Source organism: Rana temporaria, chromosome 3, assembly GCF_905171775.1.
Source record: "Rana temporaria chromosome 3, aRanTem1.1, whole genome shotgun sequence".
Lineage (NCBI taxonomy): Eukaryota > Metazoa > Chordata > Amphibia > Anura > Ranidae > Rana > Rana temporaria.
In genome coordinates, this window is record NC_053491.1 from 312666646 (window position 1) to 312803771 (window position 137126).

At 43.4% G+C, this 137126-nt stretch overlaps 3 protein-coding genes across 6 annotated transcripts; 2 read left to right on the forward strand and 1 right to left on the reverse strand.

Moving 5' to 3' along the window:
• Nucleotides 1-775: 775 nt before the first annotated feature.
• TMCO6 (transmembrane and coiled-coil domains 6) lies at nt 776-56378 on the forward strand. 3 transcript variants are annotated; one of them, XM_040344819.1, is made up of 14 exons: nt 776-879; nt 5435-5567; nt 8931-9049; nt 11308-11417; nt 20534-20717; nt 36841-36945; nt 37047-37132; nt 37814-37930; nt 46953-47064; nt 47564-47747; nt 50028-50122; nt 53375-53542; nt 54377-54487; nt 56246-56378. In XM_040344819.1, the coding sequence occupies exons 2-14, from the start codon at nt 5486-5488 to the stop codon at nt 56285-56287; spliced, it is 1515 nt and encodes a 504-aa protein (XP_040200753.1). In that variant the 5' UTR covers nt 776-879; nt 5435-5485; the 3' UTR covers nt 56288-56378. The 3 variants fall into 3 exon arrangements, with proteins under 3 accessions (XP_040200753.1, XP_040200755.1, XP_040200754.1); XM_040344821.1 differs by lacking the exon at nt 776-879 and adding an exon at nt 891-931; XM_040344820.1 differs by lacking the exon at nt 776-879 and adding an exon at nt 1502-1599.
• On the reverse strand, nt 56306-75494 carry NDUFA2 (NADH:ubiquinone oxidoreductase subunit A2). Its single transcript, XM_040344828.1, has 3 exons — nt 75347-75494; nt 59558-59664; nt 56306-56590 (listed from the first exon to the last, which is right to left on the reverse strand). The coding sequence occupies exons 1-3, from the start codon at nt 75448-75450 to the stop codon at nt 56499-56501; spliced, it is 303 nt and encodes a 100-aa protein (XP_040200762.1). The 5' UTR covers nt 75451-75494; the 3' UTR covers nt 56306-56498.
• Nucleotides 75495-75605: 111 nt separating this feature from the next.
• IK (IK cytokine) lies at nt 75606-117447 on the forward strand. Of its 2 annotated transcripts, none has more exons than XM_040344814.1 (21): nt 75606-75711; nt 78701-78764; nt 80689-80781; nt 80915-80974; nt 81723-81890; nt 83090-83204; nt 83968-84038; nt 87773-87819; nt 87933-88096; nt 90290-90398; nt 93712-93751; nt 94095-94233; nt 94276-94587; nt 94774-94792; nt 103813-103888; nt 109378-109458; nt 110332-110389; nt 113485-113573; nt 114898-115006; nt 115695-115729; nt 116617-117447. In XM_040344814.1, exons 1-21 carry the CDS (start codon nt 75696-75698, stop codon nt 116642-116644), a joined length of 1893 nt encoding a protein of 630 aa, XP_040200748.1. In that variant the 5' UTR covers nt 75606-75695; the 3' UTR covers nt 116645-117447. The 2 variants fall into 2 exon arrangements, with proteins under 2 accessions (XP_040200748.1, XP_040200749.1); XM_040344815.1 differs by having other exon boundaries at nt 94294-94587.
• The last annotated feature ends 19679 nt before the right edge of the window (nt 117448-137126 follow it).

Below are 137126 nucleotides of genomic sequence, written 5' to 3' on the forward strand. Positions count from 1 at the left end.
CATGCACAGCTGTCTCTCTCTCTCTCTCTCTCTCTCTCTCTCACTCTTGTGAGAGTTTGCCAGGAAGAGAGGGGAGGAGTCATAAGAGGGCCAATGAGAGCTGCAGAGCTGGAGGTGTGTGTCTGTGTAAATCCAGGAAGTGAAGAGGCAGCAGCTTCAGCTGCCCACAGTTAAAATAGGTGCAGCCAGACCCAATGGAGGGAGATTTCTGCAGCATATTTGGCAAGTACAGAATCACAGTATATAGAAAATAATATGCAAAGTGGTTGAAGAGAAGCTTCAGAATGGCAAAGATGTTTTTATTACAAATTATGTGAGCAGACTGTAGTTCCTCTTTAAGCAATTTTATTTTTTATTTCAATGGCCAGAATAAAATAATATTCTGGCCAATTAAATGAAAAAACACCCAAGCGCTTGACGCACCTAAACTCGTTTGAAAAAATGTGGCTTAGGAGCGTTTTTTTCAGCTGCTTTTTACAAAGTGTTTAAAAGATCCCCAAATGTGCATGAAACCTTAATAGGGGCTAAAGGATTGTAGATAAAATGTTTATGTCAGTATACACGATTTGTCTGTTTTTCAGTGCAGATCTTACAACAGTTTTTATATAAAAACATGCAAAGCTCAAAGACATCTTTCACTTCTAATGACATGCAGGAATGGGCAGGCATTTCACATAATGAACACTAGAGCTCCCACGTAGTTAGCAATTTGTCTGCTGTTGAGATGCCATGTTATAGTAGCCAGTCTCGTAGGCTACAATGACTTGCAGTCTACAAAAAAATGGCCGCCACAATTAACTTTTTCTGGACAGTGTTAGGATCTTGTTACAGCTCTTGTCGCGCTAAGGCATAAACCTGGGAGGAAGCATATGTGTGAAGGTATGTCTGAGTATCCTGGCTCCATGAATAAAGAACAGATCTAGCAGTGGTGGTGAGGGGGAACTAAGAGAAAACGATTATTTAGCAGATAGTAGCTAAGGTGTTACATAGCAATTGGCAAATGCTTTTCTGTTGTTATATACAGATTGGTTGTAATAAAACTGCATAGTGCTTTGGAGAGGCACTTTATACACTAATGACCTAATTACATATATCCAGTGTGTTAATTCACATTGCATTGGGGCATTCCATTAAAATCAAAGGGCTTCTGATACACCAAAAAATCGCACGTCACCAAATGTTTGGTGGTGCGTCCATAAGGGAGCAAGATGACGCCCCCTCTCTTCAGTCACCCCCTCTATGACCAATGGATAGATTCATGGCTGCCGCTGCCACCCCCTATTCAGTTGCCCGGCCCCATTGCCGGGGGTGTTTTTGAAGCACCCGATTAGAGCCATAGGCGTCAAAAAAGGTGACCTACAAGCGCCATGCTTGGCGCTCGCAGTTCACCCAAGTTTGTTAGAACAGCAAATTATTATTCGCTTTTTTAACGCTGAGCTGCTTCTCTGCCAATCAGGTGCTCGGGTCTGTTACCTGTCACATGACTGGCTGAAACGACAGGCGTAATCAGGCGTCCAATCGCGTATGGGAGAAGACATGGAGGAGCATGTCCATGGAGGACGCCGTTCGCCGCCGTCACACGCTGCCCCACGAGACAGGGTAAGTGCCGCACAGACAGCAGGCAGGGGGGGGTCACAGTGGCAGCATTTGATGGGCACAGTGGCTGCAATCGATTTTTTTTTTGTTTTCCAGAAATGTTTCGTTTTTTTCGCGCCCCCCCCCAAAAAAATTTGAGCACCAGCCGCCACTGTTTGCCACAATGCACTATGATAAGTTGCCATGCAGTGCATTGTGCATGTTGCCTTAGTACAGGGGTGTCCAAACTTTTTTCAAAGAGGGCCAGATCCCATGAAGTGAATATGGGTGAGGGCCGACCATTTTGCCTGACGTTCTTTGAACCATTAAAATTTGGTCTAAGTGTGTTCATCCGAGCAACTAATACACTGCCCAACAAGAATTCTCTAGTCTTTGTTGCTGTGTGTGGTGAAGAGATGAGCTCAGGCATGTTATTTGGCTATATATATATATATATATATATATCTTTTGTGGCCCGACGAATGAGCTCAGGCGCGTTATTTGAATATTTATCCGCGTATAATAAGCACAGATGTATAACACGCACCTTCACTTTAAGAGGGAAGTTTCAGAAAAAAACTACAATTTTAAATCAAGAACTGTGAAGCAAAATAAGGGTCAGTGCCCATCAATGCAGCCTCACCATTGCCATGAATGCAGCCTCACCATTGCCACGAATGCAGCCTCACCATTGCCACGAATGCAGCCTCACCATTGCCACGAATGCAGCCTCACCATTGCCACGAATGCAGCCTCACCATTGCAATCAATGCAGCCTTACCGTTGTCATGAATGCAGCCTCACATGTGTCATGAATGTAGCCTCACCATTGCCTTCAGTGCAGCCTGATTGATGCCCATCTGCAGCCTCAGAGGGGACAGGGAGGGGGGGCGGGACGAGCGCCAACAGATTATACAGGAGAATCTCCGGTTTACACGGCAGCCTCTTTAATACAAAGTCCTGCTCCCTATGATAGACAGAACAGTTGTCCAATGGCAGCCCAGGAGACGGGACTTCCTATTGCAGATGCTGCCGAGTAAACATGATATTCTCCTGTATGTAACCTGATGGCGCTGGTCCCGCCCCCTCCCTGTTTCCCCAGAGGCAGCGCTGATAAATACAGAATATGTTTTTTGTGGCCCTGGGGGCCACAAAAGGTAGATATATCCAAATTACCAGGGGGGCCACATTAAACCGGAACGCGGGCCGGACTTTGGACATGCCTGCCTTTGTACATTGGGGTGCCATTCAGGATGAGTGGTGCCACAATGCATAGATTTCAACTGATCAGCCATAACTTTATGACCACAGACAGGTTAAAGTGGAGGTCCACTCGAAAAGGGAAGTTCTGCTTTAAGTCCGCCCCCTCCTCTGCCACATATGACAGGTCATTTTTTTTTGGGGGAGGGAAGAATTTAGGCAGTGGAAGGAGCCCTCCTGCTTTGCTGTGTGAAGCTGAGTTTGTTGGTGTGCGTCACTTACCTAGGGAGTAAGGCAAGTTAGCGGAGGCAGTGTGATGCTTTTGGTAATGTTATTGTGCAGGAGGAGTCAGTGTAAATCTTTGGGCAATGTTCTTTTAGGAAACCTTGGGTCTTGCCATATCTGTGGATGTTACATTGACACATACCACCTAATTAAACATTGTTGCTGACCAAGTACACCCCTTCATTGAAACCATTTTCCTTGATGGCAATGACCATTTTGAGCAGGATAATGTGCCCTGTCACCCATCAAAAATGGTTCAAGAATAGTTTGAGAAACACAACTTGGCTTCCGAATTCTTAAAGGGACACTAAAGGCAAGATTTTTTTGATTAAAAATAACAAACATGTTATACTTACCTCCGCTGTGCAGTTTGTTTTGCACAGAGTGACCCCGATCCATGTCTTCTGGGGTCCCTCGGCGGCTGTCTCTGGTCCTCCTCGCAAAAGCTTTCCACGTTCATGGGAGCTCCCTCGCATGGTGGAAAGCTTTTGCAAAAGCGCTCTCGTGATACAGCGGCAGCCATAGCCACCGACTGTATCACTCGGCCCCCCCCCGCGCTGCTATCAATCCGCCCAGCCTAGCCAATCAACGGCCAGGCTGGGAACCGAATAGGATGACGAGAATGCGCACGGGACTTTCGAGTGGAGAGGTAAGTAAAACGGGGGCTCGGGGGGCTATCAGATGTTTTTTTACCTTAATGCATAGGATGCATTAAGGTAAAAAAATGTTTACCTTTACAACTCCTTTAAGATCGCAATCCAGTCGAGCATCTGTGATAGAGATGGACCGATATGGGTTTTTCTCTGACCAATGCCGATATTTAGAAAGTGGGGCGGCCGATAGCCGATATATGATACCGACATTTTAGGCCGATTTAAAAAAATAAATAATAAAAAAAAACAACAACCTCACCCACTCCTTACTGCTGTCACTTTAGCACACACTTGATGTCCTCAGTACATCGGCACTGGTTTGGAACTGACAGCTGGCACTGGTTTGGAACTGGCAGCTGGCACTGATTGGCACTGGCAGCTGGCACTGATTGGCACTGGCAGCTGGCACTGATTGGCACTGGCAGGTGGCACTGGTTTGGAACTGACAGATGGCACTGGTTTGGAACTGACAGATGGCACTATTGGCACTGGTAGGTGGCACTAGCAGGTGGCACTGATTGGCACTAGCGGGTGGCACTGGTTTGGAACTGACAGATGGCACTAGTTTGGGGCAGATGGCACTGATTGACAGTGGCAATTGGAACTGGTTGGCACTGGCAGGTGGCACTGGCTGACAGTGGTTGGCACTGGCTGGTGGCACTAACAGATGGCACTGATTGGCACTGGCTGGTGGCACTGGCAGGTTTCACTCTAAGCCGAGTGTAACTGTGTGAAACTAACAGAGAGGAGCTGTCAGCTCGATGTCGGGGGTGGGCGGGACACAGCAGCTAAATTACACCAGCCAATGATTGGGCTGCTTTAGAAAGGGGGCAGGGCCACATACACGTAGCGGCCCGCCCAGATACCATCCCATTGGCTGGTGTAATATAGCTGCTGGGTCCCGCCCACCCCAGCCTGGTCCCACCCACCTCCGACCATTGAGCTGACAGCTCCTCTCTCTCTAGAGCCACTGAGTGTGGAGAAGGGAGGAGGAACGGTGGTCAGTGTAAAATATCGGCCTAATTTTGATAATAATCGGCCAATGACGATTTATCAAAAATGCCCAAATATCGTCCGATATATGGGTCTACCTCTAATCTGTGGGGTGTGCTGGAAAAAGTCTGATCCATGAAAGCTTCACCTTGCAATTTACAGGGCTTAAAGGATCTGCTACTGATGGCTTGGTGCCAGATACCACAGCATACCATGGGTCGGTACTGTTTTGGCAGCAAAAGGGGACCTACTCAATATTAGATAGGTGCTCATAAAGTTATGGCTGATTGATGTACATTGGCCCAAAGACGTGGAATAATTGTACTGGGAAATGTTCACCATGTCTATGAGCATCTTCTGTACACTCTGCACCCTGGTCTGTCATTGACAAATAAATTGTTATTTGGCTTCATATATCAGAGCACTGAATTTGCATCTCTTATTTCAACCCTTTCACTGCTGGACCTGCTTTTTTCGTGGAAAATCAAATCATCTATGGGCTACTTAAAAGATCTTGAGGAGGGGAGTGTGTTGGCAGAGTTAAATATTTTCCTCCTGATTGCTATTGTATAGATTAAACTGGTACCAGGGTGCATAAAGCATCATACATCATTACGAGGTAAGATTATTTAGCTGTTTGATAATGCATGTACGTATCCAATCACTTTATATTGTACATGACCAGCTTTACACTGATATTTTGGTTGCTGTTTTTATTTTCTATACAGGAAAGAATGTTTGCAGGATTATTTATATGAGTGATACTCTTATGATAAAAGATGTGGCGCAGAAGAAAGCTTGGAAAGAAATTACACCTGGGATTGGAAGAGTTAAGGGTACAGCGAAGAGAACGAGAAACAGGTAATGGGCATCGGGCGCGTTCTGTGATCGATGTGTCCTCTGGACCCCGGTAAAGGGCCAATCAGAGCAGTCCTTTACCATGTAATCAGCTATGTCCAATCGCAGTGTAAACAGACTTTCCAGTTATCGGCAGTATTCTTCTGACGTGCTGTGACAGTGTGAGGAGAAGAGTGCCGGTAATCGTCGAATCAGTGCAGCCCCATAAGTGCCGCTTATCAGTGCAGCATCATCAATGCACATTGAAGGAGAAAAATTGTTTATATGCAAAATTTTATAACCAAAAAAAAAAGAAAAAAAAAAAACTCAGTGGTGATTTAACCACTTAACCTCCGGACCATATTGCTGGTCAAAGACCAGAGCCCTTTTTCTGATTCGGCACTGTGTCGCTTTAACTGACAATTGCGCGGTCGTGCGACGTGGTTCCCAAACAAAATTAGCGTCCTTTTTTCCCCACAAATAGAGCTTTCTTTTGGTGGTATTTGATCACCTCCTGCGGTTTTTAGTTTTTGCGCTATAAACAAAAATAAAGCGACAATTTTGAAAAAAATGAATATTTTTTACTTTTTGCTTTAATAAATATCCCCCAAAAATATATAAAAAAAACATTTTCCTTAGTTTAGGCTGATACGTATTCTTCTACATATTTTTCGTAAAAAAAAATCGCAATAAGCGTTTGTTGATTGGTTTGCGCAAAAGTTATAGCGTTTACAAAATAGGGGGTATTTTTATGGCATTTTTATTAATATATTTTTTTTACTAGTAATGGCAGCGATCAGCGTTTTTTTTTTTTTTTCTTTCCGGTACTGCAACATTATGGCGGACACTTTTGACACATTTTTGGGACCATTGGCATTTTTATAGCGATCATTGCAATAAAAAAGCATTGTATTACTATAAAAATGCCACTGGCACTGAAGGGGTTAACACTAGGGGGCAGGGAAGGGGTTAAGTATGTTCCCTGGGTGTGTTCTAACTGTAGGGGGGGTGGCCTCACTAGGGGAAATTACTGATCTTCTGTTCATACATTGTATTAACAGAAGATCAGCATTTCTCCCCCTGACAGGCCTGGGAGCTGTGTGTTTACACACACAGCTCCCGGTCACCGCTCTGTAACGAGCAATCGCGGGTACCAGGCATGCCCCTAGTGGCCTGCGCGAGAGCCGAGGATATATTACATGCTCTCGCGCAGGGGAGCCGACCTGCTGCCGTAAAACGACGGCGGCTGGTCGGGAAGTGGTTAAAGCAAAAAAAAAAACAACCTGCAAGGAAATGGCATAATGTACTAGTATGTGTCGTACATTATGAAATGCTCACCATGGAACAAAGCCCTCCAGCGCTGAGACGGCTGATATGTTCCCCCGGACTTTCTTCTGGGTTCGGACACTCCGGCTATGTGATTGGCTAGAGCCGCGATTATGTCACTTGGTTCCAGCACGAAGCTTTGAAGTTCCGGCAAGGTATGCCGGATCTTCAGAGCGCATGCACCAGTGATGTCACTGGCTGAATGCAACGGTGCATGTTTAGAAGATATTCATTTTACCTACGGGTAAGTCTCAGGCCCCGTACACACGACAGAGGAACTCGACGTGCTTGGCACGTCGAGTTCCTCGTCGAGTTTTGGGATGAAGCTCCTCGGCGGGTCGGCTTCTCCCATAGAAGAACGAGGACAACGAGAAACATGTTCTCTATTTTCTCGTCGAGTTCCTCGGCGGCTCCATCGAGCCAAAAGTGTACACACGACAGAGATTCTCGGCAGAATCCGGGTTTTGACCGAGTTTCTCGGCGAATTCTGCCGAGAAACTCTGTCGTGTGTACGAGGCCTTATAGGCTTACCTGTAGGTAAAAATGACCAAGCAGGCTTTTAAATAGCACCAAAAGAAAGCTCTATCGGTCTAAAAAAAAAAAAAGATAACATTTAGGTTCAGTGTTACATGAATACGCATATGTCATTCAAAGTGCGACAGCAGTAAAAGCTGAAAATTGGCCTGGGCAGGAAGTGGGTGAAAGTGCACAGTAGGCAAGTGGTTAAAGTGTTCAGTTGGTGACCAATTTCTTGATTTGTTTGTTAGAAAATTTTCAATAAAAAGGATCTGATTAAAAAAAAAAAAGTGTTCAGTTGGGACAAGCTGACTTGAACAAACTATTTCCTTTACATGACTATGAGCCAGCTGTGTACACTGTAATATACTGTTGTAGGATTAACTATGTACAGTATGCGCCTCTGTGTTTCGGCAGTAGTACGAGTGGCTTCCCGTATGCTCCTAGTACTAAATAGAGTTGAGGCTTCCTCTGGTCGACTGAGGTGGAGAAGTGGGAGGATGACGTCACAATTTCCACCATGGAATCATTGTATACACTGAAAAAATAAATGGCGGAGACACATTCAGGCTGATGCCATTTAGTTGCGGCAGCATACAGAAATTTGCCCATACTATGTCGTTTACTGTATGTAGATAATGCTACACCCGTATATTGGGGCGCACACCGAGGCTGCATGTGTAGGACATGTTTGGGCTACTTTTAATCAAGTGAAACTCGCCCACCTGGGTGGAGAAAAAGGGCTGCTAGCCTAAAATATGACTCATTTGAAAACCTGCTCCCAAGGGCCTATAGGCAGCTAGAAAATATTGGACTGAATAGAATATATCAAAAAAAGTTCTTTATTGCTTACAGATATATGAAGAAAACACATGAATTAAAAGCTACATGATCTCTGGTTTGCATGGTATCTAGACATGAGATGTCAATGTTATAAATGTAAATGGCAGAAAAGACTTTATTAACACTAAATGCTATTGCTCAGAGAAGAGCACCCTCAGGAAAGGCTAAAACTTGGATTTGCCCCCCACCTGTTCTTTTTTTTCTGCTGCAGTTATAAAACACTTTTTGGACTTGTCCTGGTAATAAGTAATTTACTCCTAAAAATGTGTAATTAAAGACGGCCATAGACGGTTCGATCCAAACAATGTATGGGTAGGCTGAATGTACCCAAGTTGAACTTGAGTACAGCCAGCCTCTCGGATTGTATATGCTATTATTGCTAGCAGCTGTTATAGTCACTAGCAATAATCACTATCTTTTCCTGGCGGGGGGCTGCTTCCCTTGCCCCCCCTCAGCTGGGAGAACACAATGGCCCAGCGGAAAGATTCCCCCATTAACATTGACTGTGTTGATGAGGGAATCAAGCGATTTTTTTTTTTTTTGTTTTGTTTGTTTGTTTTTTTGTTTTGTGTTTGTTTTGTTTTTTGCTGGAATGAAAATTGTTCCGTCTATGGCTGTCTTAGGCAAATTGGACTATTGTTCTAGTCTGTATTTATGACTTTTCTGTGCTTAGTAACAATAATAATATTTCTGTCCAACTAGCCCTAAGGAAAGCACGAAGAGAACAGCAGCTGATAAGCAAAAGGTTACTGCGCGATCACCCTGATGACGAAGAATTTCTGGAAGAAAATCTGCAGCACCAACTCCTCTCTGAGCAGCAGGTTTGTTAGCCATTGATGTCCTAAAAAGAGGTCTCCAAACTATCTATACAAAGGGCAGTTTACTTTCCTTCAGATTTTAGGGGGGGCAGACTGTGGCATGTGGGAGTAGAAAAAGTAATGATTCCAGTAAGATTAAATAATACATCATCTTTGGTGTCCGTGGGAGGAACGGTATCCCCTTCATTGGTGTCAGTGGCAGGAATTATGACCCATTATTGGTGTTAGTGAATGGAATAAAGTTCCAAGGGCCCAGGAAAGGCAAGGGGTCTCATTCAATCACCAAAAACAATAAATATATATATATATATATATATATATATATACACAGAGCTTTTTTTCTCAGAAAATGGGTGCAGGAACTCAACCACGACCCGTTCAAATTTCACAAACAGTAGAAGGGTCTTAAAAAGGCATTAAATATCAGAATTGGATTACATACAGAGTGCAGAGTTCAGGGGGTTACAAAGCTGTCACTTGTAAATACAGAAACCGGACTTCTGTGTTTACAAGTGATTGTGGTGAGCAGGCACCAAAGGGTCTGAGCCATAGGTGGTGGAACTGAGTTCCCCCAAGTTCCCCCTGAAAAAAAGCCCTGTGTGTGTATGTATGTATGTATATATGTATGTATATATATATATATATATAGCTAGCACAGTAAGGCTGCTCATTCTAGTAATGGACACATAGAAAGATGAGGGATCAGGGAAGTTTAGCACCAAAAAGTGTCAAATCTTGCATCTTACAAAGGTTTGACACCCCTGGAGGGGTCATGTAAAGGTACCAACAGTAGCTATCTGTTCAGTACCTTCATGGTGCTGTCAGGTTTTTAAGAGTCTTGAATAAGTAAGGCAGTTTGATTCTTTTAACTGAAATGCCACATTCCAGTTCATAGCAGTTATCAGTGTTTGATTTACTACTAAAGGGGTACTTTTTAAAACCTCTACATTTACACACACTCCAAGCAGACAGCATTGGTTATAAGTGGCTCTATTTCATACTGGCATTCATCTTGTGCGGCAGCTCGCCTCATTTGCTTTGCTTTGAGTTGTTTTGGAGTTGTATTAGCAAGAAATGTGCCACCTTATGTAGTTCTTCAATAGAAGGGATAGAAATATGAGATCTGCCATTGTGGGCTTGCGTTTATAGTTGCAGGCCCGGATTCACAAAGCACTTACGCCGACGTATCTCGAGATACGCGGCGTAAGTGCAACTATGCAGCGTCGTATCTATGCACCGTGCTCACAAACTGAGATAAGCCTCAAAATAGGCTTCATCCGACCGACGTAACTTGCCGGCGTATCGTGGGCGCATATTTACGCTGGACGCGAGTGGCGCTCCCATTGATTTCCTATTCAAATATGGAAATGAGGGAGATCCGTAGATTCACGAACGTACTTACGCCCGGCGCATAATATACGCGGTTTGCGTAAGTCGTACGTCCGGCGTAAAGTTATTCCCCATATAGGAGGCGCAACCCATGCAAAGGTATGGACCAGGGAACACAAGCCGTCGTATCTTATGTCGTTTACGTTGTTAGTGAATATGACTAGGCGTAGGTTACGTTCACGTCGTAGGTAGTGATCCGTCGTATCTTAGGGAGTAGTTCCGACGTGATTCTGAGCATGCGCAGTGGGATGCGTCCACGGGTTCGTTATTCATGTCTTTATGGCGCTCGGCCCATCATTTGCATGGGGTCACACCTCATTTGCATGGCTCACTCCCACTTCCACTTATGACGACTTACGCATAGGAAACCCAGCGCAGATTTGGCAGCACTGGCTTTGTGAATCCAGTGCTTGCCTCTCTGCGCTACGTTGGCGTAGCGTATATGAGATACGCTACGGCGGCATAAATATGCGCCGATGTATGTGAATCCGGGCCGCAGACTGTCTAATCTTCACTATTCTGAGCATTACTGGCCTGGAACAAGCAAGCAGCCAGTGAAATCTGAAAGTTTAACAATCCTATCCCTTATGGCTGCTTTAGGCAATAACCTAAATATAGCCAGGATTAGGAAGACCCAAAATTTAATTATGACTCTTTTTTTAAAGAGTCCAAAACATTGAGAGAAACCTGCTGGATTTGGCTGCCATGGATTACCTTATTATAGGTTTTTATGGTGGTTATATTTGAAATTTCCTGAAGATTGTTGAACGATTTCTTTTTTTTTACCCTACACATTGTATAAGCCTGCATATTGTTGTTGCTGATGCCAGTTGTTTGAAGGTTATCCTGTGATTCATTTTGTGCTTTCCAAGGTTTTACATCTGATTAGAGATATCCAGCATGGGTCCGCAGACAAGTTAAAGTCTCTAACTGATCTTCGTCATGGACTCGGAAAGAAAGACACACAGCTCTCGTTTATCAGGTACCTCAATCTTTTTCCAGTTACCTTTTACTGTATGTGTACATAAAAGAACTTATTTTACATTTACATAGTAGGTGAGGTGGAAAAAAGACACAAGTCCATCAAGTCCGACCTATGTGTGTGATTATATGTCAGTATTACCTGGTATATCCCTATATATTGTGGTCATTCAGGTGCTTATCTAATTCTAAGTTTCTTGAAACCATTGATACCCCCTGCTGAGACCACCGCCTGTGGAAGGGAATTCCATATCCTTGCTGCTTTTACAGTAAAGAACCCTCTACGTAGTTTAAGGTTAAACCTCTTTTCTTCTAGATTTAATGAGTGGCCACGTGTCTTGTTATGGTATTTGTAAATTGAAATCATATCCTTCTCTCAAGCATCTCTTCTGCAGAAAGAATAAGTTCAGTGGTCGCAACCTTTCCTCATAACTAATATCCTCCAGACCCTTTATTAATTTTGTTGCCCTTCTTTGTACTCACTCCATTTCCAGTACATCCTTCCTGAGGACTGGTGCCCAGAACTGGACCGCATACTCTAGGTGCGTCTTCTAGAGCGGGAGAATTATTGTTTTATCTCTGGAGTTAATCCCCTTTTTAATGCATGCCAATATTCTGTTTGCTCTGTTAGCAGCAGCTTGCTATTGCTGAGCCTATCATCTACTAGGACCCCCAGGTCCTTTTCCATTCTTAGGCCCCATTCACACCTAGGCGTTTTTACGCCTGAAGCGCACTGCTCACAAACGCCAGAGGGAAGAATTAACATTATTCCCTATGGTGACTGTTCACACCTGAACGCCCAAACGCCTGTCGCGCGAAGCTCAAACAAGTCCCGGACCTTTTTTTGTCGCGCGAATCGCGCGACAGAGGCGTTTGAGCGTTTTTTTTTCCCCATAGAAAGTAATGGGAAACGCGCGTATTGAGCGTATCGCGCGACAACGGGCGTTTGCTATGGGCGTTTCGTCGCTTTAATCAATAGAACTTGTCGCCCATGCAGAAGATTAAAAAAAATCTACCAACATAGCAACAAGTGATGAAAAGATGATAATTTTTCCTATTGGCTAAAATAAGAAACGCCGAAGTACAAAAACGTCGCACGACGCTGTATGCAAACGCGCAAATAAGCATGAATACGCGCGAAAAAAAAACGCCCGAAAAAACGACCGAACGCCCTACGCTCAGGTGTGAATGCAGCCTTATGAGTAGATTGCATTCATATTTTTGCCACCCAAGTGCATTATTTTACATTACTCTACATTAAACCTCATTTGCCATGTAGTTGCCCACCCCATTAATTTGTCTGTCTGATTTCTTGGCTGAATCGCCAAACAGCGGCTCGACCTAGGAGCTGCCATCTTGCTAATCAAAGCCAGTGCCAGTTGTTCCACTTTATGCTCATATTCTCCTCCGTTCAACATTATTCAAGCCCCAATAAAGAAGGATTTCTCACCAGTTGGTTAGTTCTATTTTCTATGAAAATATTTATTGTGGTTGTCTTGGAAATTTTGTAGATAGGCAACTCCTATCCTAGTATTTATCAGTGGTTTCAAATAAATACTACTTCAGGAGCGGACAGACACCAAATCATACACGCTGCATCTTTCCAAATAACTGTTCTGTTTATTCAGCACATTTTGAATTTTTTTTTTTTTTCTTTTATAACCATGCCAAAATAGGTATCACATTTATATTACAATTGTAGGCAGTGCATGGACAGGATATCGGTCAAAAGAATGTGAATACGTATTTAAAGCACTTAGTGCTTTATGCAGAATACGAGTGCAGTATATAGGCAAAGCGTACAAATGTAGTACAGTTTTATACAGAATTTTACATTTTGTTTCACATGATGGATAAAGAACTTTATTTGGACTGTCTTTCTTTCATTCTGTCTAAAACTATCATTCTGAAAGCCAAGTTGGAGCCCCTCAGGGTTCAGAGAGCTGCCTAGTCCTGAGTCCAGCACTCCACCATCTAACTTTATTGACCAAGTGACTGACATTGACATTCTATTTGGTAATCATGGGCTGAGTCATTGATATTAGTGCAGACAGACAGAAGACAGACACAGAATTGCTGATGGGTTTACAGTAACAGTGACCAACGCTGGTAAAACCGTAATGCCAGATAATCCTTAAAGGACAAATTTTTCATTTATTTTGAACCAGGCAGTAAGGACCAATGCAATAAAGTGAAAAGACAGACACCTATAACCCAGCTAAGGCTGACATATACAAATGGATAAACAACGTGGACTGACATGGACAAAGAGACACTGAACCACTGATTTGCAGCAGTGTATGTTCTAGTGCAGGGGTGCCCAACCTTTTAAAGTGCGAGGGCCACTTATGTGACTTGGTAACCGGTCGCCGGTCAAAATGAGTGGAGTAGGTGGATGGCAGCCCATTCTACTTTTTTTTTTTTTTTTGCCGATCGGATTGGAGGTAGGCGTTTGTAAACGGACACAAGTCCATTTTCATCTGCTACTCCTAAGGGCCCTTTCACATGGAGCGGATCAGTAATGATCCGCTCCGTGTGTCCGCTTTGCTCCTCCGTAAAATCTCCGCTGAGCTGGCAGCTGACAGGGCGGTCCCCGCACACTGTGCAGGGACCGCCCTGTGTTTCCTCCGCTCTCCCATATGGGGGATCGGACGAACACGGACCGTATGTCCGTGTTCATCCGATCTGGCAGACGGAAGAAAAATATGATTTCTTCCGTCTGCAAATGCCAATCTTTGCGGAGGCGGACAAATTACGGGTGTCAGCGGATGTTCATCCGCTGACACCCGTAATCACATAGGGACCCATGTATGTCCTGTTTTCATCCGCAAACGGACGGATGAAAATGCGGACATACGGTCCGCTAGTGTGAAAGGGGCCTTAGAGGTGAATGGAGGGTCCAATTGGGTCGGACTGACCGTGTGAAAAGGGGCCTATGGCTCAGTGCAGGTAACCCGCAGGTGTACTGCTCTGCACCTGCGGATCAGTTTGAAAGCTGCCCAGTAACCACTGCAGAACAGATATGCCCATATATACACACACTGTGATTTTAGTAATAAACGGTCCTTTAATAACAGTATTCTATTCCATACCAGAGCAGGAGGTCGCGGGCCACATCAGAGGGCTCCGTGGGCCACAGGTTGGGCACCCCTGTTCTAGTGTGTTGATGGATGGGGCCTGTGTATTCACAGAAACACATAGACAGACAAAAATATTCCACAACAGATGGTGAGGAGACAAAAACTATGTTCCTATATCTAATTTTCCATGCTTTATTAATAGGCTAGAGGGGGGCACAGCAGATTTCTTTGAAATCATGTGATATGTTTTAATATAGCATTTGTCTAGAACATCTTTAACTCTTTCTCAGAGGCATAATTGACATTTACATTAATTACCCTGTTAAATGCAGACTGAAAAGATGTGTTCTCTCACAATTGAGGTGACGAGTCCTGAATGCATCTGCTGTATTGTAAATATTTGTAATAATATGAGGTAGATCCCAAATTTATTGCTGACCATAATATTAAGCCCTGGCCTGTGATGTCATCATGCACACCAGTTGGATAGCGGTAGGCCTATATGTTCTCAGTCTCTTATCAACACATTGTGAATACCTGTCTTTTAATGAATTGTATGGGTTTTTAAGCGGTATCACATGATGTGGTCTGTCTTCGTTCTTTACTGTACTCTCTGAGGTTACATGTGATTTGTGATGAACATTGTAGAAGATATATATCACCCAATGTTGTTCTCAATCCGTGCTGGCAGTCAATACTGTCAGAGCACATTGATACCAGATGCCTCCTCTGTGGTTCTGGTTACTGTAAACTCTGAGGGAGGCGCCCGGATTAGTGCAGAGAGCGGAAGGTAAAAAATGAGGGGACTTCCAATGGCATCGCTGATTACGGACTGTGGGAGGGAGCATGGAGCTTGAGCACATGGCTGTATAAGGAGGTGAGATCCAATTAAGATGTAAGGCAGCAGTGTGATGCAGAGTGTGTGTTGTTTGGGGGGGGGGGTCCATGAGGTCCGACAGGTTGGTGACCACTTGTCTAAGCCAATGTTAAAACCTAGTAGCCATCTCCTTACCTGTTTCTATGGATTGATGTGCACTTTGGATAAAGGTGAGAGCATATTTTACTCTCTATCTCTTATGCAATATTGGATGCAAGCGTTCCTGGTAAAAGACCTTAAAAGGAACTAAATACAGCCAAACTTACCTTAGTTCCAATGGTCGAAAACCCAGCGAGGTCCCTTGCCGGTACCGACTTCGGCCGTTTTGATAGGCTTGCGCAGGATGACACGCATGGGAGTGCAGTCATCCCAGCACACTGGTAGTGTGCTGAATCGAGCTGCCCATGTGCAGCTCTTCCGCAGAGGATTGCAAACCGGTAGGTATGTGAACTTTATTGCAGAAGAAACTTTGCTTTTCTCTTCCGCAATAAAAAGCCTGCCTGTTGGCAATTTTTTTTAGTTTTCACATCTAGTTCTGCTTTAACCTCTTAGCGCCGGCGCCTCCAGGCCCTTCAAGAGGTTTGGAAGGCAGGGGTTAAGAGCCTGAGACTGCCATGATTGGCTGTCACAGCGGTCATGTGACCTGAAAACGCCCAATCGCAAAAACAGTGATACCTGGTTTCCTCCCACAATCCAAAGACATGCTGGTAGGTGAATTGGCTAATTTGGTCCTAGTATGTGTGAGTTAGGCACCTTTAGATTGTCAGCGTCTTATGTGAATTTAAATTCTATGTGTAAAGCGCTGTGTGAATTGATGGTGTTATACAAGTACCTGTAATAAATTAAATAAATAAATGTGCATACACACCCCTATTGCAGTTTACAAAAGACAGTGCGATGGACTAAATCGGACCACATGGGTGTTCAGATTCCAGTGTCTGCACATTTCCTGCCAAAATGAATGGCTCAAATCGCACTGCAAAGAATCGCATGTGATTTTAACAGGAATGCGGTGCGATTCCTGTCTGAATCACGTGCAGTTTCCCGCACCGCAATAGTGTGAACCAGGACTGAAAGGTAATTATACTTTTGATAGACAGTGTAGTTTAAGCAACCCCTCTCTGTCCTCAAATTAATAAATATGTTTTTAAAGACTTAAAGTGAGATTAGTCTCACTTTAAGTCTCTGTTTTTGTTATTTTTAACAAAAAAAAAAAAAAAACATGTTATACTTACCGGCTCTGTACAGTGGTTTTGCAAAGATCCTCCTCTTCTCGGCTCCCTCTTGGCGCCTCCCTCCTGTTGGGTGCCCCCACAGCAAGCAGCTTGCTATGGGGGCACCCGAGCCGAGCTGCAGCTCCGTGTATCCATTCAGACACGGAGCTGCAACCTGGCCCCGCCCTCTTTCTCTTCTCATTGGCTCACTGACTTTGACAGCAGCCAATGGGGAGGGATGTCCCAGACAGCGGAGTCTCTCCTGCAACATCGCTTGATCTAGATCAGGGGTGTCAAACTGGCGGCCCTCCAGCTGTTGCAAAGCTACAAGTCCCATGAGGCATTGCAAGGCTAACAGTTACAAGCATGATGGGACTTGTAGTTTCGGAACAGCTGGAGGGCCGCCAGTTTGACACCCCTGATCTAGATGGACCTCGGGTAAGTATTAGGGGGGCTGCTGCACACAGAAGTTTTTTTTATCTTAATGCATTAAGATAAAAAAATAAAAATGTCTGCCTTTTTGTATTATTATTATACACTTTAAGATGCAAAGGGAACATCGCAATACTACAGCCTCTTTATCTTAGGCCTTCATGGAGTTGGTGGCAATACCCATATGCCAACATCCAGCTACATAGTATAACAAGAGTTTCTCTGTGCAACAGACGGGGCACAGGATTCTGCAGTGGGTTCCTTCTTTATAACAATGGCAGGGGTGCATATTTCAATAGTACACTTGCCTTTAAATGTATAGGTGCAGTGTGACCTAATCCCATACAATGATCACCTTAATGATGGGGGGCAGCCTTGGAAACTTGGTTACAGAGAGAGCTCCATCCCAGTGTGCCGGAAATGTGATACTGTCAGCCAACAACAATATTTAAGTACACGGCACCTACCCAAAACGAAAACATCACTTTTTTTGTTTGAAATGACCATTGACCTATTCATGCAGTATTACAGTAATGGTTCTCCCAGACAAATTAAATTTTAGGTTTAATAGTAGAAAGGATTTAAATTACTTTGATATAAACCTTTCCAAGATGGGGGTCACATAGGACAGCTGGTAACTTTTTTTTTTTTGTTTTTGTGTATATATATATATATATATATATATATATATATATATATATATATATATATATATATATATATATATATATATATATATATATATATATATAATCTTAAATCATCTGATAAGTATGACGGCACTATAAAAATTGTAGAGGTTTAAGAAAAGGGATATTAAAAACAAAATATCAAGACGCAGATTACTAATAAAGAAGTGAGCTCACCATTTGACACCAATCCAATCCATTTAAGCTAAGCTGGCAGATAAATGATTATTCAATAACTTGAAATGTATGTCTGGACAAAATAAAACATTAAACGTAATACATTTCTACAATACATGCACATTCTCCTAAGTTTTGATGTTTTGTTTTATTATAAACATGACGAGTACATAAAAAAACCTGTTGATCCTGTGGAGATGGGGGGGGGGGGGGGGGGGTTGTTGTCATGCAGTCCAACGGGGAGAACTCGGGAATACACTGCTTTGAATTTCAGTGCATCAGAGGCGGTGTTGTCAGCTTACTACAGGAATTTAAAAGCTTGCTGGATTTCTGGCAGGATCATCCTCTTTTTCAGTTCTTGCAGCATTTTTAAAAACAAAAACGAAACATGTGTTACAGAGATGCACTGCATATTGGTGAGAGGGCAGCACTGTAAACCAGTCAGGCATTGTTACATTGCAGAGTGCTGTTCATTTAAAGTGATACTAAAGTCTCGTTTTTTTTTTTGTTTTTTTTTTAGTTAAATATAACAAACATATTATACTTTCCTACTCTGTGCAGTGGATTTGCACAGCGCAGCCTGGATCCTCCTTTTCTTAGGTCTCTCTTTGGCTCTCCTGGCTTCTCCCTCCTGTTTGAGTGTCCCTACAGCAAGCAGCTTGCTATGGGGGCACCCGAGCCGAATCACAGCTCCCTGTTTCCATTCCGACATGGAGCTGTGGCCTGGTCCCTCCCCCCTTTCTCTCCTCATTGGCTGCCTGACTTTGACAGCAACGGAAGCCAATGGCTCCACGCTGCTGTCTTAGCCAATGAGGAGGGGAGTTTCGGCAGCTGAGACATTCTTGCAATATCGCTGGATCTAGGGGGACCTCAGGTACGTATTAGGGGGGATGCATAGAATGCATGAAGATAAAAAAAACTTTTGGCTTTACAATCAAACCTTCAGTTTAAATAAACTAAATACAATCCAGGTGTATAAAAAAAAAGAAAAAAAAAAGATGTTTAACGTTGTTTAAAAGCAGTCACAGCCTGATCAGAAAAGTATGTCCTCTGCTAGCAGCTGCAAAGTGGGACCCTTGCTCTCTGTATGGAAGCAGTGGTCTCTCTGTAGTGGTCCCACATGCTGCTACTGAGTAAAGCCTAGTACACATGGGTCAAATATCGGGTGGCATCTGCCAGTTCAATAGAAACTGGCCAAGATTTGGCCCGTGTGTACTGCAGCCGGTCCGACAGGAGCCAGACGTTTGCCCGGCTTCTGTCGATGGGGCATGAGCAAAAAAAAGGCTGAGAGCGCTGACCAGAGTGTTCAGGCAGGGGAGCAGTCTCCCTGTCAGAACACAATAGCACAGCAGGGGAGATCGCTGTACTAACATTGCATAGTTAGTACATTGGCTCCTCCTGAGCTGTCAGTTTATTTTTTCCTACAGCCCTGCTGGGTTAAACGAAAAAAAAAAACTACCTGTTTGCACTAGGCTTTAGGCCCCTTTCTCACTGGCTGAATTCCTTTCTTATTGGCAGGGGATCAGCTCAGAGATGACATATCAGTTTCTGCAGGGTGGTTACAGACAGAGCTTACACCTGGCTACGTCCAATCCGCTCCACCTTTTTAGCCGACCCTATCAGACCTGGAGGTGGGGGGGGGGGAGGAGGACACAAGTTCTGTTTACACCTGCTTGTCCAGAGGAATGGATGGTCTTCCGACCAGATCTGCCTTAAAAACGGACCCTGTGACTCTGACTCTGCAGGGGGTGTGCCGGCCTGCCCCATCGCTGCTTCCACAAAGAGAACAAGGGTCCTTTAGCCCTTGTTCACATTGAATGCGGCTTTGAAATTGTGCAACTTCATATGAAATCGCACAATTTCAAAGCTGCGTGTCAGTTTTTCAAGTTGATGGGGCAGCACCACAAAGTTGAGCACACCGATTTAAACAGTGCCATTGCTGATGATGGTGTGCAAAAGGGGGCTTATAAGCAGGCTGTGGTTGCTTTTTAAAGAAAACAAAATGTTAGACTTTGTCCACCTAGTTTTGATGCACCTGGAATATATTTGGCTAATTTAACCACTTGCCGACCAGTTGAATGGTGGCTACAGCACGACTGGCTAGTTCTGGGAAGCTGTCATACAGGGTAGCAAGCTCTGTGATCGCAGTGTCCTCCAGACACTACTGATTACAGATTGAGGTAAAAAGCCAATCGGGGGGTCTTACCACTTGTTTCCAATCACAGGAGAAGAGAGCCGATCATCGCATATGCATTTTTATCGCATTTTTGCAACAGAGGAGTGTGAAAGTAGCCTAAAGCTGGAGAGTGCAAAATCAGGCGCAACTCTGCATAGAAACTAATGCGCTTCCAGGTTTTTTTTTTTTTTTTTTTTTTTGTCAATGCTTTATTTAGCTGAAGTTAGAATCTGGCTACCATGCACAGCAGCACCAGATTTTGCACTCTCATGTTTTAGTAAATCAACCCCAAAGTGTTAGGTAGTCACTACCTACTGAGTTAAATGTGTACAGTATAAGAGAGAGTGACAATCTTGCTGGCTTTAGAAAATGTGGGTAGATAAGTTCTGATTTCCAATCTTTATTTAATAAATTGGCAATTTATGGGTTTATTTAGCCTTGTTAATTTGACTACTTGTCTTTCTTTCCTCAGGGTAGAAGGCAGCATGCGAGTTTTGATTGGATTGTTCACATGTCAGTCTGACAAAATTCAGATGGAGGCAGCCAGGTGTCTACATGAACTGTCTCACTCAGATGACCCAGCTGTGTCTAAAGCGTGCCTGCCAGTTACCTCCTACCTTCTGACGTACTTATCCGGAAGCAATGCAGAGCTCACGGTATTTATTTTCATTTTACATGAACCGTTATCATATGAAAATGTTAAGCGTGTTCTATTTCAGATATCCATCTTTACTGCATAAAACCTTGAATAAGCGACTGCACTATTATATCTGGATCAGGCCCGGACTGGCCATAGGGCATACCAGGCATACGCCTGGTGGGCAGCCGGGCCGCATGTCGCATCTCCTCCCAGTGCACTCTCAGCTGCGAGTCGGAGCCGCACTCGAGGTGACACCCGTCGGCACATCAGGGGGCCGGGACCCGCAACAAACCCCTTCTCTCTGGCACGGTGGCCGCGGCTCTGATGATCTGATCAGTCTCGCCTCGGCTGTCTCACACAGCCAAGCAGAGGGAAGCCACCTCCCCCCTCCTCCTTTATGTCTACACAGGGGGAGGGTGCTGTGTAATGTAATGTTTTTTTTGAGCAGGCATGCTTAGTATTGCAGAAGAGACGTAAAGTAAAGCATAGCATGCTTACCTGCTTGCTTGCAAACTTCTTTTGAATCTACTAAGCTGTGCACGTGCGGGAAGAAAACCAGGGAAAGATGCCAGTGCTAGTGAGGGAGCTTAAATAATGTTGAAATAATGGAGGTGAGGTAGGTATTGCTAGATTTAGTTTAGTATAGAGAAGAACCAGAGCCTAGAATAGCTGATACTCCATGTGGTCACATGATTGGCCCCCGTAGAAATACAGACCAGACATTAACTGTCTGTATTTATGTAGTATGTAATGGTGAATAAATTCAATTCAATTATTGTTTCCTCAATGGTCCTCCATGCACCTTTCCTTTTTTTTTTTTTTAGTTGCCTTTCTTTTCACCAATTGCAGTTCTAGGTTCTTTAGTGAACTGGTACCCAAAATTAAGCTGCATATTCAAGATGGAGTTATGCTATTGTTTTATGCAGGGAAAAAGTCTCTCTCCAGTCTATGGGGTGTGTGTATATATATGTGTGTGTGTGTGTATATATATATATGTATGTGTGTGTGTGTGTGTGTATATATATATATATATATATATATATATATATATATATATATATATATATATATATATATATATATATATATATATATATATATATATATATATATATATATATAAAAAATGTGTGTGTATAGTATAAGGAAATGTTTTGATGCAATTTGCACACCACATCTGGGAACTTATATGGCAGGCATGCATTTTTTAAGTATTCAACAGCTAACTGGTGTACTCCTAAAACAAAAAAAATTGTATTTGGAAATATTAAACAAAAGTGCTATATTTTCAGGAAAAAGTGATGTGTAGGTAAGTGATGAACATATATGTGGTGACAAAGCCATTGAACATGCTTTATTGGTTACCAAAAAGCTGTAATAGAATTGTATTTATTTAGTTAAAAAGGTGCTAGACACGGGTGTCTATCTACTGCCTACCATCGCCAGGTTACATTTTGTAAACGTTCCCTGTTTCAAAGCCAGCAGCTGACCCTGTGCTCAGCTAGGGGCTCTCAATCTTGGGCCAGATTCTGGTAGATTCTGCGGCGGCATAGCGTAAGCCATTTACACTACGCCGCCGCAACTTACTGGAGCAAGTGCCGTATTCCTCAAGCACTTGCTCCGTAATTTGCGGCGGCGTAGTGTAAATGCCCCGGCGTATCCCTGCATAATTCAAAGGGGGCAGCTTGTATTTAAATTAAGCGCGCCACCGCGTCGATTGAACTGCGCATGCGCCGGGCTGAAAAATAGCCTAGTGCGCATGCTCCAGCTCACGACGGAAAACGTCAATGACGCCGACTTGTGCGTCATTGACGTAAAGTCGTATTCAAGAACGACTTGGGAAAACGACGTACCCGACGGGAAAAGACGACGCGGACCCGAAGCCATACTTAACATGGCATACGGCGGACTGGCATAAGGTTACCCCTCATATAGCAGGGGTAACCTTACGCCGACGTAAGCGACGACTATGCGACGCAAATTTGTTCGGGAATCTGCGTATCAGGCTCATTTGCATAGTCAAATGAGACCTGAACGTAAACGCCACCTAGCGGCCAGCGGCAAATTACATTTAAGATCCGACAGTGTAAGTCACTTACACCTGTCGGATCTTGGCCGTATCTATGCGAAAATGATTCTAGGAATCACTCGCATAGATACCCGGGTCAAAAAACAGAGATACGACGGAGTTTCCTGAGATACACCGTCGTAACTCTGCTGAGAATCTGGCCCCCTGTCTTTAACCAAAGTTTTGTTTTAATTTTTTTTTGTGTCTTTGTCAGCCTATAATAAAAGTAATAAGGGCAAGAGTGTACAGAAAAAAAGACACATGGGTCCTTTTAAATATAAACGTTATTTTGGTATGCATCCAGGTATTAATGGCCTCTGGTTATGGAAAGGCTAATAAAAGAGAGTATATTACTAACTTTAGAATGTACAGACTGGCATTGCCTGTTCATACTGAGTTCACAATCTGCAAAACACCCAGATCTTTTCTATTTATTGATTCCCCAATCTTTTCCATCACATGGAAATTATGTTGCTTGCATTTTATGCAACACCCCCCCCCCCCCCAAATAAAATAAAGCTGTTTTTTTTTATTAAGTAAAACAAAATATGCCTGACACGCTTCAATAGACTGTTCTTTGCGGAAATAAATTGTTAATGTACTGGATGAAACACGTTGTGATTAAGCCATTACTTAGTATTTAGGGCTAATTAGGATCTTGTGCAAATCTGCTGATTAGGACACTTTGGTAGCAGATTAATTCTTCCCTGCTGGAGTTCCAGAAAGAAAGCCAAAGGCATATTAATGGAGTGAACAATGCAGGCTCTCTTACACATGATAAGATTGCAGAGGGTGATCAATGATTAGCCGCATAGCAGGGTTGTATAACATAGGGCGTTCCTATACTGGCCTGACAAAGCACATTAAAGCAGGCAATCTCTCTTTAAAGGGGTTGTAAAGGTACAATTATTTTTTCTAACTTCCTTTACCTTAGTGCAGTCCTCCTTCACTTACCTCATCCTTCGATTTTGCTTTTAAATGTCCTTAAATCTTTTGAGAAATCCTCACTTCCTGTTCTTCTGTCTGTAACACCACACAGTAATGCAAGGCTTTCTCCCTGGAGTGACGTGTCGTGCTCGCCCCCTCCCTTGGACTACAGGAGAGTCAGGACGCCCACTAACACACAGCTCCTTTCTCTATCTGCAACGTAAAGAGTGTGCTGACTCTCCTGTAGTGCAAGGGAGGGGGCGAGCACGACACTCCACACCAGGGAGAAAGCCTCACATTACTGTGTGGAGTTACAGACAGAAGAACAGGAAGTGAGCATTTCGCAGAAGAAATAAGGACATTTAAAGGCAAAATCGAAGGATAAGGTAAGTGAAGGAGGACTGTACTAAGGTAAAGGAAGCTATTTAGGAAAAATAAATTGCCTTTACAACCCCTTTAAACATTGTGTTGGATTTAGTAACTTGCAAGGCTTTTGGCCTCCTTATGACATGATAGACTCTAATCTATATTTTATAAGCATGTCAATATCTTTACTACTTTTACCGATTTTGTAGTTGACCCATACTAGGCATAACAACGTTTGTGAGGCACAGAAGGTCAAATCAAGACACCACATCCCATAAAAATATGGACAAGAAAATGGGAGGGGTAACAAGCCCTGGGACTTTAAAGGTGTCAAAATAAATCAAAATAGATATGTTAAAAGACAAGAATTTATTGTTTTGACATATACAAAATTTGTTTAAAAAATACATGAGCATAATTCGGTCCAAAGGGACGCACAAAACTCAAACGAGAGCTACCATGAAACCTGTATGATGGATGCCCAACATGTTTAGTTCGATTAGAGCTTCATCAGGAGCACATACAGGACATACTAGAAAGATAGAAAACAATATCATAAGGAATAAAGCATTTAAGCACTGATTATTCATTACATATTCATTGAGATAAATACATTATTTCATGAAAAATATGATCAAATAATCATTTTAAGGGGGAGGAAAGGGAAAATTGTTGATAACAGTATTGGATACAAATACAAGCATAGATGTACATACATCAAATGATTGATATTGGGCCAAACAACTCACCAGCCTGGGCCACATTTAATGCATACACATTGAATGAGAAACAGTGATTGATAGAAAATCCATGAACTGCCAACCGCTCGCCCCAAGCATGCCATATGAACCAAGTCCATCCACAACATAAATCCAAGCTATAGTAAATGAAAACAAAATAAATAAATAGGGAGTATCGAGAAACAATGGCTGTGGCGTAAAGCAAGCGGGCCAATGTGTCAAAGCAATGAGGCACAATAGTCATATGCATAAGTATATAGTATTAAAGTATTGAAAATACCTTAGTCCTTATATCATAGACATAAATGGTCAATGAAGCAGGGCTGGGGTAGTGTTAGAATATTCCAATATGTTGAAATTGGGAATACCAGCCACCATCGAGGTGTCAACAACAAAAGTGCAGTCACCTTCATTCAAAAGCTGTTAAAAACAGACAATACAAAGGATAAATACCAAATAAATAACCTGGATGTCATTAATAAAGTAAAATAGTGAACATGCAGACCCCTGAAAGGGTATCAAAGAGATCCATACCTGGAGGTATAGTCAAGAACCGCAATGGAGGAGTCTGGATGATAATCTGCTCAGTGTCAGTAATCCTTCACTGACTAAAAGTCAGGGATGGTGGCCATCACCACGTTTAAATATACCGCCTTGAGCGGCGTCTGACGTCACCGCCGAGGGTGGGCTCATAGCAGAGCCTCCACAAACATCTCTGGTTGCCAGAGAAGCCCATAAGCCGCGCATGCAAAAGGCGCGCCGGTCTGCCCCTGGGAGTGGCCTCATTCAATGTGTATGGATTAAATGCGGCCCAGGCTGGTGAGTTGTTTGGCCCAATATCAATCATTTGATGTATGTACATCTATGCTTGTATTTGTATCCAATACTGTTATTAACAATTTTCCTTCTCCTCCCCCTTAAAATGATTATTTGATCATATTTTTCATGAAATTAATGTATTTATCTCAATGATTATGTAATGAATAATCAGTGCTTAAATGCTTTATTCCTTACAATATTGTTTTTCCATCTTTCTAGTATGTCCTGTATGTGCTCCTGATGAAGCTCTAACCGAGCGAAACATGTTGGGCATCCATCATACAGGTTTCATGGTAGCTCTCGTTTGAGTTTTGTGCGTCCCTTTGGACCAAATTATGCTCATGTATTTTTTAAACAATTTTGTATATGTCAAAACAATAAATTCTTGTCTTTTAACATATCTATTTTGGTTTATTTTGACACCTTTTTAAAGTCCCGGGGCTTGTTACCCCTCCAATTTTATTGTCCATACTAGGCATAGTTTTTCTAGCGAGCTTAACCACACAATAAAACTCCCTGCAGTTCCTTAGGTAGCACTAAAGGCTTAATGCTGAACAGGTATTGTTTTATTACAGAGTTTCATTGGTCCAGCTTAGACAAATTTTAGATATACATATTCCATGCATGTGGGACCGCTGTGGAAGCAGAGAATCACTGTAGTAATCATGCCCACTGTGGTGATCAACATGGTCTTTCGGGTCCTGTGCTGAACAGCTGCCCTGCTGCATAATGAACAAAGTTGTTCACGTGGCATGGCCGCCATTCATAGAATACCTTGTATTTTTATTTATTTTTTCAGTAAATGCAAGGCATTTTCTGATTGGATGAGGAGGAGAGGAAGAGTGGTGACATCAACTATCCCCACCTTTTCCAATCAGGTTATGCCTTGTATTCATCATGTATACAAAACATTGAAATGATTGCCTTGCCGGGCGAGTGACTCCCTCTGTGTTCACTATGCAAAAGAGCAGCCACTTGGCAAAGCACACGGAAGACTGTGGCAGTGACTACTACGATGATTCTCTAGTCCACAGTGGTCCGACAGGTATAGGATATGTATATTTACTTTGGTTCTAGGCAGACCAATGTAACTGCAATTAAAACTATACCTGGAGTTCAGCTTTATTTCAAAGCATTAAATAATATGTCAACCCAACATTTCATATTCCTGATAGGTGCCTGCTGTCCATGTAATTGTATGAGGAAGTGTCCTGTTCTCTTTGTATTGCTTCCTTTGTGTGAAATCCCTGGTGTTCCTGCCAGTCCCTCTGCTTTTCTACTAAAATCTGTCCACACTAGGCAGGAGGGAAATGAGTGGTCAGTTCACTAGCTGTGCTGAGAACTCGGCCTGCTCAATTCCAATGATCAGACTTGTGCTGACGCAACTCCCTCCCCCGCACAGCCATTCACTGGGGGATATCAGAGTGCTGCTGCTTTTCCTCCAGCTCTCTAAGCTCCTTATGCAGCTGAGAACAGAGGGTATTTGAAAAGGGGGGAGTTTTTTTTTTAGAGATAGATAGATTATGTATGTATATGTGTATATATAATTATGTGTATATGTGTATATATAATTATATATACATATTTTTTTTTTATATGCATACACAAATGTTTTGCCTTTAATTTCTATTTTAAACGGAATGGGTTGTTTTATAAAGGTGAGGGTTTACCAATACTTTAAGGCAGGGTTTGACAAATTTGCTTGGAATCTAGGAGCCAGCTAAAAAAGTTAGGAGCCAGAAAACGCACCCTGTCCCGACGAGCTTGCGCGCAGAAGCGAACACATACGTGAGCAGCGCCCGCATATGTAAACGGTGTTCAAACCACACATGTGAGGTATCGCCGCGATTGGTAGAGCGAGAGCAATAATTCTAGCCCTAGACCTCCTCTAACTCAAAACATGCAACCTGTAGATTTTTTTTAAACGTCGCCTATGAAGATTTTAAAGGGTAAAAGTTTGTCGGCATTCCACGAGCGGACACAATTTTGGAGCGTGACATGTTGGGTATGAATTTACTCGGAGTAACATTATCTTTCATAATATTAAAAAAAAATGGGGATAACTTTACTGTTGTCTTAATTTTTAATTAAAAAAAGTGTAATTATTTCCCAAAAAAGTTTTTTTTTTTTTTCTTTGGGGGGGGGGAGGGGTTGGTATTTTTTTTGGGGGGGTTTCTCTCCCCCTTTTTTTTTTTCTCTCTCATTCTTCGTTTCCACTTTCTCTCCCTTCCCCTCAACGTCGGAGATGGAGGGATTAAAAATAACCTCCCTGAACGCAAAGGGACTTAATGTCCCAGAAAAACGCAGGATGTTGCTGAACGATTTGCGACATTCAGAGACAGATATTGCCTACATACAGGAGACTCACTTTAGGACGGGGGGGCTCCCACTATTGCAAAATAGGTTCTTCCCTTCGGCCTACCACGCAGGGAACCAGGAAGCAAAATCCAAGGGGGTCTCTATTTTGATTTCTAATAGGATCCCATGGACATTAGAAAATTGCTATCGAGACCCAAAAGGGAGATACCTTTTTTTAAAAGGGAAGATAGGAGAAACAAAAGTGACTTTAGCTACAGTGTATGTGCCTAATGTACATCAAGATACCTTTATGAGGAAGACTCTCAAAGAATTGATGGAGTTTTCAGAAGGCAAATTGATTTTGGGGGGGGATTTTAATATCCCCCTGAATCCAAAGATAGATACCTCAAGGGGAACTTCGTCTATCACAGAGGGGGTCAGACGGGAGGTCCTACGTAGACTGTACGAAATCCAGCTGGTGGATGCATGGAGGATGTTACATGGGGAAGAGAGGGACTACACCTTTTTCTCCAATCCCCACCAGGTGTACTCCAGGATAGATCTCTTCATGATACCTCACTATCTGATCTCCTCTGTGAAGGAGGTGTCCATTGGTAGTATTACATGGTCGGATCATGCCCCAGTTAGCCTGCGTATCTCACTATCTGGCACAGGGCTTGCACAGGAGAGAAGGTGGCGTCTAAATGAAAGCCTCTTGCAGAATAGGGAAGTGAGAGAAGATGTTGCTCGGGAAATCACAGAATATTTCCAAATGAATGCTACCCCCGGGAGTAATCTAGGGATGGTGTGGGAAGCGCACAAAGCGGTGATCAGGGGGGTCCTTATCAGACATGGATCGATTCTAAAAAGGAAGCGAGAACAGCAGGTTAAAAATTTACTAACAGAGATCCAGGAATTAGAACTACAACATAAAAAGACACATACCCCTCAAACAGGCAGAGAATTGAGCCACCTGAGAAGGCAGTTGACAGAGATCCTACGCTATAAGGCCAAAGCAATAATACAAAGGGGAAGGAAAATAAATTACGAATTTGGAGACAAGTGTAGTAAACTACTAGCTGGGAAATTGAAAGAGAAAAGTCAACAAACGTATGTCCCGCAAATCAAGGGGAAGGAGGGACAATTAAAACGTACGCCAAAGGAGATAGTGGAGGAGTTTGGGAGATATTATTCCTCTCTATATAATTTGGCACAGCTACCAGTAGCCCCACCCAAAATAGAAGAATATCTTTCAGCAATGGACTTAGCTAGGTTACCATCAATAGCTCAGGCCAGTTTAGACACCCCCATCTCGATAGAAGAAATAGAGGCAACGTTAAAAACTATGAAGGAAGGGAAAGCCCCGGGACCGGATGGCTATACGATAAGATACTATAAAGAATTTGTAACACTACTGAGAGGGCAGTTAGCAGAGTTTCTCAATGCAGTAGGCCAGACGGCTGGGTTCCCGCCGGACGCATTACTAGCTCAAATTATAGTCATTCCCAAAGATGGGAAAGATCCGGCGGAGTGCGGCAGCTATAGGCCGATTTCATTGTTAAACTCCGATTTAAAACTCTTTACGAAGTTACTAGCAAGACGGATCCAAGTATGGTTACCCGAGCTAGTCGATATGGATCAAGTCGGATTCGTACCTACACGGGAGGCAAGAGATGGTACAATAAGGGTTCTTAATCTGGTGCAGGAGGCCACTGACGGGGACATCCATTGCGTGTTCTTAAATACTGATGCCGAGAAGGCTTTTGATAGAGTGAGCTGGAATTTCCTGTTCTCAGTACTGAGACACGTGGGCCTGGGGGAGAATATGTTAAGGTGGATAGGAAGTGTTTATACAGACCCACGTGCCTCAGTGAGAGTTAACGGGATGTTCTCTAAAACTTTCCAAATCACAAACGGAACGCGCCAGGGATGTCCCCCTGTCACCGCTACTATTTGTGCTATCTTTGGAGCCCTTATTAAATAAAATACGCCAAAATCCGGATATACAGGGTATACAGATAGGGGGGAGAAGGCATAAAATAACCGCATTTGCAGATGACTTGCTGTTTACTATATCAAACCCTCACGTATCTCTTCCCAATCTCGTCAAAGAAATCGCTAAATTCGGAGAGCTCTCCAACCTAAAAATAAACCAAGCTAAATCTGAAGCAATGAGTGTGTCAATGACACCCCAGAAACAGTCAATTATACAACAAAACTTTGGTTTTAAGTGGAAGACTGCGCTAAAATACTTGGGTACCCTGATTCCAGCAAACATAAAAGAAGTTTTTAAAATAAACTTTCCACCTCTTCTTACTTCAATAAGAATGCTACTAGAGAAATGGCAACATGGACTACATTCATGGTTCGGCAGAAATAATATAGTCAAGATGAGCATCTTGCCAAAGATTACGTATTTGTTTCAAACACTGCCGATATTGATACCATCGGCCTTCCTACGGCAAATTAGTGCCCTCCTGATGAAATTCATCTGGGCAGGGAAAAAGGCAAGAATTAAGAAAGAGGTGATGAGGTTACCCAAGTGTTTTGGGGGGATGGCAGTCCCGGATATTGCCAAATATTATCAAGCGGCACATTTGACGAGATTGATAGACTGGTGTAGAAACGGACACTATAAAAGGTGGGTTGAGGTAGAACAGCAGACCTGTCCAATAGCACTAAGTAGAGCCCCTTGGTGTTATAAGTTATTGCCAAGTAAGATGAAGAAACATCCCATAATTGGCCCAACGTTGTCAATCGCAGCTAAAATATGTAAAAATCCAAAATTCTCATCGAAGTGTTCCCCCCTGTTCCCTATATTAGGGAACCCAGGCTTCATACCAGGTACAGCAGGAGCAGTTTTTAATAAATTAAAACAAAGGGGTAAAGTACAGGTATCACATTTTCTGCAAACTGGTAAGTGGCCATCATTGGAGGCCCTAACAAAGAGAGGAGGGAATTATGAGTTATCCTTTTGGCAAGCATTTCAAATAAGCAACTTTTTAAGATCCCTGGGACAACCATCTAATTTTCGGCGACAACTAACAAAATTTGAACAATACTGCGACGAGGAGGAACCAATACAAAGAGTGAGCTCAAAGTTGTATAGACTATTGAATTCCCCTCAGGAGGATTTTGAGTTGCCGGGACTGGGGAAATGGGAAAGAGATCTGGGGAGAAATTTCTCACAGACTCAACGTAAACACATAATTCACTTAGCACTAAACTCCTCAATATCTACGCGAATACAGGAATCCAATTATAAATTATTGTTCCAATGGTATTATACACCAGTAAGGTTACATAAATTTTCTAAAGGCTACTCAGAGTATTGTTGGAGATGTGGTGTGGAGCAGGGAACTTTGCTGCATATATTTTGGTCCTGTGCAAAAGTAAGAGATTACTGGAAGGAAGTCCAGAGAATTGTTCAAAAATTTACGGAATACCAGATTCCGGAGGATCCAGCTTTTTTTCTGCTCCATTGCTCACAAATCCCAGTGCGAGAGTACAAAAAGATGGTGATATGTCACATGATAAATACTGCCAGAAATGGAATAACATTACAATGGAGAGACAGTAGATCACCCTCTATTGCGAGATGGCTCAATAGAGTGAGAGAGACTGGAGCCATAGAAGATCTGATCCTCTCAGCCCGGAACAAAAGGGAACAGTATGTAGAAACTTGGACAGGTTGGAATCAGTTTATGAGTACGGAAGAGGGGAAGAGATTACTGGTGGAATAGATAGGGGAGAGAAGATTCCTTTTTGGGTAGAAGTGAAAAGGGAGAGGCCGAAGGGTTGAAGTAAGGGAGGATCCGTCCGTCTCCGGCGAGGTAGGGGAGGGAGAGGAGGGGAGGGGGTTGGCGGGGTTTTCTCTTTTTTTTTTTTTGGTTGTTGTTTTGTTGAGGATTATGTTGATTCTAGGTTTAAGGGGGGGTTAGGTGGGGTATAGGAATGGACAAGGGAACAGAGGGGAGGAAGAAGTGTGAGGTCAATACAGTGGTACTAGGAAACGGGAAAAGAAGTTACTGATAAAAGGCAGGCGGGCTTGGGAATAGAGCAAGAGGACCGGGGAGGTACTGCTTTTGGTTTATTCTTCTTAAGTTTCTGAATCCCCACCTGTTTATTTGCTAGCCCATCATAAGTGTGTAGTGATAAGAACTATATGATTATGTATCCATTGTATAAGATATGTTAACCTTCTGTGAACCTTACCATAAAAGAAAAAGAAAATAAAAGATTTAAATATGAAAAAAAAAAAAAGTTAGGAGCCAGAAAACGCACCCTGTCCCGACGAGCTTGCGCGCAGAAGCGAACACATACGTGAGCAGCGCCCGCATATGTAAACGGTGTTCAAACCACACATGTAAGGTATCGCCGCGATTGGTAGAGCGAGAGCAATAATTCTAGCCCTAGACCTCCTCTAACTCAAAACATGCAACCTGTAGATTTTTTTTAAACGTCGCCTATGAAGATTTTAAAGGGTAAAAGTTTGTCGGCATTCCACGAGCGGACACAATTTTGAAGCGTGACATGTTGGGTATGAATTTACTCGGAGTAACATTATCTTTCATAATATTAAAAAAAAATGGGGATAACTTTACTGTTGTCTTAATTTTTAATTAAAAAAAGTGTAATTATTTCCCAAAAAAGTGTGCTTGTAAGACCGCTGCGCAAATATGGCGTGGCAGAAAGTATTGCAGTGATCGCCATTTTATTCTCTAGGGTGTTAGGATAAAAAATATATATAATGTTTGGGGGTTCTAATTAGAGGGAAGAAGATGGCAGTGAAAATAGTGAAAAATTACATTAGAATTGCTGTTTAACTTGTAATGCTTAACTTGTAATACCAACGGCCACCACCAGATGGCGGCAGCTCACACATCTGGTGGTAATAACTTGTAATACCAACGGCTCACCACCAGATGGCGCCAGCTCATCAAAAAAAAATTTTTTGCCCACCTTCCAAGCCAAGTCGCCAGGATGCTATTTCTAGTCGCCATGTGACCTGGCGACCGGGATTTGTCGAGCCCTGCTTTAAGGTAAATGCCCCAGTACTACCCCCCCACCCCCACTCACTTACCTACTGTCCTTGTCACCTCTTTTGGCTCTAGGAACAATCAGCTTGGTCCCCAAATCTCTTTGTTAGACACTGTGGGAGGATCCTACTGCCATCAGTCAAACTGCTAGGAGGAGGAAGCCGGGGCGTTGCTTGCCGGGGGCTATGTGTGTCTATTGGTGGAAATATCTTAGCACAGGTCCTGGATGGGAACGAGCATGCATTGATGTCTCCATAGTACCTGGCTAGCTAATGGAAACGCCCCAAAAAAGGAGGTAGGGAGCAGCCCCCAAGGACAAGAGAAACGGGTATTTTAAAGGATAGTGACTACACAAATTAGATGAGTTTGGTCCTCATCAACATTTTTGTTTTAAAAAGAAGAGTTTAATATTACTCCTTGTACCTTGCAAGGGAAAAAATGCAAAGATACATCCGTGTTCAACAACTTGTAAGACAAAAATATATGTGTTATTTTAAGTTGGTTCTGTGGTTTGGCACACGGCTCTAAAACATCACTTGAACTGTATCTAGTTAGACCAAAAATTTTAAATCGCTTTGTTATCGCATAACAAGAAGTCTTTGGGCTAGATTCAGATAGAATCGTCTATCTTTATGCCCGGCGTAACGTATCTCAGATACGTTACGCCGCCGTAATTTAGGGCGCAAGTTCTGTATTCAAAAAGAACTTGCGCCCTTAGTTACGGTGGCGTAACGTATCTGTGTCGGCGTAAGCCCGCATAATTCAAATGTGGATGATGTGGGCGTGGGCATGCGCCGTTCGTAAAAAAAATCCCAGTGCGCATGCTCGAAAATCCGCCGCAAAACATCATTGCTTTTGACGTGAACGTAAATTACGTACATCCTTATTCGCGAACGACTTACGCAAACGACGTAAAATTTTCAAAACTCGATGCGGGAACGGCGGCCATACTTAACATAGGATACGCCTCATATAGCAGGGGTAACTATACGCCGAAAAAAGCCTAACGTAAACTACGTAAAAAAATGCACCGGCCGGACTTACGTTCCTGAATCGGCGTATCTAGCTCATTTGCATATTCCTCGCTTAACTATACGGAAGCGCCACCTAGCGGCCAGCGTAAATATGCAGCCTAAGATACGACGGTGTAAAACACTTACGCCGGTCGTATCTTAGGGAAATCTATGCGTAACTGATTCTATGAATCAGTCGCATAGATACGACCGGCCGGACTCAGAGATACGACGGCGTATCTGGAGATACGCCGGCGTATCTTCTCTCTGAATCTAGCCCCAAGTTTCTAGAAATATGGAAGTCCGAAGGTCCAGTGGTCAGCCTAGACAGCATGTAAAAAAGAAAATGACCATTGTTTTATCTTATTATCGTATACTATTAAAAGATCTATTTGTTTACAACTTTTATGGTGGACTCTTTGAGGCTGCAGCAGGCCTTGGATCTTGGGATTGATATCTTTGCATATAAATTCCTATTTATTTAGGGCAACTGTAATTAGAGTAGATGTTAATCACTATTGGCATTTAAAATGTTATTATTTTTATCATTCAGTTGCTGGGGCGAGGCTGAAACAGAAACTCTGCCAGGGAGATGTCGTCACTGGACTTTCCAGATGATTAAAAATTAAAGCTGGTAATCTAGTCTACAGCCATCCACCCAAATTAAAAATTTGGTTTAAATGATCCTTTTAAACAATAGTAATATTGTCTTGTCTAATCCCACCCTATACATATTGAATATTGAATAGCACCTGAGTGGGTGCTGGCGGTATTTGCTGACTATTTGAAGACTTATTAGCAAGATCTCCTCCCCTGCTATGGCAATTCAGGTGCCAGATCCAACACTTATTTTCATTTACAGCAAATTCAACGGGGAAAGCGAGGAGCCCTTGTCTAGCCTCATTATGTCCATGGTTCTTGGAATAACTGACCAATACAGGAACCCGTGGAGGATTCAGGCATTTATCATCTACTGAAATCAAGGCAATGATACAGAGATCATCAGTTTGTAATTAACAGATGAAGGTGCATGTGGAAGGGCATCTCGCTTTGAGTTTGCCCAACAAGTTTGTCAGCGCTTAGCCCTGTTAGCCAGGCCATTTGTTTAGTTACATCCCTTGGATGGCTGGCACAGCTGAAACCTTTGCTCAGGGCACTTGCAGCAAGTTTCCCTCTGTTATGCCCTGTACACACGATCTGATGCGTACAATAATCGGATCGTTAGTACAGAGCTTTCGAGAGCCGATCAGGACAGTTCATTCGATATTATTCTATCGGACATGCACAGAATTTTTTTCGTACAATGCTAGATCGTAAGATTTTCATTTTAAACAGTACAGATGTCGTTCGAAAATGCAATAAAAATGCATTACAACACATGACATCGCTTCCGATTTTTTTTTTTTTTTTTTTTTCTGTCTTACAGGAATTTTCATGACTTTAGTAAACTCATCAGATTCAACATGAGATTGGCATACAAAAAAAACGCTTGATCATTCGTCCGATAATCGGGTTGTGTGTACCGGGCATTAGTAAAAAACTGATCTGTTAAACTTTCTTCTTTATAGCTGATGTGCCTACACACCATCAGTTAAAAAAACGATTGTGTCAGAATGCGGTGACTTAAAACATAACAACGTGCAGAAAAAAACGAAGTTCAATGCTTCCAAGCATGCGTCGACTTGATTCTGAGCATGCGCTGGTTTTTAACCAATGCTTTTGCATACTAACCATCGGTTTTGACCTATCGGTTATCAGTCCATCGGTTACATTTTAAAGCAAGTTCTCTTTTTTTTGACCGAAGGATAACTGACCGATGGGGCCCACACACGATCGGTTTGGACCGATGAAACGGTCCTTCAGTCTGTTTTCATCGGTTTTGACCGACCGTGTGTACGCGGCCTAAGAGTCCTTCAGCTGTTGTGGAGAATTCAGGGCTCTCACATCCCCTTATACTTCTAAAGCAGTCGGGTACTATCTCTAGAAAGGCTTGCAGGCCAGTTTGGTCATTGGTCTACTAGTCTCTAAATGTTGCTACACCCAGAGTGACACTTCAGATGCATCCTAAACTCTATTGCTGTCATCATTTTAGAAGAAGATATTTGTGTTGGTGTGTGTGTTTTTTTTTTTGTTTTTTTTTTTACAAATGTAGATTAGTAGCCGTCACCCTCCCAGTATCATATTGCATCTCTAGCTCCCTAAGATAATAATCAAATACGTTCTGAATAGTCTGTATTTGTATGCAGCTAGGCACACACCCCACTTTTCATGTTACATTTCACATGCTTTAGGGTGCATTGGCAGTGAGCGCTGTATTGTAACAATTAGGTGAGAGGCTGAGAGGGAGTTTTTTCTCTCTACCTGGACATTTGTGTTGTCTAACTGCAGTGCAGAAAGGAAATGTGATCAGAAACACTAAAGCAGCCCATAGATGATTTCATACATTTTCTTTGCTCCCGCCATGGGTGGAAGGAAAGAAAATAGCTTGATTTCCCCATCAACACAGGCACTGTTAATGGTGGAATGCCTCCCTCAGCACTATTGTGTTCTGCTGGTGGAGGGGCTCGGGGAGCCTTCCTGGACGGCAGAGCACAATGAATACTGTTGTTGGTAGTAATCGGATGTAAAAAATTCATAAGGCTGGTTGTACCGAAGTCGATCAATGGATGGACAATCAGCCTGCCCATACATGGATACAATCTCGGCTTGTCCCTGCTGAATTTGGACCATGTATGGTTGGCTTTAGGTTAATGGAGGCTGACGGCTACCTATCGGCTCTATCACTTTGATATGTTAAACAGTGTGGCAGGTTTGCTTGAAATATCAGTTTTGGATGGAAAGCAACATTCTCTTTACTTAATTTTTCTAGGAGCTATGTTTATATACCTTGGGTAACCTTATTGTGGAAAGTGAGGCAGCAAGACACCAGTTACTGTTACAAGGAATTATTCCTGCCTTTGCGGTGTGCATACAGGTGAGGTGTACTGTATCTATTATTATATCACTTATTTTCGTGATGTGTATTACATGAGATTAAGTAATGCAACAGACTGTATAATCAATTTCCTATTCCAGTCTCCTCATATGACAGTATTGGAAGCCACTGGATATGCACTTTCTCAGTTATTGCAAGCAAAGGAAGCTCATCAGAATATAGTTCCGTAAGTTGCCATGTTTGACACAATACTCCTATCTACAGTAACATACAGACCTGGGGTACTCTCAAATGTTCAAAGGCCAAGTATTAGCCAGAAGACAGAAATGTGGGAATAAAGGAAATGCAAAACACAGAGTGCTTTGCTGTTAGGGCCACTTAACACTTTGGCTTGCGTGTGATACATCGAAACGTCCAAAAATCAGACGCACATATTTTACAATGAAGATTAGCACAACGCATGGCAGTGCTTTACCATGCCTTGTGTTGCACTGCAGCGCATGTGTGTTCCTTCAGTTTTCTGGGTTGCCAATAAAAAATTAACAGCCTTGAAACTCACTGACACATTAGATTAGTTATTAGATGTTACTATTATTGTATTAAGTATAACAACATTTTACATAGTCTTACAACAGCAGTAAATACCTGCGTATACATATTTAAACATGCATGCATGCATATGCACCAGTATACATACATTACATATAAATGTAAGCAATAGCCCATGCAAAGAATAGAAATGCATTCAAAGTAATGTAAATATTCTAAAAGTAAGAGAAAATAAATATTAATTACGGTAGTATTAGCTTTTTTTGTTCTGTCCTGCTAGTTGTTGTTTGCCTTTATTTCAGCTTTATATATTATCAGGATTGTTGGTGAAAAAATGTAATTTTTTACCTTTGTGCAGATTTGTTCTAGAGGCTGGTCTAACCCGGGACATACTAAGACTGTTTGTTTCTGATTCCGAAGACGGTTTTGGAATGATGATTGAATTTGCCTGGTGTCTTCATTACGTTGTCAGCAGGTATGTGCATTTATTGTGATTTTTCTCACAACTACCTACAGTGGGGTAAACACTATAAGAAAATCTGAAGAAAAATTCTGTACGAGGCACGATTGTTCAATTTTCGGATAGTGTGTACACAATTTTCGACATCCGATTCAGATTTTTCAAATGAAAATTTCTGAACACACAAAGTCCCCAAAAAAAATTGTGCGTGAACCAAACGAATGATTTTCGCTTAATGTGTACTGTTTTCGTATATAGGAAAAATCTGATCCGAAAGACCATGAATGAACAAAGAGAACAAACAACAAAAAATGACAGCAGTACCATCCTCTGTTTCGACCTGCTGTGAAACATTGAGGGAAAACAGACGTTCGTTTTCTGATTTTCTTATAGTGTATACTGGTCTTAAGCAAAGTTTCTAAAGCTGGCTTAGTCTAGAAACAGCACCTGAAAATGTATAAATATAGCTATTTTTAAATTAGCTATTACATTATATACCTGCTTGTGTGTGTGTGTGTGTGTGTGTGTGTGTGTGTGTGTGTGTGTGTGTGTGTGTGTGTAGCTCCTAGACTGGAAAAAATTCCGGTGGTAGATACACTTTTTAGTCTTTTATTGGGATTTTATGTGATAGACCAACACAAAATGGCACATAATTGTGAAGTTGAAGGAAAATGATAAATGGCTTTCCACATTTTTTTTTTTTTAAATACATTTCTGAAAAGTGTGGCGTTCATTACTCTGATACCTAAAACTAAAATTGAGTGGAACCAATTGCTTTCAGAAGTCACCTCATTTTTTTTTTTTTACAGTAAAAGTTTTTTTATTTTGAAGACAAAAACATACACGCAAACCAATGACAGTACAAAAGACAAGAATCAATACAGCAATGATGGGATATCAACCGGGCGATACATAGAGTGGAAACAAAACCATAATGAAACAGTCGCCATTTAGGGGGGAGCACTCCAGAGAGGTACCATACGAGTGTCCTCCCCGCATCGTCACCCCCCCCCCCCCCACTTGGGGGGGTAGAGCAGGAGGGGGGACAGAAGGATGTAGGGAGGGGGGGAAAAGGGACCAGGGCCACCCCACAGAGGCAACCACAATTCACAGCTCACATTATCAAAGGATATACAGGGGTTCAGCCAGATGAGTCAATCCAGCTCGACCAGATTTTATCAAATTTCACCAGACAGTTCCTGCTCTCGTATGTTATCCTATATAGTGGCAGCACTCTGTTAATCGTCCCCAGCCAAGAGGACTTAGTGGGGAGGTCAGGGCCCCGCCATCGGAGCAGGATCTCCCTTCTGGCATAGAATAATGGGAAGGTGATGCATAGTTTTGGTATACCTATCTCCCTCGACGTCACCCAAGTAACTGAGAAGGAACAGTCTCGAATCCAGCGGGAGCTCCACCCCGCAGCGATCCGAGAGTGTCTCCGCCACCTCCCGCCAGTAGGGACCCAGCTTGGGACAGGACCACACCATATGAAAAAACAATCCCAGAGCATCTAGTGCACAACGGGCTCCTGGAGGGATATATCTTAGCCAGCCTCTGCGGGGTATAGTAAGCTCTGTGCAAGAATTTAAACTGTATAAAGCGATCCCTAGAGGCGATTATGGACGGAAGATGGGAAGAGACACAGTCCTCCCAAACCTCCTCGTCCAAGTCAGGAATATCAGTGCTCCATTTAGATAGGACCCCCGCAGTGTCGGTGTCATATGCCAACGTGAGTCGTAGATATTGGGATGAGAGGGGCTTCACCATAACACCTAAAATCAGGAGACGCTCGATCGAATCCGACTCAAGCGTCACCGGTTCCGGGAAACTGGGCCATAAGGGCATGTCGCATCTGCATGTATCTGAAACGGAGGGAGGACGGGACGTGAGTGGGTCCGGCTCAACTCCTGGAAGGACATTACCACACCACCCGGCATTACATGCCAGAGGGTAAGGATGCCCCACCAAACCCACACCACCGGTTCAGGGATTGTATTCAGGTGGGGGAGAGGAGGGTTCCCCCAGAGTGGGGTATGCGGGTAGACGGTGTTAGGCTTGACCAGTCTCGCCCTACATGCCGTCCACACCCGAATAACAGTTGTCATGGGCTTCGTAACGGAAGGATGTGCCCTGCACCCCCGAAATTCCAGGTTAGACAGGGCAGCGTAGGAGCCTAAGATGGCAGCCTCCAGTGTGACCGCCGGGTTCTGCCGCGGTTGAGAAAACCACCACCGAACCATCACAAGGACTGCCGCCCAGTAGTAAGCAAGGAAGTTCGGGAGGGCCAACCCACCCCCCGACAAGGGGAGGTAGAGGATACGCCTAGACACCCGGGGCGGGCTTCCCGCCCATATTCAAAGGCAGTCACTATGCTATCAAGCGTCCGAAAAAAGGACCTTGGAATAAAGACAGGGGTCTGACAAAAAAAAAACAGCAATTTTGGGGAGGAATACCATCTTGATAAGATTCCCACGTCCCACAGGTGAGAGGGGTAGGTCTCGCAGCGCTTGGTCAGATGGTCCAGCACCGGAAGGACATTCTTTCCCATGTAGTTCCCCAACTCAAGACCCACCCTCACCCCCAGGTAGGTGAATTCCTCCACCCAACACAGGGGGGTATGAGAGTCCATTCGGATCAGCGACAGGTGGAGTGGGAACAGCACCGACTTATCCCAATTGATACGTATACCCGAAAACCGGCCGAACGTCTCAAAGTGCGTTGCGAAGGGAGGCAGAAGCCTCCGTTAAGTACAGCAGGGTGTCGTCCGTGTATAGTGACAGCTTCTCCTCCAAGGGACCCACCCCTATCGCGTCAACGTTGAGGAGGGATATGGGGCGGTATGATGAGCAAAGGGTGGGGTCCTTACCGGAGTTGGGGATGACCACGATCACCGCCTCGCATATCGAGTCCGGGAGAGCCCCGGACTCCGATGTTTGAGAGAAGAGCGACTGTAACCTAGGGCCCAGGTCCTCCACATAAACTTTATAAAACTCGACCGGGAAGCCGTCCGGCCCTGGAGTCTTGCCCCCCCTGCATCATTTTTAAGGCAGCCTGTATCTTCTCCAGTCTAATAGGGGCATCCAACTTACACACAGAGGAGGGAGTGAGGACAGGGACATCCACCACCTCAAGATATGTCACCAAGTCTGCCAACTCGTAGGCCACCCTGGAGCTATATAGATGCTGATGGTAAGTAGCAAAACATTGGTTGATCTCCAGTGGAGTCGAGTGAAGGGCCCGGTCCCTGATCTGTGCAATGGCGGTCGTTCCCGACTCCTCCCTGGACAACCAGGCCAAGAGTCTCCCCGTCTGCTCCCCCTGCTCAAAAATGCGCTGGGATTGATGAAGCAGCCTCTTCTGCGTCAAGGCCGTCCGCAAAAGGACAGCCTGCTGTGTCAAGGATTGGAGGCGGGAGTAGTGTTGAGGGTCACGGGTACCAACATACAGAGCTTCCTGCCTGACCGCCTCCCCCTCCACATCAGTGAGCTCAGCCCTGCGCTCCTTCTTCACCCCCGCTATTATTGACTGGTAGTGCCCCCGGGAGGAGGCCTTGAAGGCATCCCACACCGTGGCCTCCGCAGCCATACCCGGGTTGTCCATTCAGTAAGACCGTAATGTGTTGTGGAACCTGGGCTCCACCTCCGGGTCCGAGACCCAGAACCTGGAGAGTCTCCGTAGGGTGCTGTTCGGGTCAGTCGTCAAAGTCAGGGACAGGAGCAAGGGGGCATGGTCCGAAGTCCTGCGGAGGAGAATGACAATGTCCCGAACAGGACAGGCGCCCCCACGTAGGCCAGATCAATTCGGGAGAGAGACCTATGAGTGGCAGGTGAAGGCCCGAGACGTCGGGTGTCTCCACCGCCAGACGTCCGTGAGGCCCTACGTGTCTGCCCACTCCGCCAGTCCCTGGCGGGTAGTGCCCGACGAGGTGCACCTGTCCATACCAGTGTCCGGGACCAGGTTGAAGTCACCCATCAGGGCCACATTGTCACAGGGGAACTGCGCCAACTTGGCCAAGAGCGCACCCAGAACCCCCTGGGAGGCAGGAGGCGGCAGATACAAACCCACAAGCACCCACGGGAGATTATAAATCAAAGCATGAACCAGCACAAACCTACCATCAGGGTCAAGAACTAGATCAAGGAGTTTGAAAAGGAGTGACTTAAGTACAAGAACACTGACCCCCCTAGCGTAGCTAGAATATGTGGAGTGGTAATGGTGATCCACCCACGGCCCTTAAGGCTGTGGATCTTGCTTCCCACCAGATGCGTCTCCTGCAACACACAAACGTGAGGGCTGTACTTTTTGATAAACCGAAACACTAAAGATCTCTTGATAGGTGAGTTTAAGCCTTGTGTGTTCCAGGAGAGGACATCAAGAGTAGCCATGTAAACCTGTGAGGGAAATACCATAAGGAGCAATAAAGTGCTGGAGCCACGAACTGTTCCCCAGAGCCGAAACACGGCCAGAGGAAGAGCCACAGCCCACCATCAATGCAATCAAAAAAATGATAGGCAGTACTGTCATATAGGAGGAGGGCTTGCATCCCAAAACAAACCCCAGCCCGGACATGAGGGCAATGAACAAGCGGCTACCAGCCCCTGTATAACAAAACAGTCAGCGAAACCTGAGCATCCATAGCAGAATAAGTCGCGTGGATCACCCGGAGCTCCGGGTGCACAGTTCTTAAAGAACAGTGTCAGAATCTCTTAACGGAGAGCCAAAATCAAATAGGGGTAAATCAGCTCCTAGGGAGGGGGGGGGGCCACGAGCAAAGCAAGCAGGGGGGGAAGCAAGAGGGCAAGGGGAAAGAATCCAGCTGCATCACAGGACCCTGGGAGAGGGGAGCATGGGGGGACGGGACAGTAGGCAGTCAGCAGTGGAAAACAGGGATGTAGACCCCTAAGCCCCCAAAAGTCAGCAGGGTTGCAGACGTGCAGGAGGCCAGTGTCCATGATCTGGGAGAGAGCAGTCAATGGACCCCACAGCAGCAGTGGGGGACAGGATGGCCATGAAAACGGGAACCAAACAAACTCCCCCGGCCAGGCAGGTGCCCCCCCACCCCTGGAGAACCCCCCCCAGGAGCCTACTCAGTCATGTTGTGAAGAAATTAAGGGAAGGAGATCCCGGCAGCTTCAGAGCGGTAGTGACTCAGTCCAAGTCGCAGCATCTCTCGGGGAGGTGAAAAACTGCACCCTCTCTCCATACTGGACCCGCAGCTTTGCAGGGAAGAGCATGCTGTATTTGATCTCCCGGTCTCTCAGCATAGCGCGGACATGGTCAAAGGATTTGCGTTGGCGCTGTGTCTCCACCGAGTAGTCCGGGAAGATCAGTAGCCTGGCATTTTGGAACTTTAGCTCCCCCTGTAGGCGGGCTGCACGGAGGACCGTATCTCTGCCTCGGTAGTGGAGAAGTTTAAAAATGAAAGTGTGCGGCGGCGCCCCTATTGGGCCCCTGGTCGTCGGGATACGGTGGGCCCTCTCGATGGAAAAATGGGGGGAGAACCGGGCCCCAGGTAGCAGGATGGGAATCGTCTGCTCCATAAAGGTGACCGGGTCTGTACCCTCCGCCCCCTCCGGGAGTCCCAGCACCCGCAGGTTGTTGCGGCGGTTCTCGGCGTCCTGTGCTCGAGAATCTTAACCCTGACCTTCAGGGACTGGAGGTCTGTGTGGTGATCCCTCTGGGTGTCCTCCAAATCTGAGACCCGTCTCTCCGCTTCCGACACGCGGTCTCTGAACGTGTCCCGGGGGATGAGAGCCGTTTCTGCCTACACGTGATCGATCTTTACCGTGAGGGTGGATTGGCAGGTGGTGATCGCCGCCATTAGGGCCTTCAATGCCGCGGACCCTGCCTGGATCGTGCCATCCTGCTGGGAGTCCGTCTGAGCCGCCATGTGGCAGGTCGAGGCAGGAGGTTTAGACCCGGACTTCGGCGGAGTGGCCCCAGCGACGGCGTCTCTGATAGCCGTTGTTGTACCGGTGCATTCCCCGGGAGACAGAGCAAGAAGGGGAAGGGAATCAGCACAAGGATCAAGGTAGGAAGGGAGTTCAGAGCGGGAGCTCGGCCACTACATGTCCGCTCCCAGCGCCATCTTGGACACGCCCCTCAGAAGTCACCTAATCAGTACATAAAATCCACCTGTGTGTAATTTAATCTCAGTATAAATACAGCTGTTCTGTGAAGCCCTCAGAGGTCTGTTGGAGAACATTAGTGAACAAACAGCACCATAAGACCCCTTTCACACTGAGGGCGTATTGCAGGCGCTATAGCGTTAAAAATAGTGCCTGCAAATCCTCCCTCAAACAGCTGTACCATGGTCTCCAGTGTGAAAGCCAGAGGGCTTTCACACTGGAGCGTTGCGCTAGCAGGACAGTGAGCGGTGTGTTTACCACTCCTTCACCACTTCTGCCCATTGAAATGTGCCGCGGATCCGCCCATAGCGTCGGCGGTAAAAAAAGCGGAGTTTTACCGCTGACACTATGAGCAGCTCAGTGTGAATGAGGTCTAAAGGCCAAGCAACAAACCAGACAGGTCAGGAAAAAAGTTGTGGAGAAGTTTAAAGCAGGGTTAGGTTTTAACAAAATATCCCAAGCTTTGAACATCTTACTGAGCACTGTTCAATCCATCATTTGAAAATGGAGTATGGCACAACTGCAAACCTACTAAGACATGGCCATCCACCTAAACTGGCAGGCTGGGCAGGGAGAGCATTAATCAGAGAAGCAGCTAAGAGGCCCATGGTAACTCTGGAGGAGCTGCAGAGATCCACAGCTCAGGTGGCAGAATCTGTCCACAAGACAACTATTAGTCGTGTACTCCACCAATCTGGCCTTAATGGAAGAGTGGCAGGAAGAAAGCCATTGTTGAAAGAAATCAATGTGGGGGACACAGAAAACATGTGGAAGAAGGTGCTCTGGTCAGATGAGACCAAAATTTTACTTTTTGTCCTAAAAGCAAAACACTATTGGCCAGTTTCACGTAGAGGCGCATATCTTTATGCCGGCGTAGCGCACCCCATTTGCACTACGCCGACATAACATAGTGAGGCAAGTACTGTATTCACAAAGCACTTGGCGTAGCGCAAATGGCCCGGCGTAACCCGCCCTAATTCAAAATAGGCAGGTAGGGGGCGTGTTGTATGGTAATGAATCGTGACCCCATGTAAATGAAGCGCCGATCGTACGGCGCATGCTCAGAATCACGTCGCAAATACTCATTGCTTTCGACGTGAACGTAACCTACGCCCAGCCCCATTCACGTACGCTTACGCAAACGACGTAAAATACGACGGCTGTTCCAACGTCCATACCTTGCATGGGCTGCGCCATCTTTTTGGTGGTTTATCTTTACGCCGGAAAAACGCTTTACGTAAACAGCGTATCGGGCGCAAGTACATTCGTGGAATAAGGCGTATCTTGCTCATTTACATATTCTAGGCGTAAATCAACGTACACGCCCCTAGCGGGCAGCGTAAATATGCAGCTAAGATACGCCGTCGTAAGTCTTACTGAATCCGGCTATATGTGTGGCAGAAAACTAACACTGCACATCACCCTGAACACACCATCCCCATCGTGAAACACGGTGGTGGCAGCATCATGTTATGGGGATGCTTTTCTTCGGCAGGGACAGAAAAGCTGGTCAGAATTAATGGGCAGATGGATGGAGCCAAATACAGGGCAATCTTAGAAGAAAGCCTGTTAGTCTGCAAAAGACTTGGAGGTTCACCTTCCAGCAGGACAACAACCCTAATCACACAGCCAGAGCTACAATGGAATGGTTTAGATCAAGACATAATCATGTGTTAGAATGGCCCAGTCAAAGTCCAGACCTAAATCCAATTGAGAATCTGTGGCAAGACTTAAAAATTTCTGTTCACAGACACTCTCTATCCAATCTGACAGAGCTTGAGCCATTTTGCGAAGAATAGGCATAAATTTCACTCTCTAGATGTGCAAAGCTGGTAGAGACATCCCCAAAAAGACTTGCAGCTGTAATTGCAGGGAAAGGTGGTTCCACAAAGTATTGGGGGCTGACTACAAATGCACGCCACACGTTTCACATATTTATTTGTAAACATTTTTTATAACCATTTATCAATTTCCTTCCACTTCACAATTATGTGCCACTTTGTGTTGGTCTGTCACATAAAATCCCAATAAAAAACATTTACGTTTTTTGGTTGTAACATGATAATGTGGTAAAAAAGGGTATGAATATTTTTTAAGGTACGGTATTTAATATATATGTAAAGCCAAAACTTTTTCAAGTTCTTCCTTACTCTAGCCAAAATTAAATTGAAAAGTTTGGACTATACTCTTTTGTAAATTCACAACCTTGTAAGACCAATAATTTTATTAACAATTTTCATACATTTCTAAGTATAGTTGCTTGGTAAACTGAGCTAACTGTATACCATGCAGAATTCAAATGCCCTGGTGTAAAAGCATTTGTGCATAGATTGATTTGACTCAAAAGTACCATGTCGCCATTCGGAGTCTCTTCTTTCCTTGATGTCACGGGCACACTCATAGGTTATGTTTACCTTGCATCACACTCCTCAGACCTCCTCTATGCAGCCTGGCTGGTACCACACATCCTCTGGCATAAATATTAAATGGAAGGCCCAACTGTCAGCCTGTCAGATTGCATGCTGGTTTTCCATTGAAGTAAATGGAAGCCATGGCGCGCATACTTGAATATTTCTAAAAGCTTTGGGGCAGAGGCCATGCTGCCTCGGCAGATCATTCTGTGAAGATCCTGGATGCAGGGTTTTAGTTAAAAAAATAACACATTTCGTAAGAGATGAAGCAGAGACTTGAAAAATCTTGTATTTGTATTTGTTTTTTACTGTTTAATTAGTTTTAAGTGAATTACCATCACTTTGTATTATTCAGATTTTTTATTGTCTGTGAGATGGGAAGCTTTTAATAATCAATGGGTGTGTTTTTTTTACTAAACTAAATATACAGTGCATGTGTGTGGTACAGTAATGACCTTATTAAATTATTATTTTTAAAATGTTTTTGTGATTTCTCAGCCAGGTAAACAATGCACTGCTGATTTCACAAGATGTCGTGTCCAAACTGGTACACTTGCTGACAAAACTAGCTGGATTTCTTACAAACACCAATTTTCCTGGTTCGGAGCTGGTTAGTTGATCTAAAAATTATAATTTGTAAAATGAACAGTTCAGAACTTTAGTTTTATGTATGTTAGCTGGTTGTTAATCACAACTGTCGTACACAAATGCTGATGTTCCCGTAGTGAGAACTTATAGATGAGAGCTGATATACAAGTTATTGCATTAGTCTACAAATGCTTCACAGCAGCATTTTTACTGTACTGCTCAATGTGCAATTCTGCACTTTTTATTTATTTATTTTTTACTGAGCTGTCTTTTAAATGCATTTGTGGTGTGTTGTGTGTGTTGTTTTTTTTAAATGCACATGAAATCACTGCACTGATGTATGCTTATTACATGATACATTCATTTTGCTTGCATACGTGCTCGCACTGCATGTGTTGTAAATGAGCCGATAGTTCAGGTTTGCGTTTTATTTTTATTTTATTGTACGTGTAATATGCAGTGTTCTATTATGTAAAAAAAAAAACATTCTGAATGTCAGCTTTTCTTCTTGCACAATACAGTTGGTTTGCCCCTTAGTACGTTGCTTGGGAAACCTGCTAGCTGAAGTTGATGCTGCAGGCAACAAAGTTTTGAATCAAGAAGATGGCCGCCTGCTTGTGGCTTTGTTTGTCTTCATTCAGCAGTTTCAGAAAGAGCATCTCTTTGTGGTTCGGGAATGCCTCTGGACACTGAATAACATGACAGGTAAACTTGAGGGATAATGCTTGTGAGGCCTTGCAATCTTAAAGGGAGGGGTAAGTAATACAAAAGGTAATAACTCTGTGGGTATGAGTTGATGGAGAAAGTAGAAGTTTGGTTTTTAGGATGAGGAGGCATAGGCTTCCCTGAAGATATGAGTTTTCAGGGATCTCATCAAGGTGGACACAGTAGAAGAAAGGTGAATAGATTGCGGTTGGCTGTTCCAGAAGATGGGAGAGGCCAGTATTTGATAGGGTGATGAAGAAGCTACAGAGCAGAAGGTCTTAGGAGGAGCAAAGTGGATGGTTTGGGTGATATTTCGAGATGAGGTTGGTGATGTAGCAAAGTTATGGATCGCCTTGTATGGCGTTAGTATTTAAAATGTTATAATAATCAGGAAGTGAAATAGACATGACCCCAGCTGAATGTTATGGTATTTAAGGCGGTGTGATAGGGCAACCCTCACATTTTCCACTTGCATTTTGTGAGTGAAAAATGAGGGCTGGCGAGCGTGAGCTGCCGGGGGAGGCAGGAGAGTTGAATGGGAGGCCCGGGAATAGAGAGGAGAGCAGGCGGCCAGATCATAAGTGAGCCGAGGAACATTGCTGTAACAGTTTTCATTAGAATTGCAAAGTGTTCCTCGCACTTGTTGTCACACACAGCCCCGCCTCCTGGCCCGGGTACTTTGATAGACCGATCACCCGTCTAATGCCGGGATGTGTAATTTGTATCAAAGTACCCAGGCCAATAGGCGGGGCTGTATGTGACCGCAATTGGCAGGAACACTCTGCAGTTCAAATGAAAGCTTTTACAGTGATGTTCCTCGGCGCTCTGATGGTCCAGCCAGCAATGCTCTTTCTATCCTCTTTTCCCCTGCACAGGTCAGCTGCATTGATGGGCACAGGTCGGCTGCATTGTTGGGCACAGGTCGGCTGCATTGTTGGGCACAGGTCGGCTGCATTGTTGGGCACAGGTCGGCTGCATTGTTGGGCACAGGTCGGCTGCATTGTTGGGCACAGGTCGGCTGCATTGTTGGGCACAGGTCGGCTGCATTGTTGGGCACAGGTCGGCTGCATTGTTGGGCACAGGTGAGGCTGCCCTGATGGGCACTGATAAAGTTGTTGTTAATATTTATTTTGTAACTTAATTATGCATAAAACATTTAAGTGTCATTTCATGAGATAATTTATAAGGGCGTGATTAGGGGTAGGGTAGGGTAGGGATTGGGTGGGGCAACTAGTGGCGAGTAACCCTTAAGGCCTGGCTAGTAGCTCAGGACTTGACATTTTCAGTCAGTTTAGGTGGACGGCCATGTCTTGGTAGGTCTTCGGTTGTTCCATACTATTTCCATTTTTCAGATGATGGATTGAACAGTGCTTCGTGAGCTGTTCAAAGCTTGGGATATTTTTTTATAATCTAACACTGCTTAAAGTGGTTGTAAACCCTTACAGACCACTTTTACCTACAGGTAAGCCTAGATTAAGGCTTACCTGTAGGTACAAGAAATTACTCCTAAACCTACATGGTTTAGGAGATATTTGCAGAAAAGACTGCACCGATGTCTATGGCGCATGCGTGCCGTAGGCAACGGCGCAGGCGCACTGAGCATGCCGTTGGTAAAGGCGATCGTGACATCATCGTGGCTCCAGCCAATCGCAGCACCGGAGCTGCGATACCTGGTAGTCACTCCGGGAGTAATGGCGGCGACGGAGGAGGGGAATGAGGGCTGCTGTGGGGGCTTCGATCTCAGGTAAGTACCTCATAATGAGCTAGTTTGCTACTAGATCATTATGCCTTTGTTTTGCTGGTTTTCTTTTTTTAATAATTTTTTTTAGGGGCTTTACTTCCTCTTTAAAACTTCTCCACAACTTTATTCCTGACCTGTCTGGTGTGTTCCTTGGCCTTTGTAATGCTGTTGGCTCACTAAGGTTCTCTAACAAACCTATGAGGGCTTCACAGAACAGCTGTATTTATACTGAGATTAAATTACACACAAGTGGGAGTCTATTTACTAATTAGGTGACTTCTGAAGGCAATTGGTTCCACTAGATTTTAGTTTGGGGTATCCAGAGTAAAGGGGGCCACACTTTTCACTTCACAATTATGTGCCATTTTGTGTTGGTCTATCACATAAAATTCTAATAAAATACATTTACGTTTTTGGTTGTAACATGACAAAATGTGGAAAATTTCCAGGGGTATGAATACTTTTTCAAGGCACTGTACACAACATTTGTTAAATGTTTTACTTACCTACTTAAAAACATATATTTTATTTTTTCACAGTAAAAGATCCTACCATATGCTCTGCAGTGCTAAACTTTAACTTGGTACCAGTTATGCTGCAGTTATTGGGCCACTCAAAGGACATCAATCTTCTGGTAAATATTACTATTAAAATTACAATGTTACTTATATGTATGCAGGCAGATATGTGTACATCTATTTAAAAGATGTCACTTTCATCATTAACTATACTTTCTATGACTTCCTGTTATACACACGACCCGTTTTCACGACGAGAGGGGGGAAAAACATGCATGCTCAGAATCAAGTATGCAGCCCAAAGGGTGGTGCCATTTGATATCAACTTCGGGCCAGATCCACGTACATCGGCGCATCTCTCCGCCGGGCGCAGCGTATCTAAGATACACTACGCCGCCGTAACTTTTTTTTTTTCGAATCCTCAAAGAATTTGCGCCATAAGTTACGGCGGCGTAGTGTATCTTTGGTGGCGTAATGACGCGGCATTCAAATCTCTGTGATGGGGGGCATGTTTTATGTAAATACGTCGTGACCCGACGTAAACAACGTTTTTTTTTTTAACTGCGCATGCGCCGTCCGTGGGGGTATCCCAGTGCGCATGCTCGAAATGAACCCGGAACAAGCCAATGCTCACGACGGTGACATCATTCTACGCAAATCCCTATTTGCGAATGACTTACGCAAACGACGTAAAACATTCAAAATGCGAGGTGGGAATGGCGGCCATACTTAACATTGAGTACGCCACCATATAGCAGCTTTAACTATACGCCGGAAAAAGCCTAACGCAAACGACGTAAAAAAATGCGCCGGCCGGACGTACGTTCGTGAATCGCCGTAACTAGCTAATTGGCATACTCGACGTGGAATTCGACAGAAACGCCACCTAGCGGCCGCCGAAAAATTGCATCTAAGATCCGACGGCGTACTAAGACGTACGCCTGTCGGATCGATCTGAGATGCCGTCGTATCTTGTTTTGTAGATACAAAACAAAGATACAACGCGCAAAATTTGAAATTACGCGGTGTATCAAGAGATACGCCGGCGTAATTCTTTTGTGGATCTGCCCCTTCCCCTTTATAGTCCTGTCGTACGTCACCGCGCTTTGGTCGAACGTTTTTTTGCATGAACGTGTGTATGTCAGGCTGGAGAGGGAACACGTTGGGAAAAACTTTTTTTATTTTTTTTTTTCATGGTTGTGTGTACACGAGGCATTAGTCTTCCTGTCTATGTGTATATGATTTTTAGAGTTGTTATGGCAGTTCTAAGCCACTATAGGATTGTTTTGATTACATTCAGCCTATCTGCATTGTAGCTGCTGGCAAGGAAACCAACAAGGGCATTTGTTCCCCATACCTTTTTTCTCATATACCAAGAGCTATGAATGATAATTTATTTCTGTACGGCAACCATGTGATCACTGACGATAACAAACTGCCAGAAGCAGACAGACCATGATTAAAGCTGGCCATAGATGGATCGAAAGTTTAAGCAGGGGCCAGCGGAATTTCCATGCATCTGTTGCCATTACAACTTGAGAGAAGTCAATCTAATCATTGACTTCTCTTGAATGGGAATGTTGGGAAATGTTTAGTTAATCAATGGCTGCAGGCACTAAGGCTCCATTCACACTAATGCGTTTTTTGATGCATTTTGCAGAAATGCAGGGAAATTTTTTAACATGTTTCCTATGCATTTTTGTACCTCTGCGTTTTTGGAAAGGGTCAGGGATTTTTTTTTTTTTTTTTCCGCAAAAAGCAGCGTTTTGCATGTAATAGAATTCAATGGAACTGCAGAGTGTTCCTTTTTTTAACCTGTTTATGGCTGGTTGTTAAAGAAAATGTAAACATTTTTTTTTTTTTTTTCAAAAATGCAAATCACAGTAAAAACTTCTGAAAAATGCAGCAAGCACAGCAAAAACACTCAAAAGCAACATGCATTGAGGCCCAATCCACCAGAGTTTTCGCAATGAATAGTGGAGGTCAATCATGTATTGCCCTATAAGAAACTGGTCTACTCCCATAGGGGGTGCCCCTCAAAGTAGAACAAGATATGAGACAGGTGGCTCAGGGAATCCGCAACCTGCGCTTGATCAGGAATGGTCATAATATGGCCTTCGGGTCTTCTTGGTTCTCCTACGGTTTATCTACACCAGGGAGGGGATTGTGTGTTGCAGTGCAACATGTACACTATATGGATGCGACCAATTGTTCACGGTACCAACAACTTGGTCTCGAATTAATACATACAATAATGGAGGACGTTGTTTTATGCCTTTATTGAGAGATTCTGATTGATATGCACAATGTTTGTCAAGAAAGCCTGTTGTATGTATTTTTTCTTTTTGTTCAATAAAAGCATTTGTTTAAGGGGGAAAAAAAAGCAACATGCATAGGTGTGAATCGAGTCTTAGTGTATTCTGACAACAGAGGAGAACTCCCTGTTGGAATACAATAGCACAATGGGGAGGATTCCTGCATCCACCTTGCATATTTGGATGGGGCAATCCGTTTGTTTGTTTTTTGTATCTGTCTATGGCAAAGTTTTACTGCAGGCTATAGAGTACATGTCTGCAGGCCAAAATAAGAACAAGGGTGTCGCTACAAATTCTTTCTGGATGTGTTTTTGCATCCCATAGTTTACTATGAAATAAGATATGGATGAACAGGTAGCTTTTTAAACTGGTGCATGGATTCCCTGCTTCTATCAGTTTGTAGCCTCCATTGATTACTTGAGTGCAGTGAGGCATAGAAATCATCTGTGGCACTAAAAGCAAGGAATCAAACAGGCAGATGCCCTTATCTCCAGTTACAGTGCAGCCAAACAAATTTCAAACAAGTAAATCTTTAGGCCCCATTCACATCTGCGGGATGCACATGTGCCTGTATATCAAGCAATAATATAGGGCAAACCATTCACTTAAAAGAACTGCGCTACAGGTGACAAAGGTAGCATCTGCAACTTTTTTGCCAGTGCGTATTGCGTGTTTTTCATGCAACAAAATGAGCATCTGCTAGCCACATTTGGGGTGTCATTAAAAAATAAGGGCACCACAAGTGCTATGCATGTATTTGGGAATACACACATTCCCAGAACACAAAGGTGTGAATGGGGCCCACGAAAAGAAAACGGAATTATTGTTTAGTATCCCTCCATTTAAAGGAGCAAAAGTGTTTTAAAATGTAAAGTTTTTTTTTTATATATATATATATATATATATATATATATATATATATATATATATATATCTCTTTGTCTTAGGAGTGCTGCTATATGTGCTAAGTGTTATCTTATGTTTTTGCATTTGCTTGTAAGGTGTCTTTTTTTGTTTTTCTTCCTAACAAGTGTTAAAACTGTACCTGTGCAGGTTCTCACAGTATTATGTAACATTGCTGACCTTGGGCCTGTCTACTGCCAATGTCTTCATGAGAATGCGATTCTCTCCAGGGTGATCCCATTACTTGAGACATCTGATGTTCAGGTGACACTTTGCTGCTTGGATCTAATAATCATCCTCCTGCATTACTGTCCACAGGTAACCCAATACTCAGTGGTCGGCTCATGTTTCTTTTTTTTTTTTTTTTGTTGTGTAAAATGTAGTATTTGTGCTTTGTCCTTCAGTAAGGCTACTTTCACACTGGGGCGCTTTGAATTATAAGTTTATCTTTTTAGGAAAAAAAAATAAACCCCATACACCCTCCTGTATTTGCCTTCGTGGGTGAAGAATTGTCAGTGCCCACACAGCCGGTGTATTGGTCTGGGAATTTGAAATCCCCACTCTTCTTCCCCTTTTTTTTCCTGTATGGTTTCCAGGACAGATCAGAGAAATTCTGATTGGTCAGCACCGCTTTGCCCAATCAGAATTTTTGTTATCCATCCCAAAAGCCCTACAAAATGAAGAAGGACATTAAATCCCTGAACTGCTACACCAGCTGTGTGGGCACAGACAGCTCATCATCCATTGAGGCAAGTACGCTGTTGTAGGGTATTGGTTCATCTTTAAAAAAATAAAATAAATATGAACTTACCCTTTTAAGATGCATTCCTGCAGCAAATTACATATGCTAATGTACACTAGATATGGCCAAATGCTTCAACAATTATGAATTTTAGACAGGATTGAGATTGTTTTACCCTCTTCCAAATGCTGCTGCAGTCCATGATAAGTCTAGGATCGTACTAGTATTGCCTTCTGCATGGAAGAACATAAACACACAGCCAGGCATGAATGGTTTTATAAAGGTGCTGGATGCATGAAGAGGTCCTCCTTCATTCTTTGTATATGATTGCTTGCTTGACCATTGAGATAATGAAAGTTACTTAATTTGAATATGTTAGAAATCTTGTCTAAAATGTTTTTATCGTTTAGATGGCAAAAGACCCCCAAATGCTTTCTGGATTACAAATTCTAGAACCCTATAAAGATCATCCAGAAGCTAAACAACATATACAAGCAGTCTGGAACTACTGCAGTTCAGTGGTGAGTGTATAGTTTCTAGTAACTTAAAGTGATTGCAAAAGCTCAGGTTTTTTTTGGCTTAAAAGATTTTTACCTTAATGCGGTGAATGCATTTTCTCCAAATACTTACCCAAGCCCGATCTCAATCAAACGCCGTGCCCGAGAGCGGTGGTGCTCCTCTCACTGGACTTTGTTAGAGTAGCAGGAGTTGATGGACCCACGGCTGTCAATCCAATGATAAGGGAGCGGTGGCAGGGCTGAGCCGCACTGTTTGCGTCAATAGAAAGCCTGCACATGTACCACTATAGGAGGCAGCTTTATATGGTGGCAGACAAAGAAGAGGAGTTGGCGAAAGTGCTCTCGATGCGGGAGACCCAAAAACAGAACACCTCCCTATTTGTTTTTAAAGGAAGAGTTGCTAGTTTTTTTTCTTGCAAAAATGCAAAATTTCTTTGGCTGGCCTGTTGAACCAGTGGCTGCAGGTTTAGTTGACTCAAAGCAAGTGTGCAGGTTAGGAGTTCTGACTTGAATGCTTGTTTCAAGTCAGTCTTAAAGTGGTTTGGTTCTTAAACCTAAACATTTATCACCTTAATTCATTACTTGCATTAGGGTAAAAAAATAGTTTGTAGAATTGTATCCGACTAGGGTAAACACCTGGTATTTAAAAATAAATTGGATAGTTTATAATGAACAAGATTAAAAACCAAACAAGACAGTTTGTTAAATTATATGATAATATAATTCAGCAAACTGTCTTGTTTGCTTTTTAATCTTGTTCATATTAAACTATACAATTTTTTTTTATATATATATATATATATATTTCAATTATTATTTGCAAGCACCGTGATGATCCCCACCCAATCTCTCCCCCTTTTGAACATTAGGATTAAAAAAAAAAAAAAAAAAAAAAAAGTTTTGGCCTTGGCATTCTTCCCCTTTCACTTACCTGAGCCTTCATCAGATCCAGTGCTGTGCACGTCTGCAGCTCTTCTCTCCCCTCACTTCCGGGTCTTGCTGGGGCACCGGGAGCCATTGGCTCCCAGTGCTGTCAAAGCCATTGACGAGGGAGGTGGGGGCGGGGCTGAGTCCCTCTGTCTGACGCATCAGTGGTTCTCAGGAGCAAGCACATACGAGTGCCCCCGTGGGAAGCAGTTTCCCATGCGGGCACTGCAAAGGGAGGAGGGGCCAGGAGCACTGGTGGGGGACCCGAGAAGGAGTTTTGGGAGTGCTCTGTGCCATTTTATGGCACAGAGCAAGTATGTTTATTTATTTTTACCTTTTACAATCGCTTTAAAGTCTGTCACTGCTTGGAGCAAGTTTGCAGGTCAGCTGGTTGTAAACCTGTTTACAATCTCTTCAGGCATTATCACCCAAGGGATTTATTTTTCGCTACTTGGTTCTATAATAATTTGGAGATATTATTTCCAGATTCTACCTGTAGTGCAACCTGCTGGTGAATCTGGTTTGCAGCACATAGCAATTCTTTAAGAACCTTCCCGCTTTTTAATTTCCCAAACTTCAGTCCACCAATCACAGAAAAAAACGCGATTGTGGTAGGCGAGAATCCTTTGTTTTACTACATTTGAGGTGTCTAAGGCAAATGGGAGAGGTTTTTTTGTATAGTAATCCATAATCCACAACAAACTTACCAGTCTAGTGAAAAATGTATGAGCTTCTACATTCTCCACATACTGGGAAGGGAAACATAAAATCAAAAGAAATTGTAACACATTAATTAGAAATTGAGGCTGTAATGTGAAATGTTCTTCCCTGCAGATCAAAGAACACAGTACAGAAGGAAATAAAGCTGTGGAATAAACCGGAACACAAGGAGGGGACTTTAGAATTTTTTATTGTCATTTGTTCAAGAAGTGTTTATATTTTTCTAATAAAGTTAAATATGGTTTAATGCAGTTTGATTTCTGTGATGCGATTGATACAATACAGTCCAAAATGCAAAGTTCTTTACCATCTTGTACAAAGTCCATCAAGGCAAAATGTATCTATTGGTATGGTGACATGGGATTTATTATGGCTTGCTGTTTGCAACAGACTCCAAGGCTTTGGCTACTTGTTCAGCCTTTAGATTATTAAGGGAGACACTCGCCTCCTTTCCAAATTCTGCAAATAGAAAATGTATGCGTTATATCAAAAAGCATTCTCTAATTATACAGGCATGTGTGAAGTTTTTCTGGAGCCTCAACTAGGACCCCAGAAAAAAATAAAATCATACTGACATTACATTTAGATGAAGACTTTACATACCAGGATGCATAGACCGCACCCAATGCCATTCAGAAGGCTAAATGCTCTCTGTCTGATGGCTCAAAGTACCCACTATACTGACAAGCACAGTGCCCATGTGGTTTATTGAAACTGGCAGCACAAGCTCCTGCATTGAACACAATGGAGTACTGTTGAGACAGTACATTGTAAAAGACTATGGGATTGATTTACTGAAGGCAAATAGTCTGTGCACTGCAAGTACAGACAAGAAAAAAAAATGCAATTTTGCTTGCTCAGATCTAGCAAACTCTGCACATGCAGTGCACAGACCATTTGCCTTTAGTAGATCAACTCTCATGCATGCAGAACCAAAATAGCCATAAAAATATCTGGGATTTAAATGACCATTCAGTAGCATTTGTAGTATTATGAATCAGGCTGATAAACAGAGTCATTTTAGCAACTAAGCATGTTTAAAATATAGTGATGCATTGTGCATTTTAGACTACATGAATGCATATCCAGCATGCAGTTAGACTTAAACTAACCATACAAAATACACTGCTGCATATAATTTCACAAAGGCTGTGATATTTATAAAACGGCTTTAATCCTTCAGAAATTAATATGAATCCAAACTCGAACTATGCTACTTAGTAAAGCCCTTTAATAGCTACTGAGCTTATTTTTCTCCAGACCCGAGAACTATACAGTAGTTAAATTTTTTTTAAATTATTATAGCAGCACCACCTGCAGGTTAAATATGGAATTGTAACACTTCTATTTAGCTTAACTGGATTAAAGGAACACTAAAAGTTCGTTATTGGATCAATTGATTGCTGTAAGCTAGAGCATTTAAATATCACTTACCCCGTTTTTCCTTTTGACCTCAAATACAGTAATCCAGGTTTGAAAATGCCATTTCCTGTTTCTCCTCTTCTTGCTTTCCACCAACATCTGAGCCGTTTTGAATGGTGGAAAGCAGAATGTGCTCACCCCCTCCCTTATGGCTACAGCCCTGCGTGAAGATGCTCTCTTATCCCTCACAGGCATGGAGACTAAGCCTAATGGGAACTGTAGTTCCCATTAGGCCGTGATGTAGCAAGAATGAATGCGCACCGCAAACCAGGAAGTCAGTGAGAATAATGATTCAGGAGTGCTGGCGGTGAATAAAACAGCTCGATTTCAACAGGTATCAAACTAGTTATAATGCAAAACATTACTTTTTACTTTATCAGCTACTGTCAGACTTATTAAAGAGGAAAATATTTTTGTCTTTACAACCCCTTTAATGCTAGCCAAAAACATTAGGTTACTGGTGGGCATGATAAAGATAAAAAAAAAAAAGTTTGATTTTCACATAAACTGCCAGCATGCCTAAGGGTTTGTTGGTGCTATGGGGTAATGAAGGAGATGTATTGATGATTCTTTGGCCGGCAAACCCCTGCAGGAGTTTTGGAATTGACAGAACCCTGCATACAGTGTTCTTGAACCCCCTACAAATAGCAGTCCCACTTGGTAGGATGGCAAATTGCACAGTGCAAAGCCTAGAACTGTGGCATGCAATGTGCTGTGCTGGGAACTAACAAGTGTGACCCAATGCAGGTATGGCTTAGGTGGCATCTTAAACAGCCACATACACTTGAAATACAAAAGCCTTTTCTGACTAATTTAGAAGGTCACATGAAGTCTGACCTTACGCAATAGGGCCGATTTACTAAAGACAATGCTCACTTGGCAAAGTAAAAGATCATCTCATCTTCAACGTGCGTGTGTAAAACAAAATGATAAAATGTTTTCTTTAACAGTACAGATCTGATTAAAAATAAATGTACTAGTCCATAGAGTTCCCCCTGCAAGTGAAGATATTTGTGTTGCCATCATGAAACTTCTGTTCACACATGCGCCGACGCAATACAGATGTCCGCCAGATATTTTGGGCCTGGCAGAGACCTGCAGCACATATGTTGACCTTACAAGGTCCTAAATACGTGGCAGAGACCTGCTGCGTGTCTTCCCATGCGCAATCGCTTAAACGATACTTCCATCCTAAGTGAAACACTGGGTTCGGGAAGGGGTGGGGCAAACATTATGCCACAATTGCCTAGGTGAGCAATCGGGAGGTAGTGGGATGCAACAAAATAAAGATATGAAAGAAAAAACATATTGCGAGTGAAGGTTCTCTTTAAATTGTGTTCACTTCAATCTGAAATGCAAATTCGTGCTTATTTGCATGTGATTGGGTATTCAATGGAACACAGCTACAACATATCCCAGTCTTCCATTTTTTTTCTGCAGTCCATGAGGTCAGCCCACTGACTGGCAGCAACCATTTCCGAAACTGCAGCTAAATAAGCAGCAAATTGAATCCTTCATAAGGAAGCCTGTATAGTTTACAGATAAAGTGTCATTCATATAATAAAGTATTATTTATATTCCTCTTGTTCTCACTAGAAGGAATGATCGCCACCTGGACATGCCTCTATACCATTCCTCTAGTCCCATCATGCCTCCGCCTCGGTGTCGTGCTTGTGGCTGTCAGTCTTGCTATGCCTCATGGGACTTTTAGTTCTGCAACAGCTGGAGGTCCGCTAATTACATATCCCTGCTCTATACTATAAACTCTTACATGTCCCAAAATCATCACGATAGAATACGTAGATATTGGGCCATGTATGGGCACTTTTATCCAATATTGCTCATTCATTGAAAGACTTTATACCCAACTTATTTTGACATTATGTAAATGTGTAATTAGATGGTAAAAGACTTTAGTCCTTCGAATAAAGAAAAACATAAGGGATTTCTATGGAAAGCAGAACCTTTAGTATTACTCAGTGTTTAAAGTCATCAAATACTCACCATATCTTGCCCATAGTTTAGGCTGAACCTCTGAGCATTCTCTGATTAATATAGGAAAGTCTGGATTGGCCTTTTTCAGCTCCACATAGTTCTGTTCAATAAAGTCTCTGGAAAAAAAAAAAAAAAAAAAGCACTTAGTAACATGCTAAAATGTGTTACTACTACATCACATCAATGTAAAAAGCATGTGCAGGAAATCCAGCGGGTTCTGATTTGCTATTCTGCTGCTGCACACCAGATCCAACACCTCCTGATGAGGCCTCCTGGGACCTGTGAACATCCCCGGAAGCTGCAATCTCACCTAGGCTAGATTCCTGAAAGTGCAAAGAAGGATAACCAAAAATAAGGTATTTAAAATAAAAATGTGTGAAATGAGGTAGGTAGGGGTAAAAACAGGGTTTGAAAAATTTGCTTGGAATCTAGGAGCCAGCTAAAAAAGTAAGGAGCCAGAAACGCGCCCCGTCCCTCCGAGCTCGCGCACAGAATCGAATGCATAAGCGAGTAGCGCCGGCATATGAAAGCGCTGTTCAAACCACACATGTGAGGTATCGCCACGATCGTAAGAGTGAGAGCAATAATTCTAGCCCTAAACATCCTCTGTAACTTAAAACATCGGTGTAACATTATCTTTAACAATATAAAAAAATAAATTGGACCAACTTTACTGTTGTCTTATTTTTTTAATTAAAAAACGTGCATTTTTCCGCTGCGCAAATACAGTGTGACATATTGCAACGACCGCCATTTTATTCTCTAGGTTGTTGGAATAAAAAAATGTATATAATGTTTGGATGTTCCAATTAGAGGGAAGGAGATGGCAGAGAAATCACAGGGTAAGCACCATTAGTCTTGTCATGCCAACAGCCACCACAGGATGGTGCCAGAGTACAGAAGGAAGCAGAAGGCTGCAAAGCCGCAGCCTCAATTACCAGCCGGCGCGCACAGAGACAGGATGGGGTATCCTGTGTCTCTGTGCGCCCCCACCTCCCCTGCCACGCGATCGCGTTGGGCCGCACCGGCCCGTATTTGAGGCCGCGGCCTTCTGCAGGCCTATGCTTTCTTCCCCAGGTCTCTAATTCTAGTCACAATTGCAACCTGGCACCCGGATTTTGTCGAGCCCTGGGGTAAAAAAGAAAGTGGGTGAGGAGGGTAATGTTCTGGGCTTTAAAGAAGAAGTACATCCAAAGCTTGTTTATCTGTACTTCTAAGAATCACAGGTCCTTCAGGTTTCTCTGTTTGTTCAATTTATTTCACTTTACAAAGAAAAGGAGGATTGCTCAGAGCTGGATTAACTCTGTGTGGCAAGACTGGCCACAGATGATAGTAAATCTTATACTATACATTTTGACAAAAAAAAAAAGGGGTTTACATCCACTTTAAGACAGTGGTGTTGTAAGCCGTGTTCCAATGATATCTGTGCATTCACCTCAGTGGGGGGCTGTGAATACTCCGCAGATAGGTTTGACTCCTTTACCATATAGCAAAAGGAATCTGCTGTGCTTGTAGGTCTTGAGGGGGGATATTACTCTCGGTGACATCCAGTCAGGTTACATATGGCCATTTAATTTTAATAAATTTTTAACATGTATGATGCCGACATTCAAGAAATCTTTTGAGGATTTTATACTATGAGTTTCTCTCTCCATATATCTCAAATTCTGATCCTGGAGCTTTGGAGTCATAACTGGAGGTAACCAACACCATCAGGAGTAACTGGAGGATACCGCAGTGGGATAGGTCCCCCTAAAGACCTACAAGCACAGCAGACTCCTTTTGCTATATGGTAAAGGAGTCCAACATATCTGGTGAGTATTCACAGCCCCCCACAAAGTGGATGCACAGATATCACTGGAACAGAGCACAATAGCACTTTCTTGAAAAAAACACATTGTTTTTCACAAGTTATCACTTTTATGCACTAAAAAATTTTCATTTTAAAATTTCTATAGATTGCTGGATAAATTCACCACTTATATTGGATTTTGGCTCATTTTAGTTATTAATGTATGCACTTTAGATGTCAATCTAATAATTAATTGAATTGACCGAGCTATCAAGCGCAAATGTGTTTGTTACTGAAATGATATAGAGACAGAGGATTACAATATTGATATTTGGCACTACACAAGGTAGAGCAAGCGCTGTCTAGACTTTTTTTTTTCCACCTTTTGTTCCACTAGTGAGGACATTACTTACAGCAGGGGCTTAATTATATCACTGAGGTGTGGGTGCCCTATATTCTACAACAGCAAGGGACTGTTGAAACAGAGGGAAATATTGCAGCATTCAGTTCCTCCAACACGAGAAGAGGTGCTTGCAACAGTCTGATTTGTGCGATTTTTTTATTTATTTTTTGTAAACATTTATCTGCTATTATTGTTATGCTTTAACTGTTTAACAAGTGTTGGCTAGAGATTTCCACCCGAAGAACACGGGCGTTTTTCAGGTGCTTTTGGGCTAAAAAAATAGCACCCCTAAAGTGCCTGAAAAACAGCCCCCCTGCAGTCTCGGTGTGAAAGCCCGAGTGCTTTCACACTGAGGCGATGTGCTGGCAGGACAAAAAAAAAAAAAACACTCCTGCAAGCAGCATCTTTAGAGCGGTAAGTACATTGAAATGAATGGGCAGCGCGGCTGTTCCGCCGGCAAAGCGCCAATGCAGCGGCACTTTGAGGGTGCTTTTAACCCTTTTTGCCCTCTAGCAGGGGTTAAAAGTGCCCAGCTAGAGGCCGAAAACCTCAGCAAAAATTACGGTAAAGCGCCGCTAAAAATAGCAGCAGTTAACCCGCCGATGCCACTCCCTGTGTGAAAACCCCTGTTAGACTTACCGCTAACGGTATTTCCAGGAACCTTTCAGGACAGCTACTTGAGAGATGATTGGCTCCGCCCTCTACTGGAAACACAAATCGGATACAATTTAAAAGGCCCCTCCCTTTCCTCTGACCTTCAGTTGTTTAGAAGATCAAGTAAACCTCCACCAAAGTGCACTTGGCAGAGGAAAAACATAAAAAAACACACCATCAGGTGAAAGAAAAATAGGGTGGGAATATAGATGCTGTCATGGAGGGTTCCTGGACATACCGTTACCGGTAAGTCTAACGGGGGTTTTCCCCCCTCACCTTCCAGGACAGCTACTTGAGGGGATAAGCAAGACACTATACCTTAGGGAGGGACAACAGCCTGAAGCACTTTCCTACCAAAGGAGAGGTCCTGGCTGGAAAGCATCTGATCTCTAGGTTTGACAAATGCATAAGAAGAGGACCAGACAGCAGCTTTAGAAATTTCCTCTCATGATGCTCCCGCTCTTCCTGCCCATGACGTAGCCATGGATCTTATGGAATGAGCCCTAATTCTAGAAGGAGGACTACGACCTGACGCTTCGTACGCTTCACAAATCGCTTCCCTAATCGGCCTAGCAATAGAGCTTTTGGATCCCTTGTTGGGGCCACTGAACAATACTAACAGCTAGGAGGAACTCCTAAACCCACTGGATTTCACTAGGTAAAGCAGAAGACATCTCTTTACATCTAAAAAAACTAAATCTTTTCTCTTCCGCATTTTTGGGAGAGGAACAGAAACTAGGAAGGATTATTTCATGGGACCTATGAAAGTTCTAAGAAACTTTGGGCAAATGGGAAGGATCAGGCCTGATCACTACCCTGTCCTCTAAAATCCTCAGGAAGGGGTCTTTACAGAAAAGGAACTTCAGATCAGAAATCCTTCTCCCTGATGCAATAGCCAAAAGGAAGGAGATCTTCAAGGAAATACATTTTAGGGAAGCTTCATGCAAAGGATCAAACGGAGCCCTTGTAAGAGCATTAAGCACTAATGATCCCAAGGAGGCACATGCTTGATTACCCTGGGAGCACGTCTAGATCTGGCTGAAAGAAACCTCCTGACTAAAAGATCTTCCGCTAGCCTCTTGTTGACAGATTTTTTACACAAAGGAGTGGAGAAAGGTCTAAAACACAGGGAGTAGAAAAATAATCTAAACTGGATTTCCTTTGCCAGGAACAAAAAGTTTTCCAAACTTTCCCATAGATTCTTCTAGTTACCAACTTGCGGCTGTCCAGGATAGTTTGAATAACTTTCTTTGAACATCCTTTCAACTGTAAGATGCGCCGCTCAGCCTCCAGGCCGTCAAATGAAAGGTCTGTGGGTTTGGATGCAACACTGGTCCCTGATGGAGTAGATCCTTCCGCTCTGGCAGGGGCCAGGGAAGATCCACAGAGAGGGTCTTCAGAGAGGAAAACCAACTCCTCCTGGGCCACCAGAACCACTTCTGCCCGATCCTGAATAATTTTCCGAACTACCAGAGGTATGAGGGGAAAAGGAGGAAAGGCGTAGGCCAGAGCGAAATCCCACGGGAAGGAGAGAGCATTCGTTCCTAAGGACTCTCTCTCTCTCTGCAGTTTTCTGTTGAGACTGGAGGCAAAAAGATCCACTGCAGGAAGACCCCATCTTAGCACAATCTTCTGGAACTTACGCTCACCCTGCTCAGATAGTCCGCCAGCGTATTCTCCGAACCCCTGATGTGGACTGATCTAGGTGACATCGATTTCCTCCCAGGAAAGAATCTGCTATGATAGCGTTAGGAGTGACTTTGAACAAGTGCCCCCTTGCTGGCGTCTGTGGTAACCTTCACTGGAGCATGTTGCGCCCAGTTCTTCCCTCCCTGCATGTGTTCCCGCTGCTCCCACCAGGAGAGATTGAGAGAATCCTCTCTTGGAAGTTGAACTAGTTGATCCAGAGAATCCTTCCTGTGATCCCAATGGTGTAAGAGAAACGCCTGAATGGGGTCTGGAGTGCAATTGGGCCCAGGGAACTCCTGGGATGGCTGCGGTCATTAAACCCAATAACTGCATGACCCGCCAAAGCAAGGTCTTTGGGAGCAATCTGAAGGCCTGCACGGAGAGAAGAAGTTTTAAAACTCTCTCTTCAGAAAATGTTTCTTCCTGGGCAACAGAGTCTATTAAATAACCCAGAAAATGTATGTTCCGGGAGGGTACCAGACAAGACTTCCGTTGGTTGACTTTCCACCCTAGATCCTGAAAGGTCCACAGAACCCGGATAAGGGATTCTTTGTCTCAGGCAAAGATCAGACAATCGTCCAGATATGGGACGATCAATACACTTTGTATCCGAAAAAAGGCCATGACTTCGGCCATGATCTTTGTAAAAATTCTGGGCGCTGCCGAGAGACCGAAAGGGGGGGCATAGAACTGCCAATGACTAGGCCCGTTGTCCATGAGAATCGCAAATCTGAGGAACTTTCGGTGGTTCTGGCAGATTGGAACATGAAGATAAGAGTCCTGAAGATCCAGGGTAACCATGAATACCTCTGGCCATAACAGATTCCTCACAGAGTAAATGTTTTTCATTTGGAAACGTTTGTAGAGAATATACTTGTTCAGGACGCTCAAATTGATGACCATCCGGAAGCCGCCGAAGGCTTTCTGAACCAGAAAGACATGGGAATAAAATCCCCTGAATTTTAGATTTTCCGGGACAGGGGAAATGACCCCTTCTGTTTCCCACATGGAAACGTGGCTTGCCGTCTCTCTTGGTTTGTCGGCTGATGAGTAAGAAAATCTTTGGGGTGGAAAATTTTTGAATTCCAACCTGTAACCCCTTTCCAATGTTTGAAGGATAAAGGAATTGTTGGAAATCTTTTCCCATTCCTTGACGAAGTGGGACAACCTTCCCCCTATCCTGGCGTCACTGGGGATTTTTGGAAGGGGCTGAAGCAGTAAAGAGAATCCCATTCTTCTGCTTATCTTTGTTAAAAGACCACTTTTTCTTCACCTGTTGTCTGTTGGTTCCAAAATTTGCTTGGTTTTGGAAACCACGAAAAGTTTTTATTCTGTGGCTTATTCTTTTGAGAAGAAGGGAACCGTTTACTCTTCTCAGAGGAACGAGCTAGGACCTCCACCAAGGAGGAACCGAATAAGAGCTTGCCTTCAAAGGGAATGCAGCAGAGCTTGTTCTTGGAGACCAGGTCCCCCTCCCAAGACTTAAGCCAGATTGCTTGTCTGGCTTAATTAATGAGAGCAGAAGACCTAGCTGCAGCTTTCACAGAGGATGCAGCTGCATCAGCTAAGAAGGCTACTGCATTAGCAATGAGTGGGAGGGACTCCCTAATCTCCACTTTGGGGGTGTCAGACGAAAGGAGCTCATCCAGACGCTGAACCCATACATCTAGATTCCTAGCCACACAGGTCGATGCTACAACTGGACCCAAGGATAAAGCTGAAGCATCCCAGGCCTTATGTAGCAAAGAATCAGCCTTCCTATCCATTTGCTCCGTCAGGACCCCTGAATCGTCAAAGGACAGGTCTGACTTCTTAGAAACCTGTGACATAGGGGCATCTAGCTTAGGACATTTAAAGAAAGTTTCTTTGATTTCAGATTGAAAAGGAAATCATTTGTGCCCTTTAGATTGGAACGTCCTCCTTTCTATTCTGACAGAATCATATCCTTAAGTGACTGGTGAACCGGGAAAGTCCTTGACTTCTTCCCCTGAAGCCCCCTATACATTCTATCCTGCGTAGATTGGATTTGCTGTTGTATCTCAATCTGTTCAGAGGTATAAATTGATTTCAAAAGCTCATCAATTTTCTCTACTGGAAAAAGAAACTTAAGGTTACCTGCCTCCCCCACTGATGTAGAATCCCCATCAGATGAGGAGCTTTAGTTCTCCCCCTTCTTCCGGATCTGAGGTATAGTGTGAATCACTGATCTCGGACCGAGGAGGGGGGTCTAACTGAGGGTTCTTGAGTCCTGGGACTAGAGGAAGAAGGTCCCAGACCTGCTGCCCTGTCACTGAAAGACCGGAAGGAGGCTACCACCTCCTTCATAGAAGACAATAGCTCTTTAAAAGAGGAAGTCTCTGAACTAGCCCTAGATGGAAAACAATCTTCACAAAAAACTTTTTTTATATCCATCAGACAGCTTGACTCTACAGTTTCCGCATTCCTTTTTCATCTGTCTATCCTAGAAAAATAACAGAAACAAGAGCCATAAGGAAAAAAGGTCCCCTGCTGCATAATCACAGACAAGGGCTTACCTTGGGGGTAGTATGGGAACCGGAGGCTGACGCTGGTTCCATCTAAGCGGGTGCTCCCTCCTCAGGCCTATCTTCAAGCTCCATTGGTAAACGGCCGAAGAGAATAGGCTGCCGTACCAGGCAGCATGTCCTCAGTGTACTGCGCCATGGTCCTTATGAACACTGCGCCAGAAAATGTGTCACGTGACTTCCGGTCCCGGTGCCATCTTGCCGCGTCACCGAAAGTCCTCCGATGCCATTTTGGTACACCTCGGTGAAGCTGAGGAAGACAAGGTTTCCACCAGCAGAGCTGGGGAGAACCTGAAGGAAGTTGCCATTTACCCTTGCAGGTGAGCAAGACCCTTCAACAACAGGGAACCCTTCTGGCCAAAAACAGGGACTGAACACATCCAGTACTCAGCCACAACCAGTACTGGATGTTTCCAGAGCAGGGGGGTCCGCCAACCACAGTTACCAGACCTAGGAAAACAAAAACGTGTCAGTGCTCCTGGAGGTTCTGGAAACACAAAAAAACTGAAGGTCAGATGAAAGGGAGGGGCCTTTTAAATTCTATCTGATTTGTGTTTCCTGTAGAGGGCGGAGCCAATCATCTCTCAAGTAGCTGTCCTGGAAGGTGAGGGGGGAAAGGGGTCTTATAATAGAACTCTAGGCTAGAACTAAGCATAAAACTGCTCCCACCCCCCTTCTAACTACCCTGAAGAAAGATGCATATACTTACCTATTCTCAGGGAGCTCTGTTCCGGTCACGTGATCAGCTCCCAGCATCTGGGGAGAGGAGGGACAGACGACAACGGATGCCTCATAGTAATCCTATGGGTGACATCACCACCCAGGCATTCCATCTCTTCCCTAAAGAATGCCACTGGTTGAATCCGGCCTGCCAGGTATTGTCATGGCCCTCACACCCAGTTTTTCCAGCTGGAATTTGGCGGAACTCCATTGGGGTTGCACACTGTGCATAGCACACCCCTGAACCCTGCACTTAGTGTATAGGGCCCTGCTGAAACTACTCTCTGTACATCAGTGGTCATCAACCCTGTCCTCAGGGCCCACTAACAGGCCAGGTTTGCAAGATAACTAAAATACATCACAGGTGATATAATTTGCTGCTCAGTGATTGCAGTATTCTAGTCTGCATCTCCCCAAAGTAATACATAAAACCTGGCCTGTTAGTGGGCACTGAGGACAGGGTTGATGACCACTGCTGTACCCCTGAACCCTGTACTGTTTATATGGCACCCCTGAAACTACACTCTGTACAGAACAAACTCATGAACTCCGCACTCTGTACGAAACACACCCCAGATATGAAACCGGCCCTTTGAGGGCAACTATACTGCTGACGCGGCCGCTATGAAATGGAGTTTGACACCCCTTTTCTACAGGGTAGAAAGTATAGCTGTTAGAAGCAGGTAGGAGCAGCTTGGAGCTTAGTTAGTTCTAGCCTGGAATTCCACTTTAAATGTCAACTTCATCTAAATCTGCTAGAACATCTAAAGCCTCATACACACGATCGGACTTCCATTAGACAAATCTGTGGATTTTGGTCCGAAGGGGCATTTTCCGTGAACTTGGTATGGCATCGGATCATCACACGGTAGAACATTTTCAGCCAACAAACACGAACGTAGCGACGCAAAAGACGTACTACGTGGTTTTTCTTTGCTCTTTAGCGCCACCCTTTGGGCAACTTCTGGTAATGTTGTCTTATGGTTAGCATTGGTTCGGAGCATGCGCGTTTGTACTTTGGATTTTAGTCAGACGGACTTGTGTACACATGATCGGATGATCCGACGTAACACATTTGTTGACGGACAATTTGAGAGCATGCACAGCCAACATTTGTTGTCGGAAATTCCGACAAAACACGTCCGTCGGACAATTGTTGTCGGACTATCCGATTGTGTCTACGGGCTTTTACTTACTTGGAAGTGCAGTCACTGTATATCTGAGGGGGACATGCAAGGAAAAACACCAGTTACACTTACGGTAGCTGTTTTTCTGTAAGTCTTACAGGACGGCACCTTGAGAGTAGACTGGCTCCACCTGACAGGAAACACAATCAGAAAGAGGTTTAAAAGCCCCGCCCCTCCCCGTGCACCTCAGTTAGTGATACAGTAACCACCATTAGAGCACGGGAACCAGTATATAAAAATACAAACCATATAAATTCCTCAGGGTGGGAAATAGGCCTGCCGTCCTGTAAGACTTACAGAAAAACAGCTACCGTAAGTGTAACTGGTATTTTCTCAAGTCGTCTTCCAGGACGGCACCTTAAAATAATAAGCAAGTAACCCTCAGGCCTACCTTAGGGCGGGACAACTGCCTGCAGGATTCTTCTGCCAAACGTCAAGTCTTGGGGTGACAGAAGTTCCACTCAGTGTTTGAGAAAGGTGTTCTGGCTTGACCACGTTGCTGATCTACAGATTTGTTCCACTGAAACTCCTGCTCTCTCTGCCCAGGAGGTTGCTATAGATCTCGTGGAATGTGCCTTGACTTTAGGTACTGTTTTGCCAGCCTTAATGTATGCTAATGAAATTGCCTGTCTTATGCACCTAGATATAGAGGCTCTAGATGCTTGGCACCCCTTTTTCTGTCCTGAAAAATTAATTAGCAAGTGAGATGAGCGTCTGAACTCGCTCACCCTTTCTAAATAACTTAACAAACAGCGTCTTACATCCAAACAATGAAAGGTCTTTTCCCTTTCATTCTGTGGGTTTGCGCAAAATGAAGGAAGAATAATTTTTTGTGACCTATGAAATTTCGTTGCCACTTTAGGTAGGTACAGGGGATCCTGACTTAGGACTACCCTGTCTTCAAAAAGACGAAAATAAGGCTCTTTGATTGAGAGCGCTTGCATGTCTCCTATCCTTTTGGCCGTAGTAATAGCCAGAAGAAAGGAGAATTTAAATGTCAACAGCCTAACCGGAATGCTGTCTATCGGTTCAAACGGAGGTTTGGATAAATGGTCTAGTACCAAGGTGAGGTCCCAGGGGGGAACCCTGGAGATTTGAATAGGGGATAACCTATCCCTAGCCGACAGGAACCTCTTGATCAGCGGATCCAGGGCCAGCCTCTTGTCTAAAAAGTAGGACAAGGCGGCTACTTGTACTCTTAAGGTTCTTGTGGCTAGTCCTAGATCAACTCCTTCCTGAAGAAATTCCAGGATGACAGATATTTCAGGTAGTGGGGCTTGCCTTGCTGCGCACCAGCGTGAAAAAACTCCCCAGGTCTTAGCATAGATTTTTCTAGTGACCTCCTTATGACTAGCCAAAAGGGTATTTATTACCTTCTCCGAACACCCTCTCCGCTGCAGGTTCCACCTCTCAAGTACCAGGCCGTCAGACTGAAAAAGTCGGGCTCTGGGTGAAAGATCGGTCCCTGCCGCAGAAGGTCCACTCGGACCGGGAGAGGAAGGGGGGGGGGGGGGGGGGGAGAACTGACCAGCGTTCTAACATTGGGAACCAAGCTCTTTTGGGCCACCAGGGAGCGATCAGGATCAGCTTCCCTCGTGAGCGACTCAGCTTCTGTAGGACCCTTGGGATCAGACTCAGGGGAGGGAAGGCATAGGCTAGATGAAATGTCCAGGCCTGGGCCAACGAGTCCACACCCTCCGATCCCTGATCCCGGGAGAGGGAGAAGAATCTTTCCACCTTCCTGTTCTTCCTGTTCGCGAAGAGGTCTATTTCTGGGTTGCCGAAACTATGTCGAACCCAGTCGAAGACTTCTCGATTTAGTTCCCACTCCCCCTGGAGGATGGGTTGGCGGCTTAGAAAGTCCGCTTCTAGGTTTAGGACTCCCCTGATGTGGATTGCTGAAAGGGAGAGGACTCTCTGTTCTGCCCAACCCAGAATTTCTAAGGACAGCCTTAGGAGGGAACAGGACCTGGTGCCTCCCTGGTGATTTATGAACGCCACCGTGGTTGCGTTGTCGGAGAGAATCTGTATTTCTTGGTTCATGACTCTCTCCTCGAACGCCTCCAAGGCCTTCCCGACCGCTAATAATTCGCGGAAGTTGGAAGAGGACCTGCTTTGCTGTCGATCCCAGGACCCCTGGGCCTGGAGACCCGACATGTGGGCTCCCCACCCCCAGGAGCTGGCATCCGTGGTTATCCTGAGAGGATTTGTCTGGTTCCATGGAAGGCCTTCCTCCAAATTCTGAGGAATGAGCCACCACCCCAGTGTGCATTTTACAGACTCTGGGATGCTGACCCTGGAGTCTAGGGATGAGTCCTTCCCGTCCCAGGAGGAGAGCAGGAAGGCCTGCAGGGTTCTGTAATGAAGCTGGGCCCACGGGACCGCTGGGATGCATGAGGTCATCAGTCCCAGTAACCTCATGATCTGCCTGAGGGAAATTTCTATTGAACCCATGACGGACCTGACCACTGACCTGAGTCTCTGGATCTTGTCCTCGGGAAGAATCAGCTTTTTCTCTAAGGAATCTATTAGGAACCCCAGATACATTTTTCTCTGTTCTGGGAGGAGAGAAGATTTTTCTCTGTTTACAATCCATCCTAAAGATTCCAGAGTAGTCAGGACGGTGGTCAGGTCCGAGAGAAGAAGCTCTCGGCTGGGGTTGAAAAGCAGTAGGTCGTCCAGGTAGGGGACAAGGGAGATCCCTTTCAGGTGTAGAAAGGCGACCACCTCTGCCAGGACTTTCGTGAAAACTCTTGGGCTGGAGGCCAGACCAAAGGGGAGTGCGGTGAACTGCCAGTGCTGAATCGCCTGAGGGGAGGCAATGGCAAATCGGAGGAACCTCTGATGGTCCCAGAAGATTGGGACATGGAGGTAGGCGTCCCTCAGGTCTATAGTTATCATAAAGACTCCTAACAACAGTCCCTTGAGACTGTAAATGTTTTCCATGCGGAACCTCTTGTAGAGGAGAAAGGTATTTAAAGGTCTTAAAATTTATGATCAATCGAAACTTCCCCGAAGGTTTGGGCACCACAAAAATATGTGAGTACACCCCCTGACCCTGTTGTTCTAGCGGAACTGGGACTATGACTCCCTGCTGGGCTAGATCTGTCACATTTCCCAGAAGGGCAGCTGCCTTGAGGGGATCTTGGGGTAGATGAGTGAGGAGAAATATTGGGGGGGGGGGGGGAGTTGGCAGAATTCCAATCTGTAACCTTCCCTCACTATTTGCAAAATGTGAGGACTCCGCGTTATACTCTCCCAGGCTGGAAAAAATTGGGAGAGTCTTCCCCCCGACTCTTAAGTCACTTGGAGTCCTTACCTGCGGGTTTGGGATCGGGGAAAAGGATACCCCCTTTTGGCTTATCCTTTCCCGCGATCCATCGTTTATTAAAGGCCGATCTTCGGTCAGAAGGTCGGTTTTTATTCTGGGGGCCTCGAAAAAATCTTCTCCTGTTAGGTCTAGGTTTTGGGGGGAACCGTTTCCCCTTTTCTGAGGCCCTTGTTAGAGCTTGATCTAGTCCTGTCCCAAAGAGAAGAGTGCCTTCAAAGGGCAGGGCACATAGACGGGTCTTGGAGGCAAGATCACCTTCCCACGTCTTGAGCCATACCGCCCTTCTGGCGGCGTTGACGAGAGCACCCGTCTTAGCAGAGGATCGAACTGTTTCAATCGATGCGTCTGCTAGATAGGCTACCGCGCTGCCTATGACTGTAAGAGAATCTCTAATTTCTTTAAACTTGGAGGTCTGAGGTACATGCTCCAGAAGTCTGGTCAACCAGGTATCTGCATTCCTAGCGATGCAGGATGAGGCCAAGGCGGGTCCAAGGGCGGCCGCATTAGCCTCCCAGGCCCTGCGAAGGAAGGTGTCTGCCCGCCTGTCAGAGGAATCCTTTAAGTTCCCTGCATCCTCAAACGAGAGGTCAGACTGCCTGGAGAGTTGGGCTAGGGATGCATCTAATTTAGGAATTTTAAAAAATGTATTTTCCAATTCCTCCTTAAAGGGACAGCGCCTCTTCCAGGTCTTGTACCTTAGCAGCTTCTTTCAGGCTCAGCCCATTCCCTCAGAACTATATCTTTAAGCGACTGATGGACTGGGATAACCTTTGGCTGGGGTTTAGCTAGACCCTGGTACATTCTGTCCTGAGCCGACACCAGCTCTGCTGGCTGCTGGATTCCCTCAGAGGCATAGACAGCAGACCCCCCCCCCATGTCATCTGCAGAAAAAATGTATTTGCCTGATCTGGCATCCTCATCCTCAGTTTGACTATCAATCACCCCATCTTCTGGAGCCTCTGAATCCTCGGTGTCGGATAGAAGAGACTCCCTAGCCCTGGAAACTCGTGGCCCTGGGGTGGATGAGCTCTCTTGAGAAGAGGGGCCGGCTGCCAGGGGCTCAGGATCCCCTTTTTTTTAAGGTGTCCTTAAATTCCTTTAATGTGGAAAGCATTTGGGACTGGACAGTTAGGAATTCCTTCATAAGGGAAGTTTCCTTTCCCGCAAGCTTTTGTATGCATTTGGCACAAAGAAGTTTGGAGTAATCTGCAGCCAGCTTAACGCTACAGTTACCACACCTCTTGGTTTTGGAAGTGTGTTTTAAAGAGAGATTAGTAGCTTCCCCCTGGGCAGAAACTTCCTCCCCTGCAAGGGGAGAGAAAAACACATCACAGTCCATACAAGTGGGTGAGGAGGAGGGGGGGGGGGGGGGGAGGGAGAGGACCCAGTCCAATATGCCCCCCTGACATTCTGAGGCAGACTCACCCTTGGCGGTGTCCTCGGCAGCGGTCGCTGACGGACGATCCTCGCGCTCCATAGCGCAATCGTACAGGCGCCACTCTTCTCCTTGCTGCAGCCCTGTAAACAGCGAGGAGCCGACGCCGCTGGCGGCCGCCATCTTGGTGAAGACCGGAAGCGGAAACTCGTTATCACTGCACGCCGCCTGTGACGCGGAGTCGACTGCTGGCTCCATTCGAAAATGTCCCCGGGAGGACAGCACACCGGATCCCACGCTGAGGAAGCCCTCACACCCGCCCAGCAGGTAAGGAGTCCTGGAGGAGAGGGAACATGGCCAATTAGGAGTACTGGGATAGCCACTATCCCAGGGATTCCTACAGAAAGGAAAAGGGGGGTATTTGTTTTCAATTCTTCCTCCCCCCCCCCCCCCCTATCACACGGGGAAAACCCCCCGGGACGGGCATTACACCCTTAGCTGAAGCAAGGACGGCCTCCCAGGACCCACTGCTCAGTACCTGGAGGGGGACCACCAGCCCCAGGCTTTAGGTCTTACAAAGAAAATAATAAACCGTTTCGCTGGGGGAAACACAATCAATAACTGAGGTGCACGGGGAGGGGCGGGGCTTTTAAACCTCTTTCTGATTGTGTTTCCTGTCAGGTGGAGCCAGTCTACTCTCAAGGTGCCGTCCTGGAAGATGACTTGAGAAATAAAAAGCAGCATTTTTGCTTGCACATTATTGGATGATAAAATCAGCAGAGATTCCCCTCATTTCAGATCTTCCCCTCAGGTCTACAGCGACTGCACTTTCAAGTGCATTTGTAGTGCAGAGTGGATTTGCCTTTAGTAAATCAACCCCAAAGTGTGTGGCTGGATCATCAGGTGAAAATAAAGAACAACAAAAGGCTATAAAAAAAAAAAAAACGAATGCAGCCACCACATTTAAAGTGGAAGTAAACCCTCCTATCGTTTTCAGCCAAGGAAGCTGCCAGAAAATCATTGCATTAAAAAAAAAAAAAAAAAAAAAAAAAACGTATTCTAGCTTTTCTTGGGTTGTGCGCAGCTGATTTTTGTATTTTTTTTACTGATCTATATACAGCATACGTTTACATGCCTGTGTACCCAGGCCCATTAAAGACAACAGGCTGCATTTAGATCAGTTTAAAAGAAAACGTTGTCGTTTTTATAGGTGTCCGTGTGCAAGAGCCCAAACACAGTTTCAGTGCTTTGTTTACACACGTACAGAAACAAACATCCATGCGTAGACATGTAAGGGGTTATGTGCGTACACTAGAGCACTACACTAGAGCGTACACTAGAGCTGCACAATTGATCCTTAAGAATCGAGATCATGATTCTTTTCCCCCTTGCGATCTTAAAGTGGTTGTAAACCCTTACAGAACACTTTAACCTACAGGTAAGCCTAGATTAAGGCTTACCTGTAGGTCCAAGAAATATCTCAAACTACACCGTTTAGGAAATATTCGCTAAAAAGACTGCACCGATGTCTACGGCGCGCATGACGTGCAGTTAGTGAAGGCGATCGTGCCGTCACTGATGGCTCCCACACGCATGCGCAGGAGTGACGTCATCGTGGCTCTGTCCAATCACAGTGCCGTAGCCTCGATACCCGCAAGTCACTCGGGTATCATGGCGGCAGAGAGGAACGAGAGTCGCTTCAATCTCAGGTAAGTAATTCATAATGAGCTAGTATGCTATGCATACTAGCTCATTATGACTTTCTCTTGAAGGTTTTTTTTTTTTTTTTAAAGAAATGTATTAGAGGGTTTACTTCCTCTTTAACAAACCATTTTCCCGATTCTATGAAGAGTTCTCTGCTCAAGCCGACAGCGGTAAAAAATAAATAAAAAAAGTTCTAGGATGTTTGCATATACAAACGAACGTGCTGCATGTCTGAATGACTCTGGAGCTTTGTGTAGGAACATCTCTCCCCTCACATGTTTTTCAATGACAACACTGGCAGTCTACATGCAGCCTCTATGACATTGCCAGGAAGGTGACACATCTGTCCCTTCACTACCTCAGCCCAGTCCTGAAACCCTGCACCCCCCTCCGTCCTCACCTGACCCCCTGACTCGCCGGAGACCTCTGGCACAGATGGATCCTGACCTCCCTCAGGTTCTTGCCCAGCTTTGACCCGATGTTTCTCACTATGGTAGCTGCCATTTTTACTTTGCACGCATGCCCAGCTCACCTCCAATCACAGCTTTTTGCACAGCGGTGACCGACAGCGACTCAGCCAATCGCCGTTCGCTGATTCTCTAGTGCCGTACACCCCCCTTCACTGATTGGTCCAATAGGAAGACTCGTGCAGGTCACATGCTCGTAGGCTGAGCGTGTTGGTGTTCGGGGAATTATGGGAGCGCTGTAGTATTTCCTGTTTCCGGTTTCTTGTTGATACGACTGCAAAGATGCCTGAGAGGGAGAGTAAGTAGAAAATATGATATATATTGTTATTGAACGGGGCGGTAGTGTGACTGGAGGGTGTAGGGGACGGACGAGGTCCCCATACAGTGTTTTGCTGCCCTATGTATAAGGGGAGTGTGTGCATAGAAATACATCATATGCAAAGCTTTACCTTCCTTTTCTTCAGTCCTCTGCTTTCTCCGTTTTTGCATTTTGTTACACACAAGTTTATTTATTTTTTTAAAGCCGAGTTCCACCCAAAAGTGGAATTATCTGATTCCTCCCCCCTCTGGTACCCCATTTGGCACCTTTTTAGGTGGGAGTGTGTACCTGTTTTTTACAGGTACCCTGTCCCACTTCCCAGAGACCGGGCTACGGTAGGGTCCTGGCCGTGAAGCCGAAAGGCTACACTACCAGGTTCCTTTATCCTCAATGGCGGCAGCAGCACCCGACCAGCCGATGTAAACATCAGCTGCGGTGCCGACATCGCTGGCCTCCAGGACAGGTAAGTGTCCTAATGTTAAAAGTCTGCAGCCGCAGTATGTGTAGCTGCTGACCTTTTCATTTTTAAAGGAGCAGGCGGAACTCCGCTTTAAGCCTGAAGATTGCATAAAACCCCCAAACATATTATATATTATATATATATATATATATACTGAAAGCAGACACCCTAGAGAAGAAGTTGTTAGTAGTTTCAAATTTTTATGTCACTTGATATCACCGCAAGGGTGTAGAAAATGCAATAAACAACCCAATTTTGGGTAAAATATAAAAGATGAGGTTGCACCAAGTAATTAGATATCCAACATGCCAAACCATAAATTTGCGTGCGCCTGTGAAATGGCGACAAACTTTCAGTACACGAGGCCCCGGGTTAGTGTTATGAATTATTGCTCTCACTCCGGTGTTCGCAGCGATACGTAACGTGTATCGCAATCAACGTTTTGCCGCGTAGGCGCCTCCAAGGTATGCGTTGATGATCCTACGTGTGTATATGTGGGGCGTCAATTTTTTTGGGAGGAGTGATTTTATGTGTTTGGGCGCAACATTATTTTTTTTGCAAAAAAACTAAACCCAAAAATGGAACTTCCGCTTTAAGTGAAATGTTATTGTTTTGGGAGGGAGCTGGTACCCTGTTTTTACAGGCACCCAGCTCCCACTTTCTTCCCAGTCGCCGGAAAAGAGATCACCTCCCCCCTCCCGGCGATCTTATGTGACATGTCCCAGAAGATTGCCTGCCTGGCTATTCGCAGCGTGACTCGCACATGCGCAGTGCGAGGAGGGAGAGAAGAGCGAGGCTTCATGTGCCCGCATCGCTGGACCGTAGGACAGGTGAGTGTCTGATTTTTAAAAGTCAGCAGCTACACTTTTTGTAGCTGCTGACTTTTAAATGAGTGGAACGCCGCTTTAACTTTTTTTTTTATCACATAAGTGACAAAAAGTCCCCAATGTGTTGATTTTTAAGTGACAGGTTCTCTTTTCAAGTGTAAGTTCACCTTTACAGAAAATCTGTAAGGTGAACTTACACTGCGCCTCCTCCCTATCGCACCCGGTCCAGCTAACCTGGAGAGCGACAATCGTCCGTTCTGCTGTTTTACCAGTCTGGCAGGATGGGCTACGCAGGTTCTGATTGGTCAACGTCGACCAATTAGAATGCTCCTAAAAGTACCTCCTGACTAGATACGTTTTGTAGATTAGGCCAAGAGAATTTCTAAGCCCCGGACCGGTGAGGCGGTCGGCTATATGAGGTGTCGGAACAGGTGATCCCCGTGCTCCAAGTCAGCGGGACTGGGGGGAGATAAGGAGGGGGTCCTGTGTAAGTTCACCATACAGATTTTTCTGTAAAGGTAAACCTACACAGTTGTTTCACACTTTTTTGTGATGTATAATTCCAAACTTTTGGTCTGTACTGTATGTATATGTGTGTGTGTGTGTGTGTGTGTGTGTGTGTGTGTGTGTGTGTGTGTGTGTATATGTGTGTGTGTGTGTGTGTGTATATATATATATCTTTAATGTTAATCCTGTATTTTTTTATAACTTAACAAAGTCACTTCATGGCAACCTTTACATACATGCTCCTTGTTCTCCATTGCAATCTGCTGTCCTTGTAAAGTCTCATGCTTTTAAAAACAAAACAAAAAAACAAACATGTTATACTTACTTGCCTCTTCTTGGGTCCCCAGTAAGCATTTTGGTCTGCTAAATGCCCACATAGCAAGCCGCTTGCTCCTGTGCCCCCCTCTCTTTGTGTACATTAGACACCGAGAGCATGGCTCAGCCCCACCTCCTGCTCTCTTCTCACTGGCTATGATTGACAGCAGTGGGAGCCAATGGCCCCTGCTGCTGAATCTCAGCCATTGAGGAGAGAGAGACCCGGGATAGTCAAAGCTCTCATGCACATCGCTGGAATGAGATCAGGTTTAGGTAAGTATCAGGGGTATGAGGGTGGAGCTGCATACTGAAGGTTTGTTACCCTCATGCGTAGAATGCATGTAGATAAAAAAACGTTCAGGGTTTAGAACCACTTAAAACATGCTCAAGGTTATGTATGCACCCCACACCTCAGCAGTTGAGACTGGCGATTGGCCAATCATACACTGACCACTACTGTGTGGAGAGCAAGAAAGAGTGTCTTGTGTTCCACCTCACCTCTTTTTATAAGTTGAGCCAGCAGGATACTGAGACAAAAGGTATAAACTTTATATAGTGCACCTATTGCTTACGTGAACCTGTTATTGTGAATAGTCAGCTCATCTAATAAGAACATAAAGCTGGCCTGTGTCAATATACATTTACAAACTGTCCACAGAAATAAATGTTTTTTAATATTTTTTCTTGTGTATATTCAAAATAAATATTTATAAAAGCTTTATAGGTCTCTGTGGTGATCCTCCCTGCAGGGGCAAGGTCTCTTTCTGTAGGAGATGTTTATTTTAATAAGGATGTATGCATGTAGTCCCTTTTTTACTACTGTATATTTAATGACTACCTTTCTTTCCTAAAATTCTAGGTGAGCTGTTCTCCAATCCTCTGGCTCCTGATGGCCATGAGGTGGAAGATTTGCATTCATTCCAGTAAGTATTACACCAAGCATAGGGTGATTTGTCTTCATTAATGCTTATTCCAGTGCTGGACAGTCTTCTGATGCCAATAGTCAGTTTGCCAAGAAATCTTGAGATAGTATATAACTTAATACTGCAGTGTGTCTCGCGTTCAGTATGAATCTAAAGGAACCATACATTGCCATGTGAGCAGAGTGTTGGGTTATATCGACTATACAGTATAACCTGATTTCACAATGTCACAGAATTTAGGCTTGACAGAGTGATACACTCAGTTTGGTCTATGGCCTCATTATGCTACCTAAAAGCCATATTCCAGGCAATACTTTTTATTTTAGAAAGTGTGGGAGAAGGGATTTAAAGCCTCTCAGTTTTTTGCCATTTATTTCACTATTGGAAAGATTTCATTCCACATTCTCGGTTAAAGGAGAAGTCCAGCCTGGGCTCATTTAGTTGGGCTTCTCCTATGGGTCACAGGAGTGCAATTCGTTTTGCACTCCTGTGACCCGTTTTCCGCAGAGAGCGGACTGAAGTCAGCTCCCTGCTGATGTCATGGATATCAGCCCAGGCACAGCGTCATCACGGCAATAAGAACCCGATCCACCAGGTGCCTGGACTGACACTTGTCTCCAGCTGCTGAGATCCTGAAACGGGGAGCTGTGAGAACCGAGCCATCGGCGATGTTCCATAGCTCAATTATCGGTATAGAGGTGCTGGGGGACAGATACAGGATCCACCTAGGTAAGTATAATGGAGGATATACCATACTTCTTTTTTAAGACCGAAAACTATGGAAAATCAGTTCAATAGGTAAACAGACAAAAACACCTTTTTCAATAGAGGGGAAAGGGTTAGAACTAGGGACAATGTTTGTATTGTCTGTGCCTTCCTGACCTGGTAATGACTGCCCCCCCCCCACCACCCCCATTTCTTACAGGCATCACAAGGAGAGATACAGAGGGGAATAAAAAGAAAGTTTTACAACCATTTTGAGATGTGCTTCTCTGTGGTTAGGAATGCTGGGTAAAATATGTGGAATGGTATGGCTGATTTTACCACTCTGGGGTTCATACACTAAGAGTTTGAATAACCGCAAATAAAATGCGGTAAATCAGTTGGGAAAGTTCAATTCACTGAGAATTTTGCGTTAAATACCAAATGCCGTATTTGTTCAATGTATTTATTGCAGTAATTTACTGCATTAAACTGGTCGCTAAGGAGATTGCCAGGAAGCTGGCTGCCACCTCCTTAACAACGGATGACTCATCGGCTGTCCATACCAGACCCTTATCTAAAAAAATGTAGCCTGGCGGGTCACTAAAGTGGGGGGGGGGGGCTAGGAATTTGGGGCGGGGCTTCAAATCCATTGTCGATCACGTCGCCCACCGAATGTATGCAAATGAGTTACTTGATCAAGTTATCACATGCAGTAAATGTTAGTGAACTTTAGACCCCTTTCACACTGAGGCATTTTTGAGGCGCTAAAGGGCTAAAAATAGCGCCTAAAAAAACGCCTCCCCTGCAGCCCCAGTGTGAGAGCCTGAGTGCTTTCACACTGGAGCGGTGCGCTTGCAGGACATTAGAAAAAGTCCTGCAAGCAGCATCTTTGGAGCGGTGTATACACCGCTCGTCCACCGCCCCTGCTCATCGAAATAAATGGGCACTGCTGCCAAAAAGCCTGCAAAGCGCTTCGGCAGTGGCGTTTTTTGGGGCGCATTTAACCCTTTCTAAGACAGCTAGTGGCCAAAAAGCCATGCTTTACTGCTAATGCCCGGCACAGCTCAGTGTGAAAGGGCTCTTAAAGTGTTCTTTGCAGTCTTATCCCACTATTCCCTGGTTTGTCAAAAAAAAGAGAGGTTTAACCAACATAAAATTCCTGTGTTTTTGTGTCCTATGTGTTTGTTTGTTTTTTTACATAATCTTTTGTTTCTTGTAGGTCAAAACTTACAAATGAAGACTTCCGTAAACTTCTTATGACCCCTCGTTCTACTCCATCTTCAGCGCCCCCAACAAAATCTCGCCATCATGAGTAAGCATTTTCTTAGCTGTGAAAGGTCACAAGCTACCTATTTTAATGTGAACTTGCTCGAAGAGTAGATATTTTAAGACTCTGTATGCTGTTTAACTAGTGTTAACCTGTCAGTATGTGTTATCATTTTTAGAATGCCACGTGAATATAATGAGGATGAAGATCCAGCTGCCCGCAGAAGAAAGAAAAAAAGGTAACTCAGATAGAAAAAAACAGTATTTTGGTACTTGTTAGGTGGCAGCAACATTATATAATTGTCTTATGTATTATAACTTAATACACTCTATGTAAAAAGGTATATTTGCAATGCTGATGTAGTGAGAAAAGCAATTAAACTCTTGTGTTCCACATTTTGTTTGGAACTATATTGTCATTTTAGATGTAAGTCTATTCTGTATATAGGCTTTGCTGTCTTCATTTTGTATTCTGTATGGAGGCATTTAAACTCATAAATTTATATCCTTTGTTTATTATATTATAATTAGGAACATTACAGACTATGCATACACCATAGGACTTTTTTTGTCTGTAAATATTTATAATAAAGGGAAAGGGGGACATTATTATAAATTCCCTTCTTGTTTACAACGTGTATGTGTGTGCATAATAATAAATAAATAAATAAATATATATATATAATCTCTATCTCTATCGTGGTGCAATGTAAAATAAGTGCGGTAAAGTAAATGTTGTTCCTTTATTCCCCTATCCCATTCTTTGAGTACAGGTGGGGATCAACATTTTTAGTGTTTGACTTTCTATAAGATATATGAATGTACTGATAATACCTCCCAGCAATATTGTGAACTATAATGAAGAGTGGAGACAAATATAAGTGGTATTAATGTGAAGTGTTCTGAGGGATAATTTTGTTCCTCTTGTGGATGCAGGCAGTAATTTAGTTTCATGCAGCTCTGACATTTCTGTTCTCTTATGTGCAGCTACTATGCAAAGTTGCGACAGCAGGAGATTGAGCGGGAGAGGGAGCTGGCAGAGAAATACAGAGACAGAGCCAAGGAACGACGTGATGGCGTCAATAAGGACTACGAAGAAACAGAACTTATCAGCACCACAGCCAACTACCGAGCAGTAGGCCCAACAGCAGAAGCGTAAGTTGCTTAGAACAGTTTTAACATTTTATTTTTGAATGAATGTGAAGTTCCTTTGCTTTACGAGTACTTCGAAATCAATAAAATGAAACCTGCTAATCTGAAGTAGCAGCATGTTTTAGAAAAGTAAGTCCATACAGCGGGTAATTCACTGCTGGATAGACACAAGTGTATTGAAGTACATTCTCTGAGTGGATTCAAAAGCAGCGTGGTTTTGCTGCAGTACAGCTATGTAATACATGGGTCAAATTCTGAACTAATTTTGTTTTAGAAAATCAGAAATTTTGTAATCCGTTGGTGCCGCCATTGATTTAGAAATGTAAACAACCATGCCTTCAATTTCACCTCCTGTTGCTACAGAAAATACATTTTGTAGCCAAGAATCTTATTTTCTTTCCAGGTCACAGCTCAAGTGCATTTTTTCCGATGATTTTTCTCACATGATTCTCCCATCGGTTAGACATTGGTTTGTTTTTCCAAAACCTTCCAAATTCGCTCAAATTTGATGGCCGTATGAAATACGGCCGTTGCTGCAGCCCACGAATGGTGCAAAATGAAACAAATACTTAGTTACGATTTTTGAAAGAAAATTTGTTCAGAATCCGAACCATATACTTTTAGTTTTTGTATTTTAATTTAAAAAGCTAAATTTCATAATCAGAGTCTCGCGAGCAGCTAGTGTTTGTTGGAATAATCCAATATCTCAGCCAGCAACTGTGTTAACTATTTGCAAGCCGCTGATCCCAATTGGAACGCAGCCAGGCTCGCGATGACTGCCGGCCACGAGCGATCGCGGGCACGAGAAGATCAGGGACGTGTGTGTGTGTGTGTGTATATAAACACACACATCCCTGTTCTGTGAGGAGAGAAGATGCAGATCGTGAGTTCCTACAAGCTGGGAACCACGATCTGTCATCTCTCCTAGTAAGTCCCATCCCCCCTTCAGTTGGAACACAAGTTAACCCTTTGATCACCCTAAGTGTTAACCCCTTCCTTGCCAGTGACATTTACACAGTAATCTGTGCATTTTTATAGTATGCCAATGGTCCCAAAAATGTGTCAAGTGCCGGGAAGACAAATATAAGTGGGTGGAGGGCTCTTCTTTCAAGAGAATCAGTAACTGAGTTGAATGGGCAAAGTGAAAGAGTTTCTAAATGTTAAAAGATAAGTTGGTTAACACTGTTTTCTCTTCTATTCAGTGACAAATCCGCAGCAGAAAAGAGGCGCCAGTTGATCCAGGAGTCCAAGTTCTTGGGTGGTGACATGGAGCACACTCACTTGGTGAAAGGTCTGGATTTTGCCCTGCTGCAAAAGGTAACACTGATCCTAATTGCAATGAGCTGCCTCTAAAGGACACATGTATGAATTGGTGTTTGTACTGACAGGTTGTAGGAACCATTTGTGCCAATGGTACACATCAGTAAGTAGGGATGGAGTTAAGAGGTGGTTTGAGTTCTAAACTTTCATGTAATGCTGTCCAGTACCACATTTTTAGATATTGAACAGGGTAGCTTCAGTTTGGAAGTCGTAGGCAGTGCAAAGTTACAAACATGTATGTATGGGGTGTTATACAATATCAGAATAGTAGAGTCTGTGTAAAGTACTAATCACAACACTTAATGTTTTTATACATGAGGACAACAGGATTGACAGTTTATGCTTGTACCTGGAAGTTTGTTGGGAAAAATAACATTTAGTGTGTCTTTTAGAAAAAATGGTGAAGTAAACTGTTCTACTGTATGTAGATTTGAATGTGAACACCACTAATTGGAGTGATGAGCTAAAAGTGAGCCAAGTACAGGAAACATTGCACATGTGCCTGTATAAAACCTCATTAAAAAAACAAAGGGAAAAAAATGTAACTTAATTTCCAACAATACCAGTTCTAGGTTTTATTTAGAATAATTTTCTCATCGGAGTGCTTTGAAAATGTTGTTCACAATTTCTAGAGCGGTTCCACTTTGTTCTTTCATTTATTTAAGGCTATAATTTCATGTTTTAAATGATTTCATTTGTATTATTTTTTAATTATGTTTTTGTAACCTTCAGTAAAATATTTATATTCATGCTTTTTCAGGTCCGTGCTGAAATTACCAACAAGGAAAAAGAGGAGGAGGATTTGATGGAAAAGCCTCAAAAAGAAACCAAGTGAGTGGCTTTAATGGTTTTGGTTTTATGAAATAAATATGTTCATTGTGTGTCTGTAAAATTAAAGTAGTTTCTACACAAAAAGTGACTCTTGTCAGCTGTCTTAGAAAAGATTCAGCAATGCAGCAACCAATCCTGGTGCGGCAGGGAAACGTTTCCAGGGTGCTAAGGCGCCCGCTGAAGGAAAAAAGCGCACCTGGTACCGCAAGCCCAACAAGCCTGCGGACAAGCCTGCTTCTACATGAAGGTCTGCCCCCGCCCATATCTCGGGTGGGGGGCCGGCTTCGCAAATTCGTGGCTCGGTAGAGGTCTCTTCTTTCCGACCGATGGGTTTCCGAGGTAGTTTCTTCTGGGCACAAGATAGAGTTTCTCTCTTGTCCATCAAACAGATTTTTTCCTTCCAACCTCCAGCTTCCTCCGGAACGCCGGGTGGCCCTGTCAGGGGCTGTTCAGGACATGCTGGTCAGGGGAGTGATTGTACCGGTTCCCTCAGCGGAACGGTTCCAGGGGTTTTACTCCAATGTGTTTGTAGTCCCCAAGAAGGAAGGGGTCCGGCCAATCCTGGACCTCAAGGCCCTCAATTGTTTTGTCAAAAAGCAAAAGTTCAGGATAGAGTCGATTTCGCTCAGTAGTGGCGGCGCTCCATCAGGGGGATTTTCTGGCGTCCTTGACATTTTTTGACACTGCTTGGGGACGTCCCTAAGGTCAATTGCTGCTGTGTCCGTCCCTGAACGGAAGAGAAAATAGGATTTTTGTACTCGCCGTAAAATCCATTTCTCTGAGTTCATGGACGGACACAGCACCCTCCCCTCCTTTGTTTGTACTGCTTGTTACAAACTGGGACTGCATGATGCAGAGAGAGGGATGTACCCGGGGGACCCGCCCCCTGGGAGGTGCTATACTGAGAAGTGTTTTAACACTTGAAGTGCTGTTTTTTCTGCCTGTAATCTCCTGAAAGGAAGGTAGATAACCCTAAGGTCAATTGCTGCTGTGTCCGTCCATGAACTCAGAGAAATGGATTTTACAGTGAGTACAAAAATCCTATTTTTTTTTTTCATGTCTCTTAAACCAAGCCTTGAGTTAATTGACACAATGCATATACATACCTGGCTAATGCTTTGAGTTTTTCACGGTTGCCTGAGTGGTGCTTGTTGTTGACAGCGGCCAATTTGTTCACCCAAAAATTCATGTTTTATTTTTGGTTGTATACTTTTCTGTCTCATTATTTTGTTTCGGTTGGCGACTGCGGTCTATAATGATTTTGAAAAAAAGTCTACACAATGCAGCCCTGTCACCCTGCTCCACTAGTTGACTTAAAGAATGCTTGCCCAATGGTGTGTTCCGTTAACCAAATTGATTGCTCACACATTGCATTTAGAGAGACTGACTCCTTTTCAATGGCATACTCTTTTGTGGGAGGAATTTAACAAATGTAAAATAGAGGGAATACGGAGTGCTTCTTTAGCTTGCTGTTGGATTACTTATTAGGCAGCCTAGGGGTGGCAGGATGACAACACTGTTACTAATTGAAAGACAAACTTGGGGGTTGATTTATTAAAACTAGAGCATGCAAAATCCGGTGCAGCTCTGTACAGAAACCAATCAGCTTCCAGGATTTATTGTCATGGCTTAATTAAACAAGCTGAAGTTAGAAGCTGATTCGCTACCGTGCACCAGATTCTGAGTGCTCCAGTTTTAGTAAATCTCCCCCACAGTGTTATTAGTCTGCAACAAGTGAGAAACTTGCAAAAGATTACAAATTTGCTTGAGAAAACTATACACAGCCAGTCATGATTCCAAACATCCTGACACACAGATTGGGTCGCACTTTATGTGATATACTGAAAGTCTTTGTATTATTCAATTAAAGGTTAAAAGTTGTACTTCTAGATGGAAATTACTCTACCCCTACAGGCTTTAAAGGGGTTGTAAAGGCAGAAGGATTTTTTATCTTAATACATTCTCTGCATTCAAATAAAAAGCCTTCTGTGCGCAGCAGCCCCCCTCAACCCCCAACACTTACCTGAGGTCCCTCTCTGTCCAGTGTTGTCCATGAGTGTCATTGGCTGAGGCTGTTGTCAATCAAAGTCAGCTAGCCAATCGGAGGGGGCTGGGTTGGGCTCAGTGTCTGAATGGACACCAGGGAGCTGTGATGTGGCTTGGGTTCCCCCCATAGCAAGCTGTTTGCTGTGGGGGCACTGATCAGAAGGGAGGGGCCAGGATCACAGAAGAGGGACCCAAGAAGAGGATCCAGGCTGCTCTGTGCAAATCCACTGCAACAGAGTTTGTAAGTTTGTTATTTTTATAGGGGGAAATAAACAAGACTTTACAATTTACAAACCCAGTGACCCTAGCTGCAACTCTGTGGAATACACACAAATAAAGATACATAGAAACAGGAGCTGCACTCTCAAATGTTTTGTTGGTCCAAATATGTTAACAAACAAATATAAGTGAATGAATTTTTTATTTTTTTTATAAGTCCCAAAACGATGAATCCTGTGACATATAATGTGTGTATATGTGTGTGTATATATATATATATATATATATATATATATATATATATATATATATATATATATATATATATATATGTATATATATATGTATATGTATATATATATATATAATGTGTGTATATGTATATGTGTGTGTGTGTATGTGTGTGTATATATATATATGTATATGTGTGTGTGTGTGTATATATGTGTGTGTGTGTGTGTATATGTGTGTATGTGTGTATATATATATATATATATATATATATATATATATATATATAATATATATATACCAAAAAAAAATCCAGACTTTTGAGAGACAACGTGAATTCACCACCACATAGGGTGCAATCTTACCAGCTACACAAGCTGTTCGAGCTTGTGGCTAATACCTAGCCACGGCCTTTAATTCTCTCAGTATCTCCAATAGCTGGTGAAACGGGCGTTCCTGGATACTATGGATGTATTCAGTGGTCAGCGGCCAGCCCCTGACAACTTATTACTTCCTTTCTTGGCAGTCTCGTCCACCACTCCAGTTTCCTCTTTTCCCGGCATTTGAGTATGCGCCTACAAACAATATAACTCCAGAATATTTTATCCTACGTAAAATCTTATTCCCACCAGCTTAATCGCTTGGCGGGACCTTCCCAGACACCAGCCTTCTCCCAGCTCTACATTGACATGCTATCGATCACAGGATTGCAATCAAATGTCAGGGGGGGGGGGGGGATATGAAACTGGAGTGGTGGACGAGACTGCCGAGAAAGGAAGTAATAAGTTGTCAGTTGCTGACGCTTGAATAAATCAATGGTTTCCAGGAACACGGTTTCACTGGCTATTGGAGATACTGGGAGGATTAAAGATCCTGGCTGGGTATTAGCCACAAGCTCTAACAGCTTGTGCAGCTGGTAAGCTTGTACACTGTGGTGGTGTATTCACGTTGTCTTTCAAAAGTCACGGAGGACTTTGCTATACTGTATTGTGTTGCTACAATTTTTTTTTTGATCATTGAGTTAACTGTTCTCAGATTTTGCCTGATATTGGAGGACTTTTATATATGTCACAGGATTCATTGTTTTGGGACTTATCATTATTATGAAAAAAAATTCCAATCACATTTTTGAACCAACACTATCATTTTGAGAGAGCAGCTCCTTTTTCTTCTTATAGTTAAAATGTGCTGTATATAAGATCTTACTTTAGAGCCTAACATTTATTTTTTACCACTAGGAAAGATGAGGATCCTGAGCATAAAATTGAATTTAAAACCCGGCTTGGTAAGTTTTTTTTTTTATTTTTTATTTTTTTTATTTTTGTTTTTTTAAAGGCCTCCATTTAAGGCTTTTTGTATAAAAAGTTATTTTGGCTAAACATATTTTTCTGCCAACAGGTCGAAACGTGTACCGTAACCTATTTAAAGGCAAGGCATATGAGCGCAATGAACTCTTTCTGCCAGGTCGGATGGCATATGTTGTTGATTTAGATGATGAGTATGCAGACACAGATATTCCAACCACACTCATTCGAAGCAAGGCTGACTGTCCAACCATGGAGGTAAGATGTTTAAGCTAAAACTTGGCAGTCCCATGGTTGGAGATATGTATTAAAGTGATTGTATAGTCTTTTTTTTTTTTTCTAATAAAATGACAAACATACTTGCCTGCTCTGTGCAGTGGTTTTTCAGAGCAGCCCAGATCCTCGTCTTCTCAGGTTCCTGGCTGGAGCTCCTTGCCCCTCCCTCCTGTTGAGTGCCCCCACAGCAAGCAGCTTGCTATGGGGGCACCCGAGCTGAGCTGCAGCTCCATGTATCCAGACACGAATCCGCAGTCCAGTCCCACCCCCTCTTTCTCCTTATTGGCTAGCTGAGTTTGACTGTAGCCAATGGTGCCGCTGCTGTGTCTCAGACATGCAGGAGGGAGGGTCCCGCACGACCGAGGCACTCGTGGACATTGCTGGATAGAGATGGGGCTCAGGTAAGGATGAGGGGGGCTGCTGCACACAGAAGGCCTTTTGTCTTAATGCATAGAATGCATTAGGATAAAAACCTTCTGCCTTTACAACCACTTTAAGACGGTTGTATACCCACAAATAGGATAAAAAAAGCCCTGTAAGGCAAAGGCATAATGAGCTAGTATGCACCGCATACTGCTGACATCAGCGGCTGCATGCATGATGAATATCTCCTAAACCTGTACGGATATTCCCCTCGCAATGCGCCGCTGATTGCAGCGGCGCATGCGCAGGGGGGATCCACGGCGAAAGGACCGGCAGCCGCCGGACCTTGCCGCGTTTAAATCTTCTGCGCGCACGAGTGACGTCATCGCCGCTCCAGCCAATCACAGTGCTGGAGCGGCGATACCCGGAAGACACGCCGGAGCAAGATGACATCTCGCTCGGTGCGGACCAGGTAAGTGCTACACACCTCGTTCCGAAGTAAGTATTTCATAATCAGCTAGTATGCAGTGCATACTAGCTGATTATGCCTTTTGCCTTGCAGGTTTAAAAAAAAAAATTATATATGCGGTTTACAACCGCTTTAAGTGTGATTCATTCATGGGCATGTTTGAAAATGGAAGTAAATGCCTGCACATTGTCTGAGCCTAGGGCAGATAAAGGAGTTTTAAACTTTTAATACTAATACTGGTGCACCCATAATCTGGTGCAGCTGTGCATGTTAACCAATCCTCTTTTTTTTTTTTTTCATTTCAGCTTGTTCAATAAGGCTTTGAAAATAAAATCTAGAAGCTGACTGGTTACTATGCACAGCTTCACCAGATTCTGTGTGCACCAGTTTTAGTAAATCTTCCCCTATGTGCTGTATATGTCGTGGGGAATATTGGTGTGAATTTTTAAAGAACAAAATGGAAATATACATTGGCAGTATCCCCAGTTGGGATACTATTAAATACATTTTGCTGCTAATAAGATGATGGACAACAGGTAGTTAAATCTCTATGTAACGGAATAAATTGCCACTCTAGGCAGTTTACTAGCTGTAGTATATAGGCAATGGAAAGGATGGCAAACAAAAATCTCACAATGCGCCACTAATAAAGATCTAAACGCTGCGCCACAGAAAACGCTAATCTAATAGTGCAATACATTGTAGATATAGCAGCCACTTTGAAAGGAAATAACATTAAATACAAAATCTACCAAACTACAATTAAAGGTAAACAGTGGCGCTGAGGATAGTAATAACAATGCAAAAAACACACCCAAAAGGTGTGGTAGAGTGCAGAACTAATAGTCCACGAGTGGAAAAGCTGATAATAAAGACCACCTCGTCAAAACGCACAGACTGTCACTTTCGGTTGCCGTACAGCCACGTCCTGACATGTTTCGTCATACAGCAGGATGAAACGTGGTGTCAGATCCACCCTAGCTAGTTTCCGTTTGATGGAATTATCGTCTTTTTATTAGCTTTTCCACTCGTGGACTATTAGTTTTGCACTCTACCACACTTTGTGGGTGTGTGTTTTTTTTTTTTTATGTTTTTGTGTTATTACTATCCTCAGCACCACTGTTTATCTTTAATTGTACTTTAGTAGATTTTTTTTTTTTTTTAATGGAAAGGATGGCCTAGGTCCACCTGTTTTGAGACTAGTGTTCTGTTCAAAAGGGACTACAGTAAATGATAACTTGTAAGTATTATAGTTGTATGGACTATTACTGATACTGCGATTTAATTATACTTGTTTAACAGTATGAGTTGAAAACTTTTTACAATTATTCTCATTTTTTCAGGCTCAAACAACTCTCACAACTAATGACATTGTCATCAGCAAATTGACTCAGATCTTGTCTTACCTGAGGCAAGGAACTCGTAACAAGAAACTTAAGAAGAAGGACAAAGGTTTGTTTACAGTTATGCTCCATAGTCTCCTCCATTCTTAAATGGGTTTCAGTTCCTTTGCTCTCTTTATTTCAGACATCTATTTACATATTTTAAATCTTTAAAGGGGTTGTAAAGGTAAATGTTTTTTCACCTTAATGCATTCTATGCATTAAGGTGAAAAAACATCCGACAATACCAGCCCCCCGATTTACTTACCTGACCCCTCGAAAGTCCCACGCTGTGAACGAGCAGGCTTCTCGGTTGTCTTCCCGGCTCATTCGTTGGTTGATTGAAAGCAGCGCAGCCATTGGCTTGCGCTGCTGTCAATCGCATACAGTGACGCAGCGCGCCGGGGGGGCGGGGCCGAGTGATACAGTGAGCGGCTATGGCTGACAGCTGTATCACGGGAGCGCTCCCGCAAGCACTCAACACCATGCAAGCTTGCATGAAGGTGTTGAGTCCTTGCGGGGGGAGCCGAGACAGCCGCCGAGGGACCCCAGAAAACCAGGTTTGGGGCCACTCTGTACAAAACTAGCTGCACAGTGGAGGTAAGTATAACATGTTTTTGTTATTTAAAAAAAAAAAAAAATTGCTTTAGTGATCCTATTAAAATATACAATTTTGCAGTATTTTTATTCTCTAGGTATATTATTGTTGGCTAAATTTTGGATAGATTAAAATAATTTTTGACAGTTTACATCTGAGCGTATCAGAATCGCACAATTTCGCCCGCAATTCTGGAATACGCGTTTGGGTGCCATTTGTTGTTAAAGCGGTTGTAAACAATATTTTTTTATTAATAATCAACATGTTATACTTGCCTGCTCGGTGCAATAGTATTGCACAGAGTGGCCCCAAACTTCCTCTTCTGGGATCCCCCGCCTGCGTGCTTCACTCCTCCTCTTTTTTTTTTTTTTTCTTTACTATAGGAAGCCACTTCCTAGGGGGGTACCTGCTTCCTTGCTCTTGAGCTAGGCTGTGTGCATCCATAGAGACACACAGAACAGCTCGGCCCCACCCCCCCTACTCCCCCCTAGTAGTGTTTGGTTTGCAGGAGCTGCTCCAACCACTTTAATGGCACCCCAGACATGCTAAAGAAACAAACAAAAACGTGTCAAAATTGGCTCCAAAAAAAGGAACGGGGGCTACTTTGGCACTTTTTTGGAGTGCAGACTTGAAAGGGCACATGCCAAAAACAAACAAAAAAAACAACGCAACACTCCTACATTTCTCAAATATGAATGCAGCCTAAATAAGTTAAGTTTATGACTACAGACAGCACAAAGGATGGCCTGCAGTTAAGCAGTTGCTGCAATATGTACTAAGAGAGCGAAGATTGGAGTCATACTATTAATAATTTTTTTTTTTTTTTTTACAGAAACTGTAAAAAAATTAAATAGTGAAATACAGTAAGATTATACTACAGTGAGGGAGGAAAAAGGTATTTGATCCCCTGCTGATTTTGTACATATACACTATAATCCAGCACTATAGGGAAAACAAAATGCAGACTGTCTCTTGGTGGTGATAGAGAATAGATACATTTATTCAACCACAGTGAGAGTTAAAATTGTGTCTTGAATAGACACCAAGATAAGTAAAAATACCAATAATAAAACTTGAACACTTGTAGTGTCACTTGCAATCCCTTGAGCAAGGAGGGGCTAACAGTTCCCGGTACAAGTTGGGGATCTCAAAACCAGGATGTACGATGGGATAAGGGGGAACTGCCTGTACCTGAAGTTGGTGTTCACGCTATGGACAAGCAGAACGGCATGTGGGGGGCCCTCCAACACATGGGACCCGAGATCCAGAGCCACATCAGCGGAGGGGGAAACCAGGAAGCTCCACGCCATCTAGATGAATGACGTCAGTCCCGCTGAGAGACAGCCGCCGAACGGATGGAGTGTGCTATAAAGCGCGCCTTCACTCTGGAAAGTGAATCGCTGCTGCTCTTTAGTGGAAGTAGTTGAAATGGCAATCCTCAGTGAAGCCTCCCAACTTGACAAATGGCTGAAAGCCGACTGGGAACTTTGTAATGAACGGCAATAAGCACTGATGTGTTCCTAGGCAAGGGATAGCCTGTAGCACGTGAACAAGTATGTGTAGAGGGTTGACAACGCGTTTCGCACGCATGCCCTTTTTCAAATTTTGTATATATGACCACTGACAAAGAAATTATCAGTCTATCATTTTATTGGTACGTTTTAACAGCGAGAGACAGAATAACAACAAAAATATCCAGAAAAACTCATTTAAAAAAAGTTATAAATTGATTTTCATTTTAATAAGTGAAATAAGTATTTGACCCCTTGACAAAACATGACTTGGTACTTGGTGACAAAACATGACTTGGTAATCAGAGGTCAGACTTTTCTTGCAGTTGGCCACCAGGTTTGTACACGTCTCGGGAGGCATTTTGTCCCATTCTTCTTAGTCATTAAGGTTTCGAGGCTGATGTTTGGTAACTTAAACCTTCAGCGCCCTCCACATACTTTCTATGGGATTAAGGTCTGGAGAAAAATGCCCCCAAAGCATATGTACAAAATCAGCAGGGGATGAAATATTTTTTCCCCTCGCTGTATATACTCCCATGCACCTCAATAGGGATTGTGAATGTATTTAATCTGCATATGTCCAAATGTTTTAGCGTGAAAGTGGTTATATTTCAATGGACAGTGTTAAAAGGCTCAAACTGTCAGATATAAAGAGCTAGAAATGCAGCTCCCAGCCATATTTTTACATTTACACCTTTCTGCAATCTCCCCCCACCATGACCCCAAGAGATGTCCACTTTAACCTTCCTGGCGGTATGATTATATCAGATTTTTGCATCTCAAAGCGGTACATTGTTTTGCATGGAAATTTGGTGTTTTATATTGTAGGCCTGTAATTCTTTGGAATAACTTGCTTAAATCTGTCCAAACAAAAGTCTAGTAGACATCCCGGGTATGATAAAGTTTGAAACGCAAAATAATAAATTATAATATAATAATAATGTACAGTATTTAATGTAATCAAATCAAAAACTCTGAACTTTGGGTTACGCTATGTTTGCTCTCATACAGAGCATTCCCAGCCCATACACTCCATCATATATATATATATATATATATATATATATATATATATATATATATATATATATATATATATATATATATAATCTATTATGAAAAGTGCAGATTGGTTGCCTTGTGTTTTCGCCTGTTGTCATTTTCAGAATTATTGTAATACTACTTTGAATTCTAAGAACCTTTGTTTGGAGCCCTCTTGGGTTAGACTATAATCCTGTCTGCTATAAACCTAATTTGCATTTTAATCTTTGCAGGCAAACTGGATGAAAAGAAGCCTCCAGAAGCAGATTTGAAGTAAGTTATTATGCCTTGGGGCATTTATCCATGAGTTGATTGACTGCCTTTTCTGAAATACACTAATATCTTATGTGTAACTGGATTTGTCATGTACAAAGTAAGAAAGTGGAAAAAAAATAGTTGCAATAATCAGAACCTTTCTTCTAATTTGTGTACAAAATGTAAAGGAGTATAAGGTTACTCTGAGCAATTTTTTTTTTTTCTTGCAGACATTTTTGTAAATAAGGCCATATTATTTACTCTGGATTAAAAAAAACTGTTTCTAGATGTGTTTTCATACAGAGTAATGTTTGTGAGCTTACAAAAGATTTTGTATTTACTTTTTATTTTTCTCTTGCAGCATCTTTGATGATATTGGAGACTATGTTCCAACTGCAGCTAAAGCACCTCGCGAGAAGGAGAGAGAAAAACACAGGGAGAAGGAGCGGGACCGAGACAGAGAACGTCCACGGGAGAGAGAGAGGGAGCGAGAGCATGACCGGGATCGAGATCATGACCGGGATCGAGATCATGACCGGGATCGAGATCATGACCGGGATCGAGATCATGACCGGGATCGAGATCATGACCGGGATCATGACCGGGATCGAGATCATGACCGGGATCATGACCGAGATCATGACCGGGATCGAGATCATGACCGGGATCATGACCGGGACCGAGATCATGACCGGGATCGAGATCATGATCGAGACCATGACCGAGATCGAGATCATGACCATGACCATGACCGAGAAAGAGCGAGGGACAAGCCACGGGATAGAGACAGGGACAGGGAGGAGGAGAAGAGAAAGCACAGCTATTTTGAGAAACCAAAGGCTGATGATGAGGTGGTGAGTACTGTGTTCTCTACATTTTGTATGGTGCTGTTCATTTTCAAACTCGGACAACAAAAAACTTCTGTATTGCAAGACAAATAGTTTGTATGCTCCTTGAACATGTCCTTCCATGTGATGGATTATTTGTCAAGTTGAAAGTTTTCAAAAAAAGTATTTATATTATTTTTAACTTTCTTTCAGGTTATTGATCCCGAAACAGGTAATTAACTTTTTTTCTTTTGAGTGTCTTAAAGTAATCTGTTTCAATTTAAAGCATGTATAATTGCCACTTTTTACAATTTTCTTTTTTTGTCATTTAATCCTCCACTCTCTGTAATCTTATCTCTTTGATCACAAAATACCTTTTTGTTCTGATTTTTTATTTTTACTTGTTTTGTTTTCCTTGTCTTTGCCTCATCCTGACTTTCATTTTCTGCCTACTACTACACGTTGATGCGTGTGCACCCCGATATGTGATGGTGTGTGTATATGTATGTGTGTGTGTGTGTGTGTGTGTGTGTGTGTGTGTGTGTGTGTATATATATATATATATATAGATTATATATATATATATATATATATATATATATATATATTATGAAAAGTGCAGATATCCCCATTATGGCATTTGAAATATCACTGTGCACAGCATATGTTAAAACCCTTGTGAAATCCTACCAAATTATGGCCATCCTCAAACACGTAGTGCTTTCCAGTATAGAGGTCGTGTGTGACCTCCTCTCAGCATACAGTGCTCAGGCTTAAAGTCACCCTTTTTTGTCCTCGTACTTCTGCTACAAAAGTAAAAACAAAAAATGCTCTGACTGTATGATATTAGACAGTTTTGGAATGGGGATAGTGATTAAAGTGGTTGTAAACCTCATGGAATTTTGAGCAAAGCATATACAGTTTACATACCCTGACAGAATTTATGATGTCTTGGTAATTTTTCAAAGACTATGAATGATAACACAAAAACATTTCTTTCACTCATGGTTAGTGTTTGGCTGAAGCCATTTATTATCAGTCAACTGTGTTTACTCTTTTTAAATCCATAATGGCAACAGAAACTACCCAAATGACCTTGATCAAAAGTTTACATACCCTGGTGATTTAGGCCTGATAACATGCACACAAGTTGACACAAAGGGGTTTGAATCGCTATTTTAAGGTAACCATCCTCTCCTGTGATCTGCTTGTAATTAGTGTGTTTAAAAGGTCAATGAGTTTCTGGACTCCTGACAGACCCTTGCATGTTTCATCCAGTGCTGCACTGATGTTTCTGTATTCTGAGTCACGGGGAAGCAAACATTTTCAAAGGATCTGTGGGAAAGGTAATTGAACTGTATAAAACAGGAAAGGTATATAAAGAGATATGCAATGAATTGAGAATGCCAATCAGCAGTGTTCAAACTCTAATCAAGAAGTGGAAAATGAGGGGTTCTGTTGAAAGCAAACCACGGTCAGATAGACCAACTAAAATTTCAGCCACAGCTGCCAGGAAAATTGTTTAGGATGCAAAGAAAAACCCACAAACAACTTCAGGTGAAATAAAGAACTCGCTGAAAACATCTGGTGTGGCTGTTTCAAGATGCAAAATAAGGAGGTACTCGAAGAAAAATGGGCTGCATGGTCGAGTTGCTAGAAGAAAGCCATTACTATGCAAATGCCTCAAAGTATCCCGCTTACAATATGCCAAACAGCACAGAAACAAGCTTCAAACCTTCTGTCACAAAGTCCTTTGGAGTGATGAGACCAAAATTTTGCTTTTTTGCCACAACCATAAACCCTACATTTGGAGAGGAGTCAACAAGGCCTATGATGAAAGGTACACCATTTCTACTGTGAAACACGGAGGTGGATCGCTGATGTTTTGGGTATGTGTGAGCTACAAAGGTACAGGAAATGTGGTCAAAATTAATGGCGAGGTGAATGCAGTATGTTATCAAAAAATACTGGAGGAACATTTGCATTCATCAGCCAGGAAGCTGCGCATGGGACGTACTTGGACATTCCAACATGACAATGATCCAAAACACAAGGCCAAGTCTCAAACTTAGTTCATGCAAGACCGGTCAAGAATTTACAGGAACTGGAGGCTTTTTGCCAAGGGGAATGGGCAGCTTTACCATCTGAGAAGAAAAAGAGCCTTATCCACAAATACCACAAAAGACTTCAAGCTGTCATTGATGTTACACGGTATTAAGAACTGGGGTGTGTAAGCTTTTGATCAGGGTCATTTGGGTAGTTTCTGTTGTCATTGAGATTTAAAAAGAGTAAAAACAGTTGATTGATAATAAATGGCTTCAGCCAAACACTAACCATGAGTGAAAAAAGTTTTTTTTGTTATCATTCATCTTCTCAGAAAGATGGCCAAGAAATCATATATTTTGCCAGGGTATGTAAACTTATGAGCACAAAGTCCATCAAGTTCAACCACAAGAAATAAAACAATAATATCGTACAATCACATATACCCAATTCTATACCCACAGTTGATCCAGAGGAAGGCAAAAAAAAACAGCAAAGCATGATCCAATTTGCTACAGCAGGGGAAAAAATTCCTTCCTGATATCCCCCATGAGGCAATCGGATATTCCCCTGGATCAACTTTACCTATAAATGTTAGTACCCAGTTATATTATGTACATTTGGGAAAGAATCCATTCCTTTCTTAAAGCAATCTACTGAGCTGGCCAGAACCACCTCTGGAGGGAGTCTATTCCACATTTTCACAGCTCTTACTGTGAAGAAACCTTTCCGTATTTGGAGGTGAAATCTCTTTTCCTCTAGACGTAAACAGTGCCCCCTTGTCCTCAGTGTTGACCGTAAAGTGAATAACTCAACACCAAGTTCACTATATGACCCCTTATATATTTGTACATGTGGATCATATCCCCCCTTATTCTCCTCCTCTCAAGAGTGAATAAATTCAGTTCCTATAATCTTTCCTCATAGCTGAGCTCCTCCATGCCTCTTATCAGTTTGGTTGCTCTGCATATTCCAGATGAGGTCTTACTAATGATTTGTACAGGGGCAAAATTACATCTGTCTCTGGAGTCCATACCTCTCTTAATACAAGAAAGGACTTTGCTCGCTTTGGAAACCGCAGCTTGGCATTGCATGCCATTATTGAGCTTATGATCTACCAAAATCCCCAGATCCTTCTCCACTACGGATCCCTCCAGTTCTACTCCTCCTAGTATGTATGATGCATGCATATTCTTGGCCCCCAAGTGCATAACTTTACATTCATCAACATTAAATCTCATCTGCCACTTAGTCGCCCAATTAGAAAGAGCATTGAGGTCGGCTTGTAAATTGGCAACATCCTGTAAGGACGTTATTCCACTACATGGCTCTCTCTAAAGCTGAATTTCCTTTCTCTCTGGTACTTTGTTTCTCTGTTATCAGCACACATGGGGGGAGCTCAGAACGGAGCTTGTCTATTCAAAGCTCTTCTGCTGTGTGGAGGGGGTTGTGTTAGTTTCCTCCCATCAGCTCTCACACAGTGTAACTGCACTCTTTCCGCCCCCTCCTCTGTGCTGCTGGCAGACAAATGTTTTCTCTTCCGTTCATGGACGGACACAGCAGCCTTTGACTGTAGGGTATATACAGCACTTAAAGTGTTAACAACTTTTCTTCAGTGCAGATCCTCCCAGGGGGCGTGGTTCCCCGGGTAAAACCCACACCCTGCTCTAGCAGCCTCAGTTTTTCTCTGCCCAACGTCAGGAGAGGACAGGCCCTCGATTTTTTTTTTTTTTTGCCTTTTTATTGTTTTGTTCCTGCATTTTTGGATCCTGAGATTCTTCTATCAACTGCCGACTGGGTGACAGGCTGGGTCTGACTCTTGACTCTTGTAGTCCCCCCCCCCCATGTTTGGCCATCGAGCGTGTGCTGGCCCTCAGCTCAGCTTTGGGTCGTCCACGACAGGCCCCATTGCTCCAGGGGCGGGCGGGGAACTTCTTGTTCCAGGGCACACACATGACCGGTCTCCATGGCTTTGTCATAGTGTGTCTGGCTGACAGCCATGCCGTTAGTGGACGTTGGTTCTGTCTGGGATACTTCCAGCCGGTGGTCGCAGGACGGTCAAGTAGTGGCCCCTTGCTCAGGTAAGGTGGTATGGCTGGAATTTTCCCCTGGGAGGTCGACTGAGGGTTCACTCTGCTTTCCTCTCTCCCTTATTTCCTTCCCCGTTTGGGTAGCGGCTGTGAGGGGGGCCTTCTGGGGTCTTTTTATTACCACGTCCGGTGTGTATAGCGGGGGCTGTGTGTGTTTTACATACAGGTTTGTTTGTGCTGCGCTGGGTTCTGTGTCACTATGGGTGTTTTAAACTGCGCAACGGCCGCCATTTTGCCGTGGTCACGGTTTATATGGCTCAGCGGCCATTTTCCTGTAGTCCTATGGTTTTTTACTCATACGGCGGCCATCTTGGATTTCTGTTGGCCTCGTGCGGTAGTTTTAGTGCTGCAAAAAGACCGCAAATCTCCCTGAGGTGACAGTGCACACCTCAGATCTGTCTCAGCTCACGCTGCACCGGGTGGGGTGGTGAGTTCCCTGGGGCCCTCTACCTCTGTTGTAGCAGCCAGGAGGTGACCGGTGGGTGGTTCTGCCTTGCAGTTCAGGGTGACACAGCGGTGGGGCATTATGGAGCCTGAACCGGGTACTTCTGACCCAGCAATGCCTGAGTTAACCCTTGGTGCCCCTCCCCCTGCCACATCTGTTGAGGCAATGTCTGCTGTCCTGGAGGCGTTTCTCGCCAGGTTTGTAGCGGCTACTGGCCAGAAGGGGGGTAAAAAGCGCCCCCTCCCTGAGCCTGCTTCTGGGGATGTCTCTGACACAGAATCAGGCCCTGCTATCGTTTCTGCCTCTGGTTCTGTAATGTCAGATTATGCGGGCTTAACCTACGGGGACAGTGACGATGGCTCTGCTTCAGGCTCAGTCCCTTTTGCGTTCCGCAAACCGCCACGCACCGCAAAAGTGTTTCCTTGTGTTCCTTATTTGGACAAATTGTTGTACAAGGAATGGGATATGCCGCAAAAAGTTTTTGCCGTTCCAAAAAACTTTGCAACCCGTTATCCCTTTGAGGAGGACTTTTTGAAAAAGTGGGTCTCTCCGTCTGTGGACCCTCCCGTGTCCAGATGGAGCAAGGCCACCACGTTGCCTCTGGAAGGGGCTCCTGCATTTAAGGACCCTGCTGATAGGGAGAGTGGAGGCTGTGGCCCGCACCCTCGTCTCTGTGGTGGGGTCGGCTGTAAGGCCGGTTTTGGCTGGGACTCTGGTGTCACAGACACTGACCGAAAGGGCGAAGCTTCTGCTGCAGGAGCTGGAGAAGCAGGATGCTTCCGAGACCTGTAAGGACCTGGCTGAACAATTGGTTCAGGGTCTGAAGTTCGTCTGTGAGTCGGTCCTGGATACGCTCCCCTTACTTTCCAGGGCTTCCGCCTATGCGGTGGTATTGCGCCGCCTTGTGTGGCTGAAATGCTGGTCTGCAGACCAGTTCTCAAAAAAGGCCTTGGTGGATTTGCCCTTTAAGGGTGAGTGGCTTTTTGGGGCATCCCTGGATGACATCATTAAGGATGCCACAGGTGGTAAGAGCACGTTGCTCCCACAGTCTGGGAAGGGCAAGGAGTGTCTCCGTAGGCAAGGGCCCTCCTTTACTGCTCCCAAGCGTTTTTTTCGTGCGCCCAGCGCGGCGGGAAAGAGTCTGCAAGGTGCTAAGGCCCCCGCTGCGGGACAGCTTCCTCCGGATCGCTGGCAGGGGCGGTCCAGGATCTACTGGACGGGAGTGATGTGCCGGTTCCATTGCAGGAACGGTTTCAGGGGTTTTACTCCAATCTGTTCGTGGTCCCCAAGAAGGAAGGGGTCTGTCCAATCCTGGACCTCAAGGCCCTAAATTGTTTTGTTAAAGTGCAAAAATTCAGGATGGAGTCGATTCGCTCAGTGATAGCGGCAATCCATCAGGGGGACTTTCTGGCGTCCTTGGATATCATGGACGCGTACCTACATGTTCCCATATGCATAAAGCATCAGAGATTTCTGCGCTTTGCGATCGGGGAGGACCACTTTCAATATGTGGCCCTCCCGTTCGGCTTGGCCTCGGCACCGCGGGTTTTCACCAAGGTGCTCACTCCGATACTAGCCCTGCTGAGGCAGCGAGGGATCGCTATCGTGGGATATCTGGACGACCTTCTCCTGCGAGCTTCCTCAGGCTCAGAATTAGAAGAGGACGTGTCTATCACGTGTCACTCTCCAAGAGTTCGGCTGGCTTCTGAATATCCAGAAGTCAGTGTTAGTTCCGTCCCAGAGACTGGAATACCTGGGACTAGTCTTGGATTCCGCGGAGGCAGGAGTTTTCCTCCTGCAATCTGCAGTGAAGCAGTTGTCGACCCAGAAGTGGTCGTCTCTTCGTTTCTGCATGAGAGTTCTGGGTCTGATGGTGGCCTCTTTCGAGGTGGTCCTGTATGCCCAATTTCACACCAGGGAGCTACAGAAGGAAGTTCTGTCTCGTTGGGACCAACTCCCGTCTTCTCTGGATTACCAGATTCAGTTGAGCCATCTGGTCAAGTCTTCCCTGGTGTGGTGGCTGACATCTCCGGTGCTTCGGACCGGGAAGTCTTCTCTGCCGCGCCGCTGGACAGTGGTCACGACGGATGCCAGCCTCTCCTGTTGGGGGGGCGTTTGGGGCACACAGTCAGCCCAGGGGCGTTGGACTCAGGAGGAGTCCCGCCTACCGATCAATATTCTGGAGCTCCGAGCAATCAAGCTGTGCCTTGCTAGGTGGTCCCTGGATCTTCAGGGCCGACCGGTCAGGATCCAGTTCGACAACGCCACGGCCAATCATCGGAGGCACAAGGAGCTCAGCTGCAGTGATGGAGGTCGCATACATCCTTCGGTGGGCCGAAAGGTCAGTTCCGGCTCTATCGGCCGTGTACATTCCGGGAGTTCAGAATTGGCAAGCCGACTTCCTAGGTTGCACAACTCTGGACCAAGGGGAGTGGTCTCTCCACCCGGAGGTGTTTCGGAGTCTGTGCCAAAAGTCCACTCCAGACGTGGACCTTCTAGCGTTCCGTCTCAATCGGAAGGTCCCACGGTTTGTGGCCAGGTCGAGAGACCCAAGGGCGGATGCGTCGGACGCACCTTGGGGTCACTATCGCCTAATTTACGCCTTCCCTCCTCTGCAGTTTCTTCCTCGCTTGCTGCGCAGGGTGGAAGCCGAAGGGATTCCAACAATCCTGATCGCCCCAGATTGGCCGCGCCGCTCCTGGTACGCGGACCTGGTGCGCCTGGTGGCAGACGTCCCCTGGCGTCTACCCCTGAGGGAAGATCTTCTGTCGCAGGGTCCCATCCTCCATCCTGCTTTACAGTCGCTGGCTTTAATGGCGTGGCTGTTGAAAGCCAGGTGTTGAAGGACCGGGGCCTATCGGGCTCAGTAGTTTCTACCATGCTGCGCACACGGAAGTCTACTTCTAGGAGAATTTACCATCGTACGTGGAAGGCCTACATCTCTATGTGTGAGGAGATGAAGTGGCACCCCCGTACATACGCGGTGTCCCGGATTCTGCGGTTTCTACAGTGGGGAGTGGAACAGGCTCTCGCCTTGAGTACGGTCAAGAGTCAGATTTCTGCTCTGGCTGTTTACTATCAGCGTTCCTTGGCAGCGCACTCCTTGATACGCACGTTTGTGCAGGGGGTCCGGCATGTGGCCCCTCCGGTGCGCCCTCCACTGCCTCCATGGGACTTGAATTTGATCCTCTCGGTGCTTCAACAAGCTCCCTTTGAGGACATTCGGAAGATCCCCTGGTTGACTCTGTCGCAGAAGGTGTTTTTTCTGGTAGCAATTACCTCGATCAGACGGGTGTCTGAACTGGCGGCCTTGTCCTGCAAGGCCCCCAACTTGGTCATCCATAAGGATAAGGTGGTGCTGCGTCCGCAGCCTTCTTTTCTTCCAAAGGTTGTTTCGGCTTTTCACATTTAATGAGGACATTGTTCTTCCATCCTTATGTCCTCACCTGAAGAACCAGGAGGCCACTTTACATTCCCTGGATGTGGTTCGGGCCCTTCGAGTGTACTTATCGTCGATGGCTCCGTTCCGGAAGTCGGACTCGCTGTTCGTGTCGGTGACTGGTCCTAGAAAGGGCCTGGCAGTCTCGTCGGCCACCATTTCTAGGTGGATCCGACAGATTGTGCTTCAGGCCTATGCCCTGAAGGGGCGGGCGCCTCCTTTTCAGGTCACGGCGCATTCGACCAGGGCGATCGGTGCCTCTTGGGCTTTCCGACATCAAGCCTCTGTGTTGCAGGTGTGTAAGGCAGCGACCTGGTCGTCGGTCCACATTTTTTCAAAGTTTTACAAGGTGGATGTGAGTGCATCTTCTGATGCCTCCTTCGGCCGCAGGGTGTTACAGGCGGCAATTTTAAGGTTGGAGTTCCTCTGTTGAGTAACTCCGGTTTTGTTTGGGGTGAAGCTTGGTTTGCTTTGTTTTCCCACCCCTCAAATTTTTTGACACTGCTTGGGGATGTCCCTACAGTCAAAGGCTGCTGTGTCCGTCCATGAACGGAAGAGAAAATAGGATTATTGTACTCACCGTAAAATACATTTCTCTGAGTTCATGGACGGACACAGCACCCACCCCTCCTTTGTTTGTACTGCTTGTTACAAACTGAGGCTGCTAGAGCAGGGTGTGGGTTATACCCGGGGAACCACGTCCCCTGGGAGGAGCTGCACTGAAGAAAAGTTGTTAACACTTTAAGTGCTGTATTTCTGCCTAACTTTCCTGGAAGGAAGCAGATATAACCCTACAGTCAAAGGCTGCTGTGTCCGTCCATGAACTCAGAGAAATGGATTTTGCGGTGAGTACAAAAATCCTATTTTTAACACAATTTGCACTTCTGAAAGGGTGTAGAGCGCAGAAGACTGCAGATAAACAAGTAAATTGTAGGAGCATTTGTTTCATCTGTGTGTCATCTGAGGCTGTTTACTTTACTGGGTAGAAGTGGTGAGGGTTTACAACCACTTTTTAGCACGGGACAAGTTTAGGCGTATGTTAGAGTAAGATGTAACACATGCATTCTGAAAAAATAATGGACATAGGAAATCTGCCTGCGCGGATCTTATATGTGATGATCTTTTTCACTCTCTATCATATGTCTTTTGAATACTATTGATCATGGTTACAAATCAGTTTTTTGTGAATTCAAATTCTGTATGTTCTCTTTTATTTTATTTTTTATTTTTTTTAGGTCCAGCATCCGCCAAGGACCTGCTGAAATCGATCAACGATAACTTTGCTGGAGCACAAGGATGGGATGGAGTGGAATATCCTTTTTTTTTTTTTTTTTTTTTTTTTTCTAGTACATACTTTTTCAGAGATGCACATAAAAGCAATATTGTTGTAAAGCTAAAAAAAAAAAAAATGGTCAATATCTGATCTATATGCCATATAGATCATGAATCTAGCTGTTATTTGTGCCAAAATTATTTATTAACCTCTTCGATAGATAGGCTTTATCAGCACTTTTTCCTTTCCTCTATGTATGTTCTCCTCAACTTCCGTGTTTTCGAACGCGCTCCCTGCAGCTACATCACGGCTTCAAAGGAACTACAATTCCTTTGATGCTTGGCGGCATCCCGAATGCGCAGTGCCACTTTTTTGCTGAGTAAAATAATGAGCCTAGCAAGGCACGGGAGGCGGAGCTACAGCATCTTGAAACGACCACGGCTCCCCTGCCTCCTGTGCCTGTGAACGCACACAGCGTCTCCCCGCAGGGATATAGTCCCAAGGGAGGGGGCGAGCACGCACAGTAAACCCCGGGCAGAATGGCTGGGATGAGGGGGCAAGCTTCTAGAGGAGGAACAGGAAGTTAAAAATTCACACAGAAAAAAAAAAACATTTACGAAGGAAAAGGTAAGTGAGCCAACTGTACACTACCTTAAAGGAACATATTTAGAAAATAAAAAATGAACCTTTAGTATCACTTTAATTCTAGAGCCTTGCTGTGACTTCAGTGGATAGTCCACAGACAGGCAATGCAGTAGGGGTTCCAAAAATAGAAATTCTAAGTGGGAAATGTTGTGGTAGTGGTTGCGTACAAAAAACATATCTTGATTACTTTTTGACCAATTACAAATGAGTAAACTTGATTTCTGAATTTGATTACATTATGTAATCGATGACTGTATAATAAAGTACTGCTTAAAGCGGAAGTAAACCCATTCATTTAACAGTTTAAAAAAACTGATTTCTGGCACGTGCCAGAAATGTTGCACTCTTATTGGTTGTGCTCTCAACCAAACTGTCAAACCATCCAATGGATGGTGTCATAACTGATCGCATGTGCAGCATCATGGCAGTTGTAGATTAAACAGAGGACAAGATGGCAGCTTCCTTGACTGAACACGATAGGAGGGTTTATTTCTACTTTAAAGCTGAGGCAGAGAGAGAATCATTTTGCCCCTGTACAAATCCTTAGTAAGACCTCATCTGCAATATGCAGTTCAGTTTTGGGCACCAATTCACTAAAAGGATATTGGGGAACTAGAGAGTGCAGAGAAGGGCAACCAAACTGATGGCATGGAGGAGTTCAGCTGTTCGGATAGATTAAAGGAACTGAATTTATTCTCTCTTGAGAAGAGGAGATTAAGGGGGGGGATAGGATCAACTAGATTGTAGTTCATTCATCATGTATTTGTAAATCACTATGAATAATGCAACTGTGCAAAGGGAGCCCCATACAGCCATGCCGGTTTTCAAATGTGATAGCTGGTTGAGGGGAGAAGAACCCCCACCCACTGTCACTGGAAAGAAGGGAGATGCTAAACATGTTGCATGTTCAGGCTGGTACATAAACCATTATCGGCTAGCTCAACAGAAAACATATTCGGCCAGTGTGTACAGCAGCTTGTCTGACAGAGGTCAACTTAATGTGTCCATCTTCTATGGGCATGCAGCAAAACCAGCATCTGATCAGCGCTGACAGCCAATGGCTGATTGGTGTGTCGTAGCAGGCCCCTGTCAGAACACAATAGCTCAGCGGGGAGATCGCTGTACTAACATTGCATAATTGGTACAGCAAGCCCCTCAGGTTTTTTTTTTTTCATTTAGCCTGCTGCTTGCCTGTGTGTACCAGGCATTGCACCCTAAATACGGGTGTAAGGCTTCATGTACACGGGACGCTGTTCAACCTCTCCTGAATGATTTAAAGGGACACTAAAGATTCCAGTAAAAAAAAAAAAAAAAATAACTGCACAGTGGAGGTAGGTATAACCTCCACTGGCCCCGATCCTGGTCTTCTGGGTTCCCTCTGTGGCTGTCTTGGCTCCTACCCGCATCAGCTAACCACCTTCATGGGAAGCGTTCTCCCAAGAGGGTTAGCTTGCGGGCACGCTCTTGTGATACAGCCGGCGCCGAATGTATCACACGGCCCCGCCCCCGGTGCACTGCATCATTGCATGTGATTGACAGCAGCGCGAGCCAATGGCTGCGCTGCTATCAATCTAGCCAATCGACGTCCAGACTCCGAAGAGAAGAGGACGACGGGGGACACACACAGCAGATTCGAGCTCAGATAAGTAAAATGGGTCGGGCTGGGGGACCGTCATTGCCATTTTTTTTTTTTTTACCTTGCATAGGATGCATTAAATGACGGGACCGCAAGCCTCTCGTTCTGGGACGACGTCATACGTCCGAGCCACTAGGGGGCGTGCACCGTCGCGTCACTGGGTACCCGATGCGCATGCTCGGCGGCCACGATGTCTGCCAGGCACCTGCGATTGCCCAGTAACTGAGCAGGACTGTGGATCTCTGTGTGTAAACGCAGAGATCCACGTCCTGTCAGGGAGAGGAGACCGATGGTGTGTCCCTTGTACATAGGGACACCGATCCGTCACCTCTCCCAGCCAGTCCCCTCCCCCTACAGTTAGAACCACTCACTAGGGTACACATTTAACCCCTTAATCGTCCCCTAGTGTTAACCCCTTCCTTGCCAGTCACATTTACACAGTTATCAGTGCATATTTATAGCACTGTTCGCTGTATAAATGTGAATGTTATCTGATGCGTCCGCCACAATATCGCAGTCACGATAAAAATCGCAGGTTGCCGCCATAACTAGTAAAAAAATAAAAATGCTATAAATCTATCCCCTATTTTGTAGCCACTATAACTGTTGCGCAAACCAATCAATATACACTTATTGCGATTTTTTTTTATTTATTTTATTTTTTTACCAAAAATATGTAGAAAAATACGTATCGGCCAAAACTGAGGGAAAAAAAATATTTTTTATGGATTTTTATTATAGTAAAAAATATTGCTTTTTTCAAAATTGGCGCTCTTCTTTTGTTTATAGAGCAAAAAATAAAAACCCCATGGTTGAAAGTGCCCAGTATTGAGGTGGTTAAGGTGAAAAAAACGAACCTTTACAACCCCTTTAACTTGACAGCTAGAAACCAGTGTCTAGAAGCATTTGAAAAAAAAAAAAATTGGTAAAATAAAAAAAGTCTGTAAACGTAACGCTGCTAAATGCGAGTTGCCGTGTTTGGAGCTTCAGCTGCCTCCAAACACAGCTTCTAAACACATTTTTTTGGGTTCAATAAAAAGCCTCTAAACACAACTGCCTAGAAACGATTATAAACGAACCAGTGTACATGTACTGATAACATAACAGAGGAGAGTTCAGGAACAGTTGAAAAAAATGCCCAACTGCTCCTAAACGTCTGTTTACCAGCAGCAGTGTACATGAGGCCTAACATGTAACATTTTCAAAAGGTATTTAAAAAGTATTTCCACTTTTAGGCTCCATGCACACTGGATGCTAAAATAATGTTATAACAACACCAGTAGCTTTGCAGTGAGTCTTTCAAAGTTTTTTTATGTTTTTGCAATAGCGTTTTTTAGGGTTTTTTTTATCAATATTTTTTTTTTGAGCGTTTGGCATTTTTTTTTGGTCAGAAAAACAACTCCTGAGTGCAATTTTAGGCGTTAAGAAAACAGCCCATAAACTCCACTGCTGATAAACGTCCAAAAACGTCCATGTGTGCATGGACACATGCACACATGGAGTTGAGTTTATGGGCTTTTAACCACTTGGCGCCCAGAGGCCGTCATACGACGTCCTGAGCGTTCTGGTGGTATATCTGAATGATGCCTGCAGCTATTCAGATATCAGCATTTTCAGCCGGCGATTCCCTACACCATAAGAACGGTCATAGCGACTGTTCCACCGCTTGATTGTTCTTACGGGCGGTGAAAGGGGATGTCCCGTAGGCCACGGATGCTGACCTTAGAGATTTCAGATGGACCAGATGATCGTCGGAGGCCGGTCGCAATGTTATGAGTTAACGCCCGGCCTCTGCATTCCAAAAAAATGGCGCCGCCTTGGCTGGGAAGTGGTGTGGGTGTTTTTTTTTTTTTTGGCTTCCCAGCCTAGTGGTGAGATGTGGGGTCTTATTGACCCCATATCTCACTGTAAAGAGGTCCTGTCATGTCATGTTATATTCCTATTACAAGGGATGTTTACATTCCTTGTAATAGAAATAAAAGTAATCAAAATAATATTTTTTTTTTTAAAAGTGTCAAAAGATTATTTTTTTCTTGGTAAAATTAACAATAAAAAAAATTCAGTTTTTTTAAACGTGCCCCTGTTCCCGTGTGCTCACACGCAGAAGCGAACACATACGTAAGTCCCGCCCACATATGAAACCAGTCTTCAAACCACACATGTGAGGTGTCGCCTCAAACGTTGGAGCGAGAGCAATAATTCTAGCCCTAGATCTTCTCTGTAACTCAAAACATGTAACCAGTAAAAAAAAATTAAAGCGTCGCCTATGGGGATTTTTAAGTATTGAAGTTTGGCGCCATTCTACGCGTGTGCAATTTTGAAGCGTGACATGTTGGGTATCCATTTACTCGGCGTAACTTCATCTTTCACATTATGCAAAAAAAAAATTGGGCTAACTTTTACTGTTTTGTTTCCCCAAAAAAACACGTTTGAAAAATTGCTCCGCAAATACCGTGCAAGATAAAAAGTTGTAATGACCGCCATTGTATTTTCTAGGGTCATAGATAGATAGATAGATAGATAGATATAGATAGATAGATAGATAGATAGATATATATATATATATATATATATATATATATATATATATATATATATATATATATATCTATCTATCTCTATAATTGTTTCATGGTTTTACGTAATTTTTCTATCAAAATAATTATGATTTTTACATGTAGGAGCGAAGTGTCAGAATTGGCCTGGGCACCAAGTGGTTAAAAAAATAAAAAAAGCCCAAACTCCAAAAAATGACCGTTTATGAGCCTTACAGCTGAATTGGGATAACTCTTACTTTATATTTTAAGAAGAAAATTGGATCCCCTGACTGGTTTTTTTAAGGCACAAAATTGTGATTACACAAAGTAAACAGTATTTATAGTGGAGAGCTTTATATTTTGGTACATATACCACATCACATAGCATAACTTCAAACATTTAAAAATTGCGTCTTGTCTTTTTTAGATACTCATTTCTGAAAATTCCAGCACAGAAAATTCTTGCTTGGTTCTCTTTATTTAAGAGGGGTCTGTGGAGCTGTGTTTGCCTGGGATAAAGAAGCTATCCTCCATTGTATGTTAATGAGTAGGAGCTCCTCCTGTCCCCAGCCTTTCTGTTGGAACAAACTCACAGCTTGGCGCCCTGTTCAGCTTTTTCTTCTTCTCAGTCTGGTGTACAGGGAATGGTAGGAAGCTAATATAAAGATATAAAGATTATTTTACAAAAAATTCTTTAACGGCTGAAAACAGTAAAGAAACATGAAGATAAGAAGCAGGTTGGAGATTTCTTTGGCATGTGGAACAGCTATGCAGAGTGTTATCCTGGAACGTAAGTACTTATTTCATCATAGGATCCTGGTGATTTGGTAATTGTTCATATAATTCATTGCAGCCTTTTTTTAATGCTGCTCAGACAACACATACAATGTTTCTTGGCAATGACGAGGTCTGTAGATATTTGGACTGCTAACTTGGGATGTTTTTTTAATCAAGAACAGAGATTTTTCCTTGATGGAATTGCATCCCAATTATATCCACATCATTTCTTACTGACACTTTATAATTACAAGTGCAGGGATTGTTTCTTTTTCTATAAAATAAAAGCTGTAAAGAAAGTGAGTGCCCATGCACCCTCCCTGTGTTCCTGGGATAGGAAAAGCATCAGGGGCAGCTGCATATAGAGGAATTGATCTTTCCACATTCCTCTTGCAGCCGCTGAATGCCTGCAGGAGAGAGAGAGGAGGATAAGCAGGCATTTAGAGGCTGCAAGAGGAATGTGGAAAGATCAATTCCTCTATATGCAGCTGCCCCCACCGCTCCTCCTATCCAACTTCTTTTGCTGCCCCCCCATGCTCTTTGGCCCCCCAGTGCTCTTCAGCTCTCTCCACCTGTCCCGTCCCCCCCCCCCCTCCCCCCCAGTGTTCTCCAGCCCTGCCGTGCCCTTTGGCTCCCGCCAGATATAGGATCCGCCGCGGGTGACAAATGCTCTAGGGTACGCCTCTGCATTGATGCCGCTTATTTGCTTGTTTAATAAACTGAAATATTAGGCTTTTGAAATACATTGGATGTCTTCCTCTAGACTACAACAATCTATTGCTTTTCCAAATAACCTGTTGTGTGCTAAGCTTCTGAATGTAATTTCTGTCTGTTTCTGTTCTTTTAAATATTGGTAAAAACATGCTTTAATTTTGTATCTCCTCAGCATGGATGATATGGCAGTTGACAGTGATGAAGAAGTGGATTACAGTAAAATGGACCAGGTGTGCTTTAACTGCTTTGTGTAACATAAGATATCTTTTCCAGATATTGATTTGTGTTGTGATGATAGGATGCTGAATGACAAACCTAGAGCGTTTAGAGCAGAAGATTTTTTAATAAGGTTCTAATCATTTCTAGAGTATAATTGATAAACTATATTATGTTATGCCTTTTCTGTAATCAAGTCAAACGGTACGGAAGATCCTGACACATGAGATAAAATTTGTGTCTGGGAGGGAGATAAGCACACAGCTTGTCTACTCAGAATACAGCTCTGTATGTTCCTTCATTCCTCTGCATATGTGGGATGGGGGGGGGGGGGGGGGGGGGGTCCCTTACCTTCCTCTCCCTTCCAATCGGCTCCCACACATACAATATGTAACTGCAGCCTCCCCCCCCCCCTTTCTGTACTCAAATACGCAGAAGGATTTTATCACAATTGTGCTCTTTTGAAGGGTTGTAGACAAGAGAAGACTGCAGCTAAACAAGTAAAACTTCTGTAGGAGAATTTGTTTCAGCAATGTGTATTCATGCTATTCACTTCACGGGGTATATGAGTGGGATTACATCCACTTTTTCTAAAGGCAGGTTTTTTATCCTAATGCATTCTTTGCATCAACATAAAAAAAACTTGTGTGCAGCAGCCCCCCCAATACTTGCCTAAACCTGTCTCACCCCAGCCATGTTGCACGAGATTTGCCATTGGCTCCCACTGCTGCCAATCAGTTAGAGAGGGCATGGAACCGAGCCACGGCTCCATGTTTGAATGGAGGCACAAAGCAGCAGCTTGGGTGCCCCAATAGCAAGGTGCTTGCTGTGGGGGGGCACTCGGCAGAAGGGAGGGGCCAGAAGCGCTGGCGGAGGACCTGAGAAGAGGAGGATCTGGACTGCTCTGCAAAACCAGTGCACAGAGCATTTAAGTATGACATGTTTGTTATTTTTAAACAAAAAAAGACTTTTGTATCGCTTAAAGTAAGCAGCCAGTGTGTGCTATAATGTCCAGACTTGCATTAACCAATTGCTGACCGCAATACGTGTGTGTGTGTGTATGTATATATATATATATATATATATATATATATATATATATATATATATATATATATATATATATATATATATATATATACACATTGTGACATTCAAGTGGTTTATCAGGGTTATGGCTGCTATTGGCCATAACCCTGGTATTCTTCTTTTTCTTTTTTTTTTTTTAGCCGGCGATTTCTGCTTCTCATAAAAGCAATCCTAGAGGCCGATTAGGCACTGGATACATTTTTAGAATCGGTTCGTCCTTCCCTCCCAGTGCTCCCCGTGGTTTCTCAGGCTTACTAAACCGGTCCGACAGTACGCATGGCTGGTCACAGAGATGAACAAAGACCAGATCGTCTCTGATCACCTTTATGACCTAGGGAAACTGGAGTTACGTCACAACGTCACTTCTGATCTAATTTTTGATCTTTTGCTTTCAAAGGAAGACGAGAGATTTGGGGACTTATAGACCCCAGGTCTCTCATTAAAGAGGACCTGTCATTCCCGTTTTTCTATTACAAGGGATGTTTACATTTCTTGTAATGGGAACAAAAAAGATATTTAAGGGACAGTGTTAAAAATTGTTTCTTATTTTTTATTTTTTAAGCGCCTTTATCCCTCTGTTGTCCCATATGTAAGTCACGCATGCATATGTAAACATTGTTCACACCACACGTGAGGTATCGCTGCGAACATTAGAGCGAAAGCTATAGTTCTAGCGCTAGACCTCCTCTGTAACTCTAAACGGGTAACCTGTATACATTTTTGTGGAGATTTTTTTTAAATATCGAAGTTTGTCACCATTCCATGGGCGTGCGCAATTTTAATGCGTGACATGTTGAGTATCTATTTTTAAAATTAGGTTTATATATTATGGTTTGTTTTTTTGTTTTTTTTGGTTTTTTTTGCATTGACATTGATTAAAGTGTATTTTCTTCAAAACAACTGCGTTTAAAAAAACCACTGTGCAAATACTGTGTGAAATAAAAAAAATTGCAACAATCACCATTTTATTCTCTAGGCCGGGTCTCTGCTTAACCACTTTCCGCCCAAGGACATCATATGACGTCCTGGACTTTCAGTGGGGATATCTGAATGATGCCCCCCAGCTACAGGCATCATTCAGATATCAATCTCTTCAGCCAGCGATTCTGTGCACCATAAGAACGATCATAACGGCGGTTCCGTCGCTTGATCGTTCTTATAGGCGGCGGGAGGGGACGTCCCCCCTTCCGCCGCCATCCGGTGCTTCTCCGGGCTCTCCTTTGCCATCGGAGACCCGGAGAAACGATCTGCCGGGGTCGGATGGAAAGCATAGAGTAGATCGCGGCTGAAAGCATTAGATCTGTGAACCACACGTGAGGTATCGCCGCGTGCGTTCGAGCGCCAGCAACAATTCTAGCACTAGACCTCCTCTGTAACTCTAAATTTGTAACTTGTAAAAAATAAATAAACAACGCCTATGGATATTTTTAAGTACTGACGTTTGGCGCCATTCCATGAGTGTGCGCAATTTTAAAGCGTGACATGTTATGTATCTATTTACTCGGCGTAACTTCATCTTTCACATTCTACAAAAACAATGGGCTAACTTTACTGTTTTGTTATTTTTTAATTCACGAAACCGTTTTTTTCCCCCCCCAAAAAAAGGGCATTTGAAAAATTATTGCGCAAATACCGTGCAAGATAAAAAGTTGCAATGACCGGCATTTTATTCCCTAGGGTGTCTGATAGAACCACCAAACACTATATATGTTTTTTTTGAGTAATTTTCTAACAAAAAAATATGATTTTTGCATGTAGGAGAGAAGTGCCAAAATAAGCCCGGTATGGAGGTGGTTAAAAAAATATATATAATGTTTGGGGGGTTCGAAGGAATTTTCGAGTGCCTGAAGTGGTTAAATGCAGTTGTCATTGTGTGTTTTGATAACCAAAGAAAAGTTCAATGTATGTTAATTATATCTAAACCTTGTGGACAGTATATCTGTTCAGTTGTTTTAATATTGTGTTCGATACGTTGGTGCGTATGATATGACACTGTATGCAAACTCTATCATTGGTGCAGGGTAATAAGAAGGGTCCTTTGGGACGGTGGGACTTTGATACACAAGAAGAATACAGCGACTACATGAACAACAAAGAGGCTCTTCCCAAGTAAGTATATAAGTCATAGAATAGAGCTGCACTCAAGCTTTTTTTATTTATTTATTTATTCCTTCAGTTTTGTGGACAAGTTGGCTGAATCTGTGGAAGGAAGCATGTCAAAATGGTGTAGTTTTTAACATCTTAAATAATAAAAAAAAAATCTCTTACAGAAATTTTTGGAGTTTAGTATAACAAATGGGTGTGGCTTATAGAGTTATGCTATTGCCATCAGTCTTCTGTCCCAGTCAGGTTCAATATGCATGCTTAGTAGATTCTCTTTAGAAACTATGATGCTCTTATTTCACATGCAGTGGAAGAAAAGCTGAAGATTTTAATAAGAGCTGTGAAAGATGGAGTGGAGGATCTCCTTGGCAGAACAGTGTACATCATTTGATGGCTACCTAAACATTGGCTTTTATTGTCCATTAAAGGACACTGGGAAACAGTAATTCGTAGATGTGTGGGGGAGATATGCAGCTGTCTTTTTTAGGAGGTGGACATTGGTAAACAGAAAAATCTGAAGGTCCACACTCTAAAAAAAAAAAAAAAAACACTCCTAACCATTTAGCAGTTTATGGGGCCAATAAGAGAAGGGATTCCAAGAGACAGATTATACAGCAAGTTTTTATTTTTTTAGCTCTTGACTGACCGAATTGCTAAGCTACATCTATTTAGTAAGGAACAAAAGTGGTGACATTGCAAAATATTTAGCCATTGGTTTTCTTTTTTGACATGCCTGCACTAGAGAGGTCTATGCCCTGGTCTATCTAGTGGACTCTTAGGCTGGGTTCACACTAGTGTGAATTGGATGGGGGTTTTCCCCGTATCCAATTTGCATGACATGAAATTGTGATCGGCTCTCTATGGAGCCGGTTCACATATCGCCTTGGTGGCTCCGGAGCGGCTTGCACAAGAGTCCTGTGCATCTTTGGCTCTGTTTCAGGGCCGAATTCAGGCAAAATATCGTCCCTGGAACGGAGAACAGGCATGCACCGGACCCCTGCTGTCAGTGTGAACCCGGCCTTAACAGGAAACTACTGTATGTGAAGCAGGCAACATTGGAATAGTAAGGAAAGACAAGAGCTTGGCCTGTTTGCAGCATTGCTAGAATATTTTTTATTTATTTTTTTACTTTCTGAATACTTGACCTGGAGCACGTATAATGCAGACAACTACTAATTAATTCAGAGCTTCTGTCCCCTTTAAAGCATATCTAGCTAACTGTTCAAATGTATGGTCTTGAAGAGGAATACCACTGAATGTTTGCAGAGGGATTTGGTACTATGGTTTGCTGCTATCACAGATTTCACATTTTGCACCTTCTTTTACACAGAGCTGCATTTCAGTACGGTATTAAAATGTCAGAGGGGCGTAAAACACGACGATTCAAGGAGACTAATGAGAAAGCAGAGCTTGACAGACAATGGAAAAAGATCAGTGCGGTAAGAATAATGCTGATTCTTCTTCTGAATAATTGTGCATATTTATGCAGTAAAGGCACAGGCTTAATACTGCACAAAAAATATACTGCAACAAAATTCAGGATGATTTCTTTGTGGCTAATTCACATCTGTTTTCTAGTGTACTGTGTATTTAAACCAATTCTGCCACATTAAGTGTTTACTGGTCAAATCATGGGCATAGTTTACTTTTGCACAGCCACCGGTGTACCTGTGTAATGGCAGTACAGTGAAAGAATTAATAACCTTGTGCAGCCACAAGATCACTTCTACATGATCTTTCACAGGGTGGCTGTGTGGGCTTCCTTGTCCTTGGGCTCAACTTGTTCCTCAGTAAGCTTGGGGCTGCTGTGGAACCATTCAGTATGGCCAAGGGGGAGCAGATCAGAAATGTCCATACCTGACCCACGCTCCCCTCCTGCTGGGAATTAACCCAGAAGCGCTGAGTTCTGAGCACTTCTTTGCACAAAGCTGTTAAACTCCCAGTACTAATGCCTGGTGTACAAGCAGATTGGGGCTCTCTGTCCCTGATCTGTTTTTACTAATGCTAAAAGACCCCTGATGTCCCCATAAAAAGGCCTTTTTACTACCATCGCAACGGGTTATTGCGACACACACTTAATTGTATTCTTAAACATTTACACCATTTTTTTACTTTTATGTCCTTTAGATCATTGAGAAACGGAAAAAGCTGGAGGCTGATGGGTAAGTTACATATACTAAATTTATATGACAGTCTTTCTTCTGCTTTTTATATTCTTCACTTTCCAAATCTTTTATTTATTTAATCTAAGCATTTCTTAAACACATGTAGGCCTCATTACGGTAGTTTTATACACATTTTCTTTTATTATAGTCAAAGCTAAAATAATATTTTTTTTTAGTCAGGTAAATATAAATATAAATATAATATTTAGTAGTCTATCTTTAGTAGAATCATTGGCTTTTTTTTTTTTTTTTAAATGGAAACCCAGTGTCACTCTCAGATGTGTGGTAAGAAGGCTGTTTACTCAGTAAGGTTGATTTAATAGAGGGGCAAAGGTAATGTTAGGACATTTTCTTTGGTTCCAACCTCCCTAAAGCAAGGCATAATTAAACCCCTTCTAAAAAAAAAGAGATAGAGTGGGTATAGAAAATAATCGCTTTGAAGAATATCACCTTTCGTTGCTTTGCAGCCTGAAATGAAGGCAGACACCGTTTTTTGTTTTATCCAGCTGTATTTACTCAGTGCAACTTATAACATTTAAGTGAAAGATAGATGGATATGACACCAACATGTCCGGAAAAAAAAAAACTGAATCAGAGTTGGAAAAAGGATACCCCCCCCAGTGTCTTTTGTTGAACCACCTTTTGCTTTAATTACAGCCCCCTATAAAATTTGATTATTTTATAGCGGGGTTATTATTTTCTATACCCACTGTAACAGGCTTTTTACCACAGCGCACACAAATTACAAAGTATATGTGTGTGTGTGTGTGTGTGTGTGTTGCATTGCACTGCCATTTATTTAGAATGCCACCCAATGCACATATAGAGTAGATGGTAATGCACCTTCTTGTATTTTACTAATTTTTCTCTTCTTTTATTTACAGGGTCGAAGTAAAGAGGCCTAAATACTGAAAATATACATGTACTATTTGTTTTGTCATTTTGTTTTTTGCTTTACTTTGTATTACTCCATTGTGCACAGCTGACAGGAAACAGTAACTGAACCTGATTGACCTTAGGAAACAAAACTCCTTTATAACATGAATGCTTCGTTATGGTTGTTTTAGAAAACATACGTGGTTGTTTTTTCTTTTTCCCTTCAGATACTATGAGGGTTTTTTCAAAGTGGGTTTACAGTGGGTGTCTGCTCTGCAAATTCCAAGCCTAAAAGTGAGAACTGAGTTGAATAACTTGAGTTAAACTTCACAGTATGGGGTTGTTGTAGAAAGCCTAACGATGTTTGGACAATAACATCTTTTTTTGTTCTTATAGCCTCTTCTCGCAGATCAAGCCGGTGACCATAAAAACCCTTGCACTCGGATGCTTTTCTGCATCCAACACCATGAATAAAGTCTAAATCATTTAGGTCAAAATCTCTAATACACAGCCTAAATAGCCATTTTGAGTAGCTGGGATGGGAGGTTCAGAAGGCCACGTGTGTGTGTGTACCGCAAACTTTTCATGAACAACTAGAAAATGATTGGTTAAATATGTCTACAAAATGGCATCTTATCAGCAAGTAATTTGTATATATTTGTCTAGTGGGTAATTTCATAAATTTGCATGTTGCATAGTATCAAAAAATCCTATACGAGGCCTCATACTCTGCAGAGTTATCACAAATTCTTATCAAAATTCCCTGAATTGTAAATTGATTGTAAGTGTCTCTTATTAGATTATGAGCAACTTTGTGTTGTAATAAATATTAAACAGTGTTTTGTCTCTTGTGTCATTTTTTAAATCTTTGATGAGATGATGTTAACTTTTAAAAATATTTAACTGGTTTTAGCAGATATACAGTGGAAAAAATAATTTGATCCCTTGCAGATTTTGTAAATTTGTCCACTTACAAAGAAGTGAAGGGTCTATAATTTGTATCATAGGTGTATTTTAACCACTTCAGCCCCAGAAGATTTCACCTCCTTCCTGACCAGAGCACATTTTACAATTTGGCACTGCGTCGCTTTAACTGACGATTGCACGGTCATGCAATATTGTACCCAAGCAAAATTTGCGTCCTTTTTTTTCCCCCCACAAATAGAGCTTTCTTTTGGTGGTATTTGATCACCTCTGCGTTTTTTTTTTTTTTTTTTAACGCTATAAACAAAAAAAATGTAGGTAATGTTAGGGGGTGGCCTGACTGCGGACCAGGATGGATGCCTAAACCGAGTCCTCCGGCGCACAGGAGCACGAATCCGCCGCCATCGGCCACTAAATAAACCATCAGGGCATCACAGCAGCGGTAAGCGGCCCCTTAACATCCAGGGAGTAGATGGAGCCAGGCCATCCAACTCCCGCTACGATACCTGCAATGTTCCGGACACCGCCGGGAGAAGGCCCAAAAGCCGCGGCCTCGAGTAAATCTCCCGCCCCGCACGGCGGACCAGGCCATACCACGAGCGGCGTGATCGCCGCTAACGGCAATCATAGTCTCCCCACTCCTTCCACACAGCCACCACAAGCCCTCAGCCTCGCCGACCTACAGGCCAACCTTCAGGTCATGGCATCAGACATCAAGGCCTCCTTCTCTGCCGCCATTACAGAGATCAGGGCAGAGATACAGGGGATGGCTGCAAGGACAGGATCACTGGAACAAACCTCTGGATGTCACGCTGATGCCTTAAAACAAGTCCAAAGGCACACTGACATGCACTTGACCCATTTAATAGAAATTAATCGCCATTTAGAAGACTTGGACAACAGGGGGCGGAGACACAATATTAGAATTAGAGGAATACCTGAAATGGCTGACCAGAACCCTGTTGAACAGACTGCCACTGCTATATTTAATGACATACTTGACAGACCCCTAGAGTCCCCAATTGAGTATGAGAGGATACACAGAGCTCTCAGGCCAAGGGGGAGGGATAATGACCCGCCAAGAGACATAATATGCTGCTTAGTGAACTTTCCACTTAAAGAAGCTATTCTCAAAAAAGCGAGGGAAAAAAACAGAATCATCTTTAACGGAACAGAGATTAAACTATTCCAGGACTTATCAAATATCACGCTGAGACAGCGCAGGGCTCTGCGTCCCATCACGGAAATGCTCCGCACCAGGGGAATCCCGTATAGATGGAAATTTCCATTTTGTCTATCAGCCACGTGGAGAGGCCATACCGCATTTTTGCGCACACCCGAGGATATCCGACAGTTTTGTGAAGCGCTAAATATCCCCATCATAGAGGTTCCAGAGTGGTATGATTCCTTTATGCTAAACGATCCTTGGATTTCGGTATCCAGCAACAGCACCCCGAGAGCACAAAGGAACAGAGATCGCCGACGCAGATCACTCACCCCCCAACACGCTAGGGGAGCCCAGGGTGATTCGCCGCCAAGACGAAGAGATCGGATGGATCGCCAGGACCAAATGGACACATGACTCTTCTGAATCCAAGATGGTAGTACAACTACAGACCTTCCTGTCTTCCTTTCACATATATACAAAGCTTTTGAACCTTCTTGATCCTAAATGATTTGTCCAGAATACCTACACACCTCTCAATTTTTCAATTCCTTGACGCCAAGTACTGCTGCCTCCTCCAAGACTGCACGTTCTCCTCATCACTCCAGCCCTGCGTTTTTCCCCCTTGGGATTTTTTTTTTTTGTTTTTATACCTTATCTCTTCTCCCCCCTTGTCTCACATACTTCTTCTAGGACCCGGATTTGTCTCATTCGCAGGGGATTCACACACCACGCACGTATGAGTGAGCTGAGGGGAAGAACTGAGAAGCAGCAATGATGAAGGGAGAAGATCGTCACAAATGGAGAGGCGCCTAGACTATGCCAAGAAAAAGGTTTGGTCCTGCCTACATGGGTATGAGAGCAACCTTGCTTCTTACTGCAGGAAAGAACTATAAGCTACATATCAGTAATATACCTAGCAATTATTATAACACTGTCCATAGAAGACATTGTTGATGACAGATCTCACATGTTTAACTACCTATAGCCTCAAGGGTAATACTGGTCTAGCCTTAGTAAAGGTGATATGCATAGTCTGGATTGTGGAAAGGCAGGACATGGCGAACTTATGTCCGCGCTATCACATACAAAGGTCAAAACGCCTTGTTTGTACCTTCCCGCAATCCATATAGTATAGAGGATAAGGTAATAAATAGTTCTTACAAGGAGAAAAAAAGAAAAAAAAAAAAGGATGAAAAGGAAATAACCCAGTGTTATCTACGTTAACAATACTAGTGTACTTAGTACGCTTATTAAACATACTACTGCTCAGGATAAATTTGGTTTGGATACGAATATGGGGCACGTCATATTGCATCACTTACTATGATTCTACTACAAGGATGCTGGTGCAGATTGATAAAGACCTAGTCTGATCCTCACAAAGTACGGTGGCGCCCTAACTGGAAACATACCACCATATAATTTAGCCTAAGCGCCAGACTGAGGTCTGGTCATATTTCACGCTTAGCTGTGTTCAAAATATTGCCCTATAAGTGGATCATTACACTGTAGATTATTAAGCACTCTAGTTCTGTTCTGTGTTATACATGTTCTATAATGTTATATAATAGTTTCTGAGGTAAAGTAAAGCTGATAAGTAGGGTAATGTATTAAATTTCTGCTCTGGGCAAAGTTCAGTTATACACAACCTGCTAGACAGCCTAAACATCTTTAATACAACACTGCCCTCTAGTGGCGAGTTTATAATACTGGTCAAGTTCACTGATCAAGCTGTCAACTAAACTTCTAGGGCACCAGTGGATAGACTGAAGTGTGACAAATTGAATGTTTCATATGTTAAGATTTACGGTACTGTTACCTATTAGTTATTTAGGCCCCAAGTTCAATTACGAGACTGCTATACATGCTACTTGTAACGAATTATTGGCCAAATTTTTGCTCCTTTTTATTCTATATTTTGCGGCGTTTCGCTCCTGTGCGCCAGTAAATAAAGTAATATACAAAACCAGTAGGAGAGACCTGTACTCCCCTACATAGATTCCCTTGGTTCTACTTAGACCGCGCCTCCACACAAGGGGTGCTCTTTTGTTCACCTCTTGACCCGACCGGATTATTGTAAATATAGGATAGATCAGCGAGCCTAGATCTATCCCCGGACTTCCCCCCCCCCCTCTTATCCCTGATTAAAACACCTCTTTTGCTTTTCTTTTCTAGTCTTTTTTTTTTTATATTACGTATAGACAGACAGCACAGCTACAGAGACATAAAACTTCACAATGCCTCCTGATAAAATGCAAGCCATACCACTTTCGCTGAAACTTCTTTCAGTTAATGCAAAAGGACTTAACATACCGGAAAAGAGGACCAAACTCATTAACGAAATCCATAAGAAAAAAGCTAATATTGTCCTTATTCAGGAAACACATTTCAAATCGGATAAGATCCCAAAACTAGGAGACAAAAGATTCCCGGTTTCACTTCACGCTACTAACCCTATGGGTAAGACGAAAGGTGTTTCAATACTGTTATCCAGTAAAACCCCATTCCAGATACTAGATACCTTGTCAGATCCTGAAGGGCGATATATATTCCTTAAAGGAAAACTAGGCCAACACCCCATCACTATAGCCAACATTTACGCCCCAAACGTTAGACAAGTAACCTTCTTCCGCAAAATAAAAGATCTGCTGACAACTTTTGCCTCTGGTACCCTCATTCTTGGGGGAGACTTCAACACCCCCCTAAACCCCCACATAGATACCTCAAACGGATCCTCAAGTCTACCGTTCAGGGCCCTGAAACAAATTAAGATCCAATTTCATGACCTCGCTTTGCATGATGCCTGGAGAATTCAAAACCCTCAGACCAAAGATTATACTTACTTTTCCAATATGCACCAAAAGTACTCTAGGATAGACTACTTTCTTCTCTCACAACCAGATCTTCCATTGTTGACAGAAACAAAAATAGAATCAATGACTTTATCTGACCACCACCCAATCACCATGACGCTGACTTTCCCAGACAAAAATAACATAACTAAAACATGGAGACTCAATACTGCGGTATTGAAAGACCCTGTAGACATATCAAAGTTTAAGGACACATTAAATGATTACTTTTTACGCAATGAAAATGAGGACACTTCTTTGGTAACACAATGGGAGGCGCACAAATGTGTCATTAGAGGAGAATTCATTAGGAAATTGACGAGCATAAAAAGGGAACAACAGTCCAAAATAAAAGCTCTATAATAACGCATACATCAACTAGAACGAACACATAAAAGAACAGTGGCGGTCTCCACATTCGAAGAATTAACTAAGACGAGAACGCTGTTGTCTGATGAATTGAATTTGAAAATTAAAAGACAATATATCCTGAGACACAGAATATACTACGAACAAGGAAACAAATGTGGCAAATTGCTGGCAAGAGCAGTTCAAAATAAACGAACGGCTAATACGGTTCATCACATAAGAGACAAACACGGCGAGTTGCATTCTTCGAATGAGAAAATTGCTAAACAATTTGAAATATACTACCATAACCTATATAATATTCCATCCAATCCAAAATGTCCACAGGAGTCAGACAAACGAAAAAAGCTCATCCAAGACTTTCTTGAAAATTATAGTCCAACCCAGATCTCAGAAAACACTGCGAAAGAACTAGAAAAACCCATCTCAAGCCTAGAATTTGATAGAGCCCTAAAAGAGATGAAAATAGGCAAAGCCCCTGGCCCTGACGGCCTGCCGCTACAATACTACAAAACTTTCACTGACATACTGAAACCAAGGTTTTTGAAAACATTCCAATCCCTTCACTCGGAACAAAACCCCCCCAAACAATTACTAGAGGCCCACATCACGGTAATACCCAAAGAAGGCAAAGACACGACAGAGGTTGGCAACTATAGACCTATATCACTGATAAATGTCGATGTAAAGGTGTATGCCAAAATACTTGCCAATAGGATCCTACCCCTGTTAACATCTCTCGTAGCTTTAGACCAAGTGGGATTTATCCCGGGCAGGGAGGGGCGAGACAACACAATAAAAGCCCTCAACATAAGTCATTGGCTAACGTCTAATCAGAAAAAGGGTTTTTTCCTATCCCTAGATGCTGAAAAGGCGTTCGACAGAGTGGCCTGGGACTACATAGACGCTGTACTACAACACATAGGATTTTTGCCTCTAATGAGAGCATACATTAAAGTCTTGTACTCCAACCCTTCCGCTAAGGTCCGGGTTACCGGCCACCTGTCGGACGCCTTCAATCTGCGCAACGGTACCAGGCAGGGATGCCCTTTATCCCCCCTATTATTTGTGCTAACACTTGAACCCCTGTTGAATAGAATCAGATCAAATGGTGATATTAAAGGAATTAAGATCCAGAATAATACATACAAAGTAGCAGCCTTCGCAGATGATCTGCTTCTCTTCCTTTCAGAACCACATATAACCATCCCTAACCTTCTTAAAGACCTTGAACATTTTCATCTATTATCTAATTTAAAAATAAATCACTCCAAATCCACTGCCCTCAACATATCGATGCCTCCCAGCGTGATAGATCTATGCAAAAAAAACTTTACATTCCACTGGGCAAATCGTAGTATCAAATACCTGGGAATTGAAATCTCTTCTGATCTGAAGGACCTCTTTCATCTAAATTTCACTCCAGCGATGAAAGAAACGCAGGAGGATCTGAAGAGATGGAATGCACTAAATGTATCTTGGTTCGGGCGAGCTTCCTTAATAAAAATGACTATTTTGCCGCAGTTCCTCTACATCATGCAAACAATCCCTATCAAAATACCCTTATCATTCTTTAATACCTTCCGCAAAGCCTGTTCCTACTTTATCTGGAGAGGTAAACCTCTGAGAATAAAATTTTCTAGATTGAATCTGCCCAAGAGCGGGGGGGGGGGCATTGCTCTACCCGATCTCAAAAAATATCATCAGGCTGCCCTCTTAACGAGGATTGTAGACTGGAACTTATACCACACCGTTAAAGACTGGGTGAACTTAGAACAAACACAATCTCCCCACGAACTAAAATATCTACCTTGGATTAATCCTAAGTATCATTCAAAATCTATCAAAGCACACCCCATTATAGGCCCCACGCTAGAAATCTTCCGCAGTACCTTCAAGAGCACAAATCCCTCCCCTTGGTTAGGCCCTTTAACACCACTTTTGGGCAACCCAGACTTCCCTCCTGGTCTAGAAAATTCATTTCCGACGCACAAGTGGCCTCACGGCAATATCCTATCTAATCACTTCTTTAAAAACGACAAGTTTCTATCTAGAGACGATCTACTAAAGACCATCAAACCTTTTATCCTATCTCACTGGAACTACACCCAAATCAAACATTACCTAACCAAGAAAGACAACATCCATCATTGGACAAAACCCTTGACAGTGTTAGAGCGACTCTGCTCCAAAAAAACTCCACAAAGACACATTATCTCGGCCCTTTATAACTCCCTATTTGATGATTCCAATGAATTCTCCAGCTCATCCTGTAAGGCATGGGAAAGAGACTTAGGCACTGATCTGTCCACAGAAGACTGGGAGAAAATATATTTATATGCCCACAAAGGCTCACTCAATGTGGCCACACAGGAAAGTGGTTTCAAGATTATCACAAGGTGGTACAGAACCCCTTCTATCCTTCACAAAATCTCACCCCTGGTATCTGATAGATGCTGGAGATGCAAACGAGAAGAGGGCTCGATGATACATATCTGGTGGTCCTGCCCCCTTCTTCAATCTTTCTGGAAGTCGGTACACGAAACAATACATCTAGTCACCTCCGAGAACCTGAATTTCTCACCGCTTCAGTACTTATTACACTTTAACACGATCCCTAGAGAACGCTACCTGAAATCTCTCTCCATGTTCATGATCAATGCTGCTCGTCAATGTATCCCCTGCCATTGGCGCTCCACCCATGTCCCAACAAAATCTGAATGGTTTAGGAGAATTAACAACATAGAAAGAGTTGAGGAACTCATCAGTATATCCCAAGAGAGAATCATCAAATTTACAGCGATTTGGTCCGACTGGACATCATTTAAAGAATCTTCCAATTACCAGCAGATTATTCCATGAAAGTGGTTTTATTACAGGATTATATGGAATCTTATAGCTCAGTAAAACTCTTTCCTTCATTCATGTATGTTACTTAGCTCTGAATATCTGGGAATTATTCCCTCCCCCTTCTTTTTTTTTTTTTTTCCCCCTCCTTCCCTCTTCCTAAAAACGTATACGATTACATGCATATGCCTGTTCCTCGTCCTAGTTTAGAAAAACTATATAGTACGGTGATAGTAAAACTATCTGTGCTCTATTTCCATTGAAACTGTATGTAGTGATTGCATGGTTTTATAGTACTTTTTATCAAAATTGTCATCTGCTGTCATTGCCTACTAGGTGTATTATTTACATTGTTGTATGCACTATTATTCACTCAATAAAGACTTTGTGAAAAAAAAAAAAAGGACAATTTAGAAAAAAATATATATTTTTTACATTTTGCTATAATAAATATCCCCAAAAAGGTTTTTAAAAAACACATTTCTTAATCTGTGTAGGCCAATATATATTCTTCTACATATTTTGGGTATTTACTAGTAATGACGGTGAGCTGCGATTTTTAGTGGTGCTGTGACATTGTGGCGGACAGATCGGACACTTTTGACACATTTTTGGGACCATTGACATTTATACAGCGAACAGTGCTATAGAAATGCACTGATTACTGTGTGTAAATGTCACTGGTAGGGAAGGGGTTAACACTAGGGGCGATCAAGGGGCTAAATGTGTGTTCCCTTGATGTGTTCTAACTGTATGGGAATGTGACTGACTGGTGTAGGAGACATATCATGGTTTCTATTTGGTAGGAACAAACAATATGTCTCCTCTTCCCTGACAGAACAGGGATTTATATGTTTACACTAGGGTTGTCCCGATACCAGTATCGGTATCGGGACCGATACCGAGTATTTGCGGGAGTACTTGTACTCCCGCAAATGCCCCCGATGCCTGAATAGAATACTTGCCGCCGCATACCGCAAAGCTGCCGCGTTAATCAGCGTGCAGGGAACATTACAGGCAGCTTTCGTTTGAATAGCTGTATTCCCCGCCACACTGTGTATAGACACTCCCCCTTGCTCGGGATTGGACAGATCCGTCCAATCCCGAGCAAGGGGGAGTGTCTATACACGGCGCAGCAAGGAATGGACAGCTATTCAAACGAAAGTTGCCTGTAATGTTCCCTGCACGCTGATTAATGCAGCGGCATCATCATCTACTAGGTATGGGGGGGACATGGCTGGATATATGTGGGGGGACATGGCTGGATATATGTGGGGGGACATAGCTGCATTTGGGGACACATTTAAAAAAAAAAGTATCGGTATTCGGTATCGGCGAGTACATGAAAAAAAAGTATCGGTACTTGTACTCGGTCCTAAAAAAGTGGTATCGGGACAACCCTAGTTTACACACACAAATATCCCCGTGCTGGCACTCGTGCCCACAATCGCCCTTTGGCGGCTCTTAAAGGGTACAACGTACCCATACGGGATTTCGCCCAGGAGAGACATTCTGCTCACGCATATCGGCTTGAGCCAGTCAGCAATCGGTTAAATGATGAAGACCAAATATCAACCAAAAATCCTGAAAAAACACATGATACAAATGTTATAAATTGTGTTGCAGTTCAGTTAGCAAAATACTGTAAGTATTTGATCCTCAAGCAAAACATGACTTGGTGGAGAAACCCTTGTTGGCTAACACAGAGGTAAGATGTTTTTGTAGTTGGTGACCAGATTCGCACACATCTCAGTAGGGATTTTGGTCCACTCTTCTTTACAGATCCTCTCTAAATCCTTAAGGTTTCTTTGCTGTCTCATGGTAACTCAAAGTTTTAGTTCCCTCCATGAATTTTCCATAGGATTAAGGTCTGGAGGCTGACTAGGTCACTCTATGATCTTAATGTGCTTATCCTTTGTTGCCTTAGTGGTATGTTTTGGGTAATTGTCATGCTGGCTGAGGGAAGAAGGTTCTCATCCAAGATTTTACAATACATGGCCCCGTCCATTGGCCTCTCAATTCGGTCTGTACCTTTTAGCAGAGAAACCGCCCCAAAGCATCATGTTTTCACCTCCATGCTTGACTGTAGGGATGGTATTCTTGGGGTCATAATCAGTATTTTTCTTCCTACCAACACGGCAAGTTAAGTTGATGCCAAAGAGCTCAATTTTGGTCTCGTCTAACCACAGCACTTTCTCCCAATCCTTCTCTGAATCATTAAGATGTTCATAATGATAATGGTTACATAGTCAGGTTGAAAAAAAACACAAGTCTATCCAGTTCAACCACAAAAAAAAATAAACAAACAAAATAAAAAATGCAGTACAATCCCATACACCCAACTCCATACCCACAGTTGATCCAGAGGAAGGCAAAAAACCCCAGCAGAGCATGAGATCCAATTTGCTACAGCAGGGGAAAAAAAAAATCCTTCTTGATCCCCCAAGAGGCGATCGGATTTACCCTGGATCAACTTTACCTACAAATCTTAGTACTCCGTTATATTATGTACATTTAGGAAAGTATCCAGGCCTTTCTTAAAGCAATCTACTGAGCTGGAGAACCACGTCTGGAGGGAGTCTGTTCCACATTTTCACAGCTCTTACTGTGAAGAAACCTTTCCGTATTTGGAGATGAAATCTCTTTTCCTCTAGACGTAAAGAATGCCCCCTTGTCCTCAGTGTTGACCGTAAAGTGAAGAACTCAACACCAAGTTCACTATATGGACCCCTTAAATATTTGTACATGTTGATCATATCCCCACTTATTCTCCTCTTCTCAAGAGTGAATAATTTTAGTTCTTCTAGTCTTTCCTCATAGCTGAGCTCCTCCATGCCTCTTATCAGTTTGGTTGCCCTTCTCTGCACTTTCTCCAGTTCTCCGATATCCTTTTTGAGAACTGGAGCCCAAAACTGAACTGCATATTCTAGATGAGGTCCTACTAATGATTTGTACAGGGGAAAAATTATATCTCTCTCTCTGGAGTCCATACCTCTCTTAATACAAGAAAGGACTTTGCTCGCTTTGGAAACCGCAGCTTGGCATTGCATGCCATTATTGAGCTATTGATTAACTAAAACCCCCAGATCCTTCTCCACTACGGATCCCCCCAGTTGTACTCCCCCTAGCATGTATGATGCATGTATATTCTTAGCCCCCAAGTGCATAACTTTACATTTATCAACATTAAACCTCATCTGCCACATAGTTGCCCAATTAGACAGAGCATTGAGGTCTGCTTGTATATGGTATCATTGTTCCAAACTCTCCTGACCTAAACGCCATAGAAAATCTGTGGGTTACTTTCAAGAGGAAGATGAGACACCAGATCCAACAATGCAGACGAGCTCAAGGCCGCTATCAAAGCAACCTGGCCTTCCATAAGACCTCGGCAGTGCCACAGACTGATCGCCGCCATGCCACGCTGCATTAATTCATGCAAAAGAAGCCCTGACCAAGAATTGCGTGCATACTATACTATGGACATACTTTTCAGTAAGCCAACATTTCTATATTAAAAATCCAAAATTCTGCATTTCAGAGAATTCTATTACATAAGGGGGGGACTTATGTAATAGAATTTTCTGAAATGCAGAATTTGGGGTTTTCACTAGCTGTAAGCCTAATTCATCAAAATTAAAAGAAAGAAATGATTGAAATGTATCACTCTGTGTGTAACGCATCTATATAAAATATGTGTTTCACTTTTTGAATAGAATTACTGAAATAAATGAACTTTTTGAGGATATTCGAATTTTTATGAAATGCACCTGTACATTATCCCAGGAAGGTATTTGATACACGCCTCAAACTTTAGGCTGCATACCAGTTTATTTTTTATGGTTTCCTTGAGAGGACACATGCAGACCCTCGCATGCCTATTACCTGAATCCACACTTTAGTCGAGGTGTCCTCGTAAGACCGTAAGCTTAAGCAATCAGGAGAGCAACCAGACCCCCCCCCCCCCCCCCCCCATTGTACATACAGTACCTTAGCAGCAGTCATTAGCAATACACTTTGCTGTCTCTTCCCTGGTAGAATCAAGAACTTCAGTGTATTTCATAACTTCTGAAATAACAGTACAGCCAGAATAAGGACATATTTACCTCTCATTTAATTTGGTAGTGTTTTGAGCCCAAATGCTACCTTAGGCCCCGTACACACGACCGAACATGTCTGCTGAAACTGGTCCGCGGACCAGTTTCAGCAGACATGTTCGGTCGTCTGTACAGCCAATCGGACAGGTTTCCAGCGGACATTTGTCCACCCGACCGTTTTCGAGCGTACAAATGTTTCTTAGCATGCTAAGAAACATGTACGCTGGAATCCTGTCCGTCGGACATGTTCGGTCGTCTGTACAGACTTACCGTACATGTCCGAGCGGCCGCCATCCCTCGCATGCGTCGAATCACTTTGACGCATGCGTGGAAGCATTGAACTTCCAGGGCCGCGCACGTCGCCGCGTCATCGTCGCTGCGACGGTGCGGCCTCGTCAACGTGTACGCGCGGATTTCTGTATGGTGGTGTGTACAGCCATCATACAGAAATCTCCAGGCGGACATGTCCGCTGAAAACGGTCCGGCGGACCGTTTTCAGCGGACATGTTTGCCCGTGTGTACGAGGCACTAGGAGTATCGGGAGCAGAACCCAATTCCTCTCCTAGGTGAACTGGACATCTGAAATATTTATATTCATTCAAAAGTAAGTATTTAAAGATATTAATACCTATAGAAAACTGGATCTGTGGCATGATTGTAAACACAGTGACATCCCATGGCCACTCCTCAGCCGCTTAATTGGTCAGCTCATTTTTGTCAACACCCTCCTCACAGTCAAGCCCTGCTGTTTACAACTCTTGTGTCCCATCAAAAGAAGGAAAACCTGTCAAGTCTTATGAGAACCACTGTAGGATTTTTCTCATTGATTGGAGTCTGCTGAAACAGGACTTTATAAGTATTTTCATTTTTCAACCCTTTTGCTTTTTTGTTGCATTGCTGTCTTTGTTACCATTGTATATTTTTTTTTCTGTAAATATTTTATTTGAACCATTTTTTACCTTTTAATTATATTTTGAAAAGCGTTAAAATGGTCTCTAATGCCCTAATGCAAAACTTAAAGAATCCTTTAAGAGCGCTACCACATGGTAAATCTCTGGATATACCGGTCTGTGGTGACAGTGTTTGTGTGTGTGTACAGATGTTTATTTAGAGCCATAATTGTCATTGCTGTTATTGTGAAGGGTTGATAGGCCCAAAGCTATCTGGTGGCAGTTTGGAGTTTAATCGCTTAGTTAAAGTAGAACTATAGGCAAAACTTGTTTTTATTTTGAATAAAGTATAGGAGGGTTATAAACTGTATAAGGTTTATTTTTGCCCTACTTGTCACAAAAGGGAGATTTTCCTTCACTTAGGCCCCTTTCACATTGAGGAGTTTTTCAGGCGGTACAGCGCTAAAAATAGCGCTGCTATCGCGCCTGAAAAACTCCTTCACTGCAGACTCAATGTGAAAGCCCAAGGGCTTTCACACTGAGGCAATGCGCTGGCGGGAGACAAAAAAATCTCCTGTCAGCAGCATCTTTGGAGCGGTGAGAGGAGCGGCATGTATACCGCTCCTTCACCGCTCCTTCCCATTGAAAACAATGGGAAACCGCGGCAATACCGCCCGCAATGCGCCTCTATAGAGGCGCATTGCGGGCGGTATTAACTCTTTATCGGCCGCTAGCGGGGGTTAATACCGCACCGCTAGCGGCTGCTACCCGCGGCAATTTCGGCGGTATAGCGCCGCTATTTTTAGCGGCGTTATACCGCCACCGCAGCTCCCGCCCCAGTCTGAAAGGGGCCTTACTGTCCCATAGCCAAAACAGGAATTGAGAGGAAGTCCCTGCAAATTAAGGCAATTCCTTTGGGGCCCCCAGGTCACCTGAACTAGTTTCCCCATTGAAACATTTCTAATCGATTACTCTTCTGGGGACAGCCCAAAATTTGGGATTTTCATTTACTTTGAATAATAATGGTAAACAGGACAAATAAAGGGGGTGAATCTCCCTAATGCCCCCATTAGGAAGATTTACCCCTACCCCCTGTGTCCTGTTGATCAAATTTTGCACAGGCATCAATAAAAACCTGACAGGTGTCCTAATCCCTCTCCACTTTATCCAAAACTAAAAAAAAGTTTTTAGTTATACTTTATCTAAACCCAGTAACAATTTCTCCGTCTGCTGCCACTCAGATTGTGGTGTAGAAAATCTTTGTGCAGGGTGAGGCTGAAAGTGTCGTTGTGAATCAGTGAAAGCTCAGCGTGAGGTTGACCAACCATTTGTCTCAAGTTGGTGAAAGGGACAGTGGTCTGACCAGCGTTTGTCACAGAGAGTGCAGGAAGTTATTGGCTCACAAAATTTCTGGCTGAATGAACATCTATTTTATTTTTACGCTTGTTAACTTTTTCAATAGTATTCTCATCAGACCAAAAAATGCTAGTTTACATATACTTTAACCATTTGCTGGCAGTCTTTTTGTTTTTACTGTCAGTCAGTAGATATAGAGAAATTGAAATGCAGTGCTTTCTAATCATAAAGAAGTCCTTTAAAATGTCTATATAAATTCAAGGCATATAGGGCACTGCAGATATCCAATATCACCTACCCTCAACCTGGTCTTTAAAGTGCTGGGACTGGAAGTTGTGGGGCTAACCTGGAAGTGGCACTGAGTTATGTGTATGGTGCTTACCCAACCTTGTTTTGGTTTAACTTTAGCCAGAGTGCTTCTTTTCTTCGCCTTATAGATTGAGGGTTCTACTACATTCAAGTAAGACTTTGTGGAAAAACTCACCCAGTTCCTTGCCTGTTTTGAGTTCTAAGTGCACTCTCATGCCTTTACCCGCAGAGTCTATTGCTGATCTACCCGTGACCTTAGAGGAAGAATGGCCATCAGATGCAAAAACCATTTATGATTCTAGGTCATCTCAGGCAATCCCTGACGAGACTATCTTTAAGGAATTGTAGTCCTCTGCTTTTACTCCAGATTTAAAAGAAGTCATTCTCTTTGATGCTATTCTGCATCTGGAAGGTCTGCCTGCTGTCTCTAGTTTTTGAATCTTAGAGGTCCTGCAACTGCATATATCTTCCCATTACACCCACTCTTCAAGGTGTGTTCCTCAGTGAGGATTGGACTTCCTCTGAGCACCTATTGGATTTGTTCCCCTTTTGAGAAGGATTTTGTTAAACAGTGCCACTGTGAATCTGATAGTGACCCACCTTAATGGGCAAACCACTAAGCCAGAAGAAGATGTTCTCACAGTCAAGCATTCTATGAACCAACAGTTAGAATGCCTCTATGCCTTTAAACGACAGTTCTTGCTAGCAAGCCCTTCCCTTCTGGTTGCGACCTTAACCACTTCCCTCCCAAGGACGTCATATGACGTCCTGGACTTTCAGTGGGGATATCTGAAAGATGCCTGCAGCTACAGGCATCTATCAGATATCCATCTCTTCAGCCGGCGATTTTGTGTACCATAAGAACGATCATAGCGGCAGTTCCTCCGCTTGATCGTTCTTATAGGCGACGGGAGGGGACGTCCCCCCCTCCCGCCGCCATCCGGTGCTTCTCCGGGCTCTCTCCCGTGCCATCGGAGAACCGGAGAAACGATCTGCCAGTGCCGGATGAGAGGCATAGAGATGACTGGTTACCGGATGGTTACCAGTCATCTCTATGATCATCGGCGGGCCGGGCATGATGTTATGACGTCACGCCGGGTACCGGAATGTAAACAAAGCCGCAATCGCGGCTGAAAGCATGAGATCCGTGAATTTTTTTCACGATCTCATGCTTTCCAGCCTGGAGGAGAGATGTGGGTTCTTATTGACCCCGCATCTCTCCATAAAGAGTACCTGTCAAGAACCATTCCTATTACAAGGGATGTTTACATTCCTTGTAATAGGATTAAAAGTGAAAAAAAAGTGTAAAAATAAATAAAAGGAAGTAAAATAAAAAATTAAACGCCCCTATCCCCAGTAGCTCGCGATCAGAAGCGAATACACACGCAAGTCCCGCCCACATATGTAAACAGCGTTCAAACCACATATGTGAGGTATCGCCGCGTGCGTTAGAGCACCAGAAACAATTCTAGCACTAGATCACCTCTGTAACTCTAAACTGGTAACCTGTAAAAAAAAAATAAGCAACGCCTATGGAGATTTTTAAGTACTGAAGTTTGGCGCCATTCCATGACTGCTCCCAATTTTAAAGCGTGACATGTTAGGTATATATTTACTCTGCATAACTTCATCTTTCACATTGTACCAAACAATTGGGCTAACTTTACTGTTTTGTTATTTTTTAATTCATGAAACAGTTTTTTCCCCAAAAAAAAGGTGTTTGAAAAATTATTGCGCAAATACCGTGCGCGATAAAAAGTTGCAATGACCGCCATTTTATTCAATAGGGTGTCTGCTAAAAAAACATATATAGTGTTTGGGGATTCTAAATAATTTTCTAGCAAAAAAAAATGATGAGTTTTGCATGTAGTAGAGGAGTGCCAAAATAGGCCCGGTATGGAAGTGGTTAAAGGAGTTGTAAAGGCAGGGCCCACTCCGCCACTGGGGCTTTGCAAAAGAAAATGCTGGACAGGTGGTTGTGAACATCGGCTATGCATGCCCCTCCAAAATGCAATTTCCTGTGAAGGTGTAAATTGTCACAGAGAAGTGTCAGTGTACATGTACGAGTATGATTAGAGTTCCGCCTTAGGGTTGAGCATTCCCCCACGGCAGCCTCAGCCTTGTCCCAGGGCATTGAAAACTGCACAATGTGGATGTATCCCAAATGTGTGTGTAACGTGACCCTGTAACAGTGCCTAACATAGCCCAGAACAACCCATGTGGGGCAGGCCTTCCCCTTCCATGTGACCCAGTACTTGGTGCCCAACACGTTAATGGGAAAACATGGAGGATGTCGCAACCAACCGCCTGCCCCCTTACAGCCTCACGTATGAATTAATTGACATGAAGTTGCGCCCCCACATTAGGTAAGATTTTTTCAACTCCTCATCTTCAACCTTCCTATGTCACCACACAGATTAGCAGACCTCCTTCTGCCTCTTCGGGTCTCCTGGACAGCCTTATTCTAGCTACTGTGGCTAGTTTGGTCTCAACAGATGTAGCCCAATGGACACTATCCTTAGTCCAACAGTTATGCATGGTATCTATCATGTCCACAATTCCTGTCCCTCCCCACAGGGACCTTCTGGCCTTTGTGTTCACTGTTCAGTTAAGACATGTGCGTACTGATTACCATGCTCTCAGGCCTTGGATTCTCCAGCCTCACCCGTGCATCTCTGTTTTTTTCCAGAGAAATTTACCATCTATTCTCTGCCGTATGATTCTATATTCCCATGTACCCCATCTGGTCACGCTGACTCTGTAGGGTGGAACCTTGGTACTCTAGGTGGGTCCAGAAACCGCTGTTGTACTCCTTGGAAGTACTTCAAACCTAAGTCATTATCTTGCCCTCCCTGGTAGCAATCAAACCTTATGGATTAGGTCAGTGAAGGCTTAGGGCCATCTCCAATTTAGACCGGCTCTCCATGGAGCAAGTTCACACATCTCTGGAGCGGCTCCGGTGCGAACTGCACAGGAGCCCTGTGCGTCTTCTGGTCCGTTTTAGGTCCGAATTCAGCCAAAAATTCAAACTGAAATCGGACCTGAAACTGTGAATGGAAACGCACCAGACCCCCTGCTGTGAGCTGCTTTGTGCCGTGGTGTGAACCCAGCCTTAGACACAGGGGCTAAATACGTTAGCGTGCACGATCTGTCCCTTTCTGTAGTCAGCTTTAGCACTGATTGAATTTCATGGCCTGTTATGTGTTCTACATCCTGCCTACTGCATATCTCCCAACGTTTTTGAGATGGGAACAAGGGACACCTGTTAGCAAAAGTATGTAGTTATAGGACACACCCCCTGCCACGCCAATCCCATTGAAAAAGTCTATACTGACGAAACATGTCTGGGCGGGGCCTGCTCGGCAAATTTTTGTGATCCCTATACTTACTATCACCGCCGAGGGAGTTAGCTGTTCCGGCTGGGGAAGTGAGCGAGCAAGTGGAGGGTAAGATCTGCTGGGTGTTCTGTGGCCACCGTGACCACAATAACCTAACCTCTTACTGCAAGTCTCCTTCATTAGAGAGCCTTTTTGATTGAAGTGTCTGTGTGAATTTTATAATATGTGAGTACAATGAGTGAGGATTTGTGAGCACTTTTTAATAAACTGATTTTACATACTTCATCATTGGAAGCATTTTATTTATTTTTTCATGTGGATTTGATTGATTTGTGATCACCGTTGGAATTGTCTATCAACCCGGGTGGGTTTTCAAGCTATTATGTCGAACATGTAAATGTGAGGCATATTGTTTTGATGAGTTTTTTTCCTTTGGGTGGATTCACAAGCACATGAGGTGTGGTGGAAAGTTTGTATCAAGATTTCTTCAAGAAAGATACCATTCATTGATCAATCACTGCTTAATTACTTGAAGATTGGTGTGATTTATGGACACTTTTATATGAATTTACTTTCTTTTCAACTTTCTTTATATGTTTATGGATCATTCACATGCACTATTAATTCACTTTCACTTGTTAATGTTTATGTGCTAATTTGTATGTGTTTATTTATGTTATTTAATATATTTACTTTACTAGTACTGTTTTATGAAACAGAGCGCTACTATTTTTTTCACTAAAGATTCACTATATACATTTCTATTTAAGTAGCAGCTGTAGGTAATCAAGTTTATCCTGTGCACAGTGGTGGTTTAGAAAGTTACTAGGGGCTGTTAATTAGCTTTGTTTACCAGCGTTTATTTTATTTTTTTTGTGTATTTTATATACAACTATATAGATCTGACCAAATGAGGAGAAAGGAGGGCATAGCTGCCAACTGTCCCCGATTTCAAGGGACTGTCCCTCATTTGGAACAAAGTCCCTATTTTATCTGTCAAAAAAAGTTTTACAGTGCTAAACCTTTCATCCAATGTCTTAATTGCTGCATTTGTAAATTCCAAAAGCCAATATAAAGGAATAGAAGTTGTAAAAAAACACTTGTGGGTTTAAGCAATCTTTTTTTTTTTTGTACAATTCTACTTTAAAGGGGGCGTGTCCGATGCCTACTTACTTTTTCTAATAGGTGTCCCTCATTCCCATCTCAAAAAGTTGGGAGGTATGACAGAGGGACTTTGTTTCAAATTAAGGACAATCCCTTAAAATCAGGGACAGTTGGGAGCTATGCTACTGCAATAAAATTAAAGCGGACCTTCAATAATTTTTTCAACTTTCCATCTATTAAATCTTCTGCACTTGTTGTTTTAACTTTGGATAGTAAAACATGTTTTCTGCTAGTAAATACCTTATACAGCCCACTTCCTGTTTCTTGTGTGGTCATTAGCCTAGGCTTATGACATCATGGACATCTCTCTCTCTCTCTCTCTCACACTCTTGTGAGAGTTTGCCAGGAAAGGAGGGGGGATGAGTCATATGAGAGCCAATGAGAGCTGCAGAGCTGGAGGTGTGCTGCTGCGTGTCTGTGTAAATCCAGGAAGTGAACAGGCAGCAGCTTCATCTGCCCACAGTTAAAGAGGAAGTAAACCCTGGTGGGTTCTACTTCCTCTTTTTTTTTTTTCAAAGTAAAAGCATAATGGGCTAGTATGCATTGCATTATGTGCCACTTACCTGTAAACAAAGACGCAATGTCCCCGCTGATGGCCGCATCCATCTTCGCCCCCGGCCGTGGACTCTGGCTCTGTAAATGGCCAGAGTTGCGGGAGCCATCAGTAACGGCACTTGCTAGTGAAGAAACGGCAGGGAGGTCCGTTTCTGCCCACCGCATGCGCCAATGATGTAGGCGCAAGTGTATATGGTAAAAATCTCTCAAACCGTGTAGGTTTAGGACTCGGAGATATTTCCAGTACCTACAGGTAAGCCTTATTATATGCTTACCTGTAGGTAAAAGTGGTGTAACTAGGTTTACAACTACTTTAAAATGGCTGCAGTCAGACTCGGTGGAGGGAGATTCCTGCAGCATATTTGGCAAGTACAGAATCCCAGTATATATAAAATAATATTCAAAGTGGTTGGGTGGAAGCTTCTGAATGGCCAAGATGTTTTTATTACAAATTATGTGAGCAAACTGCAGTTCCTATACCTCCCAACATTTTTATATGGGAATGAGGGACACCTACTAGCAAATAAATGTAGGCATAGGACACGCCCCCTGCCACACCCCTTAAAGGAGAATTAACTAAACAAAAAGGTTAATTAAATCCACAATTTTTTTTACCACTACTGTTCCTTTATATTGGCTTTTAAAATTT

Excerpts from the sequence above, each read along its gene's own strand:
- TMCO6 (XM_040344819.1), top strand. The coding sequence starts at position 5,486 with ATGTGGCGCAGAAGAAAGCTTGGAAAGAAATTACACCTGGGATTGGAA. Across the intron at positions 5,568-8,930 it reads GCGAAGAGAACGAGAAACAG|CCCTAAGGAAAGCACGAAGA; the intron begins GTAATGGGCATC and ends CTGTCCAACTAG. Across the intron at positions 47,065-47,563 it reads ATTTTCCTGGTTCGGAGCTG|TTGGTTTGCCCCTTAGTACG; the intron begins GTTAGTTGATCT and ends TGCACAATACAG.
- IK (XM_040344814.1), top strand. Across the intron at positions 109,459-110,331 it reads GCAGAGTGTTATCCTGGAAC|CATGGATGATATGGCAGTTG; the intron begins GTAAGTACTTAT and ends GTATCTCCTCAG. Across the intron at positions 110,390-113,484 it reads ATTACAGTAAAATGGACCAG|GGTAATAAGAAGGGTCCTTT; the intron begins GTGTGCTTTAAC and ends TCATTGGTGCAG.
- NDUFA2 (XM_040344828.1), bottom strand. The coding sequence starts at position 75,450 with ATGGCAGCTACCATAGTGAGAAACATCGGGTCAAAGCTGGGCAAGAAC. Across the intron at positions 59,665-75,346 it reads CCGGCGAGTCAGGGGGTCAG|AGACTTTATTGAACAGAACT; the intron begins GTGAGGACGGAG and ends TTTTTTTTCCAG. Across the intron at positions 56,591-59,557 it reads TAAACTATGGGCAAGATATG|AATTTGGAAAGGAGGCGAGT; the intron begins GTGAGTATTTGA and ends TTCTATTTGCAG.